Source organism: Aulonocara sp. 'chitande type north' Nkhata Bay, linkage group LG10 (assembly GCF_057382095.1).
Source record: "Aulonocara sp. 'chitande type north' Nkhata Bay isolate Kocher_YH1m ecotype deep benthic linkage group LG10, A_spYH_male_GT1.1, whole genome shotgun sequence".
Lineage (NCBI taxonomy): Eukaryota > Metazoa > Chordata > Actinopteri > Cichliformes > Cichlidae > Aulonocara > Aulonocara sp. 'chitande type north' Nkhata Bay.
In genome coordinates this window covers 13184561-13327378 of record NC_141353.1, presented here as the reverse complement: position 1 = coordinate 13327378, position 142818 = coordinate 13184561, and the positions used below count along the sequence as shown (strand labels likewise).

General features: G+C 39.9%; 8 protein-coding genes and 3 long non-coding RNA genes across 14 annotated transcripts in view; 6 read left to right on the top strand and 5 right to left on the bottom strand.

The window, feature by feature from the left end:
- Positions 1-6311: 6311 nt before the first annotated feature.
- Positions 6312-25882, bottom strand: LOC147320371 (uncharacterized). Its single transcript, XR_015131149.1, has 3 exons — positions 25687-25882; positions 6576-6604; positions 6312-6444 (listed from the first exon to the last, which is right to left on the bottom strand). It is a non-coding gene; the product is annotated as an uncharacterized LOC147320371 (long non-coding RNA).
- A 17610-nt stretch (positions 25883-43492) lies between these two features.
- Positions 43493-49180, bottom strand: LOC147320370 (rho GTPase-activating protein 24-like). The gene is made up of 6 exons (XM_086307449.1): positions 47073-49180; positions 44797-44910; positions 44242-44449; positions 44034-44166; positions 43826-43899; positions 43493-43710 (listed from the first exon to the last, which is right to left on the bottom strand). Exons 1-6 carry the CDS (start codon positions 47314-47316, stop codon positions 43518-43520), a joined length of 966 nt encoding a protein of 321 aa, XP_086163575.1. The 5' UTR covers positions 47317-49180; the 3' UTR covers positions 43493-43517.
- An 8924-nt stretch (positions 49181-58104) lies between these two features.
- LOC147320369 (dual specificity protein kinase CLK4-like) lies at positions 58105-70161 on the top strand. The gene is made up of 13 exons (XM_086307448.1): positions 58105-58230; positions 64974-65067; positions 65194-65288; positions 65874-65997; positions 66486-66552; positions 66700-66813; positions 67003-67169; positions 67521-67615; positions 67735-67864; positions 67943-68025; positions 68108-68187; positions 69183-69258; positions 69345-70161. The coding sequence occupies exons 2-13, from the start codon at positions 65031-65033 to the stop codon at positions 69480-69482; spliced, it is 1206 nt and encodes a 401-aa protein (XP_086163574.1). The 5' UTR covers positions 58105-58230; positions 64974-65030; the 3' UTR covers positions 69483-70161.
- Positions 70162-74110: 3949 nt separating this feature from the next.
- On the bottom strand, positions 74111-77209 carry gpr119 (G protein-coupled receptor 119). The gene is made up of 2 exons (XM_086307447.1): positions 76705-77209; positions 74111-74796 (listed from the first exon to the last, which is right to left on the bottom strand). The coding sequence occupies exons 1-2, from the start codon at positions 77207-77209 to the stop codon at positions 74111-74113; spliced, it is 1191 nt and encodes a 396-aa protein (XP_086163573.1).
- A 6030-nt stretch (positions 77210-83239) lies between these two features.
- Positions 83240-89851, top strand: LOC147320367 (uncharacterized). The gene is made up of 3 exons (XR_015131148.1): positions 83240-83635; positions 84105-84221; positions 87753-89851. It is a non-coding gene; the product is annotated as an uncharacterized LOC147320367 (long non-coding RNA).
- Positions 89852-90193: 342 nt separating this feature from the next.
- Positions 90194-109154, top strand: LOC147320366 (brain mitochondrial carrier protein 1-like). 3 transcript variants are annotated; one of them, XM_086308274.1, is made up of 9 exons: positions 90194-90358; positions 90958-91062; positions 92403-92541; positions 95533-95627; positions 101320-101405; positions 101635-101730; positions 101991-102115; positions 102201-102414; positions 104496-109154. In XM_086308274.1, the coding sequence occupies exons 2-9, from the start codon at positions 90999-91001 to the stop codon at positions 104535-104537; spliced, it is 861 nt and encodes a 286-aa protein (XP_086164400.1). In that variant the 5' UTR covers positions 90194-90358; positions 90958-90998; the 3' UTR covers positions 104538-109154. The 3 variants fall into 3 exon arrangements, with proteins under 3 accessions (XP_086164400.1, XP_086164401.1, XP_086164399.1); XM_086308275.1 differs by having other exon boundaries at positions 90206-90252; XM_086308273.1 differs by lacking the exon at positions 90194-90358 and having other exon boundaries at positions 90864-91062.
- Positions 109155-110912: 1758 nt separating this feature from the next.
- On the top strand, positions 110913-115263 carry btg4 (B-cell translocation gene 4). The gene is made up of 4 exons (XM_086308276.1): positions 110913-111544; positions 113104-113241; positions 114215-114488; positions 114802-115263. The coding sequence occupies exons 1-4, from the start codon at positions 111372-111374 to the stop codon at positions 115003-115005; spliced, it is 789 nt and encodes a 262-aa protein (XP_086164402.1). The 5' UTR covers positions 110913-111371; the 3' UTR covers positions 115006-115263.
- Positions 115264-121261: 5998 nt separating this feature from the next.
- Positions 121262-128610, top strand: LOC147320364 (heterogeneous nuclear ribonucleoprotein A/B-like). The gene is made up of 9 exons (XM_086308270.1): positions 121262-121413; positions 122902-123092; positions 123232-123400; positions 123602-123760; positions 124274-124405; positions 124775-124880; positions 125090-125236; positions 126855-126945; positions 127774-128610. Exons 2-8 carry the CDS (start codon positions 122926-122928, stop codon positions 126923-126925), a joined length of 951 nt encoding a protein of 316 aa, XP_086164396.1. The 5' UTR covers positions 121262-121413; positions 122902-122925; the 3' UTR covers positions 126926-126945; positions 127774-128610.
- A 1534-nt stretch (positions 128611-130144) lies between these two features.
- Positions 130145-133565, bottom strand: LOC147320363 (uncharacterized). Its single transcript, XM_086308271.1, has 3 exons — positions 133393-133565; positions 132112-132242; positions 130145-130767 (listed from the first exon to the last, which is right to left on the bottom strand). Exon 3 carries the CDS (start codon positions 130733-130735, stop codon positions 130229-130231), a length of 507 nt encoding a protein of 168 aa, XP_086164397.1. The 5' UTR covers positions 130736-130767; positions 132112-132242; positions 133393-133565; the 3' UTR covers positions 130145-130228.
- Positions 133566-138834: 5269 nt separating this feature from the next.
- LOC147320362 (cornifelin homolog B-like) overlaps positions 138835-142818 on the top strand; it is a 5162-nt gene continuing 1178 nt past the window's right edge. The window contains exons 1-4 of the mRNA XM_086308269.1: positions 138835-138935; positions 141845-141958; positions 142043-142200; positions 142713-142818. The exon at positions 142713-142818 is cut by the window's right edge and continues 1178 nt beyond it. Of these exons, the coding sequence (XP_086164395.1) occupies positions 141853-141958; positions 142043-142200; positions 142713-142818 (370 nt within the window). The 5' untranslated portion in view covers positions 138835-138935; positions 141845-141852. The remainder of the gene's footprint in view (positions 138936-141844; positions 141959-142042; positions 142201-142712) is intronic.
- The window catches only part of LOC147320361 (uncharacterized), a 3039-nt gene continuing 3026 nt past the window's right edge, over positions 142806-142818 (bottom strand). For both annotated transcript variants that reach the window (XR_015131257.1, XR_015131256.1), the window contains one exon: positions 142806-142818. This exon is cut by the window's right edge and continues 957 nt beyond it. This is a non-coding gene — a long non-coding RNA (uncharacterized LOC147320361).

Below are 142818 nucleotides of genomic sequence, written 5' to 3'. Positions count from 1 at the left end.
TACATATTTGTAAAGTCCAACAGCAGAATTGCACAATTATTACCTGAAAAGGGGATAAGTCAATGACGACGCTCAGACACGATGCTTCTCTTTCAGCAGCTTCATTGCGAATGAGGCATCGTGGCCAGAGCTCCCCCTTCCGGCAACAGCAGGCATAACTAATCAATCATGATCACTAAATCACATGGATTATTTCCCAGGCTCGACAAGTAGATCACAGATTGAATGTTACACAGGTTGTAGTCACATTAAGGATTATTATCCGGTTGAACATAGTCATGAACTCTTTTAACTATTTTAGCCTGTGTTACATTACGTCTCTTAATGGGACTTCTTTTACCCTTGTTTATACATTTACATATTTGAAATAAATTGAATAATATATTGGGTAACTTTTAACCACAACTTTTTACTCCATTATGGACTTCAACAAATAATCAATCTATCACATACACATATGTATATGTGCATGTGTATATGTAAATATCAATGCGAGTCTGGCATTGATATTTGACATGACAGCAGAGAGGTGAATTTGGCATTAATATTTGACGTCTGGGCATTACCTCATCATTTAGTCATAGATGATGAATGGGTAAGTCGGTAGAAATTCATTGTTGAACTTTAAAACTAAATAAAATATGACAAAATAAATCATATGCTGAGATGAGGTGCAAAGCTGTATGAAGCCGTTCCATCGATGGGTGTAAAAATATCTCAAGAGCGAAAAGTTGAGGAAAAGTTAAAGTAGCTGATTGTTTTTTGCTTGTTTGTTCTCCTCTTGCTATTTCCTTAAAATATCCACAGAAACCAGGCCTGTCTTTCCACCAGATAGCATTCTTTGACTCTGGGTATAATAGCAAAACAATGAAAAACACAGTCATTTGAGCAGAATCAGATTACATTCACATTACTCTTTGTTCCAACACAGTCTGCTTACCTGTGACTGGCCTGGCCTACGAGGTGGTGATAAACCTCCATCTGAGTCCCATCTACTCAGTGGCCGCACCCTGGGTGGAGACTGTTTGGTTTCTGAGGGCCTCCTTGGAGGAGACTGGTCAGAGTCTGAGGCGTCTCTCTTCAGGGGCCTATTCTTTGGGGGTGACTGTTCAGAGTCTGAATCATGTCTATTCTGATCCTTCTTAGCCACCGCTGACCGATCCGGTGAGCGTTTTCTACTTAAGGATTACTTAAGGATGAGCTGAGCTTGCTTTTGTTGAAGTCTGAGTCTGACAAGGACAGTTAATTTCTTGTATTAGATAAGTTGATCTGTGAGGGAACCACAGAGGTTTGATATTAGCAATCATGTCAAACGTTATTATTATTATCTAAATGAGGAGTTTTTCTTTTGTAATGACTTTTGAAAAACCTCCCTTTAGAATACAAATGAAAGATTTGTTATTAGATCATGGTATGTGTGTAAAAAAACTCATATTAAATGGTCCTCTGTTTTTTACTTTTATTCATATTGACTTGCCACACCAGCTTTACAATTTAATTGGATCACTCACCTTTACTTTGCACCTTTTCTGACTTCTCTGAACGTTGCCTCGGTGGTGACAAGTCTGGGGAGTCCTGCCGACTTCTGGGAGGAGAGAGATCCAAAGAGTTGTGCCAGGTCTTTCTGACAGGAGGATCGCGTCCTTTTCTCTTTGAAGACAACTCTGGTGAGTAATTTTGACTTCTGCTTAATGTCTTAGCCTCTGTATTTTGGTGTTCTTTTCCTTTTCCTTCCTCTGTGTCGTCATTTTGATCCACTGTCAGGATAGTAAGTAAAAGTAGTAAACAACAGTCTTCATTTATACAAACACAAATCCTTATTTAACTCAAACTACTTTCCATCTGTTGCTGGTCCTAAAGACTTCCATCTGTTTCACTTCCTTGGGTGAAACAGATGTGTCAATCACCTCAGCAATCTGGTGACATAACAAAAATGACCCAAAATACAAACATACCCATTTTAAAATAGTAGAAACAGCGCTGGACAACAACGGAGGCATCAACTAGCTTAACGGCTAAGCCATACAGCTAAATCTGTGGCAAAACGTCGGCACCCTTTCTCGGAAACCTTGTGCCACTTCTCTTTTGTCTTTTAGACTTCGGGGAATCATTGTCGGCTGATAAATAACGTTTTAAGTTGTCAGCCTTAGAAAGTTCCTGTCCTTTCCTACTGCCAGTGGAAGCAGCTTCATTGTGTTGTTGGAAACTATGGGTTGTGCTTAGGTTCAAGAATGTCAGGATAGTTTGGATAGAGGATGCAAGGGGTAGGGTTGAAACTGAGCCCGGCTATTATCCCTAAAATCATAAATATTGATAACAAAAGTAATAATAATAATAATACACATGACTTAACAGCAGTAGAGTTAGCAAATACAATAATAAAAATAAATAAATTTAAAACAATTCCCCTCAGGACAAATAAAGTATATCAATCAATCAACCAATACAAATAAATTATGAGGTTTTTGAGAAATGTACCATTGCTGACTCCAATTTCACTCCAGGTGCAGTGCTGTAAAAGTATTTGTGTGAAGGGGGGGGGGGGGGGGAAAGCTATCCAAACTTACCTGGGCCTGTGTAAAAAAGTAATTGCCCTGTTGTTCAATCATTAATTAATTCATTGTCATTAACCATTTATTGCTGAGGTGCAAAAGCGAGAGTGAAATATAGTGAACATGAACTGTGTAGTTATTTATTTTTAACTGATATCAGTAAGAGGAAGTTAAAGTATCACAAAAAATAGATCATGTGTTGGTGTTGTTTCTACGTCATCATAACAATAATGGTCCAGGATCAACATCACAACTGACCAGTGATCATGTCTGAGCCTTCAGTTAGCAGGAGCAGCAGAAGCCAAGAAGTTGGCTAATCCTTTTAAACTATCTCTGGCAAACCAACATAAACTAATTAGGCTAAACTAAACAGCAAACCTAACTTGAAAATGTATTTACTATCTTGTATAAATGAATAAAGAAAACACTTATGCTGACCAATTGTTCTAGAATAGAGTTTCATATAAACAAGCACAAAAAATAATTGGTCAGTACCAATGTTGATCCTGGATCAGCATTATTATGCTGATGCAAGAACAACACCAACACAAGGACATCAGATACACCGTCACTCATCATGAAAACCACCATGGCCTCAACATAAAAGGGGGTTAGAGATACCTCTGTCACCACAGCTATTAACACAGTGCAGCATGATAGATGAAGATGCTAAGCTGCTGTTCTTAATTATTTGTACCTGCTTGGTAATTTTTCTTATTTGCATTTAGTGGGACCTGGTGTTGTGCTGCTGGAATCGTAATTTCCCTAAGGGGACCTCCCCAAAGGATTAATAAAGTTCTATTTTATTCTAAGTTTGTAGTTAAACTGACTTGTTCCCATGTTAAAATGTTTCATCTATATTCCATCAGATCCTGCTCTGACCTTTCTGTGTTGGAGATGTTGGATGAGTGCTTTAAAAGTGTCACAGTGGCTTTAGGAGCAATTCACACCAGCATCCAACATGTAAAGGTACAAAAACACTAAAGCACTGACAAAACACTTATTGTTTGTTAACATTTTTAATAGTTGCAGAACCAAATGTGTAAAGTTCTCCACATCTGTTTCAGACAAAAACGAGTGCTTGAATCCTTCGCACTTGTCCTAGTGAACTTCAATAAGGGTGTCCCAAAATCAAACGAACACTGCAGCATCACTGAGAGTTAAAAACTGTCTAAATTCTTTCATCTTTAATAAAATGATCAGTGTTGCTCCTTTACCAGGTGTAACAATTAAGTTTAACATCCAGGCATTCATGAAAACAGAATTTATTAAATTCAATGGAATTAGAAGTTAACATGAAGTTAGCTCGCTAGTTTCCACCTAAACATGATATACAATGTTCTGACTGAGAGATTTCTGAAAGAATTAAAACATACAACTCTGCTTTCACTTCCAACAAAAATGAAGACAGAAAACTAAACAGTAGTGACTTTTGTAGGGTTACTGAAGTTGGGCTAGCTGGTATATAATGATGTGCTACGTGATCACTAGCGACATAGCTATGTTAGCATAGCATAAACACAGTGAAGCTGGAGGATGAATGCTAACTTTTTTCCATTTGATAAAAGTTACGTGAGGGTTCCCGATGGTTAGGGACAAATGCAATCGCATGGCAGGATGTTGTAAATGGACCAAACTTCAGTCAGGAAAATAATTAAGAAAATCCATCCACAATACGAGGTAAGTCATTAACATACTGCAACAACATGAGAATAGAGCAGCTGCGAAAGAATTCAGCATTAATGGCCCACCAATCAGTAGTGATTTTGGTTGGCCCTGGTTTGCCCTCATGGATGAGGTGATAGGACAGAGGCCTTCCATTAGGCCTCCTGTCCTAATTTTCTTGTTTTCTTCTTCTTTTTTTTCCAGCCGATGATCCAGTGGATTTTTTAGTGTCCTTTCTCACCGTCCCTTTTCCCCTCTGTCTTTTTCCCCTCTCCTTTTATTGAAATTCTCTTGTCTACGTCTTTTCCTTTCCTATCCCCCAGTCATGTCTGTTCAGATTGTAATAATTTAAAAGTTCCTAAATAAATAAATAAATAATAATAACGATCAATCAAGTGGACCAGTATGGCAAAGCGGTAATGATCCACTTGAAAAAACAAATCTTTTAGGCATTTTTCTTGGCTTTCAGACAATAATTCTGATTGCTACAGTGCTGAACACGACAGGCAAAAAAAAAAGAACGCAGTTTAAGTAAGTTGCCAGCAGAGATGGGCGTTACTGTAATCAAATTACTTTTTCCAAGTAATGAGTAAAGGATTACCATTTTTTTTAAAAATAGATTACTGTTACTTTCTCATAAGCATGCTGCGTTACTAAACCGTGATTTTGTTTGTGAGAATATCTCATTACAATGACGTACAAGCATGCGATGTCGGTGGCACCAACAGACGTGTGTAGATCAACAATGAATAATATGGCATGTGGGAGAGAGTACAACATGCCGTGTTTAAAAGCTGCCACAGAAATTGAAATTCATTTGCATACTAACTGCCGAGTGGTCTGCTGAATACAGTGTGAGCCTGCGCACAAACAGCACGGAGGGAAAGCGCAAATGAGAGGTGAAACCTATCATCTCTGTTGTGCCTTTTCCAGTGGCCTTTTCACCTACTGTAGTAAATATCTTGTCCATATTGAGTTTGTAATCTTTTATTTTTCTCAACTTCTAAAAGTTTGAGTTAAGGGGGGAAGATGTTTGTTTAAGCCCCCTCTTGTCCCAGCGTATAGCCTACCCCGATTTAGACGCTAATTTGATCCATAATGGCTGTACAACATAGAAAGTCAACGTATACCTCTTACAACCAAAGTAGACTAGCACGTATAGTGCGTATTAATGAAAGCAGTCATTCAAAAACACTGCCTACTACTGTGTCTGAAGGTGAGGTATTGCCACCGTTAGTTTAGGCTTATAGAGATATGTGTTTAAAAAAAAAAAGACCACTAAATGAAATGTAATCATTATATGTTTGTTAAAAGCTAACTTGCATTCCATGAACAGCCACCGCACTACCTGCTGCCTAGTGATGTGCGGATCGATACTGAAATATCGATTCTTCCGATACCAGTCATTTATGTTCTAGAATCGATTCTAACATTAAAATATCGATAATTTAGTAATTTGTAGTTTATCATTAACAGGAACACAGTGGAAATAAACTATATTATTTGCATTGTCTACATTGGAAGGAACTACTTCCTTATACGCCTTTCATAGTCATGTGCGAAATACGGCTGTATAAATGTGTCGCAGCCCCTGGCGTGCGCACTCACAACAATGGCTGAGCGTAATTGGAGTTGTGTGTGGACGTATTTTACATCCACAAACAGCCGAGAAGTGGTTTGCGATACATGTGGCAAGAAAGTGAAGTGTTGTGGCAAAACCACTAACCTTGTCAAACACCTCAGAGTAAATCATATCACAGAATATGACTAGCGTATGTTGAGGCGAACTGAAGAGGATGAGAGGGACAGGGACAGGTGCTGCTAGGGCGAGACAAACGTCTCTCACGGAGTCCTTTAGTGCTGCAGGCAGGCAAGGTGTTCGAATAGTGCACAACTTCAGTTTTTTTATTTCTATATGATGAACTCTGCATTATTAAGTGATAAGAACAAGTAATCTCACGTCCTGTAATCATTATGACGCTATAATTTGAGATACAATAAAAGATACAATAAATAAAATAAGTTTTTGTACAAAGTATTGTTATCAGATCAGTATCGTCGATACTACTCTGAATTTTACTTGGTATCGGATCGGGAAGGAAATCAGTGGTATCGCACATCACTACTGCTGCCACTCCTCCATTGTCCACAGTAGCTGCAGCTGCTATTCCAACTAAGGTGAAACCAACAGCCCCCAGGACAATAGCAGCAGAGATCACTGCTGTACCTGAGACCAGGAAGAAGCACTTGGTTACTGATCATCAGGATGCTTCACAATGAATACATGTCTTGACACGTATGACTTTACCTATGAGTTTTAGAGATAAAAATAAATAAATAAGCAAATAGGTTTGTTACCTGCCCGGCTGTGATGGCTAAGGCTGTCACTGAAACACAAGAAAGAAAACAAAAGATCTTACCACAGCTCAGTCTGGAAATATTAAGACATAGGGCTGGGCGATATGACCCAAAATTCATATCTCTATATTTTTTAGCTGGATGGCAATATACGATATATATCTCGATATTTTTTTTAAAGCCATAAGTTAAGAACAAAAAGAGAGTTCTTAGTCAAAGCTGTGTCCCAGATGTCACACAGGCACTTTTATTTACATACAGTGTAGATCAGGGGTCTGCAACCTTTATCATCAAAAGAGCCATTTTGCCCCTCTTCTGCCAAAAAAAAAATCGTAGGGAGCAGCAAAAAAATAACGTAATAATTTAACTTTTCATCCTTTTTTTTATTTTAGCTGTTACAACCACTGAATAAAACAAACAGAAGTGCAATGTGCATTTGTAGGCCTGCTTTGAAATAAATTAAACTGTTAACTGTAGGCCTGTTAACTGTAGGCGTATATTTTTGTAAAAGTAAAATAAAACTAGTCCACTTTAATATAAATAAAACATTTAGCTGCAACTTAACAGCTTTTAAAATAAAAAGAAAATTGGGAGAGTCTTTGACAAGTCCATGTCAGTGTTCTCTCGTCCTCTTTGGGTTTTTTGCTCAGCCAGCAATCAACTGAAGCACCTGAACATACAAAAAATCTACATCAGCTCGAAATCTAAAATATTTTTTTGCTGAAAAATAATAGCTTGTAAAATACTATTGTCCTTACCATTTTAATGTGACTTCTGTGTCTGAAGTTCGCTGGAGATCTTCCCTATGTCGGGGCTGTAAGATGTGACTTTGATCTTCATACAGGACTGTATAGGCTCTCATCTTTGAGGCGGGAGCGGTGTTTGGACTTTATAAAATTCATGCTTGAGAAAACTTGCTCACATAAGTATGTTGAGCCAAAGATGGACAAGACTCCAAATGCATACTTTTTCATGTTAATATATGTGTCAGGAATGGCACCCCATGTTTCAAAAACAAGTTTGTCGGGTGGGGGAGTTTTTCCATATCACTCCGTTTGTGCTCTTTAGCGAGCGTAGCCTTCTGACGGGCGACTTCTTCAAGATCCGCCGTCAGTGTTTTGAACTTATTTACCCACAAATCTTTATCCGCTATGTCGGCCAGTTCAATTTCTAGATCAGACTTACATACTCCGGTGAATGCAACTGTGTTCAGGAGAGATGGGTCGATGTCCAGCGGTGTGACAGGGAAAGAGAGAGTATGTTTCTCCTTTCTGAAATCACTGAATCTTTCTCCAAATGCAACTTGCATTGCAATGATGGCACGGTGGAAATATTCATAATTTATTTCATTGTTCGCTTCTTTGAACTCTCTTAGGGAGGGGAAGTGAGAGAAGGTACGTTTTTGTGCATCTCTTGCGAACACTGTCATCTTGCGCTCAAATGCCAAAACATTCTCCAGCATCTGCAGGGCCGTGCTTCCCTTTCCTTGTAGATTTGTATTCAGCGTGTTCAAGTGACTTGTCATATCCACCATGAAGTAAAATTTACCCAACCAATCAAGGTCTTCCAGTTCAGGATAGCGGAGGCCTTTGCTTTCCAAGAACGTTTTCACATGCTCCAGACAGGTAGCGAAGCGTTTCAGCACCTCTCCCCTGGACAGCCACCGGACTTTGTTGTGCAGCAGGAGAGCTGAATATGCGTTGTCAACTTCTTCTAACAATGAACAAAACGGTGGGTGGCTTAACCCGTTCGCAATTATTTTGTTCACTATCTTGATAACGAGGTTCATCGCTTCGACTCATTCGGGGGGGAATGTTTGTGCGCACAGTGCTTCTTGGTGGAGGATGCAGTGAAACGCCATCAGCTCTCAATCCAGTGACTTTTGAAGCAAATTCACAAAACACATTTCTTTTCTTTTTGTTGTCTAGTTTTTCTGTTTCCCCCCTGAGAGATTACCACCTTAACGTGGTCAGGCGGTGTGATGGCTGCAGTTACAGCCACACAGTGGTAACATTAGTGTAGAGGCTTACACACAACACTGCATTCACATTTGTCTTTCTTTAAATATAAGGTTTAATTTACAGGATAATAAATAACTGGTTTTGGTCTCAGTTAGGTTTTTGTGTGTTTTACCCCTTTTTGTGATTTTTAAGTTATCCCCCTTTGTCTCGTTTAGTGAGGTCAGTTTGTTTGAGGTATCAGTATTGGTTGCTGTTAACTTTGAGTAGAGTTCTGTTATTTTGACCTCTTTTATGGGCCCAAGATTTAGATTTTTTTGTATAATTTAACCAACTATGTTGTTGGGTTAAATAAAAAACAACTTTTTTTGGAACTGTACTGCGGTGGCCCTGAGAGGCCAAACGGACTGCAACTTAAGAAAACACCAGGAATAAGAAAAGCCCTACAAAAGCACACAAAACACAACGGAAATAGGAAAAACGACAACAGAAATAGGAGAAACAAAGCAGAAATAGGAAAAAAAAATTCCAAAAACACAAGGGAAGTGTTTCTGGGGAGACAATAATCCGACGGACCAGTTGCAGGAACCAAAATATGCTAAGAATTGCGCTGGTAGACACTTAAAAGAAGTGGAGGATCTATCAGTTTTGGAAAGAAACAGAGGAAAGAAAAGATGAGAGGTAAGTGTGTTAGCCTAACTATTAGCCTAAAAATCCGTCATCATATGAATGATGATAAAACACGCCTACCATGTTTTGGGTTTCTGCAACTGGTCCGTCAGGTTATTGTCTCCCCAGAAACGCTTCCCTTCCTCTTGTTCTTCCTTTTTCCTATTTGCGTTGTGTTTTATGTGCTTTTGCAGCGTTTTTCTTACTGCTGGTTGCAGTCCGTTTGAACTCTAAGTGCCACTGTACTTTAACCTGTGTCTGACTTTCTTTCAATGCTCGATCCATTGCAGGGGGTTTGCGTGCCTCAGTGACCCTAAAAGCTAGATCAGCGGAAGCTTAGCCTTCAGGTGTTGGTCAGGTCTTAGGGTAGAGGCCTGACAAAGTGCAATCCAATTACATGACAAAAACAGTTATCTGGAGCACCCCACCCAATCAACCGCCCTTAAGTGTTAAGTCCCCAGTTTATCATTTCTGCAAAGAGATATTGCTGCTCAGTTTTAACAGATGTTTTTCAATGTTTTGATTTTTGCTGCTTTAAGAGCCATGAAGAAACTAGCATTTTAATCTTTTCTTTTTTTCAGTTTTATTGGAGAGAAGGCCGGCATTTCCTTAGCAGATGTCTTAGAATGAAGCCATAACATTATAGGACATAGGAAAGTGAAAACATTTAGTTTTGGTGCGAACTCTTCCTCTAAAATCTGATTCGGATGTCATATAATCTAATTAGTGATATCGTCATTTCTTCTTCCAGAAAACATGCGGGGCTTGCAATCATTAAAATACTGAAACCATCATAACATTTTGACTTTGTAGTAACAAAAACATTTAATAAAGACACCTGCTTATCGGTTCCACTTGCATTTTAGCTACAACCAGCTGATTTCAGGCACCAGGGGAGGAAAATGGTAGTGCAGTATACAGCCTGGATATTGAAATTACTTTTTTGTATTGCACAAAAGGACAAGAGAGATTTCTTTCATTAGCAACCACAGCATCTTTTTTTATCATGTAGAGAAAACTGAGACATACTGTTGAAATTGCACTTCTTTTTCCAATATTGAGATAGCTCAGAAATGAAATGTGCAGTTAAACTACTTTACACGGGAGATTTTCACTGGTGGCATGTATGTAGCCCTCGATGTAAAAATGAGTTTAACATCTGTGGCTTAAACAGACAGTGTATGGGATGGAAATCATGAAACATCTGTGTACATCTTGTTGGATTCAGATGTGTAAATCCACTGAAAGCAGTAAACCTCAGGCCAAGATCAGCTGATCACAGACTGTATACAGGTTTCAGTTCAAGGAGACAGATTATTGTAAGTAGCCTCTTAACAGCTTAGTATTGACATATGTTTCTCTCTCTAAATTACATTGGAAATACAGTAAAGGCTCACAGTCAGTGTGACAGGAAACAGAGGCACAGAGTTTTAGAAACCCGTGCAATGTGAAAGCCCTTTTTTCTGACAGTTGGAGCTACCCTATGAGCAAGCACTTGGGGATGGTGGGATGGAAAAAAAACCCTTTTAAGAAACCTTTGGCAGAATGAGGCTCAAGGACGAGCAACTGGTTGGAGATGACAGAAAAGGCAAAATAAGAAACAAATCAAGAGCATACGAGGACAGGACAAAACACATGATGGGAGGAAGAGGACCAACGTTACTGACACGCAGTAGTGATATATTAACACACTGAGAGTAAAAGACAGAAGTGCTCAGTGCATGATGGGAAGTGAATCAGCAGTTGTGGCCTATAACAGCATAACTAAAGGATGGGACAGGGTCAGCTGATCCAGCTGTAGCTATAAGATTTATCAAAATGGAAAGTTATGAGTTCAATGTTAAAAGACGAGAGCGTTTCTGGTTAAACAGGACAGGGACAGGAAAGCTGAAGGCTCAGCCTCCCATTAGACTCATTAGACCTCACCAGAGTGAACAACTTTCTCTGCAGCAACACAACTCATAACTTTTATTCACACCCTGTCCTGATACTTCTGTTTCATCTGCTATAAACAATAACCATACACTATTATTGCAATCTGGACTACAGCTCAAAAGTTTGTAGAGAATTAGAAATGTCTTATCTTAGTAAAAATCTTTTTGATGTTTTACTAAATTATTCAGAAGCGTAAAGAAATATAAATAATTAATGGTAACATTTATCATAAATCACAAATGAGATTTAGTGGAATATCTACTAAGTGTTGTTGAGACAACGTCGGTCTCTCTGATTCTTTTTGTCTTGGTAGAGATCACGCAGAGATGTTTCCAAATTTCACACAATCCTTTTATTACCCATCTTCCTTACAGATGCATCTGGAGATCAGCACACTGCATCCTGTGCAGTCCTACTCTAAAGGCTGATCTGAAGAGTTTCACACAGCAGTTACAGTTATAGTCTCTGGCATCCAATTTCTACAGTAAACCCCCCACATTGGAAAAACACTGGTAAAGTGGCCAGGGGTGCTGACACCCTGACCCCCATCTCCTTTTAAATCAAATCAAATCACTTTTATTGTCACATCACATGTGGAGGTACACTGGTACAATACATGCGAGTGAAATTCTTGTGTGCGAGCTTCACAAGGAACTGAGGTGTGCAAAAATACAATACCATAAGAACAAGCAAAATATAAGAATGGCTAAATCTGAGAGTTATATGAATAAATATATGTACAATATAAGAGTGTATGCATTACTAAATGTGTTTTTCTACGTGTCTGTATATATATATGTGTGTGTGTGTGTGTGTGTGTGTACATATTTTACAAATGAAATAGAGTAAACAATAAAATATATAAAATATACAGAGGTTGGTAGTTAGACATGTGCAAAACAAGTGGCATTTATATACAGTGTGGAGTGCATAATGTTGAAGTTCCAGTAGTGAAGCTGAGGTGTCTATGACGTGTTCAGCAGTCTGATGGCCTGATGAAAAAGGCTGTCTCTCAGTCTGCTGGTTCGGGACCGGATAGTGCAGAACCTCCTTCCTGATGGAAGTAGTCTGAACAGTTTATGGCTGGGGTGACTGGAGTCCTTGATGATCCTCCCCGCTTTCCTCAGGCACCGCTTCCTGTAGATGTCCTGGAGGGAGGGAAGCTCACCTCCAATTATCCGTTCAGAACACCGCACTACTCTCTGGAGAGCTTTGCGGTTGTAAGCGGTGCTGTTGCCATACATCTAGTGAGGATGCTCTCAATGGCACAGCGATAGAAGATCCTGAGGATGCGGGGGCTCATGCCGAATCTTTTCAGTCTCCTGAGAAAGAAGAGGCGCTGCTGCGCCTTCTTCACTGTTTTGTTTATGTGTCCTGACCACGTAAGATCCTCAGCCAGATGTACACCAAGGAACCGGAAGCTGCTCACTCTCTCCACAGCAGCGCCGTTGATGGTGATGGGGGTGTGTACTTCTTTGCACCTCCGGAAGTCCACTATCAACTCCTTTGGCTTTGCAACGTTGAGGGTGAGATGGTTGTCTTGACACCAGTGGGTCAGGGTGCTGACCTCCTCCCTGTAGGCCGTCTCATCACTTTTGGTGATAAGACTCACCACTGTAGTGTCATCCGCAAAGGGTCCAATGTGAGTCGGGTAGTGCAGAGCAAACGAAGTCCCTGATCAACTTCTCGAAGCATTTGCTCACGATGGGGGTCAGGGCTACAGGTCGCCAGTCATTCAATGAGGAGATGGTGGCGGATTTGCACAGGTCTGCACAGAAACAGAGAGTGAGCAAAAGCAAGAACTGATGGAAAATGTGACATGACTGTGGCATGATACGTTACCTTGGTAATGCAAAGATCTGGTTGTTTAGAAGCCAGCATGAAGACCTCATGAGGAACAGGCGAGTAATCAGCTGATTGTTCACAAGTGACTGAGGGACAGGAAGGTGGAGGAGCATCCCCTAAAAAAGACAAGCACACGGACAACAACACAGGCATACACCGAAAGAGGAGAGGGAGAAAGAAGCAGGCCAGCAAAAGAGGGCAAGAGAACCATGACATCTACAGAGGCCCATTTTCATTTGGTACATCGTGTTACCAGATGTCAGTTTTTAATGTTAGATCTCAACTTGTCAGTCAAGAAACCTTTTTCCAAAGATATCAGCACAAACCGAAATCATTGTGCGGATTAAAAACAGTAAGTTGTTGAAGTTTGTAATGGATGATGTTTGTAATCTGATTAAATCAGATGTGTTCCTGGTTTAGAACCATGTGATCTGTCAACATAGGAGTGATTGTTACTAGAAATGGGCCCATGTATAACTGTGTAGACATTTCCTAATACATCATGGGTGATTTAACATAAATGATTCATTAAACACACATCTGTGAAAACATTTCTGATAACCGTTTTGTTATATTATGTTAAAGTAAATGTGAATTATTAATAAAAGGAGAATGTTTGAATCTGACCACAAAATTTTGAGCAGTAGTGTGTGTTGTATGCATGTGTCTGTCTGTATCTGATCAGGATTATGTCATCAGTGTCAACAAAATGCTCTTTTTTTTTTTTTTTTTAGCTGTGTCTATCATCAAAATTAAGTTGGAGTGTTTAAACCCTGACAGCGAACTCTGCCTAACAAGTCCACTTTGCTCATTGACTTAAATTAAACCACTTAAACTAAAGAAACAATAAATGTGTCTGGATCATCCCAGGTTTTGTTTTTAACCTCATTAAAGCAAGTTGACATTTTCCTCTAAAGGGGCTGCAACACCCAGCTGCACAAAACCTTCACTTTTTTTTAACAGTTTCACTCTTTGAATATTTTTCATTTCTTACCATCAGAATTCTCCAAAAGATTTTTAGAAGAAATTAATTTTCTTTCATGCATCACCAACTGAACCTTTTATGTAAACAATTCAAGTTCCAACCTAACCTCATTTAGTTTTGCTTAGCAAAGTACTTGTAACTCTAATAATTAGTAAGAGTATATTTCTTATCATCTATTGCTCATCTGACCTGATAAACTTCAATTAACATTATAACACAGGACTGATTGTCTCTAAAAATGGGCTCCTGCACACTTGCAGACATTTTTCCATCACAACTTATGGATGATGAATGATTTGATTAAAGCTGTGAAAACATTACTGATAAACTTCATGTGATATTACATTAAAGCCAATTTCCTATTAAAAGCAGGGACTTTTGAGCAGTAGTGTGTACTGTATGTTTGTATGTAACTGTGTCTGACCTGGATTTCATCACCAGTTTCAAATAAGAATTTTCTTTAAAGTCTGTTTTTAAATACAAATGAAGTTCAACTTTAGCAAGGCTGATGGTAAACTGGCCCTAACAAGTCCACTTTATTGCGTGCTCATTGACTTTCTCCTATCAGAGCTGTTTAACAAGTCCACTTTATACATGCTTATTAATCTATCACGCTTATCAGTGGCTCATGCTTGCTTAAAGCCTATGTCTGAACTTGACCACAGAGCCAGAGCATCATTCAATCCTACCTGATGCCTATCCTGGCAGCAGCTCAAGGATGACAAACTCCACTTTCTCTGCATCAAGACAGCTCATAACTTTTTAACAGTCTCTCCTGATAGTCTCATATCATCTGCTCTAATCAATAACCGTACACTATAATTACAATGTAGACTACAGCTCAAAAGTCTGAGGTGAATTAGAAATGTCTTGTTTTCTGAATAGACTCACATTTGGTCTCATGTTGAATCACAGCAATTAATCAAAAGAGTAAATAATCATATAAATGCTTAATATTAACACTGATCACAAATCATGAATGATTTTGAATAGAATATCTACAGAGGTGTTCAGAGACCCATTTTCAGCAATAATCCCTCCTGTGTTCAGTGGTACATTGTCTTATCTAATGCAAATTTAACACATTAAAGCCAAACTTATCACTCAAAACAGCTTTTTAAGAGATTTTAGCACAAATTCAAACTATTGTGGTGATTAAAGAAACAATAAATGTGTCTGGATCGTCCCAGGTTTTGTTTTTAACCTCATTAAAGCAAGTTGACATTTTCCTCTAAAGGGGCTGCAACACCCAGCTGCACAAAACCTTCACTTTTTTAACAGTTTCACTCTTTGAATATTTTTCATTTCTTACCATCAGAATTCTCCAAAAGATTTTTAGAAGAAATTAATTTTCTTTCATGCATCACCAACTGAACCTTTTATGTAAACGTCTCAAGTTCCAACCTAACCTCATTTAGTTTTGCTTAGCAAAGTACTTGTAACTCTAATAATTAGTAAGAGTATATTTCTTATCATCTATTGGTCATCTGACCTGATAAACTTCAATTAACATTGTCTGTGAAGGTTCTCAGTCATCCAGGTCATCGTAGTCAAAGGAGCTTGCAAAGAAAAGCGTCTGGACTTCTTTAAGTTACTTGAAGACGTTTCACCTTTCATCCGAGAAGCTTCTTCAGTTCTGAGGTCAAATGGTGGAGAGTCCCAGATATAAACCTAGTGGGAGTAACCCCCCCACAGAGGGACAAAAGGGCCCCCTGATGGTCCTCTAATCGCCTGAGCCAAGGTGTGAAACTGGGTGTGGGTCCCAATCAGTCACAGTTTCGGGTGAGTTCATTGTGAAACCTGGCCCCACCTTATCATGCGAATTCCTGAGATCAGATGGCCCAGGATGTGAGTGGGCGTTAAGGCGTCTGGGAAGGGATCTCAAAACTGGATTATAGATGGCAGAGAGTTGGTGTCGTAAACCACCGCCTCTGTTCAAAGATGGTCGCTCACAGTGGACATATATGGCTTCTTTCACTCCTCTTTCAAACCATCTGTCCTCTCTGTCCAAAATGTGAACATTGGCATCCTCGAAAGAGTGTCCTTTAGGGCTGGGCCATATTATACCGTTCACGGTAATACCGGTAATATTGTTAGGCAACGATAGGAAAATGAAATATCGCGATAGAATATGAGTAAAACGCGCATGCGCAGTGCCTTTGTTTTCATACGCACATGGCTGATTGTTGAGTGAAACAAATGAACCAGAATTGGTTTGTAAAAATGGTGCAACTTCAGTGATGTGGAACTGGTTTGGTGTTTGTCCGTCAGATACACGACAAAGCACATTTTTTTTGCAGAACATGCAAGCTGCCGTCGTTATTGTCGTATTTGTCGGACTAAGATGCTCTTAAATCTGGGAGTAATCTGGGTCCTAAACTCCGTCTTTTTCAGGTCAAACGAACACTGCAGCATCACTGAGAGTTAAAAACTGTCTAAATTCTTTCATCTTTAATAAAACGATCAGCGTTGCTGCTTTACCAAGTGTAACTATGAAGTTTAACTTCCAGGCATCCATGAAAAAAAATTTATTACATTTAACGGAGTTAGAAGTTAGCAGGAAGCTAGCGGAAGTTAGCTCGCTAGTTTCGCTAGTTACCTAAGCATGATATAGCATGTTCTGACTGAGAGATTTCTGAAAAAATTCAAACGTACAGCTCTGCTATCACTTCCAACATAAATGAAGACAGGAAACTAAACAGCAGTGACGTTTGTAGGGTTACTGAAGTTGGGCTAGCTGGTATATAATGATGTGCTACGTGATCGCTAGCGACACAGCTATGTTAGCATAACATAAACAGTGAAGCTGGAGGACGAACACTAACACTTTTCCACTTATAAAAATTAATGTTAAGGTTCCTGATAGTTAGAGACAAATGCAATCGCATGGCAGGATGCTGTAAACGGACCAAACATCAGTCAGGAGAACAACTGAGATAATCCATCCACAATACGAGGTTAGTTATTAATATACTGCAACAACATGGGAATAGAGCAGCTGCCAGAGAATTCAATATTAATGAATCAATGGTACAGAAGTGGGCAGCACGGTGGCACGGTGGTTAGCACTGTTGCTACACAGCAAGAAGGTCCTGAGTTCAATTCCAACATCAGGCCGGGGTCTCTCTGTGTGGAGTTTGCATGTTCTCCCCGTGTTTGCGTGGGTTCCCTCCGGGTACTCCGGCTTCCTCCCACCGTCCAAAGACATGCAGCTTGTGGGGATAGGTTAACTGGAAAATCCAAATTGCCACTAGGTGTGAATGTGCGAGTGAATGTGAGCGCGAATGGTTGTCTGTCCCTGTGTGTTGGCCCTGCGACAGACTGGCGACCTGTCCAGGGTGTACCCCGCCTCTCGCCCTATGACAGCTGGGATAGGCTCCAGCGCCCCCCGCGACCCTGAAAAAGGATAAGCGGAAGCGAATGGATGGATGGTACAGAAGTGGAGGAAGCAAGAAGAATGAGTTTAATAAAGTTTGAGTTATCTGACTGCTTTGTTTCGCTTAATGTGCCTTATAATCCCGTGCACCTTATGGTCCGAAAAATACGTACTGCACACTGCAGTTTAATGTTGCAATGCACCTCTTTTTAACTTCAGTGGATATTATACATGGTTATGCTCAGGATATGTCAGCACATTTCTACTGGAAATGCCTTTTGGTTAAACTTTCAGCAAGGAATTTGCATTTGCATTGTTAAATTTTTTATAAAGCTTTAATGTACATAAAAACCAGCTTCTTCTTTAAGTGAAAATAAATGGAAGGTTGTCTTTTTGCTCTAGTAATGTTGTGGAGTTGTATTTTGTCTCGCATCAATTATATCGTCAGTTATATCGTTATCGCAAATTTTCAAATATATATCGTGATAAATATTTTTGGCCATATCGCCCTGCTCTAGTGTCCTTTATCCTTAAGATGCAGATGGACTGCTGAGTCTTGTCCTGTGGAGGTGGCTCTTCTGTGTTGTGCCATGCGCTTGTGAAGTGGCTGTTTGGTCTCTCCAATGTAGAGGTCTGGGCATTCCTCACTGCACTGTACAGCATACACCACATTGTTAAGTCTGTGTTTTGGTGTTTTGTCTTTCGGGTGAACCAGTTTTTGTCTGAGCGTGTTGCTGGGTCTGAAATGCACTGGGATGTCATGCTTGGAGAAAACTCTCCTGAGTTTTTCTGATACACCGGCTACATAGGGGATGACAATGTTGTTGCGTCTGTCTTTCTTATCCTCCCTCGCTGGTGTCTGATCTTCTTTTCTGTGCCTCTTTGCTGACTTTAAGAACGCCCATTTAGGATAGCCGCACGTTTTGAGTGCTTCCTTTACTTGTGTGTGTTCCTTCTTTTTTCCTTCAAGCTTAGAGGGAACATGTTCTGCCCGGTGGTGTAGGGTCCTAATTACTCCAAGTTTGTGTTCCAGAGGGTGATGGGAGTCAAAGAGGAGGTACTGGTCCGTGTGTGGGCTTCCGGTAAACTTCGATGTTGAGGTTGCCGTTCTCTTCAATGTGCACGGCGCAGTCCAGGAAAGGCAAACAGTCATCCTTTGTGTCTTCCCTGGTGAACTTGATGTTTTTATCCACAGCGTTAATGTGCGCAGTGAAGGATTCCACTTCTTGTGTCTTGATTTTGACCCAGGTGTCGTCTACATATCTGTACCAGTGGCTGGGTACTCTTCCTTTGAAAGAGCCAAGAGCCTTCCTTTCCACTTCCTCCATGTAAAGGTTGGCTACAATAGGTGACACGGGGGAGCCCATGGCACAGCCATGTTTTTGTCTGTAAAAGCCTTCGTTGTATTTGAAATATGTAGTGGTGAGGCAGAGGTCTAACAGTGTGCAAATCTGATCGGGTGTGAAGTTGGTCCTGTCCTCCAAGGAGCTGTCTTCTTGTAGTCGTTTTCTGACAGTCTCCACGGCCTCCGTGGTGGGTATGCAAGTGAAGAGAGAGACTACATCAAAGGACACCATGGTTTCATCTGGATCCAGGGTAAGTTTCTGGACCTTGTCGGTGAAGTCGGTGGAGTTCTTGATGTGGTGTGGGGTGTTCCCCACGAGAGGAGCAAGGATGGTAGCAAGGTGTTTAGCAATGTTATAAGTGGCTGAGTTTATGCTACTGACTATGGGTCTGAGTGGGACAGCTTCCTTGTGGATTTTAGGAAGTCCGTAAATGCAGGGTATGGCATCCCCTGGGTAAAGGCGGTGATATGTAAGGCGGTCAATAATTTTGTCCTTTTCAAAGTCTTGAAGGCAAGCTATAACTTTCTTTTTGTAGCTGCTTGTGGGGTCTCGCTTTAAGGCTTCGTAGGTATTGTTGTCACTGAGGAGAGTAGTGATCTTTGTATGGTAATCTGTAGTGTTTAGGACCACGGTGCATCTTCCCTTATCAGCTGGTAAAACAGTGATGTTGTGGTCTTTGCTCAGGGAAGCGACAGCCTTCTTTTCCTGTATTGTGAGGTTGGATGGAGGGACTTTGGCACTGGAGAGCGTGGCTGAGACTTTCATCCTGATTTGCTCTGCTTCTGTCTGTGATAATTTATTAATCCGTATGGCAGATTCTGTGGCTGTGATGAGGTCCACTATGGGCAACTGTTGTGGAGAAATGGCAAAATTGAGTCCTTTGGCTAATACTCTCTTTTCAGGTTCAGTGAGAATCCTGTCTGAAAAGTTCTTAACCCATTTCTCCTGACTGACTTCAGGTGTGTTTTCTTCTCTGGGTTGTGTAGGTTCAGGATGAGGAGTGTGTGTTTTTGAAAGCAAGGTGTGAAATTTCCTGCGTTGTCTTTCTTTTCCTCTAGAGTGTTGTGCCCGCTGAGCCTTGTCCACAAACTTGTAAACCTCTTCTAAGATTGGAGAGGGTAGAAGGGTTTCCAGTTCCTGCAGGGTCTGGCTGATCTTGATCTGGAGGGCATCTATAGTGAAATGGACCTGTCTTATCCTTTCACTTAAAAGGTGATTTTGTGCTCTCTGTAGAATCAAGTCTGCTCTGTATCCCCTGACAGTGGATCCAAGGCGCAGGCTCTTAGGAACAACTCTGCTTTGTCTACATCTTAGGTTGAAACGGAGATGGTTCCTATAATCCGCTAGTTTCCTTGATTCCCTTTCATACTCCTGCACCAGTTGAAGGGTGTCTCTCCCAAAATGTACGGCAATATGTCTGTGAAGGTTCTCAGTCATCCAGGTCATTGTAGTCAAAGGAGCTTGCAAAGAAAAGCGTCTGGACTTCTTTAAGTTACTTGAAGATGTTTCACCTCTCATCCGAGAAGCTTCTTCAGTTCTGAGGTCAAATGGTGGAGAGTCCCAGATATAAACCTAGTGGGAGTAACCCCCCACAGAGGGACAAAAGGACCCCCTGATGATCCTCTAATCAAATCATCAGGGGGTCTTTGCAAGCTCCTTTGACTACGATGACCTGGATGACTGAGAACCTTCACAGACATATTGCCGTACATTTTGGGTGGAACACCCTTCAACTGGTGCAGGAGTATGAAAGGGAATCAAGGAAACTAGCGGATTATAGGAACCATCTCCGTTTCAACCTAAGATGTAGACAATGCAGAGTTGTTCCTAAGAGCCTGCACCTTGGATCCACTGTCAGGGGATACAGAGCAGACTTGATTCTACAGAGAGCACAAAATCACCTTTTAAGTGAAAGGATAAGACAGGTCCATTTCACTATAGATGCCCTCCAGATCAAGATCAGCCAGACCCTGCAGGAACTGGAAACCCTTCTACCCTCTCCAATCTTAGAAGAGGTTTACAAGTTTGTGGACAAGGCTCAGCGGGCGCAACACTCTAGAGGAAAAGAAAGACAACGCAGGAAATTTCACACCTTGCTTTCAAAAACACACACTCCTCATCCTGAACCTACACAACCCAGAGAAGAAAACACACCTGAAGTCAGTCAGGAGAAATGGGTTAAGAACTTTTCAGACAGGATTCTCACTGAACCTGAAAAGAGAGTATTAGCCAAAGGACTCAATTTTGCCATTTCTCCACAACAGTTGCCCATAGTGGACCTCATCACAGCCACAGAATCTGCCATACGGATTAATAAATTATCACAGACAGAAGCAGAGCAAATCAGGATGAAAGTCTCAGCCACGCTCTCCAGTGCCAAAGTCCCTCCATCCAACCTCACAATACAGGAAAAGAAGGCTGTCGCTTCCCTGAGCAAAGACCACAACATCACTGTTTTACCAGCTGATAAGGGAAGATGCACCGTGGTCCTAAACACTACAGATTACCATACAAAGATCACTACTCTCCTCAGTGACAACAATACCTACGAAGCCTTAAAGTGAGACCCCACAAGCAGCTACAAAAAGAAAGTTATAGCTTGCCTTCAAGACTTTGAAAAGGACAAAATTATTGACCGCCTTACATATCACCGCCTTTACCCAGGGGATGCCATACCCTGCATTTACGGACTTCCTAAAATCCACAAGGAAGCTGTCCCACTCAGACCCATAGTCAGTAGCATAAACTCAGCCACTTATAACATTGCTAAACACCATGCTACCATCCTTGCTCCTCTCGTGGGGAACACCCCACACCACATCAAGAACTTCACCGACAAGGTCCAGAAACTTACCCTGGATCCAGATGAAACCATGGTGTCCTTTGATGTAGTCTCTCTCTTCACTTGCATACCCACCACGGAGGCCGTGGAGACTGTCAGAAAACGACTACAAGAAGACAGCTCCTTGGAGGACAGGACCAACTTCACACCCGATCAGATTTGCACACTGTTAGACCTCTGCCTCACCACTACATATTTCAAATACAACGAAGGCTTTTACAGACAAAAACATGGCTGTGCCATGGGCTCCCCCGTGTCACCTATTGTAGCCAACCTTTACATGGAGGAAGTGGAAAGGAAGGCTCTTGGCTCTTTCAAAGGAAGAGTACCCAGCCACTGGTACAGATATGTAGACGACACCTGGGTCAAAATCAAGACACAAGAAGTGGAATCCTTCACTGCGCACATTAACGCTGTGGATAAAAACATCAAGTTCACCAGGGAAGACACAAAGGATGACTGTTTGCCTTTCCTGGACTGCGCCGTGCACATTGAAGAGAACGGCAACCTCAACATCGAAGTTTACCGGAAGCCCACACACACGGACCAGTACCTCCTCTTTGACTCCCATCACCCTCTGGAACACAAACTTGGAGTAATTAGGACCCTACACCACCGGGCAGAACATGTTCCCTCTAAGCCTGAAGGAAAAAAGAAGGAACACACACATGTAAAGGAAGCACTCAAAACGTGCGGCTATCCTAAATGGGCGTTCTTAAAGTCAGCAAAGAGGCACAGAAAAGAAGATCAGACACCAGCGAGGGAGGATAAGAAAGACAGACGCAACAACATTGTCATCCCCTATGTAGCCGGTGTATCAGAAAAACTCAGGAGAGTTTTCTCCAAGCATGACATCCCGGTGCATTTCAGACCCAGCAACACGCTCAGACAAAAACTGGTTCACCCGAAAGACAAAACGCCAAAACACAGACTTAACAATGTGGTGTATGCTGTACAGTGCAGCGAGGAATGCCCAGACCTCTACATTGGAGAGACCAAACAGCCACTTCACAAGCGCATGGCACAACACAGAAGAGCCACCTCCACAGGACAAGACTCAGCAGTCCATCTGCATCTTAAGGATAAAGGACACTCTTTCGAGGATGCCAATGTTCACATTTTGGACAGAGAGGACAGATGGTTTGAAAGAGGAGTGAAAGAAGCCATCTATGTCCACTGTGAGCGACCATCTTTGAACAGAGGCGGTGGTTTACGACACCAACTCTCTTCCATCTATAATCCAGTTTTGAGATCCCTTCCCAGACGCCTTAACGCCCACTCACATCCTGGGCCATCTGATCTCAGGAATTCGCATGATAAGGTGGGGCCAGGTTTCACAATGAACTCACCCGAAACTGTGACTGATTGGGACCCACACCCAGTTTCACACCTTGGCTCAGGCGATTAGAGGATCATCAGGGGGTCCTTTTGTCCCTCTGTGGGGGGATACTCCCACTAGGTTTATATCTGGGACTCTCCACCATTTGACCTCAGAACTAAAGAAGCTTCTCGGATGAGAGGTGAAACGTCTTCAAGTAACTTAAAGAAGTCCAGATGCTTTTCTTTGCAAGCTCCTTTGACTTCAATTAACATTATAACACAGGACTGATTGTCTCTAAAAATGGGCTCCTGCACACTTGCAGACATTTTTCCATCACAACTTATGGATGATGAATGATTTGATTAAAGCTGTGAAAACATTACTGATAAACTTCATGTGATATTACATTAAAGCCAATTTTCTATTAAAAGCAGGGACTTTTGAGCAGTAGTGTGTACTGTATGTTTGTATGTAACTGTGTCTGACCTGGATTTTATCACCAGTTTCAAATAAGAATTTTGTTTAAAGTCTGTTTTTAAATACAAATGAAGTTCAACTTTAGCAAGGCTGATGGTAAACTGGCCCTAACAAGTCCACTTTATTGCGTGCTCATTGACTTTCTCCTATCAGAGCTGTAATCTATCACGCTTATCAGTGGCTCATGCTTGCTTAAAGCCTATGTCTGAACTTGACCACAGAGCCAGAGCATCATTCAATCCTACCTGATGCCTATCTTGGCAGCAGCTCAAGGATGACAAACTCCACTTTCTCTGCATCAAGACAGCTCATAACTTTTTAACAGTCTCTCCTGATAGTCTCATATCATCTTCTCTAATCAATAACCGTACACTATAATTACAATGTAGACTACAGCTCAAAAGTCTGAGGTGAATTAGAAATGTCTTGTTTTCTGAATAGACTCACATTTGGTCTCATGTTGAATCACAGCAATTAATCAAAAGAGTAAATAATCATATAAATGCTTAATATTAACACTGATCACAAATCATGAATGATTTTGAATAGAATATCTACAGAGGTGTTCAGAGACCCATTTTCAGCAATAATCCCTCCTGTGTTCAGTGGTACATTGTCTTATCTAATGCAAATTTAACACATTAAAGCCAAACTTATCACTCAAAACAGCTTTTTAAGAGATTTTAGCACAAATTCAAACTATTGTGGTGATTAAAGAAACAATAAATGTGTCTGGATCGTCCCAGGTTTTGTTTTTAACCTCATTAAAGCAAGTTGACATTTTCCTCTAAAGGGGCTGCAACACCCAGCTGCACAAAACCTTCACTTTTTTAACAGTTTCACTCTTTGAATATTTTTCATCTCTTACCATCAGAATCTCCAAAAGATTTTTAGAAGAAATTAATTTTCTTTCATGCATCACCAACTGAACCTTTTGTGTAAACGTCTCAAGTTCCAACCTAACCTCATTTAATTTTGCTTAGCAAAGTACTTGTAACTTCATGTGATATTACATTAAATAATGTCTCTCTGTCCTTATACTTCTATACATTCTTCTGTAATAGATAACTATACGCTTTCATTGTAATCAATCTACACTACAGCTCAAAAGTTTGAAGTCAATTTTCATCTGGTTTATAATCATGTGATCTTTCCACACATCAGTGTCCAAGAAACGCTCATTTTTTTAGGTTGTCTATCATCAAAAATTGAGTTGATGGCAAACTCTCCCTAAAAAGTTCACTTTATTGCGTGCTCATCAATCTCCTCTACAGCTCAAAGTTTGAAGTCAGTCAGAAACGTCTTGTTTTCTTAAATAAACAAGATTCTTTTTTATATTTTGTAAATTAGTTGTGAATGCAAATAAATATTATTGCTTAAAACTTGCATTGATCACCAATCATGATTGATGTTTTATAAAATATTAACTTTGTGTATGGATTACAACAATAATAGCGAGTGTGTAGATTATATTACCTATCCTCATTTTATCACATTAAATCTCAGCTTACTAGTGACCCAGCAGTTTTTCCAAATACAGCCGCACTAACCAACATCATTTTTTCAAGTAATATAAAAATCTTTTTTATATATTACCTTTTTAAACATCTGATTTATCTTTCTAATGTCATTAAAACAAGTTTGCACATTTGTATAACAACAGTTGGACGTCCAGGTCTTTTAAGCTTTCAGTTTTTTTCTCAGTGTCACACATAGATTAGTTTTCGTCTCTTTCAATAAGAAAGTTGAATCTTCAAACCCTAAAGCAATCTTTGTTTCTTTCAATCATTCCAATATTTTTCATCTCCTGTAATATAATTGCAGTTAACCAGGGCTTAGCTACTCTGATCTACAGTGATTTTGGGGGTGTGGATACCTATTCTTTTTTCACAGGTGCAGAGCCTTTTTCTACAAAATTATGAATAAACTGCATTATTTTTTAAAAGTACCATTAACATTAATGTAGACTGACAAGTAACTCTACATGTAACACAGTGATCAGTAGAGAAGAAAGAAAATAACCCATTTCAACATTTCTAGTTCAGATCAAAATTATTGTTCTGATTAAGGAAACAGTAAATTTGGCCACATTATTGTCCTGATCCTCCAATCTTCCCTTTCCAATGTGACTAAATAAAATTCAACTTGTTTTTTAAATAAAAGCAGTTGCACACCCAGATATTTCTGGCAGTTAGAATCCTCCAACAACCTTTCAAAAGAAACCTTTTTTGTCTTTCCTCAATTTTGAGACCAACTGAACCCACAAACCTTAAGCTCCAGACTTCAAACTAACCCAATTTAATGTTTCCTTAATCAGCACAGTAATTTGTAACTCTTTGTGTGTTATGTTTACTCACAGTTTTGATGCTTGCTTCCTTGACTTGATCCACGATTAGCTCTGCACCATCGCTCTGCTGTTTTCTCCTCATGCTTCTCCTTCATGCGTCCTGTCCTCAGATATAATCCAACCTGCCTCCTTGTTTCCTCCTTGACTTGTATTAGCAAAATTTCCAGTTAAATTAAGAGAAGTCCAGAAAAGTTTTCCTGCTTCAAAAGCTCTTCCAGTTGGCTGTCTTCTTGTCCTCCTTCAAATGTGCATCTTTCTACATTTGTATTTATTTGACTTCATATTGCCATGACAACATAACACAGAGCATCATGGTAGATTAAGGCAGGTGGTTCTCTCCTGTGCAGAAATGCTGGTGTTCCATAGTGATGTAAAAGTATGTTAATAATCTTTAAACAGACACTCACTGATCCTGTAAGAGCAGGAATTTAACTACAAACCCTCACAGTACCCATCAGTATCATTCATTCTGCTCTGCCGCAATGGTCACAGTAGCTGGTTTAAGTACGTTTGTTCAGTGAGTCCCTTTGATACATATTTAGACCTTCATAATTTTCACGGTGCATGAGTGTTATATCTCCATGTCATCCTAAACATTTTACCAACATGTAAAAGGGATACGTCCATAAGATTTTGATTTGTTTAATTTTAATTTAAACTTGTTTTATTCTGAATACATGTGTGAGATGGCCCTCAGGCCTCTAAATCCACGTCCTGGTTTGGGTGACTACTTGGATTAGGGGAGTATTATTTAGAGCAATGTTTGTCACTTTGTTTAACTGCTCAACTCGGGCCGTTTTTGTTCAGTCTTTTTCTAACTGAACTTTCACATTTAACATGCTAACTGAAGCCTGTAGAGTCTGAGATGTAGCTCTTTTGTTTTCTGTATTGTACAGTCGGATTTAGGGGTGAATTTGCTGGGATTGGTGACTGTGTTGCATGTTTTGAATAATCTTCTTCAGAGTAGACTTTACGTGTAAGCTGATAGTGAATGAAAAAAAGTATAAAAAGCTGCTGTGGTTTTAACGTTCCAAGAGAGGTAATGCACATAATGCAGAGACGAGCGCACGGAGGATATCCAAATTCTAGGAAGGCAGCCTACTGCTGTACACAGGCGGATTCTTCTCAGTCATAGTTCTTAACAACTTGACTGTTTTCTCAAACCACACAAAGAGTGCTGTTTCCATTCTGGGAAGTCTACTCATTGGTCTTCAAATTATAAGTAGTTATATATGAGCAGCTATATTAGCTTTGTCTTAACATTTGTTAAATAGTATACTTTCCTGTTTTAAAATTTATGATGGCTCAAAAATGAAACCTTAAAAATTAAAACCCTGAATCATCACCACTTGTGTGAACTACAAGGGTGCCATCATTTTTCTTTTCAATCTGTTAAGTACCACATTTTACACACTGAGCAAGAAAGGAAGTAAGCTCTTCATGGTGACCCCAGAAATTTTAATGTATCACTTTCTAGCATACGGCTGACACTGCTCGACATCTTACAGTGCAGTATAAGAGTCCCGTCACAAGGAGACACTAAAGGCTTTCAAACCAACAGTTTCTGCTTCCAAAGCGGCGCCAACCGTTAATAGTGGACATTGGTTGCACACAGATGTTTTGCTTTGGCACGAGCTTAAACAATTGAGTTGAATTAACACAAGTTATTCATATTCAATAAACCTGTGCAATTTGTGTTGATAAAATATGATTGAAACGTGTTTTAGTAAAATAATTTCAGCTCTTGGAATATTTTAATCCTTCACAATTTTCACACTTTATTCCAACACTATTCAGTGACAAACAAACAAAACACTACATTTTCTGAAATATTTGTGGGTTTTTTCTTGTTTGTTTTTATACTACTTGAACACTGAAGTGACCCTTCAATGTGATGACAGTGCCAGCAGTGGCCCACAACTCATTTAACACTTTCTCTTAATTGGCTCATAACAGTCTCTCTTATGTATGAACTATGCAGGCTATCTCTATTTTAAAATAATGGGTGGGCAATGAGAGCATCTCCTCACTGTGTACTTTACTGACAACAAGACAACAGGGAATACAGAGAACTGACTGAGGACTTTTTCCAACTGGTGCCAGCAGAACCACTTCCAGATCAACACTCGGAAAACCAAGGAGCAGGTAGTGGACTCCACCTACACCAGTGAACATCCAGAGAATGGGCATTAAGATAGCTGACTCATATAAGTGATCTGACCAATAAACTGGTCTGGAGTAACAACAGAGAGTCCATGTACACAAAAGGATAGAGACGGTTGTATTTGCAACAGAGAAATCTTTTGGAAGGGATTTGGAAGGGAGCAGGGAGAGCTCCTGGAGACCTTCTAGGACTCTTTGGTGGTATTGTCCATGTTTTATGGTGTGGTCTACTGGGGACAGGAAGAAACTGAACAGGTTGATCAAGAAAACTAGCTCTGTTCTGGGATGCCCGATACTGGCTGCTGTCTCATTGTTCAGAGAGCCTATCATTATGCAGAGAAAGGAATCTGTGTCTCTGGACCAAAATGACTGTATGTGTAGTGCTGTAGAAACAATACTGCCCAAAATCCTGATGTTTCTATATGAGGAGACCTTCAAGTTTGCATATCCTCCTGTAAGGGTAAAGTTATGGGACATTTGCACTTTTTGCATGTAAGCCTGTCGGTCTTAACTGCAAGTTGAACTTGAGCTGTCTTGGCATCTTTCCCTTGTTTGACTCCCAGTTTTGCCCTGAGCTGAACCGCTGCCTCCTTCTCTGTTGTGGTACTCAGCAGTGAACAAGATGCTGTAACGTGTATCTGGCTGCAATGACTCCAGCATCACCTGCTTCTTCCCACTAGGGACCAGCACCTGCAGACAACAAACCACACCATCATCCCAACACAGTCAAAACTCATTTAAAGTTTTGGGACTTATGGAATTCCTGGAATTCTCACACATGACAGCCGGCTGAAAGCCAGAATAGTTGAAGATGTAATGACTAGAACCCACTCACAGTGTGACCCTGGCTATCAGCTCCAGTCAATGCTGTGTAGGACACACGATACTGGAGGACATGAGCATTGGGAGATACCCAGCTAATCACCATGCTAACGGCAGTCTCATCAGAAACCGTGAGGCTGGTCGGGCCTCCACCAGACACTGCAGCAACATCATAGAAGAGATAAAGTACCACAGCTAACGACACTTAACACTCACTTTGTTCCTTTATAGGAGGAAAGTGCAAAATGTTTTTTAGACAATAAATGTATAGTATAACAGAGAATGTGATTTGATACTTTTACCCTCACTACATTTATTTCATAGCTCAGAGTTCTAGTTGCTCAAAGATGAGAATTTAGATGTGAAATTTAAACTTTAAGTGACTAGTACTTTGGGAACGGCCATCAATTACACAATGAAGTTCATTTACGTACAGGTTATTGTATTAGTAATGCTATATTATACATAGAGACAGAATATGACATGAAGGGCTACTGACCACAGAAAAGTAAAAGGTAACTGGGCCTATAGACTAACAGGAGAGAAACAAGCTTTCTGTGATTCTATGATTTTTATTTCTGTGTTTTTGTGGTAATCTTGGATATCTTAAGTTGTTTAATTACTGTCATACATATCCTATCATTAAAACATTGGCTTCTAACAACTAACAGTGTCTCGAAAATAATTTAATAAATAAACAAATAATATAATAAAAAAAATAAAAAAGGATGATTGACTCAAATGCATGACTTTTAACTTGTCTATTTTTTAGGCTGAACACTAGTGCTAATGTGACTTTGGTAAATGGTTTCAGGCTCTCCCCTCCTGTGTTTGAGAAATGCTCAGGATCAGAAAATGTGTGACTCACAGGTGCTATAGCGTACGGCCACAGCTTCACTCTGAGCTCCATCTCCATAGAGTGCAGACAGTGATATCTGATACTCCTTAAGACACAGGACAACAGTTTATTGAGATATTGTATTTTTTATTTCATAATATGTACTCCAACAACTCAATAGTTCTTCCCCACCTGCCTCAGGTCGCCTCCACTTAGGGAGATCCACTTAATGAGGTAAGAAACATCATCATCATCTGCAGCTTCCCAGCGCACCGTGATGTCACTGTCTGAGAAATTAGTTATCCTAAGGTCTGAAGGAGGAGGCACCTTCACTAGAAGAAAAGAATAATGTGTATGGGAATTTTTTAAAAATGGGAAAGCTACATCTTTATATCTTTCATTATTAATAACATTTACAGTACTGTGCAAAAGTCATGAGCCACACGCTAAAGTATTTCATTGGACATTATGTTTTTTCCAATCCTTTTTAATCCAGTTCTTGTACCTGACCATTTTCTGAGTAATGTTTTTTGTTTGTTTGTTTGTGTAAACACTTTGCACTGACCATTATTGGAGAATTAAAAAGCACCTAATTCAAGGAATATGTGTACACATAACAGAAAACTTGGGAAAGAACCAATTTGAAATCTTTAAGCACTTTGTTACTAGCGGCCTGTCACAAAAACACATTTTGTATAGTGTTTTTTTTATTATCTTGTTAATAAAATGTATACAAATGTGTGTGATTAATCACAATGTGTTAGTGTGTAATCACCCTGAGACATGCATGCCTGTCTGTAAGAGTCAGATCTAAAGCCACTTGTGATTTGGAGATGCAGCCTGCAGATTCTGTCCAGATTATCCCAGCTCTCTTCACTATATATCCAGGCTTCACTTATCAAATCTGTAAAATTCAAGGCTGGTCCTTAAAAGTTCCCAGCAATGCAAAAACTGCATAGCCACACAAGTCCCAGCGTTTCCCACCGCAGCAGCTGTGAAACGAAAGAGGAGAAAGGATGAATGAGTGTTTGCTTATCGGCTCTCCGCTCTCCCCCAAGCTGGCGTTGTTCTTGGTAGCCATGACAACGGAGATAGTCCCAGCTTTGTAAATACAGGCCCCAACACCCCAAAAAAGAAAAGAAAAAAAAAGGATTGGGATTCCCTGCGCAGACCAGGAATCCCCCTAGCAGACTGAAGACACAGAGAGGATTTGAAGTCAGTGAGTGTGTGAGTGAGTGTGTAAGTGTTCGAGCCTCGACTCGAACCAGCGCCTGTCTGTGCTTCAAGTTGCCAGGGGCCGGCAAGTGTTCTGCGCCACCTACCGGCCGTGGAAGCCGTACAAATTTGCTATATTTGACTTCTCTGAATATAAATTATTTTTGAAAAGGAAAAATAATAATTTTAATGTGAGGCAAAACATGTATGGTGCTCGATAAAGATGACACGCCGACTCACTTCTTCTTCTTTCTTTTTTGCAAAGTTTGTTTTCATATTAAACCAGTGTCAGTGACGTCATTCTATGCGACTACCACAGTAAAGGAAAAGCCTGGATCTGTACATCTTTTTCTTTTATTTTTGTTGTCTAAAACACAAAAATCGCGAAACAGTCAGCTCACAAAGTTGCAGGTTGGTGGCAATTTGGCAGAACAGCCAATGACTTAAAACATTTAAGTGCATATATCTTGCCACAAGACATGTGCGCTAAGCTAGCCAAATTAGTTTCTGTTAGCGAATCAAGTTCAAGCTCCTCACATATCATCATCCAGGGTACAGTCATATGCTCATGAGGAGATCCCACGCAGGTAACACTACGGCAGTGCAACAAGTTAAATATGCACACATTTTAAGCTATTTCCTAATATCTAACCATTATGATAAATGTTTGCCTGCAACCGACACAACCAACACAAATGTCATTGAAAAAAACAAAACCCTGTGATCACATGTTTCTGTTTTTCTAGAACAGAAGAAGCACAATTTAAAAAGCCAGTAGTAATAAATCTTTGTTGTTACTGCATGATTCGAATGAAGTACCTGAAGTCTGGCTGGAATAAGAAGTGGTAATCTGTGTACTGTGCTAGTGATCTGCATAATTCACCTCATCTGTTTGGATGGCAGAAGTCGGCTAACTACACAGCTAATTTCATCAGGCTGCTAATGAAAGATCTAAAATGATAGATGGTTAACTACACAACGGAAGTAACAGCATTACAATCACTTGATTTAATTACATTTCCCCCCCCAAACTTTTGATCCAAATTAGCAAAGTACTGCAGCCATAGAATAGAATAGAATAGAATAGAATTCAACTTTATTGTCATTGCACATGCACAGGTACAGGGCAACGAAATGCAGTTTGCATCCATCCAGAAGTGCTTTAGTGATATAGATATATTACAATATATATTAGCAATAGTATAGATATGTAAGTATATTACAGAAATGGGTCTATTATGGTATGTTATAATGTACACGGTATGAAGTATGTTGTGAATGTTCTATAACTATAAGTATGTACAGGCTATGAACAGGATATAAATATGAAAAACTATACAGAATATGAAATAAATAACTTTACAGAAATCTGAGATATACAGCTATACAGAAATGGGAACTATGCAAGTTGTAAACAGTTGTAGGATTAAAGATTATCGAATGTACAGAATGATTATTTACACAGAGCTATACAGTAGTGCAGTTAAGATAAGTGAGGGTGTAGATAGTTTCTACAGAGGCTATATAAAGTGCTAGTGGTTGTGAGTGGTGGTTCAGTCCATGTTATTATTGTGTGTTTGAGGGTACAGTTGTCCATTGTGGGTGTGTGTCCATGTTTTAACGTGGGTCAGATGTCAGGAGGCAGAGTTCAGGAGTCTGACAGCTGTGGGGAAGAAGCTGTTCCGGTACCTGGTGGTCTTAGTCCGGAGGCTCCTGTAGCGCCTCCCAGAGGGCAGGAGGGTGAAGAGTCCGTGTGATGGGTGACTGGGGTCTTTGATGATTTTCCCAGCCCTTTTCAGACACCGCTTCCTGTAGATGTCTTTCATGGCAGAAAGTGGTGCTCCGGCGATGCGCTGGGCAGTTTTCACGACCCTCTGCAACGCCTTCCGGTCCGAGGCAGAGCAGTTCCCGTACCAGACTGTTATACAGTTGGTCAGGATGCTCTCGATGGTGCAACGATAGAAGTTCACCAGGATGTCTCAGGACAGGTGGTTCTTCCTCAGAGTCCTCAAGAAGAAGAGGCGCTGATGAGCCTTCTTGACCAGCTTGGAGCAGTTGGTCGTCCAGGTGAGATCCTCGGAGATGTGGACTCCCAGGAACTTGAAGCTGCTCACACGCTCCACAGCCGTCCCCTTAATGTGGATGGGTGGATGTGGGTCAGCATTCCTCCTGTAGTCCACGATGAGCTCCTTGGTCTTCTCGGTGTTAAGCAGCAGGTTGTTTGTGTCGCACCACTCAGCCAGACGATCCACCTCCTCCCTGTAGGCGGCCTCATCGTTGTCACTGATGAGGCCAATCACCGTGGTGTCATCTGCAAACTTAATGATGGTGTTGGAACCATCAGCAGGTCTGCAGTCGTGGGTGAAGAGGGAGTAGAGGAAAGGGCTCATCACACAGCCTTGTGGTACACCGGTGTTCATCGTGATTGTAGATGAACAGCGGTTATCCAGCCGGACATGTTGGGGGCGGTTGGTCAGGAAGTCCAGTAACCATTTGCAGATGAGGGAACTGATGCCCAGGTCTGTCAGTGTCCTGATGAGTTGTGAGAGGTGGATTGTATTGAATGCTGAACTGAAGTCTATAAACAGCATTCTGGCGTAGGTGTTGTTGTTGTCCAGGTGTGAGAGGACAGAGTGCAGTGCGATGGAGACTGCATCCTCTGTGCTCCTGTTCTGGCGGCATGCGAATTGGTGGGGGTCCAGGGTGGGGGGGAGACAGGATTTGAAGTGTGCTAGGACCAGCTGCTCTAAGCACTTAGTGATGATGGGGGTGAGTGCTACTGGGCGGTAGTCATTGAGGCAAGATGGGTTGGAGTTTTTGGGTATCGGGACGATGGAGGTGGATTTGAAGCAGGCCGGTACCACAGCGTGGGCCAAGGACAGATTGGCCCATCTGAACCTTCTAGGTGTTACATGTTACAGTGTTCCACTCTGGCCAGCTTTGAAAATGGAAAACTCTTTGCGTGGTTTACTCGGTTCTGTAAATAAGGCTCCTTTCATTTGTGAGACTGTATTCCACAGCCAGTTGTCTTCTCTCCCCTTTGGTCCGCCCTTACAAGGTGAAGGTGCTGCCCACCCATGATACCAGCAAGGTGCGTGCAAGTGGATCCGGCCTTAACACCACTGGAGCGCCCACCTCTCTGCCAGTGAAGGTCACCATTGATGCCAAAGATGCAGGTGAGGGACTGCTGGCAGTGCAGATCACTGTGAGTGCATGAACGTGGACCACACAATAATGTATTCAAAGCATTGATATTTAGGTAACAGTTTTTGTTTTCTCCTGAAGGACCCAGAGGGGAAGCCCAAGAAGCAGATATCTGTGACAGCCATGATGGGACCTACCTGGTGTTTTATGTGCCAGACATGACTGACAGATACACCACTCTCATTAAGTACGGAGGAGACAAGATCCCTTATTCACCCTACTGAATCAGGGCTCTGCCCACCGGAGATGCCAGCAAGTGCACTGTCACTGAATGTTGTCCAGTGGCCAGGTAGGACTCACTTCCTTGGTTGCTTATACACTTTTAGTTTTCTTTGAAAACGGCCCTTTAAGTCACTTGATCCATGACTTGAGCGAGCACTCTCCATTTGTTCATTTGATAGTTATTGTAGAAAAGATAAGAAATGATGCTTTAGTCTTTTTGTAAATTATAGTCAAACATACAATAAACTGAGGTATTCCCTTTGGTTAACAGAGCAATCCGATAATAAAAGTGGACAAAGCACATCGAGTTGCCACAAATATCTTTGTATATTACGCAGTGGGGCAAAAAATGAGGTGACCAAATACTTCTTTTCCACCATAATTTGCAAATCAGTTCTTTAAAACTCGGACAAGTTAGAGGTATACCTATGATGAAAATGACAGGCCTCTCTCATATTTTTAAGTGGGAGAACTTGCACAATTGGTGGCTGACTAAATACTTTTTTGCCCCACTGTATTTGATCCTGTCTCCCTCAATACTATTTAATATCTAAATGCTTGATTCATCATATTATAACAAATGTGCTGTTGTAGCTACTGACAGTGAGTTTGATTCCATTTTTTCCATCTACCAAAGAGAAATAATATCTCTTAGTGGCAGGTGGATCACACGTTGATTCTAACACTTTGCATATGACTGGGTAGGATGAGCATTTTATAAGCGCTTGTGTGGTTTTTGTTTATTTAAGGAAATACATCAGTTTCCCTTGTATTTTAAATTTGAGTGAAGATCCTAAATTGGCCCCCACTCTTCACTTTGAGAAAGGCTAATCTGTCTTATCCCCACATGAGCACAGTCAGATATAATACAGGCTTTCACTCAGGAGCAGGAAGGCTAAAGGCTGTTTAATGTTTGATCTAACTGTGTCAGACATTTGCGTTCTCACGTGCATGGACAATATCTTGAAAACTTCAGAGCTGCAGTGCATGTGTAAAAGTGGTTAGAAAGCAGTGCTTTAACACAGGTTTTGTCTCTTTGCGTAGCTGCTCGGTCCATCCAGACTCCCCTCGATATACAACAGTGATGCCAGCAACTCAAATACAAGCTCTCTCCAAGTGATTCCTTCATCATCAACATCTGCATCCATGATCCATTAGCTCAACAGCAACATCTGTCAGCTGTGCATCCAACTCGGGGGAATCGCCTGCTGTGCTCAGCCAGTGGGCCGCAATTTCTGTGCCTTGTTGATGGCCTCGCTGTATCCTGTGCTGGAGAAAGCTGGTGAGGAGACACTGCTGGTGAGCCAGGCGGCGCTGAGCTCCATGTAGGACATCAGTAAGGCCTGTGGATACACTTCCCTCAAGGAACTGATCAATGAGAACTCTGACTACCTGCTTAATGACATATCACTCAACCTTCAGAGGCTCAGCCAGCATCCACAGGTAGTTATGAGGTGTTTTTGTTTTTAGCCCAAAATGGACACAGAAATGAGTGCTGGAGGGTTTACCCGATTTCCTTCTTTGTCTGCTTAAGCCTGTGCGTCCCTTTCAGTAAGTGATTTGAATCCACTTGACATTCAGAAGGTCGTGGTAGAGCATATCGTACGAAGGCAAGATGTCAAACACATCCAGTCCCAGGTTAGACTCCGTACCTTCTCCGGTAAGGTTCCCAGACCTAACAACAAAACTGATTATGACACGTGGCGCACACAAATTAACCTGCTCCAAAATGACCCCAGCATGTCCCCGCTGCAAATATCCAGAAAGATCCATGAGAGCCTGCTCCCACCAGCAGCTGATATAGTTAAAATGTGTGACTCACAGGTGCTATAGCGTACGGCCACAGCTTCACTCTGAGCTCCATCTCCATAGAGTGCAGACAGTGATATCTGATACTCCTTAAGACACAGGACAACAGTTTATTGAGATATTGTATTTTTTATTTCATAATATGTACTCCAACAACTCAATAGTTCTTCCCCACCTGCCTCAGGTCGCCTCCACTTAGGGAGATCCACTTAATGAGGTAAGAAACATCATCATCATCTGCAGCTTCCCAGCGCACCGTGATGTCACTGTCTGAGAAATTAGTTATCCTAAGGTCTGAAGGAGGAGGCACCTTCACTAGAAGAAAAGAATAATGTGTATGGGAATTTTTTAAAAATGGGAAAGCTACATCTTTATATCTTTCATTATTAATAACATTTACAGTACTGTGCAAAAGTCATGAGCCACACGCTAAAGTATTTCATTGGACATTATCTGTTTTTTCCAATCCTTTTTAATCCAGTTCTTGTACCTGACCATTTTCTGAGTAATGTTTTTTGTTTGTTTGTTTGTGTAAACACTTTGCACTGACCATTATTGGAGAATTAAAAAGCACCTAATTCAAGGAATATGTGTACACATAACAGAAAACTTGGGAAAGAACCAATTTGAAATCTTTAAGCACTTTGTTACTAGCGGCCTGTCACAAAAACACATTTTGTATAGTGTTTTTTTTTTATCTTGTTAATAAAATGTATACAAATGTGTGTGATTAATCACAATGTGTTAGTGTGTAATCACCCTGAGACATGCATGCCTGTCTGTAAGAGTCAGATCTAAAGCCACTTTTTTTTTTTCTTTTTCTTTTTTTTTTGCCTGTCCCGTTTGGCTCTTTTGCCATCAGAATTGTTGTCTAAAGGCAAAGAAAGATGCCCAACGGATTTACTTTACCAAATTGACCATCCCAGCCTTGCCGTAATGGTCCATTTGATTCACCTTTTATTGTTTATTTTATTTTCACTTGCTGAATACGGGACAGACTTGACTGGGGGAAAGAAGGGGAGAAAGAAAGAGGGAAAGAAAAACAGCTGAGAAGAGGGACGGGGGAGAAGGGCAAAAAACAAAAACCAACAGAATGAGCAGAAAAAAAAAAAGAAATAAAAAATGCATATATCGATCACCTGGATCACCTGCTGAGAAAGAAAAAAGAAAACAAGCAGAAGAGAACAAGAGTAATAGAATAAACAGCATCACAATGATATATGGGAATATGACAGTAAATACTAAATGTTAAACATTATTGTGCAGCACATAAGATCAACAGAACACAGTGTGCTTTGAGGTAGGAGCCAAAAAGGGTGTAGTTTGTGGGTGTGATCACCCGTGTGTACACCTGTGAGCATGGACGCGCTTGTTTTTTGTTTTTTAAAAAAAGGTTCCTTCATGTAATGATCTGCTAGAGGGTGTGGGGGGGCCACAGCCCCGTCCTCCAGGGCATGAAGCAGGTATGGAGGAGATCAAAACTCCAGACATCCAGAGGCCCCCAGAACACAAGAGACCAAGGAAGACCAACAGAGGGGCAGCCGCGCCACTGTCCCAGAAAGAGCTGAGGAGAGTCCCAGATGAGGGCTCACTCAGCAGCCGCGGAGCAGAAGCCAGGGGGAGTTGCAGTGACGCGCCCGTGAGCTCCGCCGGCAGCCAGCCGTGCCTGAGTGACCGAGCCCCAGGCCGAGAGGCCGGGGGCACCCCACCTCCGAAGTGGCCCGAGCGAGCCCCAGGCTCCAGGCCCCGATAAGCGGCCGCCAAGGAGTGAGCCGGTGTGTACCTGGACGCCCATCCCCGGACACAAAGAACCACCAACGCACCGATGTCTGAGGGCGTCCGCCACTGGCAGGGGAAGTGGTGGTAGGGGGAGATAGGCCTCCAAACCTTGGAGGGCCTGAGATGTCCCCAGAGAGGTGGCGCCTGACACCCAACCTGACATATAGACACAGACATACAGGCACACACATATACAAACATCCATTCCCACCCTCATGCTCTCATATGCACTTACTCCACACTCAACCAACGTGGAGACAGACATAAAGAGACGCTGTACACACGATCACACTCCCCAAGCGTACCCTACAAACCGGGTCTAGGTACCCTTGCCCCTGGAAGGGGAACTGCACCCAGACCCAGGTGGTATTACCCTTTTCCCTGCGGTGGGGGGAGGCAGACTGCCCCGACTCCACAGCAGCAGGGAGGCCCCACACTCCAGACCGCAGTCGGACGGCCAACTCCTCCTCCTAGCCCCCCCGCTCCAGCAGGTCGCAGAGAATGGGGGTGAGGAGATCCCTCAGCAGGATCAATGCACGTAAAGCTCCGGGTCCTGACAACATTCCTGGTCGTGTACTGAGAGACTGTGCAGTGGAACTCACTGATGTCTTCACAGACATCTTCAACATATCACTCATCCAGGCTGTCATCCCCACATGTTTTAAAGCCACCACAATCATTCCGGTTCCAAAAAAGTCATCTCCCTCCTGCTTTAATGACTACCGTCCTGTTGCACTTACTCCCATCCTGATGAAGTGCTTCGAACGACTAGTCATGCAACACATCAAGACTGTCCTGCCCCCCTCCCTGGATCCCTTCCAGTTTGCCTATCGGCCCAACCGCTCAACCGATGATGCCATCTCCACTGCACTCCACTCGGCACTCACACACCTGGACAAAAATGACTCATATGTTCGAATGCTGTTCATAGATTTCAGTTCAGCATTCAACACCATAATCCCCCAACAGCTCATTCAAAAACTGGTCCAGCTGGGGCTCAACACCTCACTGTGCAACTGGCTGTTGGATTTCCTCACCGGAAGACCTCAAGCAGTACGGGTTGGCAGTAATACATCCAGCACCATCATTTTAAACACGGGGGCCCCGCAGGGATGTGTGCTGAGCCCCCTCCTCTTCACTCTGCTGACCCATGACTGCACTCCATCATACAGCTCCAACCTCTTCATCAAGTTTGCGGACGACACAACGGTGGTGGGTCTCATTAGCAACAGGGATGAGACCGACTACAGAAGTGAGGTGAGACGCCTGGCCACGTGGTGTGCTGACAACAATCTCTCTCTGAATGTGGAGAAGACGAAGGAGATTGTTGTGGACTTCAGGAGAATGCACACCCAACATGCTCCTCTGACCATTGACGGAGCGTCTGTGGAGAGAGTGAGCAGCACCAAGTTCTTGGGTGTGCACATCACAGAGGATCTCTCCTGGACGTACAACACCACAGCACTGGCCAAGAAATCACAGCAGCGTCTCTTCTTTCTCCGCAAACTAAGAAGAGCAGGAGCACCAGCCCCCATCATGTACACTTTCTACAGAGGCACCATCGAGAGCATCCTGTCGAGCTGCATCACTGTGTGGTTTGGAGCCTGCAATGCGTCCTGTCATAGAACCCTCCAACGCATAGTGAGAGCTGCAGAGAGGATCATTGGTGTCTCTCTCCCCTCCCTCCAGGACATTTACAGCACCCGTCTCACTAAAAAAGCCCTTTGCATAGCGGCTGATCCCACACACCCAATGCAAAGCTTCTTCAAGCTGCTGCCGTCGGGGAGGAGACTGCGGAGTCTCCAGGCCAGGACCAGCAGGCTGAAGGACAGCTTCATCCATCAGGCTGTCAGGAAGCTTAACTCCCTCCCGATTCTGCCCCCTCTCCCCTCTCTCCTCCACGGTCTCACTGAACTCTGTCACACACACACAAACACACACACTCTCTGACTCACTCACTGGCCTGCACCAGTTACCAGTCACTTTGTGGAGCATTGGACTGCCATTACCTCATAAGACTTTGTTGTTACACTTTCTCTTACCGTACACTACTAAATCTCCATTTGCACTATTTGCCTATTTGCACTACTCTGCCTGGTTTACACTCAATGTCACTTACCCATTATATTGTATATTGTATAGCTTTCTTGTTATATGTAAAATTGTATTTATTTAAATTTTTACTTTTTAATTATTTTACTTGCATTTTTTAAATCACTTTTATATTTAAATATATTTAAATGTTCATTTGCTATTTATCTAGGGATTGAAGAGTAACGCAATTTCTATTCTCCGTATGTCCTGTACATGTGGAAGAATCGACAAATAAAGTTGACTTTGACTTTGACTTTGACTTTGAGGGAAGACTCCAAACCTCCCTCCACCCGCTCATTGTAGTGTTGATGCATGTGTGTTCTAAGGTGCATTTAAAACCCAGGAGGGCATGGAGCTACCTGCCAGAGAGCAGCAGGTAAGCGCATGGTCCCTCCTGCTAGCCCTCAATGTCTACCGGTATGTGTATTTAACCTTGAGAGCACTTTGTTACTAGCGGCCTGTCACAAAAACACATTTTGTATAGTGTTTTTTTATTATCTTGTTAATAAAATGTATACAAATGTGTGTGATTAATCACAATGTGTTAGTGTGTAATCACCCTGAGACATGCATGCCTGTCTGTAAGAGTCAGATCTAAAGCCACTTGTGATTTGGAGATGCAGCCTGCAGATTCTGTCCAGATTATCCCAGCTCTCTTCACTATATATCCAGGCTTCACTTATCAAATCTGTAAAATTCAAGGCTGGTCCTTAAAAGTTCCCAACAATGCAAAAACTGCATAGCCACACAAGTCCCAGCGTTTCCCACCGCAGCAGCTGTGAAACGAAAGAGGAGAAAGGATGAATGAGTGTTTGCTTATCGGCTCTCCGCTCTCCCCCAAGCTGGCGTTGTTCTTGGTAGCCATGACAACGGAGATAGTCCCAGCTTTGTAAATACAGGCCCCAACACCCCAAAAAAGAAAAGAAAAAAAAAGGATTGGGATTCCCTGCGCAGACCAGGAATCCCCCTAGCAGACTGAAGACACAGAGAGGATTTGAAGTCAGTGAGTGTGTGAGTGAGTGTGTGAGTGTGTAAGTGTTCGAGCCTCGACTCGAACCAGCGCCTGTCTGTGCTTCAGGTTGCCAGGGGCCGGCAAGTGTTCTGCGCCACCTGCCGGCCGTGGAAGCCGTACAAATTTGCTATATTTGACTTCTCTGAATATAAATTATTTTTGAAAAGGAAAAATAATAATTTTAATGTGAGGCAAAACATGTATGGTGCTCGATAAAGATGACACGCCGACTCACTTCTTCTTTCTTTTTTTTGCAAAGTTTGTTTTCATATTAAACCAGTGTCAGTGACGTCATTCTATGCGACTACCACAGTAAAGGAAAAGCCTGGATCTGTACATCTTTTTCTTTTATTTTTGTTGTCTAAAACACAAAAATCGCGAAACAGTCAGCTCACAAAGTTGCAGGTTGGTGGCAATTTGGCAGAACAGCCAATGACTTAAAACATTTAAGTGCATATATCTTGCCACAAGACATGTGCGCTAAGCTAGCCAAATTAGTTTCTGTTAGCGAATCAAGTTCAAGCTCCTCACATATCATCATCCAGGGTACAGTCATATGCTCATGAGGAGATCCCACGCAGGTAACACTACGGCAGTGCAACAAGTTAAATATGCACACATTTTAAGCTATTTCCTAATATCTAACCATTATGATAAATGTTTGCCTGCAACTAGGGTTGCCAACCGTCCCTTAAAAAACGGAATCGTCCCGTATTTAGAAACAAAAGTACACGTCCCGTATTGAGCTAATAAGGGACGCACTTTGTCCCGTAATACAGTGAGAATCAAAAGTAGTCTATAAATGTTTATGGAATTAACGCTTTGTTTGAAAACATAATTCCCAGCCCCTCTCCTGCTTTGTGACCAATGAGCTGACACCACACTTATGACAATTCGAGTATGACAATTCAGATTACCGCTCATCTCATTGGTCGAGGAAAGGTCGCTTACGGAGAAAATACCGGAAGACAACAGATGACCACAACAAGAAGCATGGCCAACAGGGAAACAAACGCTGACACTGCGGTGCAAGTCTCGGACGACAGTACACCTAATGCTGGGCAGACACTGTGCGATTTTTTCAGTCGCGTTATTCAGCTCCTGCTCAAACTGCACGATTGACTCGCAGGGGTTAGAAGTTGGTAGGTCACGATGCAGGTCTCACACTATACCGCCCGATGCTCTGATGCGACCTGAGTGCTCACACTGTGCCAACATAACATGAAGGTTATAACAGAAAATCTGTCGCTCGCTCGCTCTCTCTGTCTCTCACTCACACAGACACACCACCACCATCAACTTTGCTAAATTGCTAATGAAAAACATGATCAGGCCGCTGTGATTTAGCAGCGATGTAGATCCAACTATTTTCACGGTTGTTGTGGTCGTGATAATTTTGTGAGGCCACATCGAAAAGGCTCGGATGAGCTTTTCAAAGTTCTACAAGTTGTGCCTCCATCGCTTGTGTCCAGATCACACGCTGCACAGCCGTGCTGCTCCGTCTTTTTCACGGCGTTTACGTGTTTGCGCGCGAGCAGTGTGAGCGGCTCACGAGCGATTGATGATCGGGAGCTGGTCGTGAGGTGTTAATCACTTCTCGTTACCCCACGTATACTACACGATGAAGGCCAAAATCGGTCCGATCACTCAAAAATCGGCTCAAAATGGGCCTAAAACCGCACAGTGTGAGCCCAGCGTTAGAGCAGCAATGTTTGTTCCCCTCAGAGAAAGGGAAGAATGGGAAAAGGAAAACACCTGGCTGGAAAAAGTTAATATGGGCATGTGCAATGAATATCAGCGCTATGTGGCCAGAAGTGTGATAATATAATTTATTTTGTGTAATAAACGACTGCAAGGATAGATGATTACAACAAATTGATGACTAATACATAAAAGTAATACATAGATGAATGATGATGATGAGTTATGATGCGTAATCATGGGAACAAGCGGGTTTACAAACAGGAGCAGCTGATTAGCATTAGAAAAGCTGAAATAATACCTCAACTGAAGCCAATTGTACTAAATGCACTAAATGTGCACTGTTACAAGAATATTTTTCTTTCTATTGTTTTCTATTATTTTAAGTTAAGCAGGACAGAGTTCTTTTAAAGAAAGATTTACTTATATTCTCAAAAGTTAAGCATGACAGGCTTCTGTTTAAGAAAGAGACCTGTTTTACTGTGTTAATGTTGTCATTTTGAGCTAAAAATAAATGGCTAAATGATCATTTGTTTCCCATGTGTTCATATCACAAAGAATAGAATATGCATCTACTTAAATCAACTTCAAGTCAAATGGTTAAAAAAATAATTTCACACACAAAAAAAGAGCTAGAAAATTCACCACACTGGGAAGGGTGAAGACAACTGGGTCGCCCGGCCCTGGCCACGAGGTGTCCCTTATTTATTTTTCAGGGAGTTGGCAACCCTACTTGTCAGTCACAAAGAAGACACACCCTAAAGCTTACCCTGCTTTATCATCCATTTAACTCTAAATATGGGACCATAACTTTTAAAAATGAGCTTCATGCTGTACTAAAGAATATCTGAAATAAGTGACTAGTGAGAAACTCATCTTCAGGTCAATCATCAAGGTCATACCCATGACACGAGTAGTAGTCACCCCCTTGTGGCCAATAAAAATCATGACGGTTTATGGCATTTCTGCATTTACTCTCTTTTCAGACTTGGAGGCTGTGTCTGCCTTTAAAATAAAATCTACAGATGGCACAAGTGTTCATGTCCTGTTTACCTCCCACGATGCTTTGTGGGTCTTCAGCTTTGGCTCGGAGGATGTTTGGTCCAAACACGGTGGCCAAATTCTGGACACTCATCTTGTTGGTGCAGGAGTAACTGTGGACCTCAGTCAGAAACCTGCACAAACACACACACATTTCCAGTACCCATGACAAGACTAATCAAAAAAACACTCATTCGGTTTGACTATTATTCTTACTTTACTATTATTATTATTAAGGGGTGGTCTTACTGGCAGATAAAGTTGAGCAGGTTGAAGTTTGCAACTGGTAACTCATGAAGAAGAATTCTTAACTCCCTCAAACCCTAAAAGAAAAAGGAGAGCAATGCATCAAGGTGACATGTTAAACCACTGAAGGCTAAAATAAGAGTGCAGATTTCCAGAGGGGCGAAGCTGCTTTTAATCAAACAAACTGCTTGATGGTGCAGTGTGCAGTTACCAGTGTGCGGTCACTTGACAGCTTTTGGCCACAGAGCAGGAAGTCCTGGTAGTGGCTGTAAGGAACCAGCGGTTCAGGCAGCTGTCTGAGGTAGAGCTTCAACAGTGATGCCACCGTGTGGACGTCTGTGTTACTGCAGATAAAACGTTTTATCTTAAGAGAGCAGATCAGAAGAAAAGCAAAGGGAACATTCAGAGAGGAACTTTACCTATCGAAGGATGGCCTCTCTCCTGAATCGAAAGCCTCCTGCAGCTCTTTGACTAAACTGGCCCGTCCAGGCTGGCGAAACAAGCCCACTTCATGCAGACCTCGCTCTCGAATGAAGGTCACCCATTGCTCCACCAACAGAGGAACCAAACGCACCCCATAACGCCGCTCATACAGCACCGTTTCCTCCAGGCGCTGACCAAAGACCCCTGCAAGAGGGAAAGATTTACTGAGTGCTCTCTCTGAAGAGTCTTCAAATCATAAACAATAATAAGACTTTACAGTGTTAGGTAAGACTTGTAGGTGACCTTGCACATCGCATAGCTCTAGTCGCATAGAGTCAATTTGACAACATGAGCAAGAGGAGGCAGGGATGCATGCATGAACTGTATCTGGGATGCTTACAGCGCCAAAGTGTTGTGTTTGTATAACAACACATCTCAATCCTTAATCTCAGATACCCTTCATATATATCGAGCAAAACCAAATGAAAGCAGGATATTTTTAAGCTGTGTACCAGTGAAGAATGAGAAATAAAGCCAATGAATATATGTACCCGTGAAAGGGATCCAGACACCCTTGTTAAGGCTCTTCAGCCACTCGTCACCCTGACCGGCGCTGTTGGATAAAAAGAAATAGGAGCCTGGGCTGGCCAACACATCTCTGTTACCTACAAACGCACAAATGGGGAGATGTTAAGGAGCTTACTCAGGTCAAGTCTGGACTTGTTATAATAAATCCAGATATTATTACCTATCCTCATAGTACTTTTATAAAACATCAGATCATAATTTAAAAAAACAACTTTATTGCACTTCTCTTATGCTGTTTAATGATTATCACTTGTAAAAGCAGAATAATGGTGTGATATTGGGTTGATGTCATTTTATTTGAAAGTGTTCTGTTTTATTCTGTTATCGTTCGCCCCTCCTCATTAGTTTCAGCTGGGTTTAGGCTGTCACACCTGCGCCCAGTTAGTCATTGGTCTCCTCAGTGTATTTACCCACGGATGTCTTTTCCTCGGATGGCAGATCATCTTGTATTCACTGTAGTAAAGTAATTCAGGTCTTCCTGGATTCCCCACTTTTTTTATTTCCTTGTGTGTGACTGCTGGACGGTTCTATTGATGCTCCTTGATTGTTTGCCACATAGATTGATCTCCTGTTTATGCCTCATGTTGCCTCAAATGACAGACTTTGTCATACTAACATTAGACCTCTCCACACTTGATGAGTAAAACCTTTAAAGTCTGATTTGGCTTGGACACAAAAAACCTAGTTGCTTCTATGTGCTCTTTACTAAACCTTCATTGCTTTATTCACAGTTGACAATAATCCTCATATATTTTATACAGGGCCTTGGAGCAGCCTCACTGTGCATCGACTTCCTGAATCAAACTGTTTTATCTCTTTTCCTTCTCTTCCCTTTAAGCTTTCTTATGATTGGCTGCCCATCATGAACACACACTGGAGCAGCAGGAGGGCGGAGCTTCTGTGGTAGAGTGTGGGGTATCAGCAGCCTGTCTTACTGGATTACGATTATTCTTTGTGGCACAGATTCAATAAGGTGCTGGAAACATTCCTCTGAGGTTTTGGTCCATGTTGATGTGATAAAATTCATGCAGCTGATGCCATGATGAGCTCAAATGTGCTCTACTGGATTGAGATTTGGTGACTGTGGAGGACATTTGAGTACAGTGAGCTTTGTGACACGGTGTGTTATCCTGCTAGAAGCATCAGCCATTAGAAGATGGGTACACTGTGGTCATAAAGGAATGGGCTTAAGCAGCAACAATACTCAGCTAGGCTGTGGCAGTTAAGTGATGCTCAGTTGGTCCTAAGGGACCCAAAGTGTGCAAAGAAAATATCAGGATGGATCCATGCTTTCATGTGACTTACATCACAGTCTGATGCTACAATTCCAAAGGTCACAGCAGAAATCAAAGCTGCTGAATTTGGTCAGTCCCTGCAAACTGTAGCTCCAGGTGTCTGTTCTTAGCTGAGCTTAACTTCAAAGTTTGGTTGTAATGAATTGTTATTTGACTTACTGTCGTCTTCTTATCACCTTGAAACAGTCATTTCCCTCTGATTTCTGCATCAACAAGGCATTTTCACCCAAAGAACTGCTCACTGGATAGTTTGTCTTTTTTTAGGCAGTTCCCTTTAAACCCTACAGACAGGCTTGTGCAGAAAAATCCCAGAAGATCAGCAGTTTCTGAAATACTCAGACCAGCCTGTCTGGCATTGACATCCATGCCAAGTTCCAAGTTGCTTCCACATTTTGAACTTCAGCAGGCTATCTCAACCACGTCTACAGACAAAAGCAGACTAGATCTTCTTTTAGTAATTTAATTTATAGTTATAATGATGAACACAATTTTGTTTTGAGGAAATTCTATATTTTCTATTGTGGCATTGTTGTATTTTTAGAATAGTAATCCTGTGTAAGCTGGACTTCAGCAAAGCAGCACTGTTGTATCTATATATATACCGCAGTGTCACATCCATTCAAATATGCATTAACCTTCTGATATAACCAGCATCAGGACACAGAGACATCTCCCCACTTTAATCACTGACTCTTGACGCTTTCCTCTCTCCTCTCATCCTTTCATCCTTTCATGCTCCACTGTCTGTACTCCTCAAAGTCACATGAAACACACAGACACATATGTCTGAAGCACACTAAAACACACACGCACACACACAGTCACCTGAATCTGAAGACCCTGACTCAGCATTTAACAAGTGTCACTCAAGGGCAACACACACTAACTCACACAGCTGGAGTTTGGGAGAGATTAGCGATGGTGTGTGTGTTGGTGTGTCTTACCTTTGTGGCCCGTACTGTCATGCTTCCAGGACTTGAAGCAGCTGAGTCCCATGCTGCAGCACTCCTGCGAAGCGCAAACTTCACACGGCAATGAGGAATTTTTTTTGAAGACTAGTAACTGAATGTGAGCATTTCGGAGAGTGCAGTTGCATAAAAATGAAAAAACAAACATACAAAACAAGATTCTTCTAATTTTGCTGTCGTTGCACTTACTCTTCCTCCTCCTATCAGCACCCAGTTTCATCTAGCAGGATTTCAGTCTGGTTTTGAACATCTTGGTAGCTCAAAAGGAGTTGGAAAAACCTTTATGGGGGGTATTTCTGGATGGACGTGGACCATGACATACACAATCTTGGAAATGTCCTTGAGTGAAGGTAAACTTTAGATTCTTGGTGGATAATACTGCTTAAAGAGAAGTTCTGGTAGAAATATTTTTAATATGAAATTCCAGATCCCAGCAGGAAGCTTTCTTGGGAAGTTTCAGAGAATTTTTTTCTTTCTTGTGTCTTCTTGTTTTCCTCTTCTATTACTACCCAGTTTTAGTTAGTAGAGTAGTTTTGAACTTCTTGGCACACCATAAAGAGCTCATACTTGTTCAAAAAAAAACTTCAGAAATAGACATTGTTGGTGGACAAAGACCACAAAACACATGTTGTTGTATAGACTTTGGTCTTTTTTTAGTGAAAACTCTTGCAGAGATGCATTTGATGAAGAATTGACCTAAATTTCTTGATGAATACTGTATCAAATGTACATAAAAAAGTGATCCTGATAGTGACAGAAGCTTAATACTATATGTCATTTGAATTGTTTTTTACAAAGAGCTTCCTTCTTAAATGTAAAGACAATCACACATTTCTTGAAAAGAAGTCCAAGTGGATATCAAACCTTAAATACAGGATCCAAATGATTCAGTTCCTCTTGAAGATGATTTCTTGGTGGATATTGTAACGTCAAATGCCTTAAAAGGAAGTTTAAACCAAAGCACGAGATCCAGAGGGATATTAAACTCCTGGAAACCTCAACTTGGCCTTGATTGACAAAAATTTCGACAAAGAATCTTGTAAAGCTGCTGTTCCTATCTGTAAACAGACATGTGTCTGAAGGAGAGGTTTCTCGTAGATGAGGGGTGTGAGATTTTAACTTCAAATGGAATGATATCTCATGGTTACAGAGCCTCTTTCGGTACAAGATTTCAGCTTTGGGATTTGCTAGACAAACACATTATGGGAGGTTCCTGGAGGGAGTCTGTTTTTCTTTAAAGTTGTCATGTTAAATTAGATTTCTAGTGGATACTACTGGACATTAAGCAAAGGGAAGTTCCAGTATACTGCACTCTTTCCCACCTCTGCAAGCAGACAGCTCATCTCTCATGCTCTTCTTAAAATAGTTTTCCCTTCTTCCTTTGAAAATCTTCATTGGGCTTGAGCACCTTGTGTTGATTTTAGGTTGTGGCTACCTAAACAAAAAACAATCACAATTTTTGGCAACATTTTTTCAGCCATCTCTGCTCTGTGAACACAAATGAAAAGATGCATAGCAAGCACAACCTTCCAAATGTTCCAAGTTGCTTGTTAATGAAGCTTCTTCAAATAGCTGTTTTCTCCCTGCAGAACTTCTGGGGTAATGTCAGCCATTACCCCAGCAGATTTCTCTATATCCAGAGCCCAAGACGTCCAGTCTTCATTTTTCCTTTTCCTCAGACACCCATGAACTCATCACTACCTCCAGGAGTGAAACGTCTCACTTTACTTCCTGTATCTCACGATGACTATCAACGGATCAGTATGATTTCCACCCGTCTCTCCCTTTGCATTTCTTTTTAATTGTATATTTTCTTTCAGAAGTTAAAAAGTAAAACCATCTATCCCCCTCCCCATTTTCAGTCCCTCCTACCAGAGAATCAAACTACTCCATCTTCTATTTGGAAAGACACAATCTTAATACTTATTCCTGCATCCTTCCTCGTCTCCCTCTTCACGTCCTTTGCTTTATCTGCTCGTTATCTTGCAGTCTCGCTCCAGTTACAGTCTACACATCTTAATGTCCACGTCATTGCCAGCCCTTTCCTTCTTCTTCCTCCTCTCCATCCCTTTCTATCTGTATCTCTCGTTGTCCCTCCCTTTGTCCCCATCCAGCTTGTCCTTCTGTCTCATTCCCACTATCCCTCTCTCTCTCTCTCTCTCTCTCTGTCTCTTAATTTCCCAGCAGTCTGTATGCCCCCACTTGGCCCCCTCCCCATTTACCTCATCAATAACCATAGTCTCTGCGTGTGCGTGAAGGCTGTGCATTAGGAAAATTGGTTCACTGCGACGCAGTGCTGTTTTACCAAAGTAATCACAGCTGATGGTGAGAGAGAGAGAGACAGAGAAATGGAGAGAGAGAGATGATCTGGCTCAAATTCTGCTGCTGCTGAAGTATGGCCTGCTGCAGAGAGCGCGCACACACACACACACACACACACACACACACACACACACACACTGGTACCATGATTCAAGCAGACATTAAAGTAAGAGAGGCTGTCCGGTCCAGTCAACTTTTGAACTCCATTAAAGTATGAGGAGCCTCTCTCGCAATACAGTCCAATTCAATAAGCTTCATTGGCCTGATGTAGGATATAATGTACAGTGTACTCCTGGAGCCTTTTTCAATACAAGGAATCAAATAAACAGTTGTCTGCCTAAAGGTTAATACATCAAAAGAATGTGGACATGTGAACTTTACAGTCAAGCTTGACCCCACGAGAACAAAAACAAAAAAGGAGTGGTCAATTTTGAAGGGGGCTGAACAGCCACAGGTATAAAGGGGCCCTCTTGTGGTCATATGAATGACCGAATGTAAACCATCCAACATTTGGACAGATCTAATGTTACACAGAATCTGTATGAGAGTGTCTCAGCTGTAGGGCCAGGGGCTCCTGTTGAAATGATGCTGTAGTGATGTGTAGGTGGACCAGTTTATTTTATTTTATTATTTTATTCATAATTTTCAGGCAAACTTTGACCTGTTATAACATTTGACAGCACTAAAAATACCTTAAGTGTCATTCTTTTATCCTGAAATTTGATGATTTTTCCTAAAAGTATCCAAAATGTGAATAAAATCTTTACTTTCCCCTGGGGCTGTTCCAGGCCTAAGTTCAGATGGATTTTAGATCCACTAATGTGCTGCCATTTCAGTGAGTGTGGGAAACAGATGTGCAAGTCCCACACATGCAAGGTTTCCGAACACCGCATTAAATGTACAGACTAGTTTGCAAAAAGCAAACTAATATTGATAATTCTAGATTGTACTTACGAGGACTGTCTTTATAATACAGCAGTGAAGACAGTGTCTAATGATTGTGGTGGTTATATAATAAAACAGAACAGTTCCAGAAAGTTCTTCCCTTTTCGCTTTTAAAAAACTACTTTAAAGTCATTATGGCAGTTAGTTTTTCATGTTTTAGGTAAAATGATGTGTGAAAATACACATTTATCACTGAAAATAAGAGTTGTAAATCCTAAAAAACACGCTCTCGATGCTCTTGGAAACATTAATTAGACTTTAACAATTGTTTACTGATGTCAGACGAGCTATTTTTACATTCTAAATCAATCTATGATTCAAAATGACTTATTATGATTGGCCTGGGTCACAACTCACCTGAACTAGATTCATGAACAAATATGAACAGTATACAAAGGTTAATGGCATTATAAAATTGATCTGTAAATGGTTCTAGATGCAGTCTAGTAAGATTTATGTCCCCAACCTAAAAGCAACCATAATGTTAACATGTTCAGATGCTGCCAGATAACGCAGTCGAGCACTACCTGTTTGAAAGCCAAACAATCTCCAACAGCCATCACGCCTAAAGCTTTTTAGCCCTGTTGAATCACTTCCTCACTTTTTCTGAGACAACAAGCAGCCTTAAGTAAGAAAAATAAAAAAACACAATAACAAACACAAAATTCCCAGTTTGCGACACACAGTTGTATCCGTGTCTGTCTGCTCGTGCCGTACTGTAACTCTGCTGGTTTGTGTGACTGATTGACTATATTCTAATCACAGCTGAGAGCTTTCACATCTGTCTGTCAATACATCTGGCAGTGAAAAGGACACTCTTCATTAGAAAGTGGTGTGTGTGTGTGTGTGTGTGTGTGTGTGTGTGTGTGTGTGTGTGTGTGTGTGTGTGTGTGTGAGTGAGAGAGAGAGAGTGTGTCTGTGCTCTGCACTAAATTAAATGTGTCACGTCCTCACTATGACTGCATGTCTGTAATGAATCACATGCGTGGAAATATTGCTAACCAGGAGCTCGTTGTCTTCTTTTTCTGAAAAAAAAGAAAAAAAGAATTGATCTCCTTAGTCCAGCAACCTCTAATCACACACACATATCAATCACATAAACTGTCCAGTGGGTTGATACTATAAAGAACAATATAATATAGCACACAGACTATTTATATACTGGTTCTGTTGTTAAATTGTAAATGAAAACTGTTCATGTTATTCAGGAAATATGTTAAATTATCTACTGAGGACTTTATGTTTTAAAGAATTGAATTGACATTTCAGAACTTGTTGTTCTGTAAAGGATATTCCTAAAAAAAACTTCAATAAAGTTTAAAGCCTGATTATTGGCTAAAAAGAGAAGAATATACAATGAAAAAGTCCAAATTTTAAGATAAAATAGGATTTTGGAACTCAAACTAAGTTCTAAATATAAAAGAAATGTCAGATTCAGGTGACTAAAATATCAGGTTAAAAATGTCTGCACACCTGAATGAACGACAAGTCTTTAGGATGAAGGAAAAAACAGAAACTGATAAATTATACACTGTAATAAAGAGTTCAGTAGAAAAAATTTTATTTTGTTTTTTTGTGGCAGTTGACAGACTTTTCCATAAATGATAAAACGGAAAATTCTGTAGATTTACAGTATACTCTCTGTACTATTTATGGACATTTCCTTCAGCTAAAACAAACAGAAAACTAAATTTTCTGTATCACTAACTGATATTTTCCTTTAATAGAAAAATTGAAAGTTCTGTTTATATACCATTCTCAGGCACTTCTTTTCACTGTAACTCATTAAATGTACTTCTTTATATCCTATATTTCTATACAATTACAACCTAATACACCACTTGTGCAAAATTTTGTAAATTAAAACCTTTTACATTAATCTGTGCTTAGTACACAATAACATTGGTACAATTAATGTTAACTATTCTTCACTCTCCTCAACTCAAAAACTATACTAAAATATAATGACAGCACCCAACTTGTCATTAAATGACTCACAAACTTTCAAATTTGAGCATTTTTATTTCCTTGAAATCAGTTTGCCCAAATGTAAACGTGTTTATATACATTCATTCAAGTGGCTCCAAAGTGTTTTATTCAAACAGAACACCTGACAAACAAAAAATGTAATATTTAACGATATGTTTACATTTAATAATATCCAGAGTACCTTTAAGTTAGAATCACTGCCTTGTGGTTATTTTGCCTCAGCCAAACAGTTATGGTGTGGTTTTCATCCATGTCTGTCCACTCATGATACAGTATACACATGTAGTCAGTTATAGCCACTCACTTTTGATTACTGAATTGCATTTACTTCATCAACAAAGTGAATTTTTGTGAACATTTGTCCTGGATCAACTCTGTGGGGTCTTTACCTTACAATATAACAAACTTTGAGTCAAGATTTGTTGACTGTTGACGCCACACCAGAGTCTATTTAAAGAAGTTTAAAGTTTACAGTGGAACACGTATATCAATGATCGGATTTTCAAACACTATCTTTAACAAAGAGAGAGTAAATGATCAGGAAACAAATACAGATTAAAACACAATGGGAAATAAAACATCTAAGAGTAATCCTGAAAATGTCAGGAGTGAAGTCACAGCAAATGATATGAGGCTATTCCTAGACGAATTGCAGTGTTACACAGGAGCAGTGGCAGCAGTTTCTATCAGGTCACGCAGATTAAGCCACCACAGAAACGATTTGTAATTTTGTTGAGAACATCATCAATGTGCTCGCAGTCGGCAGGTGTAGAACTGACGTTTTGCCAGGACATCCCCTTCACTAAGAGAAAAAAAAAGTGGTCCCAAAAGAGACAGAGACAGCCCCAGAACTTGACTCTAGGTGCAAGAAAAAATGCAAAAAACTATATGCATGCTTGTGCATGTTCTGCATGCAGACTCCGAACACAGATGAAAGACAGTGAGGGGCAAAGTACAATAATAAGCGCTTGTCCGGATGAAGACAAACTGTAAACAGCGGCTAAGTGAAAAAAGATCATCTGTGTCCACAAATCCTCAGCAGTGACAACACTTAAACAGCATAGTTCAAAATCCTCAATGCACACCTTTTTTTGTTTTTTGTTTGTTTTCAAATTGTCTTAGCTGTTTAACTTTAAGTAGAGGAAAAAGTACATATTTGCACAACCACTAAATGTTAGAGAAGCCTCTGAAAACGAGGTCACAGTTACTTCCCAAGCAAAAACCTCTGCTTATGTGCACAGACCCTAAACTGCAACAAATAAGACCATAATAAGACAAGTGATTACAAAGTGACACCAGAGGGTAGAGGAAGAGCAAGCACAAAGTGACACGTTGTGTGTGCACACTTTCTCTTGGTACGACTTCATATGCCAGTGTGAGAAAGTCCTGAATGCAGCCTGCATCTTAGTCCATCAAGTTCCATCTGAGCTTTAAATAAAATACACAAATAAGCTTTTTCTTAGATGTTCAGTTCATACAGGAACTTATTCAGAGGAAAAAAAGAGAAACAAAAAGACATTTTAAAAAGTTGTTTTTTGTTGCTGTTGTTTATGTTTAAGCTAAAAAATGAATAAAAATACAAAGGATTATAATACACGTAGAGTTGCATACAAATAACATGCTGTTGCAACATAAGCAGTTTATAAATAAATTAAGATACATACCTTGAAAAACTAAACAACCACAACATTAAACTCACCTTGTATTTGTAGAGAAGGTGATCAGGCTTTTTCTTCATTTCCTGAGACCAGCTCGATCATCACCAGATTTTCTTGGCCATTTCTCTGACCTGGAAAACCAAAGTGTGTGTTCACAGACTAAATAAGGAACATTTTTCCACTGCAGGTTTTAGAGTGGTTCAATTAGTGATAGGTGTTGATCCACTTCTCAAATAATCTCTAAGGACTTGAATTTTTAAGAAAGACACATATATCTCTGCATATATTAGCCTAAAAGCTTGATACAGACATTACAGTTTATAATATGACAGCATCCCCCACAAGGCATATAACACCCCTGCACACCAGCACTGTGCTTATATTATACTTCAATCAAGATATAGTTATTATTTATTTATTTAGTTATAATTATTATTATTTAATCATATTAGCACAATCACATTAGCACAAGTACAAAAATATTCAACATACTTGAAATGCTGCTCAGCGTTACATAAATTACATTTTCAACAAATCTTGGAGTAAAGATACAGTTACAAGGAAAATGTGTCTATTTGCAAATATTAATTAAACATTTCTATGTGCTACAGAATGGACATAATGATAAATGTGCTGAGGTGAAAATAAACTTTCAATAATATTACCACTCTAGTCTGTTAATCGCCAAATTAATCTATGCTGGTCAGCTAGCTAAAAGCCTTTACTTTAGCAGCCCAAATAAGAGGCTAACATTAGCTTTTGTTAGCGTCAACCAGGAAGGTCTGAGGCTTAAACTAGGGTTAGTATAAGTTTTCCTGAAACCATTTAAAGTTTAAAGTAGAGGCAACCATAAAGCATATGTATTATTATAGTATTTGTTAGAGTCCTAAAATAATTTCTTCCTCTCTATACATTAGTAGAACCATGAAGTTTTCACTTTTCCTAGTTATCTACATAGACCCCGAGATACTTGAACTCCTCCACTTGGGGCAGGAACTCATCCCCGACCCGGAGTGGGCACTCCACCCTTTTCCGGCTGAGAACCATGGCCTCAGATTTGGAGGTGCTAATCCTCATTCCCGCTGCTTCACACTCAGCTGCAAACCGTTCCAGTGCGAGCTGGAGGCCTTCACCCGATGAAGCCAACAGAACCACATCATCCGTGAAAAGCAGAGACGAGATTCTGAGGCCACCGAAGTGAAAGCCCTCCGCCACTTGGCTGCGCCTAGAAATCCTGTCCATAAAAATTATGAACAGAATCGGTGACAAAGGGCAGCCCTGGCGGAGCCCATCACCCACCGGGAACGAGTCTGACTTATTGCCGGTGTCGTGGCAAACTAGGTATCCCCGACAGAATTTGTTTCCCCTTGCGTCGTGAGCATACGCTGGACTGTCCAAATCACGGACAAACAGTATCCCACATTGTTGATTTTTAGTTTACAAACACTTCTTATAATGACTAACTACTCCTGACATTTTTGAGATGTTAGCTCTTTATACAACAAAGTTATAGTGGGATACAAATAATATCAGGCTGATCCTGCCACAATTTGTTCCCCCTGTGTAAATCACGGACAAACAGTATCCCACATTGCTGATTTTTCGTTCACAAACACTTCTTATTATGACGCATTACTCCTGAAACTTTGGAGGATTTAGCTCTTTATATAGTAAAGTTACAGGAGAATAAAAATAGTTATTAGCCAAAATGTTTATGGTTTATTAAAATAATCCCATCTGATACCCCCTGGGGAATAAATATATAATTTTCTGTTGTAACCCTCTAACTGAATGGTAATGTAATGATACTAATTTTTCACTTTTTCACAAAATGAAAACATCAGTACTTCCTGCGTGCTCCCAGCACAGGGGAAACAAATTCTGTCGGGGATACCTACTTTGGCACGACAAAAGTCTCCGTTTCCCCTTCTGTCTGTCTGTGGGCGTGGCTCCTTCAGCTCGTTTTAGGCTCTGAACTGCACACCTGTCCCCATTCGAGTACTCATCAGCTGCAGTGTATATATACAGCAATCCTGTCATTCACTGATTACTCTGTCACACAATGCAGTTAAAAGTCAAGGCCAATAGTTTTAGCGTTTGTTCTCAAGTTCAGTTTACTCGAGCTACTAACGCAGCTTTCCAGTGCCTCAGATTTTCCATGTGTGCCAAGTAAAACCTCTTATTCCATGTCAAGAAGCCTTCCTTTCCTCTCTCCATCTGTTCCTCGAATGACTTCTGACGCTCACTTTTTCCATGAGATCGTTTTCAATAAGCTCTTTAGGTGAGCCTCCGGTCATGTTCTTGTCTCAGAATTTGAAGAATGCCAGTTGTTAAAGGTGCGGATATCTTTACTTTGAATGTTTTTGAAAAGAAATCTAAGTAGTGGTGGGCGTGAAACAGTATCAAAGTGATGCAACAGTGCGCTTTCATGTCCTCTTACCCAATTAAATACGTTTTTTATCAGGTTTCATTAAATCTTATCTTATCTTAAACTGTGAATCAAATAAACAAGACTGATTTAAATATATTTTGGACTACAATATTTATGTATACATTGTGTTAAATGTAAATAAAGCTGCTTTTAAGTGAAACTGGATGTGTACAAGTAGCAGCTGCAGCTTTTTTTGACGTTTTTAAAGGAATTTCAACATTTCTATCACAGGAGGTAATAAAATGGCGCTCATCTGGACAAATCCAGCATTGACATCATTGCACAAACCCTGAACATTTGCAGCTAATTGAAAAGACCGCATTTAGACCATATTTAGAGGAGTATTTGTGTCGTTCTAAAATTTAGTTGTAAAACTTAAGATATTTTAACAGCCAAACATAAATTTTAACTACTAATGTTTAAGCATCAGTTGGTTTTTCCTTCATTTGATTATGTACGCTGTTAATTTCTTTTTGACCCAGGATGATCAACACTACAGGATTTATTTAAATTAGCGCATTTATGAACAGTCATCTGTGAAGCAGTGAAAAAAGGTGATCCTTCTATGATCCCTCTGAATCAACTATGGGCCTAGAAATGAACTCTGAGCAACACCATATGCAAGAACTGTGACGGGGTTTGGGTTTTTAAAAGGTTGAGAGGTTTAAATCAGACCAGAGATTCTAAGATTCAGAGATGACTGAATATCACACTCACACTTTAGTGCAGAGCTATGTAGGCTGTAAACTAAATTCAATCTGATACAGCAGAACAAACCTGTTAGCAACTAATTTAGCAGTGAGATTGACAATATAATAACATTAGTTCTAGACTTTCTGGGAACTCTAAGTAGGTCTTTGTATTAAACCAGTGGTATTATTCCACATTTTGATTTTGGATGCATGTCATCCCCTTTAGTCCTTCATCTATGATAATTTGTCAAATGAACCAAAAACAAACTCTTTACTCATAAAGCATCCCAAGAAGAATGAATAACCAGTTTTCATGTTTCTGGGTTTGTCAGCACATACCAACAAAAGTTAAGTGTTCAAGAGAAAACTTTAACCTCACGAAGTAGTAGTTATCAAACATAACTCTGGTTCTATGCTTACATTTCAACATGTTTTGTTGTTATTTGCTGTATTTAGACTTTATTATTATTATTATTATTTGTTATGTTATATTAGCTTTGCAACATTTAATTTAAAGATCGGAAAATAAAAGATACTGCTCTAAAACAGTATCAGTGAGTAATAGCTTACGTTTTGTGGATCCAAGCCTTAATGTGGCACTGTGCTTACATGGAACCACAGTTATGTATGATTTGCTGGTGGATCGTGTGCCCCATGTCATTCATAGAGTACATCACCTAATGTCCTGCATCATCCTGTATCCACAGTTTCAGACACAGTACACTATGTTTTCTCCTGAAGGATGAAAGAGGAGCCTTTACGGGGTGAGGCCAAGGGTCGAGGCAGGAGCAGCCCCCGTGTCCTTTTTCATTACAGCTGGCAGAGGATTTTACTGCCTTGAAGTATACCGGAATGTCCATGGCTTGGTTTCCTGAAGGACATAATATTTTATTGCACCACGGACGCCATTTTTCCCATTCCTTCTTTGACAGCTATGCCATGTGACAACAAGTGGTTGTGTTGCTTTGGTGGGGCGTGGAATAGTGGCCCAAGGAAGCTAAAGAAGAGGACGATAAGTTGCTTGAACAGACCTGCAAGAGCCCAAAAAGCAGATAGAAGAGAAGCAGAAGACTCCACAGCTTCAATTCCAAATACAGGTAAGCAGATAGATCACTATCACTAAACACTGCAAAATCTGTTGTAACCAGTTAACTGTTTTGCAAATTGTTACAAATGTTGCTTTTTAAAGTAGTTTATTATTGACTTCAAACAATAATGTATGGTTCTTATTATATCATATATATTATTATATTTTATTTCGATTTGATTTTTTTTCTTAAATTGTTACTTTTATAGCTAAATGAGTTTGTACAGTCGAGGAATTTTTCTTATTGCTTCAGTGACAAACATCCAATGGGGGCGTGGGGTGAAAAAAAAAAGCAAAAAAATTTTAAAATACCAACTTTTAAAATATAAAAATAATCTATAAAAGATTTTCTGTTTATAAACTGATGGAGATATGCAGTAGGCTGCAATGCAAGTAAAAAATATGAACCGTGCACCAAATGTTTAAAATGAAAATTATAAGAACTATGTCCACTACTGTGAAAAGGATAAATGCACAGAAAAAAAAACATCAATATAACTTACAGAGTTGGATGCAGTGGTTTTATTTTTAGCTTGGAATAAGTGAAGCAGTACATTGGTACTTAGCACCCAGGTAAGATGTGGTTCTTCACAGTTACACTGGAATTTGAACTTGTTTACATGTAGTTATTCCTGAACTCTGCTGAAGTAACTCGGCATGAGTTGCAGTTAATAATAATCCTTTTGTATCTTATACTGGGCATTGAAATGGTTTATCCTTTTACCCCCTTTAAGATAAGCCAGCTTCATTCTGATTGGATGCTCTTTGTAAACAACAGATTTGAAGGGGGGTGGGTTTCCTGTGCTTACAGAGCCAATAATGATAATAATAATAATGATAATGATAATAATAATCAGTCTGGAAGGAGCATTTAGAGCCAATGTAAGTCTGAGCTTTTTTCATTATTTGAAGCTTAGTTCACATTTAATATAAACATCCAGCATTTTAGCAATACTCTATATGACGCACAATAATAAGCTAACCAGCCAACCAGAATTTTTATTTATTTTTTTCATAGCCATGGTGTTGTGACATTTCACTTTGCTGCTTTATTTAACCTGTGGTGTGAAAAGACAGAATCTCATTCTGTCCTGCAGTATTCTTAGTGTGTCGCATGCATGGACTGTACACAGCAGCAGTGTGTTAGCAGACACAGTGCTGATTGTTGGAGCTCTGTGGTCTGGACAGCTTTCAGAGCACAGTTAGAGCTGTTGTTAGATTTCATCTAAGTGTATTTTCAGCTGTATCAGATGACCTGTTAAACTACAACTGAACTGAACTAAATAATCCCCTCCAATTAAAGCAGTCACTCAACCATCCAGATTGAAATTTATCCTATTACGTAATATAGAAAAAGGGTACAAAGGAATAGAACTTAAAGGAACACAGTAAAAGTCAACTTTAGCAACTTTGGCTGTTTCAGCAGTTGTCCAGAGAGCATTTTATGGTAATTTTCAAATGACAAAGACTCTTGAGGTTATGAAATTGTTATTAGAAGTAAAGAAGAAAGCAGGCTGATGTCACAAAGCAGCCCTCTGCAGAGATCTTAAATCTTCAGACTGCTGACTGCCTCCTGATTTATATCCAGTCAACAGCTGTTTCTTTTAATCATTCCTGAAGGAAGTAGCTTCCCTTTTACTTACAGTAACAAGGTACCATAACTCTGACCTGATTTTAATCCAAACAGCATTTCCTTTCCCCAGTTTGTATTTGCACAAGAACACTTCAAGATAATAACTCAAAAACAAAAAAAGCTTTTAAAAAAATATTTTGCCATTGTGTTTTGTTAGGAAGTTATTGTGTTTCAAGAAGTGTTATTTGCACCTCATAACCCAACGGTGTTGTCAGTCTGAGGCCTCCATGGTTGACCTCCTAACATCAGTCAGGTGTTAACCATATTCGGTCAGGGTTAAGTTATTGTCCAAATTTTTTAACATCAAAATGTGCGCAATATGAAAAGCCGGGTAGACTACTAGCTTGGCAGATAAAGAAACTTGAATCTGACAGAGCCATTAATATAATTAGGAACGATCAAGGGGAATTATCTACAGATCCCACAGAAATTAATAACACCTTTGTCTCGTATTATAAAACCCTATATAAATCTGACAGCCCACTGGACCTGGTAAGCCAAAATGCTTTCTTGGATAGATTGATCTTTCCCTGTATTTCTGAGGATGTGAAAAATGAATTGGAGAGAGAAATAAATTTCAATGACGTTTCTGATGCAATTACGAACATGAGAGGTGGTAAGGCTTCGGGTCCTGATGGGCTTCCGATAGATATTTACAAGCTATTTAAAGCAAAATTAATTCCCCCATTATTAGATGTTTATTTGGAATCCTATGAAACAGGTCGCCTCCCTGCTACATTTCGTAGTGCCCTGATCACTCTCATTCTAAAACCGAGCAAAGCGCCAGCCGAAAGGGGTTCTTACAGACCCATATCGCTGTTAAATTCTGACTCCAAAATCATAGCTAAGGCTTTGGCTATGAGGCTGGAGAGGGCTCTTCCAGCCATTATACACGGAGATCAAAATGGTTTCGTTCAAAATCGCCAGGGGTTCCACAATGTGAGGAGAGTTCTCAATATAATCCACGAATGTGAAGAGTTACCTGATACTGCAATACTATCACTCGACGCGGAGAAGGCGTTCGATCGAGTTGAATGGCCCTATCTAATTGAGGTGCTTAAGCGTTTTGGATTTGGTGATCACTTCCGCCGATGGATTGAAATTTTACTTGCTGATTCGGTTGCAATGGTATCTACCAATAATCTCATCTCTAGTCCTTTTGAGCTATCTCGAGGCACCAGGCAAGGGTCTCCGATTTCACCTCTGCTTTTTGTACTAGCCATGGAACCTTTAGCGATAGCAATTAGATCACATCCCTCGATCCATGGTATTAAAATCGGGGAGGTGCTACACAAAATTGCAATGTACGCTGACGATACTGTTGTGTTTCTATCACACCTTGCAGAATCAATACCATCTCTCCTGAAGCTATTCGATCAATTTAGCAGTTTCTCTGGGTTCAAAGTGAACGAAGAAAAATCATCCATTATGTTTTTAAATATGAACGAGAGGTTGAAACCAGTTGTATCCCACCCATTTGTGAATGCCGCAGAGGGATTTAAATATTTAGGCATCAGAGTAACCCCAACGATAAGCAATCTTAGTTCAGCCAATTATGAGCCCCTGGTGGTAGGGTTGTCGGATGAGATCACTAGATTAATATCGTTGCCTCTTTCTTTACTGGGAAGAATAAACATAGTAAAGATGACTATATTACCTAAATTCCTGTATATCTTTCAGTCAATTCCGCTGGCCCCTCCTCCTTCTTTTTTTTTCCAAGACCAGAAAGCTTCTTTCTAATTTCATCTGGAACAATAGGAAGCCAAGACTCAGACTCTCCCTCTTGTATTTACCATATGATAGGGGAGGACTACAGTTTCCAAATTTAAAATGGTACTATTGGGCTGCTCAGCTGAGGACCACTATGTTTTGGTTTTCAAACGATATTTCCCTTCCCTGGTTAGCAACTGAAAGAATGTCCTCAAAGGGTCTGTCGTTAAATAGCTATTTATACTCAGCACCCTTTAAAACTTTAAAGAAAATTACTACTAATCCCTTTGTAAAAAACACTGTTGTTGTTTGGCATGAAGTACAAAAAATGTTGAATGACTCTTCTGGGTTGTCCTGTTTCTCCCCAATTTGGGGTAATGAACTCTTTGCCCCGGCTAAGAATGACATGGGCTTTAAAGCTTGGCTGAACAAGGGCATTGCGACACTACAGGACGTATATGTGGAATATTCTCTAATGTCTTTCAGTGAATTAAGGGCAAAGTTTGATTTACCGCAGAAACACTTTTTTAAGTATCTGCAACTTAGAAGTTTTATTCTGGCACACTTAAACAATTCAGTGCACCAACCCCCACTCTCCATCCTAGAAACTCATGTTACAAAAAACTGTTTTGGTAAAAGACTGGTGTCCCAGTTTTATAGCCTGTTAGTTGAACACCATAAGGATAACTCTGATAGTAAAAGACGGGAGTGGATTAGTGACTTACAAGAAGATATTTCATATACTGAATGGGGTAAAATATGTTCAAAAACACACACTCAGACCATTAACACTCGTTTGAGAATGATACAATTTAATTGGATAATGCGAACATACATATCCCCTGTACAATTAAATAAATTTGATCCTAATATAATTGATCTATGCTATAAGTGTAATAGGCATCAGGGTACACTTTATCACTGCCTATGGAAATGTGAAGAGATCCAAAAATTTTGGAGCTCTGTGTTACAATATGTCTCTCAGATCACAACTTCTCCTGTACCGCTTTGCCCTAAGTTATGCATTTTAGGCTTGTATCCAGATGACTGTACTCTGTCTTGTGAGGAAAGAATAATGGTCGATCTTTGTTTGCTACAGGCCAAACGCTGTATCGCCTTATGCTGGAAGAATGTTGGTTGCCCCTCTTTTAACCACTGGTTAAATAATTTAACATCGAGTTTAGCTCTTGAGAAACTGACCTATATTGTTAGAAAGAAGGCTTCTGAATTTTACAACATCTGGAAGATATTTTTGGATCTACTGAGGAGTGGGGATGTGGGGGGGGGGCGGTGAGTGAATAAGACAACTAGATAATGAATAATGTCTGACTTGCTGTTGGGAATATACTATGTAACCTATATTATGATTTATTTTTTTATTTTTATTTTTATTTATTTATTTTTTTTTTAATTGTATTTATTTGTATGGTTTAATTTAATTTTTTTTAACTATGCATTTATTTGGAACCCTTTAGGATTAACACTTCAATTATCGCTATTACTATTATTATTATTATTATTATTATTATTATTATTATTATTATTATTAGTGTTGTTATTATTATTATTATTATTTTAATGACTGCCATACGTTCATTTTATGTTGGTGTTGATACTGTTGAAAAAACAAATAAACATACGTTTAAAAAAAAAAAAATGTGCGCAATATAATTTGAAATCCTTTCCTAGCTTGTAAAAATGTGGCATATGGCTAAAACAAGACCCACACTGTCAGCACATCCGATCAGGAACACCTTGTACTTTGTTCTAGATTTAAAATTTAGGCAGTGATTTTTGTTTGGAGCAGTAAGAGAAGATCTTCTAAGAAGAAGATTTTGTTTTTCATGTCCAAAAATAGAGTTAAATTAGTTTTGTTAGAGAAAATAAGCAATTGGGTAATAATAAAATCACTGCCTAGCCAAAAATAATCAATCCCTATACAGATGACTACAGGCACAAATGACTGGCATTGCCTTTATGTAAACCAGCATGTTTTAAATAGATCATGTCTTGGTGGCTGCACTTTTACTGGGCCCTATCCTTCAGCTGTATTGGTTTCTTATTCTGCCGATCAGTAATTAGGAGTGGCGTACTCTGTGCTCCTGGCAGTGGCTGGTGAGTGAGTGTTGGATATTCTTAAGTGAGTGACAACGGTCCTACATGTTGTCAGTGAGAGTGAGCCATCCTCACTGCTGATTTACAGTCGATCAGAGACAGCCGACCCAGACGGGCACAGAGAGACAGATCTATGTCTCAGGAGGGAGGAAGAGAACCCTGCAAAGGAACACCTAAAAGCCCCTCAAGAGCAAAACTCCTCAACGTCTCATATGCGAAACCAAAATGCAGTTATTTCATGACGCAGTTCAAAAACACACTGCAGTAGTTTTGACTATTAGAAGTTTCACTTATTCTGAGTGACTGAATAAGCTTGGGGCTTCTACTACTCTTAGTTGACTAAGAAACTGCATATTTTGACAAGCATGAAGGATTTGTCTTTCAGTTTATATGTTTAAACAGCTGGTCACAATCTCCCATGGACCATTATGCTATCATGCTACCTACACATCCCTAACTTCACCTTCTGCACAGAACATCCTAATATAGGGTTTTCTAAAAGGTCAGTGATAAAGAACCAAAACCCTTGAAACTGTGTGCTATACCTCATGTTCTTAAAGTTAAGAATATGAGGTATAGCACGGAGAGCAACTATATTATTCCAAAAAACAGAGAAGAGTTTCTCCACTTCACTCTTAAGAGTGAAATTTCTCATTCAGGTGCAGCAACAGTAAATTATAATGCTCCTGACTATTTTTAGAAGCACTTTATGTTTACCAGCACAGAAAAGCATGTTGTCTGTGTTATATTCTACTCATGGAAAGCATTTTTAATGTTGTTCGCTACTTTGGTGATATAAATGTTAATCTATATTCACGAACAAAGTAGTCTATTCAAAGTACCAGAGATTTTTGGTTTTTTAATAAAAGCTACATCACTCAAGTTTCCACTGCTGCCGTTAGCCATTTTACATAAATAAAAACAGTTCATAAAATCATGAATATAGATATGCATAAATAACATATATATTACATGAGTGCAAGATTACATTCCCACTGCCTCGTGGGAATTTGTACTGGCCTCATGTAAGAGTAAAAGATCCTAAGCTTAAAATGCTGATAATGTGCCAGTAAAGAATTTCTATATTTGTATCGATAATGTTTGTACCGGTTTGTTTGGCACCTGTCATTCCTAAATTCTAGTACGATAACGCTGCCTCACACGTGTGTGTAAAGTTTAATGCTAAAGTGTGCGATTCACTCCTTAGTCTGTGAAGCTAAATGCGAAATGTCCTTTTTGCTTTTTAAAGCTTTCACAAAGCCTTTTTTGAAAATAAGTTCTCCTTACATTTGCAGACACTACCAGAGTGTGGAGAAGAGGCCTGAGTCAGGTAGAGTGTTGATAACACTGCAATGGGCAGAAAGGATGACAACTCCGAGTACTGGAGAGGTAACGCTATTTCCTCTTAGGTTTTGGCCTTTAATAATATCTGTTACTGTGATCCTCATACAGGTTAATTATTGTCTGTGTTTCCTGGAACTGTTTTGAAGTCTTTCTCTCTCTGTCCTTTGGTAGATGGCGATGACTCCAAACCTGATCTACAAACGGATACAAAGACTGGAAGTTTCAACCAGTGCATCCACCGCACCACCTCAGAAACTCATAACTTGGTTGGATAATCTTCTTTCTGCTCAGTCCCCCTAAGTTTGCCTGAGGCTTTTTTTCCTTATTGTTAAGTACATTAACATTAGTTAATTAATTACATTATATACAGTGCATTACATTATATTATTTGTTGCTAATTCAGATGAAAAATAACAGGTGTGAATGAGTAACCCATCAAAACTAGGAGCATCATCTAATATGGCAACAGCAGGGTCTTGTGTAATATGATTACCCCAAATAATCCACTGTGATTCAGTCGATGAAATAGGATCTGTATATAAAATATATTTTTGTAGTTGAACTTTCGTCTTATTTTGAATGGGAACACATCCCAGAACATCGGCAATTAAATTGCTGTTTGGAAAACTTTAGCTTGCTAGACATTTCTTATATAATCTAATGGCTTCTCAACACTTCTATGATTTTATCTTAATATATAAAAAAGGACAGAACTGAGTCTTTTATGATTTCAAACTATCCCATTATTGGAATTAAATTCTATGAAAAAATTGACATTTTTCAAATTGACACTCTGTTTTTCTCTTTTGCTTCTTATCCATATATCTGACTGAAACACAACCAACGCTCAGGCTGATGACAACGCTGGCAGCGCCAATGATGATGAAGTGGAGGAGGGTCAGAGGGGAAAGAGCTGTGAGGATGATGAAGAGGGCCACCTGGCCTATCACATCGGCCTCGTGATGAAAGAAAGATGTACTTATCACATTCCCCCCCCCCCCCCCCCCCTTTCCCCTTATGCTTTTTTTCTTCTAAAAGGGCAACTGACACCAGAATAGCAACTCTAGAAATAGTTTCCTGTTACCGTGATCACCTGACTACTTTCACTGGTACAGAGGAACTGGCTTATTATTTAATTCAATTCCTCTTTTGTACAATAAATGTACTCTCAGGCACTTAGTCCAGGATGCTAAACCTTTCACTTTTTAATTTGCTGGAATGCATTACTGAAAATTAACCAAATGGTTTGTGATTAAACTTGAACTGAACCTTATGCCATAATTTGGAAGCATCACACAATCGTCTGGCTGTGGAAGAAGAATGAAAGGAAAGCGACTAGTTGACTTTTCAAATGTGTTTGTGACAAGTCAGAAGCTGCAGGAAGTGTGTTTTAGAGTGTTTTAAAAGTGCTCTGCTCTGGACTGCACTGGTGATCCAAATAAATATCTGTCTGTCCTTTCCAGATGAAGTTGTCTCTGCACTTGGAGAAGGAGCATTTGGAAAAGTAGTGAAGTGTATAGACAGAGAGAAGTAAGCACGCATGCTGAAAAATCCTTGGAATTGATGGGTATTTCTAGTGCTTCGAGGTTATATGTTTTTTTTGTTTTCAACATTCAGAGGTCCATATCAGCTTTAAACCTCATATACACCTCTGCATGTCGTGTGTCTGTTCAACAGAGATGAGCACGTAGCTGTGAAGATAGTGAGGAACATTGAGTGTTTCTGTGAAGTAGCGAGGTCTGAGATCGCTGTGCTGGAGGAAATCAACTGCCTGGATGATGATAACAGATTGTAAGTGTAGCTTACATGAAATCCAGGGGGTTACATTTTTCCTTGACAGCATTCAGTTAAATCTTTTTTCTTCTTGTTTAACTGATGGGCTGCAGGAAAGAATAGCTGTGTTATTGCTGTTTGCATTCATTTCTCATTCTAATCTCCAGCGATTGCGTTATTAAAGTGATTTATCGTGTCTTCTGACAGCGCCTGCGTGAGGATGCTGGACTGGTTCGAGCATGAAGGCCACGTCTGCATCGTGTTCGAGCTGCTCGGCCTCAGTATCTTTGAGTTTCTCCGACAGAATGAGTTCCTGCCGTTCAGCGTGGAGCAGATTAGACGCATGGCCTTCCAGATCTTCAAAGCTGTGTGCTGTGAGTCGGGTGTTTACTTCTGTGAGACTGGGCGTTGTAGGTGACTGTTTACGTTGGCAATCTTGGGACTGAAACATCTCTTAGTTTCTAAAGACTTTTTTATTGTTTGTGGGTTTTTACATCATTTTAGGAGAGAAATCAAAACTAATGTAGTGTAACAAAGCGTAACCCTGTTAGCTTGTCTGCCACTATTTTGATCAACAGTAGCTGACAAACAGGCAAAATTACTGATTCATTTAAAAAAAAGGTTTTTTTTGCCTTCTACAGGGACAGTCGAACACTGTGTTGCTCAGTTTAAAAAATTGTTGATTTCATGCACAATTGTATTGTGTATTTTTGTGTGTTTTGCAGTTCTGCACCGTAACAAACTGACCCACACAGACCTGAAGCCAGAGAACATCCTGTTTGTGCGCTCTGACTATGACCTGGAGTATAATGAGGACTTGGTAAGAGTGCAATATCACGTCATGGTTTTATTTTAAGGTTTGCTATGTGATGAAGGATGTTTACTAGAGAGTGTGTGTGTGTGTTCCTGTTTGTGTGTATGCGTCCATTTTTATGTCAGGAGTGTAAGGAGAAGAGGCTGAGGAGTCTTGATGTGAAGGTTGTGGACTTTGGCAATGCCACATTTGACCACGAACCCCATGAATCCCTGGTTTCAACGCGTTACTACCGAGCTCCAGAAGTCATACTTGGTACACAAACAACTGACACATGCACACACACTCCTACATGAACACTCAGAGAATTAAGCTCAGTTATCTACATTTCAGGTCTGGGCTGGAACCAGTCATGTGACGTTTGGAGTCTGGGCTGTGTCATGATGGAGTTTTACCTAGGACGCGCACTCTTCCTGGTACACACACACACACAGACACGCACACAGACACACACACGTGCACGCACACACAGTAGTATAACTGCTGGTTTTGTTTCAGACCCATGACAGTAAAGAACATCTGGCCATGATGGAGAAAGTCCTCGGACCGGTCCCTCCACATCTGCTCAAACAGACCAGGTAGCTACACAAATAGCTACACACACACACACACACACACACACACACACACACACACACACACACACACACACACACACACACGTGTGAATCAATTGTTCTTGTATTTTGATGTCAAAGACAAATGAAATCAAGAAGCTGGAGGACTGTGGTTGTTGAAAAGTCATACTTACAACTTACAAGAGAAAACACAGAACTAATAATAGGAGAGCGAATAAAGAAGAGCAACAAATGATAACTAAGGACATTTGAGAACATGGCATGAAACCATGACTAGACAAAAGGGCTCATAGAGCAGTCTAATTATGCATTGCCCCTACAAAGATCCTTCCCAAAGGGTTTTCTGCACCATTCTCAGGGTCTCATAGGTCGTTCGTACCCATGGAGGCTGCATAAAAGCATCCCTAATTGAGTCCCAGTTAAGTGCAGGAGTGCCTTAACTGGCACTCCTGCACTCAGCCTGCACTGCATACTGAAAGAGCACTTCATTACATACACCTGAACACTGAGGTGAATACTCTGAATGTAACTTTTCATATAGCACAAAGTTCAGCTGAATTTCCCCATAGTCTGCAAATGAATGCATATTTGCACCCACAGATGCAGATGATGACAGAGACACTTTCAGTGAAATCCAAAAGAAATCATATTAAACATGGCAGAAATGCTGCATTTCATTTGTGCAAACAGACACTGTGCATGTGCCAATAAACAACTCTTATATGCAGCATTTTTCTAAAGAACTGTCCAAGGAACTGTGCACAAAGAACAAAAAATATATAAAATAACACTTTGATTAAAAAGATTGTGCATCTGCAGGAAAATGAAATTTAGCAGCAAGGGTCTCCAAATGGTGATATAGAGCTTATCCATGATCTCTTTTGTGAATATGCTCTCCTCAGCTCCAGGTGTAATTTGAAGTAGTGTGTTGTGTGTGTTGACAGAGTGTTTTTGTCTGCAACTGAATATAAACACTGTGCATGTAATCTGTGTAGGAAGAAGCATTATGTGCACAGCGAGTGTCTGAACTGGGACGATGAATACATCAGGAAACACTGTCGACCTCTCAAGGTACCCGGCACTCACATCAACCAGTCAGCTTCAGCTGTGAGCTGGGACTGGTAGCTGTAGGAAATCTGATTATTTCTGTCTCTCAGCTGTACATGCAGACGCAGAACGAGGAGGAGAGGCAGTTGTTCGATCTGCTCAGCTGCATGTTGGAATATGATGTGTCCAGACGGATCACCCTGGAGGAGGCACTGTGGCACCCGTTCTTCAGCCCACTGAGGACGTAGAGGCAGCAGCAGTGCAGCTAGCTAATGCATGCATACACACACACGCACATACACACACATGCACACATGTTTTCATATCTTAGTGAGGACCAGTGTCACGTCAGTGGGAGGATCCGGGGGTTTCTCTGTGAATTTCACGTTCCCGTGGCAGCGTGCTCGGTGCTTGCTCAGATTTGAAGTTCAAGTTTTTGCTGTGGAAAGTAGCTTTCTTCCCACACAGACTGTACAGCAGACGCTAATGTTTTTGTCACTTTTTACGGAATAAAACTTAAAGTAATGTAAGTACGTCCATGCTTTAAATGCTGCATGGTCAAACTCTCTCCTGCACTCCATATTATCCATTGTTGATCTACACACGTCTGTTGCTGCCACGGATGTCGCTCGTAAATCATTGTCATGTGACACTCTAACAAACAAAATCACGACAGTTTAGTAATGCAGTAATGCAGCGTGCTTACGGGAAAGTAACAGTAATCTCATTACTTTTTTGCAATAGTAATCCCTTACTTTACCCGTTACTTTAAAAAAGTAATCGGATTACTTTGGAGGACTTTAGAGGTCCTCACTCTCATTGGCATAATGCTTTCCCTAGCCTTACCATCAAAAATGAATACCATACTATAACCCGTAGCCTAAACCTAACCATGACCTAATAGTAACCCTGACACTTTAACCACATTTTGAGCCTCAAAAATACCTTCAAACTTGTGTGAACAGGCATTTTGTCTCCATAAGTGACTGTTCGTCCTCACAAGTACAGTGGCATGCCAATTTTCTGTCCTCACAAAGATCTTTTAACATGTACACACACACACACACACACACACACACACACACACACACACACACACACACACACACAAACATACAAAGAGGCACTAAACATCTACCTCAGGCTCTAACTAAAGAGTGCAGATTATTTGATTGCTTGGTTTTTAATTCTGAATTGAATTTTCAGCTGTATTTATAGATTCAAAGAGCATTCCTGTTTGAAATAATCCCACCATGATGTTATAATCCACACAGTATTTAATTCCATGTTTTTGATTTTTTTTTTTTTGTCAGCTGTTTGTAATAAAGATTTCAGATTTGATGTGTCCGAAATTTATTCTGTCCCTGATTGCTGATCCCATTCAGGGTTGCAGGAATGGGCGGAGAATATCTGTGTAAACCCCGGAGAGGTCCCCAGTATAGAATTGCTGTTTTATATGATTAATTAATATTCTTTTTGTAAAAGTACTTTCTGCTCATGTGAAATCACGTTAATGTCTAAAGAAAAAAACAACACAAAATGTTGTTTTTTCAGAGTTTTTCAGATGCAAACTTGCATACTACAGTGTGTATACACACTGAAAGGATTGCATTTTTTTGCAGCAACTTCATCCTCAAAAGACAAAAAATAAAGTCATCGAGCTATATTAATATAAATAATGTAATAATAATAATATAGAAAGAGTATTTTTACTCAGTTGTATATAGAATTTGTATTCTATTTTTATCCTATTGTATATTCTATTCTATTTTATTCTACTGTATATAGTATTTTATTTTATTCCATTCTATTCTGTACAGTTGTGTACAGTATATTATTTGTATTGTTTTCTAATTTTTGCTATATAACTTTTGCACTGTCCACTTTCTGCTGTGTCAAAACAAATTTCCCACGTGTGGGACTAATAAAGGTTATCTTATCTTATCTTATAAGTTGGTCATAATGTCTAAACAAAAAAAGGAAGAATGTGGAGATTCCTATTTCATCAAGAAGTTCATGTTTGGGTGTGTAAGTACGTAACACGATAAATTCGCATTTGAAAAACACACTCGGTATGTAAAGAACAAAAACTTAAAAAAGTGGGAATTTTATGTGTTTTGAACAGAAGGAGGGTGAACTAAAGTTTGTGGTAGTTGAGATTTGGGCCTTAGAGCTACTAAAAAAGGACGTTGACAGAGTCTCTCAGAGTCAGCCACCAATGACCATTTTTAACATTCACTGTAACTATAATGAGTGATGTCTACGGCAAAAGTAATCTGAGTGACCATGCTGGCACAGAGCAGCATGATGTAATGACAAATATTTGTTCCAATTTTTAGCTGAGCTTATTATGCTTAATGTAGATGCTGCAGCCTATCAGTCTAAAGTAAATGTCAGCTATCTAAGCTCATGCTGAAATCTCTGACATTTGCTGGTGTAACTGCCTTGTTGATACAGACTGCTGACATGTAAAGTGGACGGTAATTTCAAGATTTAAGTAGACAAGGAAGTCTCCATGACTGAACAGTTATCCAGGTATGAAATGTTACATTTGCAATAGCTGCTACTCCGAAAAACAGCCGGCTCATCGGCTATCTGAGAGTCATCAGCTGAAATTACATGGATGTAATAAAAGAGGATGAAAACAAAATGTGTCCGAGAGAATTGATAACGTTATCAGTTCCGCCTGTTTCCAGACATGCAGCTGCATGTTGTTTATGATCCGTATGACTTCAGTTTACTTTTCACCAAAGAGATGCTGCATATCTAAAGCCATAGGCTGTAATTTTAAATGCAAGATAAGGTTGTCAATTTTGTTTTTTCCTGTGATAAATCTGGAAATTTCCATCTTTATCCAGTTGAAGATTTTGTCAGTAAAATTATCAAAATGATGGTTAAAAGGATTTTATAGCAACTAAGAGTATTTAGGTCCTAAAAAGATGAGAATTCTTCAGACTCTTGTGAATGTTGCCAGTTTAATAATCACTTAAGAGCTAACTGCACTACTTGTGTAATAACAGTGGCAGCACTTCAGCTCATTAACTGACTGTGTGGTCACTGTAACTGAAGACTGCTACATGTTCTGGTTGTAAATGGACCTGTTCTTATGTAGCGCTTTTGTGCTGTACATTCAACTTGTACATTCACCCAAGAACTTTTTTCTACGCTGTTTCTAAGTGCTTCCTATCTAACATTCACACATATTCATACTCCGATGGATGCATCGGAGAGCAACGTGTGGTTAGTATCTTGCCCGAGACATACAGACTGGGATCGATCACCTGAGCCCCACTACACAACACTGTTGTGTTATCCCAAGTTCTGTAGTGAAGTTTTGATGTAAAAAGCTAATGTCCTTTTGGTACAGCTGCTTTGTGTGAAAGGTAAAGTGTAAACACTGTATCACTGGTCGACCTCTTGACCTTGGTTGTATCACAGGGCCAACTAACAGAGACATACAACCATTCATAATCACATTTACATCAAGGGCCAGTTGATGGAAGGAAGCCTGAGTACACCACAAGAACCCACACTGATATAGGGAGAACAGGACCTTCTTGCTGTGAGGTGGTAGTGCTAGCTACTGCACACATGTCCCTCCTGCCAGGACCTACCTGTGGGACAACTGTTTGTGTAATACTAAGGTCTGCTCTGTAGTTTTCTGTGCTGCAGTTTCATCCATCCACCTTCTTTTGCCCATCCAATTCAAGAAGCTTATTAAGGCACAGGAAAGCATGCAAACTCGAAACAGAAGGGCCCCAGCTACATGGTGGATTTGAACCCAGGACCTAACCAGACCACTGTGATGTGCTCCAGAGTTTGTGAGTGAAATTCCAGTATTTTATCAGCATTTTGACAAATTATCAGTTAGTCTGATAACTTAGCACTCCACCCCGTCATCTAAATATGAACACTTCTGGCTAAAGAAACTGACATGGATGTTGGCAGAAATTATCAAAGTAAAAACATGGCTCCACAAACCACGGTGTGACATCAAAGTCATTTATAGAGAGCCAGGAGATTCCAGAGACTTCTATACTGACTTTCTAACAGGCTTCTCATCCCACGTCCTTGTGGGATTTCTCCAGGCTGTACACAGACAATGTCCTCTGTGAGTCTCTGTGGAATATCAGGCTTGCAGTAAGTGGGCATAAAGGGCGTAAATATTCGGTAATTATAGTCATTCTAATCTTGGGACTGGTCTGAACCCCTCCAGACTTATCAGGAGTGCACGTCAAAGTCTGTGAACTGAAGCACTGAACTTCCTGCCCCCTGCTATCACTGACCTCTGACCCCTCGTTTCACATGGAGCAACGGAATAAATATCCAAGTTATACATAAATGTTGTTGTGCTCACATTTCTCCCTCCTACAGTCATTCAGCACAGGGAGTACCAAAGAGAAGTACTGGCCTCACTCCTAAATATTTCAGGAATTACCCTGGTTTTTCATAATTTATCATAACTAATAAATATATGGTTAAAACCGATGACATAATAAACCTGATTTCCCCTTTACTGTCAGATGATATTTGTGATTTTTTTCCCTGCCAAAATATTATACAGATTAAGCAGATCAAATATGCATCAGAACTATAGCATAATTCAAATAATTAAATTAGACAAACAAAGAAAGCAAAAGTTTTGACTTGAACTTTATTAGCTCCGTGGCCTGTTCGTAGTCAGGCTTGAAGGAATTGGGTGAAATCACATTGAAGCCTGAGGTGCAAATATGGTACTTAAAAAAAGCATCATATTTAGTGATAATAATAATAATAATGTACTTCAGGGGTTACAAAGCCTATTAATCAATGCTTTATCCCTCAGAGAATCATTCACATGTGTTTTTGTAGTATATCTCGAGTTTCCCAGTTTATTTCACAGACTTGTTGTGGCCGTTTGTGGTCCTGCATGAGCTTCATCATTGGTGATTGGTTGCAAGAGTGCAGGGTTTAGTGTGTCTCTTCTAGAAGCAGAGGCTTGAGTCTGCACATTTGGTTGTGGGTCGCCTCTCTCTGTGACAGTTGCTCTGGCTGCCAATGAGCTGCCTGTAATGCAGGAAAACATGGCTACCAACTGCAGCCGCACTTCCCTTTGCCAAATGGCATACACTATAGGGTTGATTAGTGAGTTGGAGAGTCCCAGCAGCCATATATGATTCTCAATCACAGCTTTGAGAGCACAGCTTTTACAAAGAATGTGCACTATGGACACCACAAAGAAGGGGCACCAGAGGACTAAGAAGCAGCCCACGAGCACCGCCACCGTCCTCAGGGCCTTGACGTGACTCCAGTAACTGATCCTCAGATATGAATGGTGAGGCTGATGCTGGCTATGTTGCCTGTGGTGGTCACCGTTCCAGGAGCTTGCTTGCCTGACACGGCAGATCTGCTTCTGGTGGTTGCTGGCGATCTTCAGGATATCCAGGTAGATGTAGATGAAGATGGCGAGCACTGGGAAAAAGACGACGCTGAGGAAAATGACGATGGCCACATTGTGAATCACAGAGAAGAAGGCACAGAAGCCATCATAGCTTGATTCCACCTGCAGCTGCCGCACCATAACTGAGGACAAGAGGACATGAGGTGTTTTTTTAATATATTCTTTATATATTGATATGCTCAGATTACAAATCAAACAATGCAAAAACTTCATACATTTTAGAAATAACAAGGTGACTGTAATAACTCATTTCCTTTCTTTTTATAGTATTGCAGCGTATCTTGACCCTGGAGACAACACTACACTGGCTCCAAGAAAATAGTGACTGTTTTGAAGGGAAAAATATATGTGCAGTACAATGAGTCTGCACTTTTTCTATGAAAAAGTATCCTCTATAAAAATACTTCAACCCTGCATTGCCTACATTTGTTGAGTCTTTTTTTTTCTCCCTTTAACAGCACATAATTGCATTTCTTGGTGCATTACCTCCAAACGTAGGCCGGCTGAATGTAATGCAATAGAATGTAAAAGCCTTTGGCAGGGTTTTGCATCACATTAACTTTGTGTATTTGCATCAGGTTGATTGATCTGGCCAGTACAAACCCTTACATGCAGGTCCGCACCAGCCAGGGCCTTAATTAGGCATTCATCTAATTGGTATTCCTTAAGCTATCTGTTCAAAACAACACTAGCAGTGTTAAAAGATGGGTAGAAAAACAGTATTTAAGGGCTCATACTAAAAAATTAGGTACTTAGCACCGCACCAGGAGTACAAACAACCAGGTCACAAGCCAGTGTAATCCCAGTGCCGATCCCATGCCAGGGTAAATGTGGAGGGTTGTGTCAGGAAGAGCATCGGGCATAAGATCTTGGTCAAATCAAGCATGCAAATCATTCAGAATGAGATTTCCACAAATCGGTCAGGACTTGGATTAATAACTGCCTCTGGTGCTGTTGTGTGTGCAGGAGACCAGGTGAATTAGAAGCAAAGAGAGTGGTGGAAAAAAGAAAGTAAAAGGCTTAAATGAGTTGAGACTTGACCTCAAGGAAGGAAAAAAATGGCTTCCATTGATTCTCTGGAGAGATTCATCAAGCTGCAAAGGACGTGTAACAGGTTAGTGTGGTTAAGAATAGAGATAAACTTGCTAACAAGTAAAGAGAGTGTGTTGAGAAAATAGAAGGCTCGTTTCTGATGAATGAAAGAGTGGATGATGGATGGAGGAGTTAATGAATCAGGAAGTGCAAAGGACTGCTAAGGAGAAATTCTGGGAAGAGAAGGTGGTAAGGAAAGGTCAGTGGTGCAGGAGGAAAGGAGGAGGAGGCTTCAGAGGAGGCTCATGGATGTAGTGATGGAGGACATTCAGAGAGATGATCCACTGTGGCGACCATAAAGGCCCGAAGAAGAAGAAGACACGAGGAGAACATGCAGAAACAAAAGCTTGGACTGAGAGTTTCATATTAAGCAGTGACATCAGTTTTTGTTGCTTTTGCAGTTTAGATGAATGGAACACTTGCAAGAGGCCACTTATTAGATTTGCCATTGGAGAGGAATGAAACAATGGAGTTACATGATCTGTCTCACTGGACTGCAGCTGTTCAAATTTTACTGTGCATGCTTGTAGGCCTCTCATTACGGGAGTAAAACACCCTGAATACTCATATGATAGAAACGTATCGGTCAAAAGGAAGCCACACTCAAAAGTGCACACAGGCAATCTCAATGTGATCTGCAACATCCTGAAAAAGCCTTCCTCGAGGACTCTCGAGGTGAATACAAAGTACATTTGTGATTTGTGTTTCTCATCCGTAAAGTCCAGTGGTATATAATTTGAACTTACAGTTTTGGAGCAGTGACTAAATCTGGGCCTTTTCTTTTCCAGGTAGAAATTTCAAAGAGGAGCATTTGAACTCTTAGGTCAAATCCAGAGTCTAAACCTTGTATAGCCCCTTCTTACATATGCCTTTAGATTACATAAAAGCACAGTTCTCTGCATATTTCAACACACTGATTGATCATTTCTGTTTCTCACCTGGCATGAATCCCATGGTGAGTGAAATGATCCACAGAACCAGCAAGGCTCCAGCTGCCGTCCCCTTCCCAGACAGCAGCGAGTATCGCAGGGGTATCTTGATGGCAGCATAGCGGTCCAGTGAGATGAGAAACATGGACATGATGGATGCTATGCAGGGTGATATCACAAATGCCATTCGCAGCAGGCAGCGGGTCTTGTCCTGGCCAGTGGAAGGCGTAGTGTTTGAGGGACGATCAGCAAGACTGACATTCCTGCTGAGGTCTTCTGTGGCCAGGCCAGTGATGGCTACGCCAACCAGACTGTCAGCGAGTGCCAAGTTGAGGACAAAGCACCAGCTCTGGCTACACTTCTTGAGGAGTAGCTTAAGTAAAGCAGCTGCCACGAGCAGGTTTGTGGAGATGATGAGGGAAGAGGCGACGCTGAGCATCATACCCATCACCCAAGGGGAGTGGCCAAAGGAGGTCACTGTGGGTTGGTTGGAGCCTATGTTGTCAGGAGTCATCCTAAAAGGCGCTAAGACGTATGCTTGTCCGGTTAAATTCACAAAGCCAGTGTATAGCTGCAATGGGCCAATATTGTTGTGATCACAATCAGAGATTTAACTCTTACAGTCATTGTACGTCAAAACACAAAACGTGAATCTAGCAAAAAAAAAAAAAAATTCGCAAAGATCCTTAAAAACAAGTTTTGAACTTTTTTTAGGCTGTTTAACGTACCAAATGAAACATCAGATATCACAGTACTCAGTCCAGTGGCTAAAAATGTGACTAAACTGAAGAAGCGTGCGTTCAATCACCGCAAGCAGAAGAATCTTCTCAACAATTCCCCATTAAATGAATCTAGCTTGCAGTAAAGAACTTTAAGAGAGTTAGCTTGTTCTGAAAAGCATCCATTGGATCTCGGCAAACTCGGCTGTATCCTTAAAATCCTTTCAACTAATGGAAGGAGGACAGAAATGCAACAATATCAGCAGGTCTCTCTTATCCCCTCCCCTCTCACACACAGTCTGCAGACACACACACACACCATCGTAGAGAGCACATATATCCCCTTCACTGCTCATCCGCTGCTGCTGTTGCCTCTTTGTGGTTGAACCTTGTCCCAGCTTTCCCCTCTTCTCTCATTCTCTCTCTTCCATGCCGGAAGATTCCTACTTTCATAATCACTTTATTGTATTTATCATCTTTAATCGAGAGGGTTGTTTTTTTTAACTAGGGCAGGTTAGCACTAAAGCTTCCTTTTAGGGAAGACATAAATCATTTACAGTGGGTGAGTAACTAATAATAGTAAACCACCAAATAAGATTTAGCTTTTTAGTTCGACTGTGAGAAACATGTAAGAAGAGGCTGTGTAATACAGTCTTTTAACTCAACTTTAAACTATATATATCACTATTTATAGCAAAAAACAACTAAAGGAAAAACACACATCCTAGTAACTGTGCTTTCCCACCTTATCGCTACTTGTGAAGCACATTTGTCAAAGCTAAGCTAAGGTTTAAAACTTCTGTACTTCTGTAAATTTGTTGGCTCGGGTATTAGTACTATTGCTCACTATGTGGTTATTGGAGGAGTGGAGCCAGACTTGGTGCCAACCTAAATAACTAATACAATGGAATTAAATTAAATGCTCAATCACTTGCCAAAAGCAGAGAGTTTCTAAGACTTGGTTTCATACAGATGTTCTCTGCCTATGACTTCCAAACATGAACAAGAGGAACACACATTACTGGTTGTTGCACATATTTTTGGCACTGCCCTCTGGTGACAGCAAACAGCTACATTTTGTAGCACATGCCGGAACTGGAGTTACATCAAATAACTATTATTTTGCTACAGCGCTTTTTCAGAAACAAAATCTTAAAGTATGGAAACTTTTCATGGGTGGAAAAGAAAACATTTATTGGGGCATCTACCAGACAAATTTTGGGCTTAACATCTGTAAATCAGTGTAGATAATTTTGACAATATTGAGGGAAAAATGAGGTGCAAAAAACAAAAACAAGGTTGGGGTTTTTTTGGCAGAGGAAACGAGCTTCCACCTAAAACAGACCCTTAAAAGTTCCCATAAATTTGAACAATTTAACTGTAACTATAGATATCATAGGTATGTAAAAATGCTAATATTCCTAACATATTTATAATGAAACTTTCTACCACATAAAATGGTAAATATCTTTCCTATTTTAATAAATGAATGTGTTGTTTTGCTGAGCACCTGGGGTGTTTTTCCCTTTTGGTGATAGTGTTACAGAGAGTAAAAGGATGCACATGTGGAAATTAACTGTGAGCAACATTAATAAAACAAAACAAACCACATAAAGTAGATATTTACTTTTCAGTTAAAATGTAAGCAAAACAATGGTTTGGATTATGTTGATTCATCCAGTTTGCTCCTCCATAAAAAAGCCAGCAGCATACATTATATTACATTTCAGAGTACTGTGATAGCATATTATCACCACATGTATCCAAGCAAATTTTGCCCTGTGGACTGCAGGTTTATTGTTTGAGTGTCCAGAAGTGCAATAACACGGGGACGTGTGACAGCGGAGCTGAAAAGAGACACATTTTCAGACTTTTGTGTTAAGAATTAAGCTGTTGTTTTTTTCTGTTGATCATTACCTGTGACGCGGTAACATTAAAAGCAGAAGCAGCTAATGTGCAGTGCTGAATGGGCTTAGTTGAACTCCAACCCTGCTGGCTAGCATCCTATTTTGGCTCCAGAGTCCCCAGGAGAGACATCTGGCTTGATGGGACAATTTTCCACTAGGATTCACACACAAATAGATCAGACTAATGATGCTTTCTCTCTGCACACACTTCAAACAGTACCTGGCATCACACCAGCTTCTAAAACCTGCAAATGGCAGCTATATCCAGCTGAAGAAAAATATCACTATAATGCGATCAAATCTTATCAAAATATGGTAATGATTAGCTTCATAGTCTGTTTACCTGTTACCCATGCTTAATGTGTAACAGGCTTCATGTTTTTAATAAAGTACTGCCAAAAAGGCACATTTCCTTAATGATTATTATTATTTTTAAATATATTAACGTTAGATTTTATATATTTCAGCTGTGTTTAATCAAAGTTATTGCTGCATGTTTATTGAGGGTGCAGAATCATATTTTTGAGTGTAGAAGTGTAGAAGTTATCACTTTTAAGTTTGCAGCTGAGTTCAGTGTGACTCACATATATATACATATATATATAAAAGTCTACATTTTCAGATGTGCTGATGAGAGTTTTCATTAAATAATGCTTCATTTTTCACAATGCAGTGATTTTGAAAGCAGGCACTGTACGCATTAAAAGTTCTGGAGACGAGAGGTGTAAGTGACTCAGCTGCAGACTTGCAGTTAGCATCAGAATTTGCAGGAGCTTTTAGATATATAGAAAGACTGGATAGAAAGGTTCAGTGTACAATGATATGTCCAAATCACATTCATTAGTCATTTTGTTTATTGAAAATTTATTAGTGCAACTTAAATGTTAAGTTAGGCAAATTTATTTTCACATTCATTCAGTCCAATCTCCTCCTTATGGGGTGATCTTATGGTACTTTTGTTCCCAAGATTCAAAGAGTCATAGATTTATACATATAAACAAATAATGTTTAATGAAAAACAAGTCACAGTGTCATGATGATAAACTAGCACAGCCTGTTCCATGATACGTTCAGGTTTTACTTCTTCTTCTTCTCCCCTATCTGTCTCCATAAATGCCTTACTAAGCTGCATTCACTCACTTTTGTTCATACATTGCTTGTGCTTTGCGTTTCGCTCTGTCTCAGCGAATATGCAGAACATATTATTACCTAATAGAAGAGAATAAATTTGAAAGGTTCTTGAAAAACAAAAAGAAGATGGGCATCAGTGTTTTCTTGATTGGAATGAAGTGGATAATCTATGTCGCCAATGTGCCTCTGCATCTCCGTGTGTGTCAGGGGCTCATGTGTCATTTTTGGTCATGCGTCAGGTTCATGTGTTTGTTGGTGTGATATGCTCCTGGTCCCTCGTTTCCCTGTGTAAACGTTTGTGTGTGTGTGTTGTGGTGTGTTAGTTTAGCTGCAACGCCAGGCCTGTAGAGTCTCCTGCCTTTGAGCCAGCCACACCTGGGATTAATCACTCACCTGTTGACGATCTGCCTAATCAAGGAGGCCTACTTAAGAGAACAGTGGAGTGGCAGTTGGGATTGTTATGCAGTTAGTTCTCAAACTCATATCACTGTGTTTTCATCTCCTGTTGGAATGGTTAGAGTGTTTTTTGTCAGCCGGTGGATGGGACTGTACTCACTGCGGCATCTCTTGTTTCTAGGTAGATTGCGGAAATGTGTGGTGGGAGCAGCACACTGTTGTACATAGGCACCAAGGAGGACAAAGCATCACCACGTATCAACGAGAAGAATCATGGCATCCAGATTAGGAACGCATGCACTGTGGATTATTGGCACTGTTTCATAGTTTCTTTTCATGGTAAACACGGTTTTTCCATTCAGAAAGTCATGCATTTGAGTCCTCCTTCAACCAACCCTGACAGTGCCAGAATATATGGATGGAATAAATCTTGTCTCCTTATGCAAAAAAAACAAAACAAAACAAAAAAACAATTACTGACATATTATCAGTCACCAGAAACAGCACCCCACTTGAGCTTTCACCTTACTCAACAGAGTTTTTAGAGAGGGAAAACATCAAAATAAAAAAAGTGACTCCATAGTTTATTTTTCACAACTGTGCAGTATTTGCTAGTATGCAAGTATTTGCTTCTTTGTTTGTCCACCAAGGGCCATGCATGTTTTTGGGGTGTGGGATGAAGGGGGGGTACCGTGCATGCAATGAAATATTTACATCAGCTGATCCATCCACCCCTTCGGTCTAGACTACAACAAGGTGACTGTTGGATAGATTGCAATGAAATTTTTAGTACAGAGTTTTACATTCAGCCTGTCTTGTAACACTTCAAACTATTTTTATTACTTTTTCTTGCAATTTTTTACAACTTTAGCACCAAAGACTTTTCAAGTCAGATTTTGTTTATGGTTTTTGCAAAACTAATCAAATTCCTTTTATACTGATGAGTACCCTGTGTTTTCTGCTAACAGGAAAATGTTGCTGTGACTTGGGAAAACTGGGAACCGGACAGGAGGCAACAGCCAATCAGATAAGAGGCACAAACTGAGAAGTAGGTTGATTGCCAGCAGGTGTGAAGACTGCTGCTGGGCTTCATTCTGCAGATTATTAGTTTGGTTTATTGGAGTTCTGGCTGGAAAACAAAGGACTTTGATAACTCTTAAGAAATAAGAAAGTTAAGTGTTTAATATACATTTTATTAATTATAATCAGTTAACCTACAATCTGTTGTGGCCTCTTTATTGAAGCTCCTGTTTTATCTATTGCATGTTACATTTGCATGCTGACATTCATATCCAGGAAGATGAAAATTAATGTTTGGTTAAGCTTCAGGGATAAAGGGATCTGTCCAGCTAGGGAGCATAAACCAGTATGAATCCACTTCACCTGCTTTTAATGTAAATGAAATTAATGACAGGTGTGCCACAGAAGCAACAAGAAGCCAACCCCCAAAAGGGGGAATGGTTTCACAAGCAGTGACCAAAGACCATTGCTCTTTTCTTATTCCTAGTGATTTTTTTTTCTTTCTAATTTTGCTTTTTGCTTGTGGCCTCGTCATTGTATAGCAGGCAATGAGTTTCAGACAGTTTTAATGAAAAAAAGCACGTTATTGATGACAAAAGAGAAAATAAACAAAGTCTAAGAAAAAGATGGGAATGGGGCAAGAAAGAATTAAATTGTGGGATCAAGGAAGACAGAACAAGGGCATACACAGTAAAAACAAAGAGAAAGGGGAGACTCAAACAATAAATACACAAGGCAACAAGGCTAGGCCTAGACCCATATCTGCTCTTATGTGCAAGGAAGAACATAGGCACACTGTCAGAGGCCTACAAAATGACCGGCAGTGGGCTACTCATGGGAATGTTTCTAACCAAACTGTAGGAAACTAACTGCATAAGCTTGGCTTGTGGTCCCAGCATCCTTTAGCGGGACCTTTGCATCATACTGGTCTGTGAGCAGCTTGTCTGGCATCAACCAGAGAACACCAGAACTGGCAGGTGTGCTCTCTTCACAGATGAGCGCATATTTACACTAAGTACATGTGACAGACATAAGAGCCCGTAGACACAGTTGCAAACCTCCTGCAGGATCAGAACAGAGAACCAATAGCAGTGCAGAGTTCCTAATGTGACACAATCACTGGGTCTATACTGTTTTGTTATCCTCAAAAGCCTCTGTTGATACTTCCAAGGCCGACAAATCAGTGATTCTAAAATCATCATCTTACAACTTCCATATGTCCAGTGTGAACAGTCTCATGTTATACATGACAAATGAAGCTAACAGAGAGATCAGGACAGGAATCCTGTAAAACTATTTATATGTACTCTGCAAAACCTGATTTGAATATGTCAGTCCAGCCTGATTGCTGTCACACCTCGTCTGTGAGCCCACACCAGCAGGACACAGGTTCAACTAGCTTAGTCCACAGCAACCTGAGGGGAAAGAATCTCTCTTTTATCACATGCAACCCTCCCTCTCAACACACTAAAATAGCTCCAACACACACACAATGTGAGAATGTTATTCACTCCTGCTAGACCTTTCAGGACCGTTCAAAAACAAAGCGTGGGTCAGCAGTAATTGTGCCCAGTGCCCAGCAGCCCTCCCGCCCAGGGAGCTCTGATTGTGTTTATACTCCTACAGTCACAGCGAGGGATTTTCTCCATCTGGGGTTTGATTTGAAGGAGTTTCAGAGTTTTTTTTGTTTTCAACCAAAGCAAGGATTTTCTAAATTTTGGAATATCAGTCTGTCAGTAAAGATTTCTTCTGAGAACAACTCTTAAGGTTAGGATGGTGTTGTGTGAGTGATGCTGTCAGGATGATGGAGGACAGGGGATTTTGGGCTAATACACAACAGTGTGACCTTCAGTAGACTTTGAATTCCTGCATTAAGCTCATGATATAACATTTGTCACATATATTTTTTCACACTCCCTCCATCATTTAATATTTATTTATTTATTTTTATTTATTTATTTATTTATTTATTGTCATTGTCAGAGAACAATGAAATTGCATTTGGGGCTTCCGTACAACCCGTAATACGTGAATGAATTATAGAATGTAGCATTCAAGATTAGATATTTGAACAGGTTTTACAAGCTTAGAGTCTCTAAAGAAGAAACACTTTATAATGTAATAATAATAATAATGTTACTTTTTTTGTTGCAATTTTTAACCCCGTGTGTAAACAGCATATTGGAGGTGAATGCCAAGTTTTCAAGTGTTACCTGTTGCTTCTGTGTTTTGCCAGACTGAAGATGTCTTTAAAGAGGCGCCTGCTGTCCATGTTGTTGTGCTGTGTTTACTGCGTGGCCTCGCTCTTCTGCCTCCATCCAAACCGCAACAACTGCTTCTCTGCCGGAGCTCGGTAAGTCTGCGTTTTCATATAGATCAGGGGTCGGCAACCTGTGGCTCCGGAGCCGCATGCGGCTCTTTAGTCCTTTTAGTGCGGCTCTGCGTGGTTTGGGAAAATAATTATTTTTTTTTTTAATAAGTAAGTAGCTGAAGTGTATTTTATTTCTGTTAGTACTTTTTTAACTTGTAGTTCTAAACTGGAAGATTATTGTGATATTGAAATATAAATATAAAATTATATTCTATTATTTTTTTTGATCGCTCAAAATAAGCGTCACACTTGCGGAAGCCGATATACCCACCGAAACGCCGTGCATTTATCGAGACTTTCAACCCCAGGTAAGACAATTCTGGATGTTCGGATCCACATTATGTCAGCAGCTGTTCTCCACCGTGAACTATGTTAAAAACAAACACCGCTCACGCCTCACAGACGACAGCTTACAGTTCTGCGTAAAGATGAAAGTGACTTCGTACAGCCCCGATTTGCAGACGCTGTGCGCAGAGGTTCAGGAGCAGAAGTCCCGTTGTAAACATATCACGGCAGACCCGACGATGTTTCCATGAACATGCTTTTCAGCATCTCTTTATTGACTACTTTTCACACACGGTTGCTGTATGTATATTCAATTCAATTCAATTCAATTCAATTTTATTTAGATAGCTCCAAATCACAACAAAAGTCGCCTCAAGGCGCTTCATAGATACAGAGAAAAACCCAACAATCATATGACCCCCGATGAGCAAGCACTTTGGCGACAGTGGGAAGGAAAAACTCCCTTTTAACAGGAAGAAACCTCCAGCAGAACCAGGCTCAGGGAGGGGCGGGGCCATCTGCTGCGACTGCTTGGGGTGAGAGAAGGAAGACAGGATAGAAGACATGCTATGGAAGAGAGACAGAGGTTAATAACAGATATGATTCAATGCAGAGAGGTCTATTAACACATAGTGAGTGAGAAAGGTGACTGGAAAGGAAAAACTCAATGCATCATGGGAATCCCCGGCAGCCTACGTCTATTGCAGCATAACTAAGGGAGGATTCAGGGTCACCTGGTCCAGCCCTAACTATATGCTTTAGCAAAAAGGAAAGTTTTAAGCCTAATCTTAAAAGTAGAGATAGTGTCTGTCTCCCGAATCCAAACTGGAAGCTGGTTCCACAGAAGAGGGGCCTGAAAACTGAAGGCTCTGCCTCCCATTCTACTTTTAAATACTCTAGGAACAACAAGTAGGCCTGCAGAGCGAGAGCGAAGTGCTCTAATAGGGTGATATGGTACTACAAGGTCATTACAATAAGATGGGGCCTGATTATTTAAGACCTTGTATGTGAGGAGCAGGATTTTGAATTCAATTCTGGATTTAACAGGAAACCAGTGAAGGGAAGCCAAAACAGGAGAAATATGCTCTCTCTATACAGAGAGAGCATATTTACAGCCGGTATATATACAGCCGGTGTTAAAGCGCACAGCCCAATACATACCAACACAACAGCATAGATAACACAGACGTTAAGGCGACAAGGCGCCTTAACGTCTGTGCTAATTATTCCCAATCATTTTTTTAAAAGTCAAGTCAAGGCTCCAAAAGCCCAAAGGCGATATAAGGGTGGCGGCTCACAACAGTTTTTGTTTCCTACATGGATTATTTTAGTTCAGCTGGGTGTCTTTCCTTTTGTTATATTTCTTTAAGAGTTCAAAATGTGTTAATTACATAAATAAAATGTAATTTTCTCTGTACTTCATGGATTTAAGCAACACACCTTAATTGTTTACACAAAGCATAAAGGTAAAAAAACAATATATACAGTGTTATCTTCATTTTAGATGTCAAAAAGTATTTGCGGCTCCCAGTGTTTTCTTTTGCGTGGAAATCGCGTCCAAATGGCTCTTTGGGTGTTAAAGGTTGCTGACCCCTGATATAGATGAAAAACAGCGGAGTAACCTCATACATATTTTTTTAAATAATGTTTTTAATCATGTTTATGGCTTTACAACAACCAGACAGTAGCTAAATGACAGGAAATGAGGGAGAGGAATGCAATTAAAAGTTCAAGCTTTACATATTAATCATTATGTCAAAGGATTTTGCTTAATCTTTGATTCACCCCTTATAGCCTGTGCTAGAAGCAGCTAAGCTGTAGGCTCAGTTTCTAATCCAGACTAATCTCTAAAGAAACACACAAAAAAGTAAATAAGTAATCTTCACTCCACTGTGGGTCTGAATAAAATAGTTGCTTAAGCTATAAACTGCCTTCATGCTGGACTGCTAAAGGAAGGGGGGGAATAAGGCAAAGGAAAGACAAAGACGCTTGGTGGTCCGCAGGATTGCATCAGTGAGTATCCATAAAACATACACTCACTGTTTACTCACTGCTCATCACTGCAAATATTTGATCGCCCAATCACATAGTAGCAGCATTCTGCGCACAGTAAAATGGAGACAAAAGGTGATTTAAGTCACTCTGAAGGTGAATGATATGGTTGCTGCTGTCAGACTATTTCAGAAACTACTGATCCACTGGGATTTTAACTCAAAACCGTGTCTAGACTTTACAGAGAATGGTCTGAAAAAGCAGGGGTAAATGCCTTGTTGATATCAGACAGAGGAAAAGGCCAGACTGCTACAAGCTGATTGGGAGGCAACAGTAACGTGACTAACTACTCATCACAACAAAGGTTTGCAAAGCATCCCGAAAGGCACAACACTTTGAATCTTGAAGCAGCAGAAGATGAAAAATGTTGCCTGGTCTGATGAGTCTAAATATCTGTGACATTCAGATGGTATCGTTAGAATTTTGTTAACAACTATGCTCAATCATCCAGGTAAGGAAATCACAAAAGGTTGATTCTGTTGATCTGGACGTAGCGGTTTCAGTAGGAAAACGTTTCGTCACTCATCCATGTGACTTCTTCAGTCTCTGCTGACTGCAGGTTTCCAACCTTATAAACTACATTTGCATAATGACTGAAACCAGCCCACTGACTAGCAATGCACTGTGAGGTCAGTGTCATGATAATTAATATGCAAATTGTAAACCGTGTTTTATACATCGAGGAAACCAAACTACCTCTGGCTAAGCGGATAGCAGAACACAGAAGAGCTACCTCGTCAGGCCAGGACTCTGCAGTCTATTTACATCTACAGGGCAGTGGACACTCTTTCAGTGGTGAGGATGTGCACATCCTGGACAGGGAGGAACGCTGGTTTGAGCGGACAGTCAAGGAGGCCATTTACGTGAAAAGGGAAAGACCATCTCTGAATCGAGGAGGGGGCCAAAGGGTACATCTTTCACCATCCTACAATGGTGTGATTGCAGCCAACTCTCTGTGAATGGTACTCGTGACTACTGATCAGTGGTCACTGGTCATGACAATTTGTATATCTATTTAAAAATCACACAGATGTTCAGATGGTAGATCTGAAAGAGCAGCACAGGTCACCAGTATGTACGACGTAGTGTTAAAGAAGTGAATCTACACTAAATTTTGGAGCGATTCTCTCTCCATCCTGTTTTTTTTTTTTTCAAACTCAGTCTTTTCTCCTTTAGGAATCTGGTGTCAGTTGTCCAACAGCTTTACCAGCGAGCCATTCGGCTGCTGCGCACCACTCTGTGATTCCACACCACTTCCTGTGCCTGAACAAGTAAGGCTGGATTTCATCAAGAATGCCCTCTAGAAGAAGAAACAGAGGAAATGCATCCCTAAACTTTCGGACTGCAGAGTTTCCATTCACTCAGTTTCCCTTGAATTTGGCTCCAACTGCCCGTTTTTGTTTATTATTGATATTTTCCAACTATATTTTAAATGTAGAGGAGAAGAATACCTAGCCAATGTATATTTTTCTACTGATGAAGTTTAGCATTGTGGATATTTGCTGTTTGACATGTGAGTGATGTGGAAAGGACATCAGCAGTCCTCTTTTAAAAGCATTTAAGGGGTTTACTGCAGTTTTTTTTATTTACATAAAAGAATCTGGGTAGCCGAAAATTTGCTGATTTAAATTCCGGGAGGCTCTGTGAGTTGTAATGTTTGAAATGCAAGCGCAAACTTTCTTCCCTCTGCTAATAACTACCAAAGAGCTGTTTTTGTGTTCTGTTTCTACTGTATCCTGTGATGTAAGTGCTGTCTTCACAGGTTCAAAATGCAGGAAAATCCACAAGAAACAGAGGAGCATGATGCTCCTGAAAAGGAAAGAGAATGATAAAAACAAGACAGTAGATCATAATCAAAACCCAGTGAATGCAACCTGGACTAACTACTAAAGCTTAAACACTGCAGTAACACTTGGCTCATTCATTGCAAATATGTGCCACGGTTGTACAAGAAACATAAGCCTTAGACATGTTAGCTGAACCATGTTGCCCTTATGCCCTTTACTCCTATTACATAAGTGAAACTGTAGATCAACATTTCATCATATGAAAAATTTCAGGTGTCATATTTTGAAAGGTAATGTCATTTGTGCACAGCATTTTTATTTGTGTCCCTAATGGAAGTATGTTTTCATGCTGTGCAGCTACCTGATGAGCAACTCTCAGGTGCTTAAAGCACCAAACAGATGCAGTTTGAGGGGGGTGGGTACTTTTTTTTAATGCTAAAGTAATGGGAGTGAATTTATTTTGTAACACTTGCAGGTAGTGAAGGTAGTTAGGTTGCATGGGTAAGTTTAAATACAACGGGTCAACCATGCAAACCAACAGCCATTAGACAATGCACAAGAGAGGTGAGGAAGAGAGCACAGGCAGAGTCGAGGAGGTGGGCGTAGATGACTGTCAGGGGTGATTTTTGGCTAAAGGATAGCAAAAAGAGTGAAAGGGAAGGTTTACAAGATGGTAGTGAGGCCTACTCTGATGTACAGTTTTGAAATGGTAGCACTGCCGGGAGGCAGAGCTGAAGATTTACATCAGGAATGAAAGGATTAGAAATGAGTAAATCAGAGTGACAGCTCAGACAAAGTTACAAAGAGAAGGCTGAGATGGTTTGGACATGTACAGAGGAGGGATAGTGCAAGTACTGGACAAAGGATGTTGAATATGGAGCTGCCAGGCAGGAGGGAAATAAGACTGCAGAGGAGGTAGTGAAGGCGGACGTGTAGAGGGTTGGCGTCAAAGACGAGGATATGGATTAGGTGAGATGGGGGCAGATGATCTGATATGTCAACCTCAAGCTGCTTCTTCTGGAGCAGCCAGAAGAAGAAGAAAACAAACACTTTAGCATTAGAGCAGTTAGGTGTGAAAGAATCCAACAGGAAATCATAATAAAATAAGAAAGAAAACTTTGCATCGTATGTAAAATCAATTTCATTAAGAAATCGGAAAAAAATAAAAACTTGGGTTGTTTCAAGTTGCCGATTTTATGTTTTATTGAGAATGGAGTCTCTCATCTGTTGCAAACACGCAAGAAAAAAAAAAAGCCGAATATGTGTTGCCATACAACTGAGAGCACAAAGATAAAGGAGTAAGGGTTCATTAAAGAAATATGATGATGAAAACGCTAGGGTGTGATTAAATATATCACAGTTTGAATGCTGTGGATGGATTTTAATTTAATGTGCTACCTGAAAAGATATTAGAAAACTATGTACTTTTCTTACTTTTGTATGACTGCGTGTTTCACACTGTTCAGGGGAAGACCTGTTCCACAGTACAACTCCAATAAAACAAATTCAGCTTTCCTGAAGATCTATCAGCTGTGGTGGTTAATTATATATTTGTATAGATGAACACCCAATAAACATTTAGAAATAAGTGCAACAACAGTAAACCATCAGTAGCCTAGCTAAATCACTAGTTTAAAATTGTTTATTCCATGAAACTTTATTTTAAGATCACTGTTTTCATTTTTAGCCACCTGAAATTACATTTAGCATTACTTTGTTTATTTATGTTTTATTTGTGTAAACACTGCTTTAACCGTAACGACATAAATTATATTGCTTGATTACTTTAGTTAGACAAAAGGCGTTTTATTTTGAAAGTGTTAACGGAAATCCTGTTTTTACTAATTCTGCCACAGTTGGCGCTAGCGTAAATGGGAAGCTAACGAAAGGTGAGAAGTTTTCCGCTGGCATTTTATTAAAGTCAATGCATAGTTATTCTCTGACACATGGGAAACCAAGCTGCATAGAAGGTCGCGGACTTTATCTACAGCACAGGTACGTTCAGTTTGACAGTAACTGGTTGCCAGTTGGTAAATTTGCTAACAGACCGGCTAGTAATTTTTTAGAAGTAGCATTTAGCCTAGCAGCAGCCATCTGTTTCGAGGCGGAACGCTGGAAGCAGGTGGGCGATCATCTCTGTAAAAAAAAAGAAAAAAGAAAAAAAAAGACCATTTTATAAAATGATTAAAACTGTATATATCATCATATGATTTAGATTTCATTAATAAAATAGCTTCTTTGTCATTCTATGACTAGTAGTAATAATAAATAACTTCATTTATTTCTCTTGGCACTGTTGCTATCGGTAACGCATTCCGTGCCCGCCTCTTGCACCCCAGCCAATCAAGACGCCGAAAATGTTATTGACTTTATTATAAGCCAATAGTAGGGTCACAACAAATATGACGGCTCTCCTCACCGCGTTCGATACTGCGGGGCGTCTCTTTCCGGCGCAGTATGCTGGGATGCTGATGCTGAGGCACTTCGTTGATCTGTAGCATCCTCTTTTACCTCAATGTTTGTCGACATGTTGTATTGTCTGAGGTGGCAGCACTGCGTTGACCTCTGTCTGGGTGGTCTTCTTCTATTTTTAGCGGGGCTGCAGCAGGTGGAAGCAGCAGCCGCCGCCACGGAGATGGCCAACTTGAACTGGAAGCCGTTTATCTACGGAGGGATGGCCTCGATTGTCGCAGAATTCGGTACGTGGTGCGCCGCAATATCCACACATTGACCATCAGGTGTATTTTTGGGGTTTTTTTGTATATATTTTTTTGGGAGTCGGGGGTATATGCTTTAATGTAACACGAGTAGAGCGCGTTGTATGCAAATGGTTAACCGCCAGTATTGTAGGAAAATGCATCACTACAGATAACACTGGCTCCAAAAAGGGAAATGGTGCATGTAGCAGAGAAAATGTCAAAGCCATTTGGTGATAATTGTGTTCCCCATTCTGCAATCGCAGGTGTGTGGCATTCACAAAGTTCAGTCCAGATTGTTGAGTGCTGACAAAAGTCTGGTGTTTAGCCTCAGTTTGTGTCTCTCACACAATCATCACATTCAAAATCATATTTAGATTTTTTGCTCCATGCAAAAGCCCATTTAAATCACTCTTCATCAGCTACTCTTTGCTATTTAATCCTATTGTCTACTATTTATATATTTTGTTCCGGTACAGTTGGTGTGGAGCACCTCCAATTTCATTGTACATGTACAGTGACAATAAAGGGCTATTCTATTTTTTTTTTTCCCCAGAGAACATGAGACAAAATTAAAACATTTCATCTGTTGCTCTATTTAGAGTCTTAAAGAATGAAGAAAAATACATTTCCTGTGTTTAAATACATGTTGCTTAGAATTGGGTTGTAAAACTAATAACACAATGACATTCTAAGAGCAAGTAACCAGTAGCAAGAGCCATGGAGGCATTCAAACTTAAATTTTAACAACACTTTGGCTTTCAGCCCATCATATTCTTTCACTCAAGTGTCTCCATAAAAGTTCAGATTTACTCTCTGCTCGGTTCTGGCAGGGTTAGTCCATTTTACATGGACCTGTTTGTTTATTTTTTTGCAACTGAATGAGAAGTTCTGCAACTAAAAAATACATGCTTCTTTTTAATATAAACAATAAGTAAATGTTTAATTCTGTTGAATAATCTGTGGTTTGAGTGCTGATTAAAGTAACTGTTAATAATAGTTTTGTCATAATCAATATGTAATTTTGAGGCGTTCATTTCAGACTAATCTTTTTTTGTTTGTTTGTTTTTGTTTGTTTTTTTTAAACGCCAAAAATAAACTTTCTGGAAGTTATGCTTCTACCACTATCTTTCCTCTTGTAGAACTCATCTATTGACTTCAGTAGAAGATTTCTCTTTTAACATGATTGATGTTTACTGTATATGATATGAACATAGAGCTACATGATATACATTTGTTTCTGTATTCTGAGTCTTTTTAAAATAATAAAATAAATAAAATAAAATAATAAACCACATAAAATGTGTTTTTAATCCCTATTTATCATTATTTTTCATTCTCAGGCACATTTCCCATTGACCTTACTAAGACCAGACTACAGGTCCAAGGTCAGTCTCAGTACACAGAGGTGCGCTACAGAGGCATGTTCCATGCTCTGTTCAGGATCGGGAAGGAGGAGGGCATTCGGGCGCTCTACTCTGGGTATGGAATATTATCTTTTAGGCCACTCATTTGATCTGCATAACATGTCATAGTTTCACTGTAGAAAGGTTTTCCGTGATGCATCTCTCTAGTTTACATGAATGCTATTGCTTGATCAAGATTAAAAATTCCTGTCTTTGCTTAATACGTTTTTGTTTTCTGACTCAGCTGAGCCTTTGTAGGCTGACTGTGCACATAAGCAGTGTTGGCAAAGAGCCTGTGTTGCTTTACCTAACGGATGTCTTAGCATTTCCTGTATTTTCTGGGCCATTTGATGTACAGAAAAGTCTTAATAAATTTAACTCTGTAGCAACAATGTTAAAAAATCTGGTTTATATCTCTTTGGTGGAATGCCAAAACCTCATTGATTGGCTCCATCATTTCTTATATGTAGGAAAGTCCATTTGTATTTAATATTTTCTCTAATGTTATAAATAATTCTGCTATCTCCCTGTCTACATTGCTTGTGCTGCAGAGAAGCGACTGCCCCCCTCGCCAGTGTTTTTCATTTGAGCTTTACTGAGAGCTAATACACTTTGAAATAAGACTCCGCTGTAAGTTTAAGTGGGGGTTATTTGAATAAAGATTTCCTTAGAATTTCAGTCCTACCAGCTCTTATTTCCAGGGAGTGTGCATACAGTCCCAGGTAAATTATTGTTCCTAGAAGACAGGGAGATCTCATTTTCTTTTCTCTCATTGTGCAGTCAAATAGTCTTACTTGCTACTCACTTCTGATATCATATATGGGTGACGCAGGCTGCTGCTGGCTGCTCTGTTAAAGCAGTTTAGTATTCTATTTTAGCTTCATGATATTTTGTGGAAGGGGGGTAGAAGGGAGTCGGGTCACGTATGGTTAGAGTGGTCAGCAGCTTAGGTTGGTCGGGATATGAACCTCAGTAAATATGAATGCACTCCACTGGTTAAAAATAAACTCACCACTGTCAGTGTTTCTCACATTGAAGTTTCAAAGTGTTATTGTCATATGCACAAAATATCTGCATATAACAAAATATTTCCCAACATGTTTCCCTGTACAACTAAATTTTTCCTTTGCTGTCCACAACAGATGCAAAAAATGCTCATATAAAATGGAGAAATAGAATAAGTGATCATTTAAAGGAATAATAAATGTATAAAGACAGCATATGAGAAATATAGTAAAAATATATGATATGCAAAAAAATATAACTATATGAGCTGCAAGGGGTCTGTACACAGGGCTATGCAATAAATGAATTTGAATTTCAGCCTAAACAATATTTGTGCTGCTTCTACTTTGAAATAATTTTCTCTTTTGGCCTTCAACACATCTCTTTCCTTGATTTTTACCCCTTAATAAAAATCCCTGCCATGCTGCAGTATGTTTGGTTTAGTTTATTTAGCTTTTGTTAGGTAAGGTATAATAAAAGTTTAAGAAAGATGAAGATAAAATATTTTATTTGCCACTTGTACACATGCACGAGGTCCGGGTTCATAGGAAATCTAGTTAAACAACTCTTTTCTTATTCAATAAATCCCTTCCTTTTGAGTGATCGTGATGAATATCTATAGTCTTACTGACCAAAAAAACCCATAATTAAGCAACCCTGTGTTCACATTTGTGACTCCTTTCTTTGCACACATTTTCTTAAATGAGTTATTGAATAACACAGTTAATAAATTCTCCAGTGGAAATATTTGTGAAGTACTTTGTGGCCATAAATACCTGAACAATGTAGTCAGCTGTCTCTCACCCTGTGGATGAACTCCAACTCCACTATCTTGGATTGGAGCTGGTGGAAGGTCAGTAATATCATGGATTGCCAGAGTAGCTAGCTGGCGAGCTGTTAGGGAAACCACAAGGCGGGAAGAATTAATAATATACTTGGGTTGGCTGCCCAAGTAAAGCCTAAAGTCCTCTGAGTTCTCTAAATTATGCCTCCTTGTCTCTTCTGTCCTCTATCCTCCTGCCAGTGACCAGGAAATCGGTCTTTTTCCACCATACTGAAAAATGTTTGAATTCTTAAAATTCGTGTGGAGAGCATAGAGAACAGGCATACAGGGGAAGCTGCTAATCAGACTTTTTGCTCTTGTGTGTATGATTTCACATTTGGTCATGTTGCACCCTTCTCAATTTAACTAAGTCCTAAATGGTACCATGTCATGAGCGCTGTTACATCTGAGATCGTAGCATACATCAGTAGGTGGGCAGTAACAAACCAATTTATGATGAAGCTGCACCACATGCCCTCTTTAACTGAGGCGCAGAGGCAAATATGTTCTCATTCTGTTAAATTCATATTGCCTCCACTCCTCTGCTCACATTTCTCGTGGGTGGAATAAGACACAAGTTGAGGATGTTGCAGTCTGAGAAAAGCAAAAAGTGTGGGAAAGTGTGGGACTCATTCGCTTCTCATTTATCAGCCACACTCATCTTCAGCCCTTTGGTACTCACCTTCTGAAGGAGAAAAGCTGGATGGTTGTTCACCATGTGGTTTTTCTTAACTGTTTGCAATCATCAGAACAAATAGTTTAGAATGTGCCACAGCAACAACTTCATGACAAGTAAAGGCTGATTATTTGAACATGATAAGACACTGTGAATACTCTTTTACGTTTACTGATGTGGGGAGGGAAAAAAATTGAACATTAGTCTGGAGCCTTGATGTGCTCTACAATATGCAGTAATAAAGACTGAACGCAGAGCTGCTACACTTTGTGGGCGGCTGAGCTGAATTCAGCTGACAGCCCCGTGGGGAAAGTAATGCAATCCATTCTGAAAAAGATTTAAAAACAAGCTTCTCTTTGTTTTTAGAGCATTCAGGTGTTTTCAGAGCACTTTCTAAAATCCACTTTCTGTGTAACAGACAATAGCTAGAATTTCACAATCCTTAATAAGGCCGAAATGGTATTGACTTGCATTCATAGCCACGCAAGTAAGTTCTTGATATATATACTCGCTTTAGGAACTGACTTGAATCAAACTTTTTTTTTTTAATCTTCTCCTCACAGAATTTCCCCGGCTCTTTTGAGACAGGCTTCTTATGGGACAATCAAGATAGGAACCTACAATTCTCTGAAGAGGCTATTTGTCAGTCAGCCAGAAGGTTGGTACCACTATTTCTAACTCTAATATTCTTTTTTTTTTTTTTTTTTTTTTGTGTCCCTTTACTAAGTTCTCCTTAAAAGGCAAATTTTAGACTGTCTTTAATTCACAGGGTTTCATTAGTTAGTTACACAGAACCCAGCTGAAAACTTGATAGTATTCTCACATTTACTCTAATCAGCTAAACCAGACAACTGGCCAACCATGTAGGTGTTTTAATACGGCATAAAATTTAGAATAACAATTATTCTGTCCTCACAGTAAACTGATACAATGTCCTTTAACATGCATTTGATTTGTAAGATTTTAGTTTGGGCTCAGCCAAAACCAGAGATTACAGTAAGCAAATGCTTTTTAAGCTATCTTGGATCTTCCATAATAAAAACAGAACGGACAGAGAGCCAGTCCTTGAGGGCCGGTGTCCTGCAGGTTTTAGATGTGTCCTTGATCCAACACAGCTGATTCAAATGGCTAAATTAACTCCTCACCATGTCTTGTAGTTCTCCAGAGGCCTGGTAAGAACTAATCATGTGATTCAGGTGTGTTGACCCAGGGTGATATCTAAAACCTGCAGGACACTGGCCCTCGAGGCCTGGAGTTGCCTACCCCTGCTTTACACAGAGGTGCATTTGTATTGTGACGTCTGTTGTGATTTTTTTTTTTTTCTTTTTCTAAATTTCTCCAAATATCTAAACACCCTCCAAACTGTACTAATGAGAAAGTCTAAAACTACCACTGAAACAATAGAAAACTAAAACTAAACATTTTCAAATAATTAAAAGCTGAACACAGACAAGTAAACTAACTGAAAATAAAGTGAAATAAAAACAAAAAGTCTAAATCTGGGATTGTTGTGGAGGCTAAAAAGCTGAACTGGGTTCTGTTTATGGTGCAGCCCTCCCCTTCTTATGTTACCCACCCTTGCTGTAAAGGGTTTTCTTTTTTGTTGTTGTTGTTGTTTTTTTTATTTTGTTTTTTAAAGGACCATCTTCCATTCAGCATACCCAGTAATGATGACTAAATGGATATTTCGGCTGCTCCTTTTCTACAAGGATTCACCATAACAAGTAGCTCATGGTTTGATCTGGCAGAGTTTTGAGCCCGATGCCCTTTCTGACACCCCTCCAAAGGGGATTTGTGTTTCCAACTGGAATCAAATCACCGTTGGAATACTTGAAGTAATATTGCATTGCATCTTGAGGATCAGTAAGCTTACAAAATGAACTCCAAATGGTTTAAACATACTATGTTATTGGCTTATATAGTACAGGAGAGGAAAGGGATCTGTCACAAAGGTAAAGGCCAAACATAGATGAGGTTGAAATAGAGATGCTCCAGAAAAACTGTTTTTAAACAGACTCCCTTTGCTTATTTTCTGCTCACGCAGGTTCTGTGCTGGACTTTATCAGCACAGTTAAAATGTAGGCAGCTCTGCATATGCACAGCAACAGGGAACCAAGTAAGGCAAAGATAATGTGTTACAACTACACTCATTAAGATGTTTGATCATTTTTTTCCCAGCAACGGCATCATTATTATTGACGATCCTTCTTCGTCGTCGTCTTCTTCGCTAGTATTCACTGTCTGACAATATCTAATTTAGTGATGCGGGCACGGATGTAACAGAGGTTTGTGGTGTTAGCACTAGAAGCATGATGGAATTAGACAGGAGAAAGGGGAAAAGATTAATATTGCTGTTTATTTATTTATTTATTTTTTAAATGGTAAAAACTCTGCTACACAAAGCGAGCTCTTTACAAGCCTGCCATGATCTTTAAGGCGAACTTTGAAGCTCAGTTAAACAGTCCAGAGTGAATATCAATAAATGTCCTTCTCTAACGGCTCCCTGAGACACAACAGCCATTTCTTCTTTCTTGCCAAGTGTTGAGTTGATCATTAAGATATACTGACATTGAAAAGGAATAGAGCATAACCAAAGCTGCAGTGCACTGATTTACCTCAATTTGACTTAAAGCCAGTATTTTTTTATTTTTTTATTTTTTTTATTACTATGCAAGTCATATTTCTAGGACAGCAAACCAAACAGCAGAATATCAGAGTCATTTAACATTGTAGTGTGGAATAATTAACACAAAATTCGGCTTCTAAAATGCTCTTGGCCTTCGATAAATCTGGGGCTGGTGCAGTTTCATAACTATAAAAGTCTCCATGGCAGGTGAACCAAAAATTGATTGTGCATGACCGTGCTTCTCTTGCTTTTCATTTTTTCATGCTCATTCTTTTTCTTTGTTTGCAATCAATGCTAGTTTTGTGCATCAAACATGAAAAAACCCCTTGCAAATCTTTTCTTCCTTGTTTGGATTGCAAAATATTGGATGTTGTGTTGTCACTTGTTTGAGATTAAGTGGATGAAAAGAGGTTAATGATGTTTGTATGTTTGTTGGAAATGGTTGAAAGTAAAGCAGTTATATGATAATTTGCCCCTGGTAATGAATAAAATACATTCACCTTAGCTGAGCGGATGTCCTTTATTTGTTAAAAATCAAAATCAGCCTTGATAAACACACACTGAGGTCCCAACATTTTACCCAGGTTAAGTTGGACATTTCTTTTTTCCAACATATTTCCTCTGAATAGAGCGACAGTACAACACCTGTGTTGACCCATCTGGAAGTGAGTGAGTTAACATCCCGGCAGTAATTTGCAAGCTAAACAACAGGCAAAGTGCGTCCAGTAAGGAAGGAAGGAAGGGACAGAAAGATGAGTGGGGATGGAAAAGGCAGGAAACTATGAAAGAGGCTGTTTTGATACTGATACTCTGATAAGCTTTTATCCATTTGTCAAACATATATTTGATATTAAGTGTGCACAGCACAAAATTGCATAATTTTTTTTTTTTTTTTTGCCAGAAAAGGAAAGTGATGTTGTTTGAGACTGAAATTGGCTTCCTTTTTATATACTGTGGTATGCAAAAGTTTGGGCACCCCTGATAATTTTCACGTTTTTCCTTCATAAATCATTGGTTGTTTGGATCAGCAATTTCATTTAAATATATCTTATAGCAGACAAACACAATGATATTTGAGAAGTGAAATGAAGTTTATAGGATTTACAGAAAGTGTGCAATAGTTACTTAAACTAAATTAGGCAGGTGCATAAATTTGGGCATCCTTGTTGTTTTATTGATTTGAATACCTTTAGCACTAATTATTGAAACATAAAATTTGTTTGGTAAGCTCATTGACCCTTGACCTACATACACAGGTAAATCCAGTCACGAGAAAGGGTATTTAGGGTGGCCAATTGCAAGTTTTTCTCCTCTTTGCATCTTCTCTTGAGAGTGGCTACATGGGAGCCTCAAAACAACTCTCAAAGAGATTGTTCAACATCATGGTTTAGGGGAAGTATACAAAAAACTATCTCGGAGATTTCAGCTGTCAGTTTCCACTGTGAGGAACATAGTGAGGAAATGGAAGACCACAATTGTAATTGAGGCTGGAAGTGACAGGTCAAGGAAAATCTTAGATAAGCAGAGGGAAAGGATGGTGAGAACGGTCATAGTCAACCCACACACCAGCTCCAAAGACCTACAACATCATCTTCCTGAAGATGGTGTCACTGTCCATCGTTCAACTATTCAGCGCACTTTGCACAAGGAGATGCTGTATGGGAGACGAATGCAGGAGGAACAAGTACAATGTTCTGGAATGGCCATCTCAGTCCCCAGACCTGAATATTATTGAAAATCTATGGTGTGACTTAAAGCGGGCTGTCCATGCTCTGAAACCATCAAACCCGACTGAACTGGAGATGTTTTGTAAAGACAAAAGGTCCAAAATACCTTCAACCAGAATCCAGACTCTCATTGGAAGCTATAAGAAGTGTTTGGAGGTGTTATTTCTGTAAAAGGAGGATCTACTAAATATTGATGTAATTTTTCTGTTGGGGTGTCCAAATTTATGCACCTGCCTAATTTAGTTTAAGTAACTGTCATCCAAAGACATAAGTGGGAGGGGGGGGAGGCACCATCCCAGCCACCTTGGCAATAGTTGTTGTGGTTTGATGCTAAATAACAAAAGTCAGTATAAAATATAATAAAATTGAATTTAGATGGCATTTGTCAGCACACTTGCCAGCTTGTACTTGCACTGACCTTATTTGAGACCACAAATCACAGGGAAATGTGTACATTTCTGTCCTTAATAAGCAACACAGCGATTACACTGTTGTACTGCTAATGTCAGATTTCTATTCCTTGATCCAGTGTAGACACATTTGGTTACTACAAATGAGATCAACCATCTGAATGTTTTTAAGCCAGTATGCACAATGTAGATTATAGAAAATATGAGAAAATTAGATAAGCCAAACAATGGTTACGCCTTTGATTTTCTCCTTCTCTCTTCTCTTAAAACTGACTGTGAAGTACTGTGTGCTTGATAAGAGCTCTGAATAGGAATCTGTAATTTCAACTTGGTGCCTTTTAGCATATTTTTAACCTTTCCACCTTCCAGAAATAGCTATCCTAATTTTGTAGCTTTTACTCAAAATTAAGAGAACTTCATTTCAGACAGGCTCTAGTTAAGAGACAGGCTAACGGCTAATGTTTCTTTTTGAGGCTAATAATGATTTCTGTGGAGTTCAAATAATTCCAGTGTATCATTTGCTACTGTTGATACACAATATTCTGTAGTATGCATTTAAAGAGAAAAATAGTCAGAGGTTGGGTAGGTTCTCACCTACTAGCAAAAGATCTTACAAGTTAGTTAGCAACTTGCCATTAAGGTGTCACTTGACTATGCATTGTCTGCTTAGCCGTGTTGCCTACTCCATTCTGCTTTATGTTGTTGTTTTCAGGCCATTTCCTTTTTTTAATTTAAATTTATTTTTGGCAACTTTGGGTTTAGTTTTTTTTTAGCGCATGCTCAGACTTTAATGGCTAGTACTGTTGGACTGCAAGAAAACTCTCATATCTGTCTAGAAACAGCTGTAAACACTGAACTGTGATAATACCATTTATACATTTTCATGAGGATTATTTTCAGCATTATAAGAAATGTAAAAAAGTGTGAACAACAACATCAACATTTACACTAATGCTGAAATGAGAGAGACTGATATATCAGTTGAGCTCTACTCTTGATTTGTCATTTTTTAAGGATGTAAGATATTTAAAAGGGTTGATTCTTTGATATGTCGATTTTTCTCATTGTGATCAGACGTTGATGTGAGATGTTGAAAGTACAAGGTGCAAAAACAATTGAACTTTTCTTCCTCAACAGATGTTTCAAAACAGGCCCTAAAATAATGCCAATATGTGGTTTTTGTTTTTTTTTTGTTAATGTCACAAAAAGTCAACACTTTAAGTTAGTTTGCATTAAAGAAATTGTATTTATATTTTAAACTGTATACACTATACAGTAACTGGATCCTTGCAAAATTAACACTTTGTTCTGTAATCTACAGACATTAAGAAGAATAATAATAATTGTACTGAGTTGTCTCGGTTGCTGTTCTAAATAATTACACTGATGTTTAGACCCAGAGAAGATGCAATAGTGTACCAAAACTGATACACAAAGCAAGAATTAAGTGTTCATAAAATTTACGTTATCTCTAGAAATAACCCTTTAGACATCAATTCATAGTTAATTATAGGATGATCTAGTATTTGCTAGTTTGCTGGTTGGTTTTGGCTCTGCCTTGACTCAATTTGTGTAATTTTGTGACAGATGAGACGATGGTCATCAACGTCTTCTGCGGTGTCGTGTCTGGAGTCCTGTCGTCCTCTTTGGCCAACCCTACAGATGTTCTCAAGGTGACTACTAATGTTGGCAGTAAGCCCTAGGATATTGGAATGTGTGTGCTGTCAATATCAAAGCACTGCTTTATTATTTATTAAACAGCAGTTGTGACACTGATATGCTGAGAAATACTCACTCATGAAACATAATACTAGTAACTTTATAGTTGAACCTTTTTCTGTTTTTAAACCTAATCCATGAGCCAAAAGTTTAGCAACTGTTTTGTGTTTCCATTTGTTTTAGATCAGAATGCAGGCACAGGGCAGCCTGCTCCAAGGCAGCATGATGTCCAACTTCATCAACATCTACCAGACAGAGGGCACCAGAGGGCTGTGGAGAGTGAGTGCTGCATTTCGCTGTATAGCTAGGTCAAGGTGTTTTTGACCATAAAAGTTACAGTAAGGTCTGGTCTAGCTCTTCACGTGATTTCTTTACAAATTAATCTGGTCCAGTCTATCCACAGTTTAGCACAAAGCCTAAAAGCAACTTTTCTATGCCCCCAAGGAAAATAGGCACCCATCTTGCTTCATTCTGTTCACTGAGTTGCACTGTAAGTGTGTTACGGTCTGATTCATTTTCTCCATCCTTCACGTCTTCAGGGTGTCATCCCCACAGCACAGAGAGCAGCTATTGTTGTCGGAGTGGAACTTCCTGTCTATGACATAACAAAGAAGCACCTCCTTCGTTCCGGCCTCATGGGAGACACTATTTTAGCACATTTCATGTAAGTTTAAACTATTCTTAAAGTCTGTCTTTAGCTGTGCAGTGGCAACAGCTGTAGTTAATCTGCATTCTGTGTTTTTCTGCAGTTCAAGTTTTGCATGTGGCTTGGCGGGGGCACTGGCCTCCAATCCTGTAGATGTGGTCAGAACTCGAATGATGAACCAGCGAGTTTTGTCTGGAAACCCCATTTACAAAGGAACATTGGATGGACTGATGCAGACGTGGAGGAATGAAGGCTTCTTTGCTCTCTACAAGGGATTTTGGCCTAACTGGCTACGACTGGGACCTTGGAACATCATTGTATCCTTTAAAGTAAACAAAACTTGAACTTGGATCATTTCTAGTTCTTAGAAAAATAATTAATTCCATAAAAGACCTGGAATAGGATCAGAAATAGTAAATCTAGATATATAATATGGAAAAAAACTGCTAGTACTTTAAAATTTAGCATTTGGCCATCCCTATTAGACTCGGGCTATATCATGGTGTTATGGTATACCAGGGTAGTTATAAATCCCAGTGGACATGACTTCCAGTTTTTAGGCCTGCCACTTCTTATTTTGTCCATCCATCCATTTTCTTCCACTTATCCGGGGCTGGGTCGCGAGGGCAGCAGCCCAAGCAGAGAAGCCCAGACCTCCCTCTCCATAGTCACCTCCTCCAGCTTATCTGGGGGAACACCCAGGCGTTCCCAGGCCAGCCGAGAGATATAATCTCTCCAGCATGATCTGGGTCTGCCCCGGGGCCTCTTCCCAGTGGGACATGCCTGGAAAACCTCGCCCAGGAGGCATCCTTTTCAGATACCCGAACCACCTCAACTGTCTCCTTTTGATGTGGAGGAGCAGTGGCTCTACTCTGAGCCCCTCCCAAATGGCCGAACTTATCACCCTATCTCTAAGGGAGAGGCCAGCCACCCTTCGGAGGAAGCCCATTTCCGCAGCTTGTGTTCGCGATCTCGTTCTTTCGGTCACTACCCACAGCTCATGACCATAGGTGAGGGGAGGGACGTGGATCGACCGGTAAATTGAGAGCTTCGCTTTTACACTCAGCTCTCTCTTCACCACAACAGACCGGTACAGCGTCCGCATCATTGCAACCGCTACACCAATCCGTCTGTCGATCTCCGGCTCCCTTCTCCCGTCACTCATGAACAAGACCCCTCCAGGTCAGGGACGAGACCCTGACCCGGAGTGGGCACTCCACCCTTTTCCGGCTGAGGACCATGGCCTCAGATTTGGAGGTGCTGATTCTCATTCCCACAACTTCACACTTGGCTGCAAACCGTTCCAAGGCGAGCTGGATGCCATCACCTGATGAAGCCAACAGAACCACATCCTCTGCAAAAAGCAGAGATGAGATCCTGAGACCACTGAAGTGAAAGCCTTCCGCCACTTGCTACACCTAGAAATTCTGTCCATAAAAATTATGAACAGAACCGGAGACAAAGGGCAGCCCTGGCGGAGCCCATCACCCACCAGGAACGAGTCAGACTTATTGCCGGCTATGCGGACCAAGCTCTTGCAACGGTCGTATAAGGACTGAATGGCCCATAGCAATGGGCCAGACACCCCATACTGCCAGAGCACCCTCCACAGGACCCCCCGAGGGACACGGTCGAATGCCTTCTCCAAGTCCACAAAACACATGTAGACCGGTTGGGCAAACTCCCATGCGCCCTCGAGTATCCTCGAGAGGATAAAGAGCTGGTCCAGTGTTCCACGACCAGGACGAAAACTGCATCGCTCCTCCTGTATTCAAGGTTCAAATGTATAGAAAGCTTATTTTATCCTCAACTTAATTAATTTCACTGCCTCCATGTCACATAAATGCCTATGAGTTCTCCTCTCCTCGACCTTTGCATTCCATTACTCCATTAAGCAGAAGGATGATGTCCATCTCAGCCACTGTTCAAAACCAGTGCCCACTCCTATGTATTTTTATTGGATTCATTTTATGCATTTATGAGAATGCATCAGTTTCTTAGAGAACATAATTACACACTAATCAGTTTATATTTATGAGTGAAGTATGTTTCTTTTTGTTTGTTTTGTATTGCTAAATAACTTTTTTTTTTTTGGTAACGGCTGGCCACTGGCTGTACTTTTAAAGAAAGTCTGGCTCCTTGAACGAAAAATATAAAGAAATTAAAGGAGGCTTGAGACTTTTGCACAGTACAAATTAAATTGACTTGTATGGCAATCAAGTAATGGACTTGGTGAGTTTGTTCAGCCTACCCCATGAACCATCGTAGTGCTGGCAATGATGCTCTCTGTCAGTGTTTTCATTGGTGCAATTTGAATACCAACTTTTTTTGCAAGGTAAATGCATTGAAGTATTTGTATCTGCCAATCCACTGTCTGTTTCCTTAACATACTTCTCAGTTCTTCATCACCTTTGAGCAGCTGAAGAAGCTCCCATTTTAACAAGAGCCGGTAGTGCGACTGTGTGGGTCGGTTGGACTGTGTCAGAGATAAGTGGGGCATGAGCATGGCACCAGGCGATTTGGCAAATCTATATTCACACTCCCTTTGAACGAAAACCAGTTTCATTTCAAGGTTGTTTTTTTTGTTTGTTTGTGGGTTTTTTTTTTGTTTGTTTGTTTGTTTTTTATTGTTACTGATTCTGTTTTAAAGACTGCTGTGGTTAATGATTTCGCTCACCATTTCACACTCCTCAGGCAGCTAAATGCGTAGTTCTAGCAAAAGAGGGAAAGCTTAGAGGACAATGTGTTTTGTTTTGTTTTTCTCAGCTGATGAGAAATAGATTAGTGTGGATTGCATGACTGGATTTTTAAACTTGGGCTTTCCGAGGACAGAGTGAAAATTTCTAATTATTTGCTCAGGATTCTTAGACACAGCTGATGCACGTACGGAGGAAAAAGGGTGTTAGATTTTAAAAAGAATGTGTAGAAAGCTTTGTTTTAGGGGAAAGATGGTGCATGAAATTTGCTCAGAAAATCTCATTTTAACTGCTGAACAGAGGAATGGCGCGAATGAGTGGTACACGTGACAAAGTGACTGTTACTGGTAGTCACAGTAATAAGAGAGATGAAGGTACAACAGAGTTGACACTGTTACAGAGAGATGATGGCTCTTCCAGTGAGCTTTGTGTTCATCTAAAGGTTTTTGTTATTCATTTGTTCTGTTGTTTTACAGTCAGAAATCTGAACCATCTGAGCCTGTGAAGAGTAAATAGCACATCAGCTCTTATTAAGAAGTACTTGATTCAAAGCAGCAGCCAATCCTTAACAAAAAGGTTGTTTTGTTTATTTTTTTCAGTTCTGTTCACATCCATCTGAATCAGTATTAGGATGTAGTCGGTGGTGGGCAAAGAGCTTGCTGCCACACAAACAAGAGAACAATCAGTACATAGTGTAAATGTATGTACAGACACATTCACACTCAGAGGTGGATGTATTTTACCTGAGGCATGTTCCTGTACATACAAGGCCTTATCGTTCCTCTTTTAACCTCAGTTCCTGTGCCAAATTGCGTCCCGTCCCGAACTTGCACTTGGTCTTTGTAATAAGTCACTGTAGTTGATGTAGATTACTCGGTGACATGTGCACATTTGTAAATCACATTCTCTGAACTCCACCCATGTAAAACAGACCAGACATATTTACATTTATTTTTAACTGCTTGTTTAAATTTTATTTAAAATAAACATTTTTTTCTTCCTCATTTTGTGTCTGGGTGCTGGTCAAATTCAGTTTTTTTTAAATTATTTATTTATTTTTTGCTTAATTTATCAAAATCCTTTAACAGCACTGTTATAGGCAGCCGTGCTCTTTAGGTTATATTTGACTAATATTTCATAAACCAGCACCACGTTGGTCATACTCATCCACATAGCTGTGCCATCTTTCTCTCAAATGCTTAAAAAAAAAACCTGATTGGATTTTGTGAATCTGTTTCTTCTTCTAATTGCATCACCCAGTCTCCTCTAGTTTTGATTAAAAGACGCACACGGTGTCCACTGGTACTGAATCATTGCGGCTGCAGAAATGTCTGGATTTTGTTTTTTTGTTTGTTTGTTTTTTTAGGCTGCATTTGCACTACGTACAGTAGTCCTCCTTTCCTGCCCTTTAATTACATGTGCTTAATAATCTGCCCCTGAGAGCGCTTTACTTTGTCTCAGCATCTCAACTCTTCTCTATCATGCTTGCTTGTCTCTTTCAAACACCTTTGGGCAGCACTCTTCCATAGGAGCATTAGGATCATAATTTTATGCATCTTGTAGTTTAATTGGAACAATTTGTTAACTGCGTAACACAATTCTCATAAAGGCAGCTGTTTAAGTGCCCTGCTTAAGCCTGGGTCTCTGTGTACTCTAATGATGCTAATCAAACAAACGGGGCACATGGTACCCACTGAGTTCTCCTTAATTGAGCCTGACTTTAAAATCCTAAGTAAAACAGACAGTCTTCCAGTGTAAATGCTGTCGTCCTGTGCACAGTTTTTAAAGTGACTAATGGTGAATAAAGTTTTCCGAGGAGGAGTTGGTAGGTTTTACCTGTCCTCAAACTGCTGTAGCGTTTAATTTTTTTTCCAGTTTGTGCTCCAGAGTTTGTAGTGAGCCGTTTCACTTTGCGTCTTTGTACGTCTAAGTGTGACGTGCTGCTTTCAGAGGTCACTTTAAAATAGGTTTTCCTGGAGTCCTGGGAGCGTTGTGCTGTTACAGCCTTACACTGTACATCAATCACCTGTTAGAGATGATATTCTGTAATTATATTCTTCCAGTCCTGTTCTGACAGCTCATCACTGCACTGAGTGTACGGAGTACTGATTTTTGCACTTCAGTTTTATTTTTTGTCTGCACACTGGTAATCTGAGTACAAGGTTTAATCCACGGAGTGGGTTAAAGACTCAGGTGGAGATGCAGCTACACAGGGATGTTTTTCATAACATGGGTACATCTGAAAACAAAGATGTCTTCAGTTTTGGCTTCAGTCCACACTTAAGTAACAATGCTGCAGTTCTAAGTCTGTTTAATAATTTCTTTTATTAAAAAATATCAGCAGGGAATTCTAGGCAGAAGGAAAAAGTGCAGACCTGCCTGATTTCAAACTTGGGTTTTTGTTTTGTTTGTTAAATTAAATTGTTTTGTTTCCTCCTCAATAACTTCCATTAATATACTGAAGTACTATAAACATATGCTGCAGTATATGTTTATAATGCTTTTCTTGGATGGAAACCTTTGATGTGCAAACAGCATTTTCAGATGTATCCATGTAAATGTGGATAATATTGAACATTTAGTTAATATACAATTGTCTTCGATTCATTCAACATCATACATGTAAACTAATATTTTTTTTAAAATGATGAAATTACTGGAAAACCAAATTGTCATTTGGACTGAAGAACTTTAACTTTAATTCTCTTTGGACAAACCTTTTCAAGCTGTTAACTTGGGTAAAGGATGGTACACAAAAACATAATTATTTATTAAATCTGAGTATAACGGCTACTTTTTGCACATTGTTGTGAATGTAAATGTGATTGTGATACTCGGACAGGTAAATGATGAGGCTTTCTGTCGTGTACTTGTTCAGTTCAGCTCTGTTCATAAATAACAGTTGAAGGTCAGCTCATTTAAATTTACAGAACACGTTTTCATCTCACTCCTTCTAATGTTCTGTAAAACCAGGAGTGCTGACTGACATTCGCTCTCATATTTCATGTTTCCACAAATGTATGTCACAGTGGGGTAATTCACTTACTGCTCAACCTGTTTTTCTGCTTTCCAGTTTCCCCTGTGATATGTCTACAGTTCAGATGATGAATGCTCATAATAAACATCAGCAACATAGAAATAATCCCTGTAATTCAAAACCCCAGGCTTCAGATTGCTCTAAACAGCAAGTTTCAAGTCTTTTTTTTTTTTTTTGGGGGGGGGGGGTGTTCTCCTCAAATTTAAATGAATGATGTCAATCAGGGTGGATACCCCAAATATGGTCATCTTAGGTACAGGGCTCTGGCTGTGACCACAGAGGCCCCACCCACATGCTGCGTGTGTGTCAGGGACAGCCAATTTAGAGGGTTTGATTCAGACACAGGATGAATTGAGGGGCTGAGCAAGTGTCCAGTCTAAGATAAATGGGATCATTTGAAATTGAGAACTGTGTAAATCCACTCTAGTACAGTCCAACGGTAAAACCACGGAGCTGGAAATTCACTGTAATGTTCTGTGAACTGTTCAGCTTTTAAATGTCCAAAGGTTTCTCTTCTTTTCTGATTGTCAAATATTTAGAATCATGATTGTACAGGGTCATTTTATGTTTGAAGATGACATTTCAATTTTTTTATTTTTTTTTTTATTTTTTATTTTGGCTGATCTTATGTGACAATCTGTAGATTTGTCTATTTATTCGACTGTCTTCAGTTAACCTGAAGTCAAGACATGTTTATTTTATTTGTTTGGGTGATTTTATTTAGACTGTTCAGGTGCTATGTGTCAACCACATTATTTCACATTTTCGGGCCTAGTAATTTTTCCCACCGGTGTGTGCCATGTTGTTATTTATTTTTACTCTTATTAACAAAACTAAAACACTGTTACACTGACTTAACGGCCAATAATTTAGTGTTAAATTTTGAGCATTTGGCATCAATGATCTTTGTGATGCAGGGGAAATGGGTTTTTCTGGACACGTAGTGTATTGTTTTTATTGTTTAGTCATACTTCATGAAAACATGTAATTGAAGGCTGGATTTCATCTATTAAAGGCAATGTTTCTTGTCCTGATGGGTCCGGACACACTTAAATTTCATCATTTTACTGTTTAAAGTAACTTAATTATGAAACTTTGTAACTGCCAAATTTTCGTCTTCTTTTAAAGTCTGAAAGCAGAAGAAAATCTTTATTTTGTAAGTGTTCTCTTCACTCCCACTGATCATTTGCACATTTATTTGTGATTAGCTTGTATCATTGCTGTATAAAGACATCTTTCTTTCTTCTTTCCTTTCTTTCTTTTTTTTTGACAGAATATAAACTCACTGTTCACTTATTATTAAAATATAAGCTGTGATTATTAATTTTGTGTGTTTGTCAGTTGATAAAATCTATTTCATGGATTTTTAAAAAAATTTATGATGAATAAAAATGTATGTAAAAGTAGATGATATAAGTAAATAACAGTAACTTTTTATTAGTATTGGTAAATATCATTTGTTCTCTTGGGGGAGAAAAGTTATGTGCTGTCACATTAATACCACATCTAAGAGTTAAAAATTATATAGAGAGATTTTTTTAGATATTTAAAGTTTTAGGCAGGTGAGGGAAAAATGCTGTAAACAAAGAATGCTTTCAAAAATGGAAGTGTTAATCATTTATTTTCATTAATCAACAAAATGCAGTGAAGGAACAAAAGAGAAATCTACATCAAATCTATATTTGGTGTGACCACCCTTTGCATTCTTCTAGGTACACTTGCACACAGTTTTTGAAGAAACTTGTTTGGTAGATTGTTACAAACATCTTGGAGAACTAAACACAGATCTTCTGTGGATGTAGGCTTCCTTGCATCCTTCTGTCTCTTCATGTAATCCCAGACACACTCGATGATGAGATCAGGGCTCTGTGGGGGCCGTACCATCACTTCCAGTACTTCTTGTTCTTCTTTATGCTGAAGATAGTTCTTAATGGCTTTGGGTGTTTGTTTGGAGTTGTCATCCTACTGCAGAATACATTTGGGGCCAATAAACAATCATTTATATTTCTTAAAGCATTCTTTGTTCACAGCATTTTTTCACACCTTCCTAAAACTTTTGCACATATGAGAAGAGATATTTATATAGCGAGCAAGAGAGCAATATCAAAGGATCAGCAACATGGAAAAGACTAAACCCCAATGGTGATGCACACAACTGTGAAGCTTACTTAGGTCCCCAGTGATACATCTTCAAGGTTCAAGGACTGGATGAGGGATGGGGTAAGTGAAGCAGAAAAAAACTAACAAGGAGACAGTCCCTGTTTTATTAGTGAGGTTAAAAGGAAAAGCAAAAATGTGTGTTTGAAGTAGATTGCATGACTATTTGTCATGTTGAAACCTGAAAAACAAACAAACAGATTTCCTTGTTAATAGGATAGTTGACCGATTAATCAGTTTATCAAGAGAATAATTTCCAGGCCTACTTAGAGGAAGGTTTCACTTGCGTGTACAAAAAAAGGATCTGTTTGTTTCACTCATTTTCCCAAAATTGAGGCAACAACCTTGGACCTGTCTGATAAACTGTTTGGAAAACTTACATTGGTATCTCACAGCTGTGTTCCCCGCCTCTGGCTTTCTGTGCACTGTAATGGTTTTTGCCAGGCCTGTGGCACAATTGCTTCGCTCATGTATGAAAAGACATGACGTGGCAGACGTGTTAATTTATCACGTTATTCCTTTCATCTTCATCATATCACCGTATATAGTCAGGTGACAAAATAGGCTGTTCGTGAACGCCAAACAAATGAATAACAAAAATATATGTATTGTTCTTTTTCCTTGCAAGCTACATATTTATTGTATAAAAGTAAATAATCAATTACAAGCATGATTAGAGTCACATTTAAAATACATTTAAGAACCGTCTTGCACAACAGTATCACCATAAATAAGTGAAAGTGATTTTAAATGAAACTGACTCAACAAAATAAATATAAGTTGTAAAAACAACTTTTTCAGTCTTGCACCATCATCAGAAATGCCTCTCTTCTTATGTGCTGATGAGCTGAGAAATGTAAATATTCTCTCTGCTTGGGCTTTATGGACAGATTTAATGTAGAAGTCTGTTCCTGCTGCACAGAACTGTTCACACATTTCATTGAATTTGGGGCATTTTAACATTGAAGAAGTGCAGACAGGGCGTTGTTTACATTTTAACCCTGAGAGGAGTCATTAAGTAAATCAGCATCAGCTGTGGCAGCTGGTCGCACAGCTGAACGGTGGTTTTATTAAAAACTCTTTTAGAATTTGATTTGAGTGAGGTTTCACTGCTGAGAAGGGTGCTGCTGCGTTTGCACATTTAGATGCATGTGGATATATTTGTGTTTTGGTGTCTTTGATGAAGCTGCCTTACAATTCAAGCTGAGTTCTCTGTTGAGCTTCAGCAGCAAATATGTTTGCTTGAATTGTTTGGTTTGGTTTCCAGTTTGCTCTGGATGTTTTTATTTTCTGTGGTACTAGGATCCCTACATGCGTTTTATCTGAAGAGATAATTTTTTTTAAATTACGGTTTCAGTTTGCTGTGCTCGGTAAGTGTGTCGCCATGAAGGAGGAAATTGCTGCCGCTGTGTTCTTTTTGGCTCGGCTGGTGAAGAGATACGGATGTCTGGACAATGACAGCAGAGAGCGCTTTGCTGCTTCACTCACCTCCCTTCTGTTTGAGAACTACAAGAACCACTGGCACCCAAGTGCACCCGCCAGGGGTCAGGCCTACAGGTCAGTAATCCAAAAGCAATTTTTTTTTTTTTTTGGTTGTTTCAAAATGGCTGAAGGTCCTGCTTCCCTTTTAAAAATGAAAAGTTAACCAAACATAATATTAAAAATTAAAACTCAATTAAATTTAAGAGGAAAAACTTTGTTTCAAAGCTTGAATGTGTATCCATTTGGCACTCTCCTTTTAAGTTGTATGGATTTACTATAAGACAAGTTGGTCGGGGACCCACAGGAAATCAGATTATTTGATCAGAAATAAATGGTTAAAAATAAAATGATTTAAGTATTTTTCAGACTGGTGGCTTATGTACATGTACTGCATCCAGAGTGTTATTGCAGGCATGTTAACTTTGAACATAAACTGCCTTGAGGTGACTGTTGTTGTGATTTGGTGCTGTATAGATAAAAATGAAGTGGCTGAGTTGGAGCCTGAGAACCTTGTTGTAGTGAACAGCTGTTTTGTAAAGTATCTATCCTTAGGTAAAGGTCTCGCTGCTGAAATAATGTTAAATGTTTCTCAGTCAAAATTCTTAATGAATATGTTTGCTTTAGTAACTTTATGTTATTTTGTATATTTTGATACAATTACTGATTTTATTTTTAATGAATGTCACTTTAATGTTGCAGCTGCTGATTGTATTAAATGTACTTGGCTATAAAGTATCCAAATCTTTAAAATTGTAAGGTTATGAAACTCTTTCTGCCTTCAGAAATGCAACAAATATTATGAACCCACTTTGTAATTGAAAGTATTGATTCTTTACTTAAAATACCAACTGTTATACTTGAGTTATTTAACCTTGTAAATGATCAAAACACCTGGAAAAACACTTGTAATGCTCCACTCTACTGGCCTCAGTAAGAAGCAGGACTGCAGCTCTCAGGTTTATTCACAGGAATATAATGGATATCAATCTAAATGTTGGCGGGTTAATTTTAAGCTTTGCTCAGCTGCTCAGAAAAATGCTTGACTTAGAATCTGCTCACTTTATCTGAGCAACCAAAGGAGAGGTCTGAAGACTCAAAGTACAAGACTCCTTACGGTGGTGCAGGGAGTAGAAACCAGCACAATAGAAATACATTTGCATTGCAGCTGTGCTTAAGTAAAGTACTGGAGTAAATGCACAAAGTTGCGTTCCACTGCTCACTTTGAGTGGTGCTAGACCCTGTAATATTAGGTGTTGTCGTGGGAAATACCCCCCCCCCCCCTCTTTTTGTGCTCTAATTAAAATAAATGGGGCTTGCATTGCACACTACAGGCGACTCTATAGTTCAATATTCTGCATTTTCTCATTTGATTCGGGACATAAAGAAATCGTACAATTTTAGGATTCATGAAAGAGATCTTCAGTTTGTTTTTGTACCATTTAAAGAACTAATGTGCTGATGCTATTCCTAATCGTCTGGCTTTAAACCACCTTTAACTGGCACCAACTACTACTCTTCCATCTATATTTTAATTGGATTTTTACTGGACTTGATATCTTGGTGACATGTGAAATTGCAACACTATTTAAAAAAAACAAAACAAAACTTTCTTTGAGCTGCCCGGTGTTTTTCAGGTGTCTGCGTATGAACAGTGTTCGGCTACAGGACCCGGTGCTGGAGCAGGTCTGCGAGCGGAGCGGGGTGAGGTACGAGGACCTGGGCCTGCCCCAGGAGCTGACAGTGTGGGTCGACCCTGGAGAGGTGTCCTGCAGGTTTGCTTTAATCATTAGTCACCTTGCATTTGTGCGATGCTGCAGGTTACATTGTTTCAAAGTCCTCAGTCCTTTTTGGTTTCACATCTAACTTACTAACCAGATGGTGATATCATTAAGACATGAATAACCATTTATTTTAATGTCAGTTTAAAAGCAGAGTTTGAAGTAAATGCTTAATTATAATCTAATTATTGATCATCCACACAGTGACAAGACTTGAGGAAAAGTGCAAATAAATTGGTCTAATCAACTTTTTTTTTTATATGGCTCAAACAGGTGGTGATATGATTAGTTAGCAGTGTCTTCATGCCAAAGCTAGAGCTAACAAGTGGTTCAGCGAGTTACAAACCTAATGTTGAATCAATAAAACGAGTGTCTTTCTATAATACACAAAATCTTTATCTCAACTTCTCCTAGACCACCAGGAGTTAACAGCCAAACTGAAGGTTCTTATCTATATCAATATACCATTGCATTGGCTGACAACCATTTAGCACGAAGATAAAATGACCTGTTTTTTGTTAACTATTTTACCTTGTGCATCTACCACACCTATAGTTGTAATTTCATTTTTACAAATAAGCATCGGATTACTTGTAATTAAGTTTGTCATGGGCATGTACTAATATATTCATAGTTGTGTACTTGATCATTGCTGCTAAGGGAAGGAATGGATTGTGACTGAAAAGGGCTGATTTGGCTTCCTTACTGGAGCTTTTTTTGTCCTGATTTCCTGCCACTAAACTAAAGATATGTGAAGCACATGAGTCGGGCTGATGTTGTCACAGCTCTGGCAGGTTTCTAGAACATTAGGACAAGGAGTGGTGGGGGAACAAATGTTTAGAGCAGTGTTAAGGTGGAACTTCTGGCCTCATAATGGAAAAGCCCTTTATTGTCATTGTACATGTACAAAGAAATCGTGAAACCTGAATTTGCCGTCAGTTTCTAATTTTCTTTTGAATCCCTGCAGGTATGGTGAACACAGCAGTCCATTCTGCGTCTCAGTGGTGGACAACTGTCGGCGCGGTGATGGGGAATTATCCCGCCGCATCCATGAAGCTGTGGAACGGGCGAGTCTCGAGGTCCCATCAGGAAGCTCATCAGATGAGGATGAAGATGGAGGTGGAGACAACAGCATGAGCACGAGTACCAGCAGCCTTTCAACCCTCTGCCCTCAAATCCCACCCATGAACAGTGAACCCAAAACCATTCCGACTGTTAGCAACCCCAACAGTGTTTACAGGGTGAGTTCAATATATGAAATGCAGGACAATTTAAAGCCTCCCAAGCTTGTTTTATGACGATGATGATGGTAGTGTTTTATATCTTAACATATTCATTCTCTGTAAGCTCATTAACATGAGACTTGGAAAAAGTAGGCTTCCTGAAAGTGCAAGTTGATTGACCATCTTCAGGAGCAGGTTTTTAGCCAAAAAATAAAATAAAATGTAATTCTGCTGAATAACATTTTTAAAGCTAGAGCTTTGCAAAGTATTTTTAGTAACTTCTCTAAGAGATCTCAGGTTTTCTAAATGACTTTGTTGTACCTGTCTTCAGTTCAGCGAGTTCTCTCCAGGTGCCCCTCAGAGCTGGCTGAGGGAGAAGCGGAAAGGCTTTCCAGGAGACATGTTCCCACCTCATGGCGCTCCTGCTGGAGCCCACTTCTCAAGCCAGAAAGGCTTCAGATCCTATCGAGCCACGTTCACCTTCACTGGGCCTCGTGTTGACAAGTACCACTGGGTCAGCAAATCGCGATCCTAGCCTTAAAGCTACAAACCAGAATCTGGTTCCTGCTGATGTCGGATTTAGGCCACACACTTTGTACATCTTTTAAAGGATAAGCTTATTTGTACCTGATTTAAAGTAATGCTGTTTAAGTATGTTTTTAAGATGTGAAAATTGATATTTTAAATAATTCTTCACTCTAATTGTCTTTTTTAAATTAAAGTGTGAATAAAGTAACATTGACCTGTCATTGAAAAGAAATAAATAGATTCATGCCAGCTCTACTGGCCATAACATGTCTTGTTTTGGTTTTTTCTCCCTCTCTTAAACAGTTTTAGTTAACCTAACATTTAGGACTTTTAGATAAAACATCCAAAAGTTCTTTGAAAAACACTGAATCTATATTTACCTGTAAAGCGGGTCAGTCTGGAAGGAAATACAGCTGCGCTGGTGTGTGTGGTGGTTGTACTGGTAGTGTAGTTAGTGATTAGCGTGTAAGAACAATCAGCTAACGACACTGCCTATACAGCCACCCCAATCACACTGACCATCAGAAACTTGTAATCTTGCAGTAAATGCTTGTTGTAATAAAATGTATATTTTTGTCCCCTTTAGCTTGCCTTTTGTCAGTTTCATTTTTACTCTTCATTGAAGGCCCTTGTGCAGTGTCTGGTCCTGGTGTCACACCTGCAATATTTTTAGCAGAAGTGCAGGAGACCCTTTTCTTGCATAAACCTTGTTTCTGATACCTTACGAGATTGCCCATCTGCATCACTGAACGGCACAGGAAATCATTCCTGAATTCGGCCATCTCTCTCTGCAACCCATCCAACTAAGCAGAGCGTGCAATAGATGCACAACCTTAACATTTGCACATCCTCTACAGTGAAAATAGTTATATAGTTACAATTCCAATGTCAATCATATATATATATAATCTGCGTAATATTCTGAGATTTTTATAATTTTTGTTATATTTTGTAACTTTGTATTTAATTTAGTTCAGTCAGTTAAATGGAACCACATGTGATTTTCCTACTTCTTAAAAAACAAACAAAAAAAAACCCCACTCACACCTTCCTTCAGGTAACATCAATAAAGCACATCGTGGGATGGGGCAAAGTCTCACAGTGGTTTCACCTTTAACCCCCAGTGACGGTAATGACTCGTTTTTGTTTTGTTTGTTGATTTTGTTTTTTCCCCCCAGACCTTGGCTCATGTGATGACTCGCATGATGAATAGCAGGTCAACGAGCTGCCAATACCTGGGACTGTCTGCCTTTTATTTTTAGAACAGAAGTGTTTTGGATACAAAGTGAAATGTCTTCACAATCTCAAGCAGCCAGCTGCCCACTTTTTTCAAGCTCTTATAATAACCAATGCTTCCTCTGACAGGATTTTTTTTCATAAATCCTCCAATGGTGTGCAGTGGTTATCCCAGAAAGCAGATTATGTTTATCTGGAAGTTGTTCTGGTGGTTAACATGTTTTACAATTAAACTGTTGCTGGTTCAATTCCGGCCAAAGACAAAAATGTCTTCATTATTCATTATGAAGCGTATCTGGCATAAAACTATTTGAATCAAACTTGCAGAGCTCCTGTAGTGAACCTTTGGGCAAAGGAGCAGCCAGAAGTAGCTTAAATATGTTGTTTAGGGCAAATGAGTACATGCAAATTACAACACAGTTTTACAATGTAATAGTGTGTGTCAAAAATAGCTTGAAGCATTAGCAAATGCCATTTTCATGTTTAGTAAATGTAAGGGTACAGGGAGCAGATTACTCAGACTGGAAAAACAGGGAATCTGTAACCCTGTTCTGACCAGAAGGTGCCGGATCTGTTTATCAAAACATCCAAAATCCACCACTTAATCCATACGCACTTTATAAATCCCGACAAGCAGAAGTGCAAAAAGCCTTTTTTTCATGTGATTAGCTCTGAGCAGTTACCAGGCAACCTTCAGACACTCCAGGAGGGAGCTCAATAAACTAGTCCTATACTTCTGTAAAAGAGTGAAGTCACCACTTTGCAAAGCCACGTCTATGCCTTCTAATGCATTTTTGCCGTGGAAAAAAAAGTTTGAATGAGTCACATGCAGTAAGAGATCATTATTAGAACAACAAAAGCAGTCACACTGTCTAAGACAACTTTTCTCACTCTTATACTTGGTCTTTGGTAACAACGTATGGGCCTTAGCACCACAACCATACTTTTTGTGTGTGCGTATGTGCAAGAAACAGGTTGTGTCATGTTTTAATCTGTTTCTATAAAGCAATGACTTCTTAAAAAGTTAATATTTGATGTAAAGACAAAGTCTAATACGTAATTTTAGTTAAAATTAAATAACAATACCCACTCCAGTTAAGGATTTTTAACTTTTTTATTTATCCACATCTACAAATCTGGAAAATCCACATTGCAGGGAAAAGGAAGACAGGGACATAAAGCTCTAATTAGATTATTATTGCTGAGTGAAGATCCAAAAAGGGTTGAGGTTTGAGCCTGATGGCCTTTCCATCCTCCATTTCCAAAACAAACTCTTCAACTGGCGTGTCAGTCATGTTACACATTTAGTATAGTGCATAATCATTACTTTGACACAACTGGATGGATTAAGTAAACTTGGAAAATATTTTTACTGAAAAAAAGTAGAAAAAGAAAGAATTTAGTCATGTTTAAAATGTGCTGCGTTCTTACCTGTCGTTGCTGCAGTTCTCGTTCTGTTTACAAGTGACCACTGCTGAAACACAACTGTCTCCACAGATACCCTTTACTGTGTGTGTGTATGAGTGTGTGTGTGTGTGTGTGCCCATGTTGTACGTGCCTCAACTTGCCCGATAAAGCAGTAAACAGTCGTCCTGACCACCAGGACTGGCACGTTTTGCCCTATTTACAAATCCCCAGCACGCTTGTGTTTTAAGTACATTTGTTTCTACCCCACATTATTTGGCTCTGGTGTAAATGAAGAATCACTCTCTGGCCTGTAACTATAGTTTAAACCTACTTTCCCTCAATTTCCTACAGATTACAACTCCTGAATGGAAAGATTTTCTTTAACACAGGGGTGGTGTTGCATGAGAACCTGGGGCTGTTGTGGAGGTTCTGCAAGAATAAGTTGACCTGAGTCCTGTTCACTATTATTTTTCTCTGTATGTGAGCTTTTTTGTGTGGGATGTGTCAAATGCTGAAAAGTGTGCTTTGTTGTATTAATGAATTATTGTGGGGGAAATTGACAGTGATACAGTAGTCATTAAAATTTGTTCAGAATTTGCTAATTTAATCAAATCAAATCACTTTTATTGTCACATCACATGTGCAGGTACACTGGTACAGGACATGCGAGTGAAATTCTTGTGTGCGAGCTTCACAAGCAACAGAGGTGTGCAAAAATACAATACCATAAGAACAAGCAAAATATAAGAATGGCTAAATCTGAGAGTTATATGAATAAATATATGTACAATATAAGAGTGTATGCATTACTGAATGTGTATACTAAATATGTTTTTCTACGTGTGTGTATATATAATAATAGTGTATACTTTATTGATCCCCGTGGGGAAATTATTTGTTTTTCTCTGCATTTGACCCAACCCCCAACCACTCTACCTACTGAGCTATCCCTGCCCTCCTCGATTGGGCACCGTTCCCGGAGGCGCCAGTGGGTCAGTGCGCTGATCTCCTCCCTGTAAGCCGTCTCATCACCGTTGGTGATAAGACCCACCACTGTAGTGTCGTCCGCAAACTTCACAATGATGTTGGAATTGTTAGTGGCCGTGCAGTCATAGGTGTAGAGTGAGTACAGGAGAGGGCTCAGTACACACCCCTGTGGAGCACCAGTGTTCAGTGTGATGGGGGATGAGGTGATGCTGCCCAGTCTGACCACTTGGCGTCTGTCAGACAGGAAGTTAAGGATCCAGCTGCAGAGGGAGCTGCTCAGTCCTAGATCCTGCAGTTTCCTGTCCGGCTTCGAGGGAACGATGGTATTGAATGCTGAGCTGTAATCTACAAACAGCATTCTCACATACGTGTCTAATTAATGATGATTCATCTCATAAATCATGACACACTGCTCTCCTCTACATATGCTGCCTTTATAGGGTAAAAGTATTGGCATCAGCAATATTAGACCTATATTTGTATACGGATCAATGCTAAAATTTGCATTAGTGTAACACATCAATAAGTAACAGCCATGATCCACAAATGAAAAAACCTTCCCAGGAAGTGGACGGACAGTCCACCAAAATTATTGCAAGAGAGCATCAACGAGTCATCGAGGAGGTCACAAAAGAACCAAGAATAACCTCTAAAGAACTGAAGGCCTCACTTCCCCCAGTTAAGGTCAGGTCGTCATTCACCAATAAGAAAGAGACTGGGGGCAAAAATGCTATCCATGGCAGAGTTCCAAGACGAAACCACTGCAAAAGAACACAAAGGCTCGTCTCACATTTGCCAAAAACATCTTGATGATCCCCAAAACGTTTGGGAAAACATTCTGTGGATTGAGGAGACAGAAGATGAACTTTTTGGAAGGTTTAAGACCTGTTACATCTGGTGTAAAATTAACAGATTTCAGAAAAAGAATATCATACCAATAATCAAACATCGTGGTGGTAGTGTGATTGTTTAGGGTCACTTTGCTGCTTCAGCACCTGGAAGACTTGCCATAAAAAACCTATAGTTTGTATATATTCTGCATGTACTGTCTATTTGTGTGTGTGTGTGTGTGTGTGTGTGTGTGTGTGTGTGTGTGTGTGTGTGTGTGTGTGTGTGTGTGTGTGTGTGTGTGTGTGTGTGTGCACAAACTTGGCCAAAGACAGATGATTCTGATTCTCAGCAAGTCCACCTCTAAAAGGCTAAAAAAGAAGGAGAAGAAGAAGAAGAAGGCAAAGAGTGTGTAGTCAAAGTTCAGACTTAAACCAGATTCAGGTGCTTTGGCATGACCGTAAACAGGACATTCAGGTTCAAAAACCCTCCAATCTGACTACATTAAAACAATTCTGTAAACCAGCGGTCCCCAACCTTTTTTGCGCCACGGACCGATTTACGCCCGACAATATTTTCACGGACCGGCCTTTAAGGTGTCGCGGATAAATACAACAAAATAAAACTAGTACCGTACCGAAAAAAAGAAAATTTATTCATAACACACGTGAAAAGACCCAGGAAAACCGAGTAAACGATAAAAACGATAACAAAATAACGCTGAAAACCGATAAAAACCCTGAAAACTATACATTTCACACGTGAGCCTCAACTCTCGCGGCCCGGTGCCAAACGACTCAAGGACCGGTACCGGTCCAAGGCCCGGGGGTTGGGGACCGCTGCTGTAAACTGCTTGCTTTTATGTTGCTTTTATTCTGCTGTGTACAGCAGGGGCGTCAAACTCAAATACACAGTGGGCCAAAATTCAAAACTGGAACAGGGCTAACGTTAATATTTATTGAAATATATTTATTCCTCCAGATATAAGAATGAATCTTTTCTTATGGACTCAAACACGTTTTGCTGAAAAACTGAATATGGAACATGCAAAGCTTAATACTAAACAATATATATATTAGCTGTATAATACCAGTAGGCCAGCTCTAATAGTAATTTGGTATGGCTTCGCGGGCCAAATGTAATTAGGTTGCGGGCCAAATTTGGCCCACGGGCCAGAGTTTGACACCTATGGTGTACGTGACCTTGAGTGTTTTTGAAAGGCGCTTTCAAATAAAATGTATTATTATTATTAATTCTACAAATAATAATTGGCAAAAAAACCCTCCACAGCAATGTGAAAGACTTATTAGTTCTCGCTACCATGGGTTGTACAACCAGTTATTAGGTTTAGGGGGCGATTACTAATTCTCATAGGGGCATTTTTCCCATTAATAAATAAAATCACCATTTAAAAACGGTATTTTTATTTTTTCGTAGGTTATCTTTGTCTAATATTAAAATATTATTGATGATCTGAAACATGTTAGTGTGACAAATATGAACAGTACAAAATGTCTTCTTTAATCCCTGATGTCGCAGAGGATCGTAACAATGTAGCGAAGCTACAGTACAAACATCGGTTTCACTTTTAAAGCTATTTGTAGCCGACTAAAATGAAGCTACGGAAACACACATTAGTATTATTCACGCTTTTAAGCCTAGCATGTTTAAAACGTTTCTTTTGAGACGCCACTCTAAAAAGAAAGCAGAACACAGGAAGCAGGAAGGACGTTTGGCTACTGAATGTGGCTTTTGTCACAGCGGGCGAACAGTCAACCAATGATCCAACGCCTTTAACTTCAAAAGGGTCGCTTTCGTCCAATCACGCATGTCGACATTACGACGTGGTTGTTTCTTGGTCACATCCGGTCATATATATGTTGCCACGAGTTAGCGGCGAATTTGGAGCGTGTCCATTTTGAACAGCCACTCGGCGTCCCCGGTATTTTCAGTCAAAGTAAGAACACGTTTTTATTGTTATTTTGGGTAATAGCAAATATAAGAGTAGTAAATAGAAACTGTAGGAGTTCCGGTTTATATCGTGCTTATTTCCATCGTGATTCTTCTGCGGCGACCATTTTGTTCGTGTGCGGTGTTTTCTTGTTAGCCTGTAAGCATGGCTAGTTCGTTAGCTGCAGCGTGCTAATGTGCGTTAGCGCGGCTTTTGCACGCTATGAGTCTCTTGTTCTCTTGATGATTCTCATCCGTTGTGCATAATGGCAGTTTTTAAGTGCACTTTATATCATCTAAACGGTTTTTGTGTTTGGTTGGTTGCCCATCTGATAGCCGGGCCTGCTGTCTGCCCCGAGCGGTAACGGAGCAAAGCGCGGTCCGCTTAAACGTTTGGACAACATGGAAGACTCACGCTCTTTCTTTCCTTTCAACCGCGGCTGTGGGGTCACTGGTGCACGCACAACTGCGTGTAACTGTCTTATTACTGATGATGGTCGGTGGTGTGTAAATAATAAATAACCTGCCGATATATGGCGCCATTGCAATGATCGGACTAACGCTTTAACTTAAAATTAGCATTCAGTTAGCATTATGTATGCGGCTCTTTATTAGCATTCCGATTTATGCTCAATATTCTCTGAAAATAGGGACGAATAGAAATATCTTTAGGCCGTGTTTCGGCTCTCCTTATACAGTAATTTCCAAACTCTGGGAAAAAATAGTTTCTATTGCTACTTGAATTTAAATGAGTACACTCTTTGTGTGTATCTGTTTAGAGTTAATTAGTTTTTATCCCGGGTGTTTTTAAAGCCATGTGCCTATTCTGTTGTTTTGTTATGATGCTATTGGTTATGTTTAACTATTTTAACAAAGGACCTTTAAAACTATACATTTTAAAATGTAGGATCCTAAAAATCACTAGAAATTATGATGTAAAGTAACAAATGTTTAAAATACTACACACTATTAGTTGATCACAGAAGATCAACTAATAATATAGGACTAAAACCATACATTTATTATACGCTAGTAAAAGCCATTCTGTAGTTTAAACGTCAGTATTTTCAGATGGGAAGTGCTGCCTCGTTTTTTGTTTTGGTTAAACTTTGCAGTTAATAGATCATAGAGGATCCTTTTGGTAAATAAATCAACAGCATTTTAGAAGTTCTGCCTGTTGCAGAGTATGTAATGTACATTTAAGTATGAGTGAGTTTAAAACCAATGTGAGAGCGACTTAAAGTCAGCATAAGTGTGGCTGAATTTTAATCAGTCTTATTTGAACAAATTAGCAAGTGAGAGCAAAGATGGGATCAGGTAGTGATATGAACAAAAGGTTTCTTGTCCTTGTTGAAGAGTATTTATAAAGCATCAAAAACGTAAAGAAAACAATACCGCTTCCAGTTAGTGTTGTGCGTGAATTGATAAATGTTGGTTTAATGTAGTCTGCTACCTACTTCTCCAATCTCTCAAACTTTGTCCTGTCCCATCTCAGTCATTTGAAGATCCCACCGTCAGAATGGCAGACGCTGACAACCTGCTCATGGAGACATCAGAGCAGAACGGCAACGAGGGAGAGGAGGAGCAGAATGGAGCTGAGCTGGAGCAGATGGCCGGGGACGAGGAGCAGGACAACAACACAGATGGCGGAAAGATCGACGCTAGCAAAGGAGAGGAGGATGCTGGGTGAGTGTCTGGTTGGACTGTGGTTGGCCACATGTGATGTGTGCGAGGATCTCGTGCTGGCATGATGAGCCTTGGGAAAATAAACTGTGAAACCTTGTAAATGAAGAAATGTTAGCAATGTCTACATGTAATTTTACAGGAAAATGTTCGTGGGCGGCCTCAGCTGGGATACGAGTAAAAAGGACCTGAAGGATTACTTCAGTAAGTTCGGTGAGGTGTCAGACTGCACCATCAAGATGGACTCAAACACTGGCCGATCCCGAGGCTTTGGTTTCGTTCTCTTCAAAGACTCTGCCAGCGTGGATAAGGTGACTCCCCTCGTAACTGAGCATAATTTCATCCCGAACGGGCTCCAGAAGCTTTTATGGGAGAACGGTTCTTAGTAATATAAATGAATCATATGCTAATCAGCCACACTGCCTTGTCTGCATTATTAGTCATCTCTGTGATGATGACTCTAATCTCTGTGCTGTTATTGTCTGTTAATGGTAATATATCTGTATCCACAGGTACTCGAGCAGAAGGAACACAGACTGGATGGACGCAATATCGACCCTAAGAGGGCGATGGCTATGAAGAAGGATCCTGTCAAGAAGATCTTTGTTGGGGGTTTGAACCCAGAAGCAACTGAGGAAACCATCAGGGAATACTTCGGCGCCTTTGGAGAGGTTGGTTTCAAATAAAATGTATTTTAAATATCTGCGGTTAGAATGCAGCAACCACTGCATCTCTCTTGTATGTTGAGTCTTCTTGGTTAAGTGTTTCCAGAGTTAAACTTGGGTAGATGGCAGTATCATTTTTATTCTCCTGTACAAACTCCGTGGATATGTTTGAGAGCCACTGACTTGCCCAACTTTGTACACTCATGCAATTCAACACATTATTTACAGTTTTAATCCTGTTCTTACCAGCTAAACTGGTCTAAGCCATAAATTAACCACATGTACATCACCACTGGCCAGTAAACAACAAAGTTGTAGATTAATTTGAGGAAGTCATCCTGTTAAGGATAAATAATAACTGAGATATTCTGGCACTTGTTTGTGTGTTTGAAGTTTGACTAAATGATGTGGCCGACATTTTTAAAGCAGAGATAATTTACTCCTGAGACTGTCATACTACATGCACCGTATTTGTTGTTTCTGATCAAAATCTTTTCTCCAATCCTCCCTTTTTTTCAGATCGAAACCATTGAGCTCCCAATTGACCCCAAATCAAAGAAAAGGAGGGGATTCATCTTCATCACATACAAAGAGGAAACCAGCGTAAAGAAGTGTCTGGAGAAGAAATACCACAACATCCAGGGTGGCCGGGTAAGCAGTTATTCCAGAAGTGCTGATGTACAGCTGGAAATCAGCTTAAATTCTTCTAATCAGCTACCTGGTGGACAGTGCAGCCTCACCTGTGATCTGTTTTGGTGAAGAGTGACAAAGATTAAGCCACTACAGATTAACTTGTTGCAAACTGATGTTTGACCAAGTCAGTAGTTAAACCCTGAGTTAATGCTTGAGATGTTTTTGAAATTTACAACTTTGAGTTTTCTCTGTATACACATGGGAAGTGGGTCACTCTTTAATTGCAAATGTTTTTTATAAATATCGCAAGGCGGTTTTAACGTTAGTTTTGTTTTAAAGGCCACATAAAGGAGAGAATGGATTTTTCAGTATGTATATCTCTTTTAGTGTGAGCTGAAAATTGCTCAGCCAAAGGAGGTGTACCAGCAGCAGCAGTACGGAACAGTGCGTGGAGGTGGCTATGGAGGAGGCCGAGGAGGCAGGGGCCGTGGAGGTAAATGACGATGATCACCCTCTTCCTTTCTGGATTTTCTTGTTTGTTTTGAATCTGTATGATCGGGTAAATGCTAAGAGGCTAGGTCACTGTTGACAGCACGTTTTAGTGGTAATGGGTATTAATATGTAATTTGGAACTTCTCGTGTACTTCTCGAGTTGGATGATATTGAAGTTTAGACCAAACTCATGTGCACTTTGTGTTTCAGGTCAGAGCCAGGGCTGGAACCAGGGCTATGGAAACTACTGGAACCAAGGATATGGCAACCAAGGCTATGGCTATGGTGGATATGGCAACTACAGCAACTATGACTACTCTTCTGGTTACTACGGATATGGTCCTGGATACGATTACAGTAAGTGCAAACATGCAGACGAGTTGTAACTTGGAGTAACAGTTAACACATCGAAGCCCAAACCTGAGGTGTACGCGTCAGTACTGATTGTGATTGTTTCCCCTTACCCCGCCCCCACTACAGCCACAGTACAAGAGTAAACTGCTTGATGTAGCCATGCCAGTACTTCTAGACCTTTGAGCTGTTCCACTTGCTCTGATAAACTTGCTAACATAACGTTTAAGATGTTCATTTTTCCCTCAGTTATATTCCTATAGATGCATAAAGTTGGTGCTGCATTAACCCTTTAAGACCTACTGTGGTGGGGCGTGGTCTGCGGGGCCGTGCGGACGCACCTGCACGGCATCCGCAATCACGCCCGCCGTGTTAAAACACGGGGACTCAGGGGTTGGTGGTGGTGTGGTGTGACGTGAATCAAATAAAGTTGGCTCTGAACGTCGCTCCGTGGTCCCGCCGTGCCTTATTCATGCCACACCTACCATAGAACCAAGTCCGCCAGAGCTTATATTATATTTTTACATGGTGTAGTGCCATTTTTGGGAGCATTTCAAGTTGCTATACATCAATACAACAATTATAGCCCAGATTTTAATAATATGTATTCATTAAGTGCATAGTAATTACATAAATTGCAAAAAAGTGCAATAAACTACAAAAAAATTGAAAATCGTTTTTGCTTTTTTAACATATTTCTAGTTAGAGAAATTTAAGAGGCTCATCCCTCAAAACTGTAAATACAAAAAAGTTGCACAAAATAGTTTCCCACCACAGGAAATTTATTTTGAGTGTCTTCATAGTTTTATTTTTGAAATACACCAATTTTTATACACTGCAGGAAAAACGAAAATAAATATTATACTGCAAATTTGCAAAAAAGCAGCATATGCATCAAAATAAACTATTTCCAGCAGTGCAATATGAGTCCTAAGTATCCCAGAAACGACACAGAAAGTCATAAAGTCAAAGATAACTTTTAAAAACAGTATAGGCCCTGTGGCCCTGATGGTAAAAAAAAAAAACCCACGAAAATGACGTCGCTTCCGGTTTCGGGCAGGTAATGGCGGACATGCAAAAGTTCGTGCTGACGTATATTCCAACATAGGAAGTGTTATGAACAGCTGATCGGCAAAGCGTGTTTCTGGAATATTATGTTTTTGTTGCTGCAAGTGCTTTTTATGCAGTTTTTGTAAAGCTTTATGTGGGAGGAAACTGTGACCGAGGACAAGCTGATGGCATAAGATGTAAGTACAACTCCTCCGGTTTCATATGCAAAACAAATTATTGCGCTAGCTTACGTGGTTGCAGAGCTACCGGGATTTAAAAATAGTTATGCAAAACAGAGCGTGCCCGCTCCGACCGGCTCTAAAGGGTTAACAACCTAAAATTTGCCAAAACACATCTGGCTCGCGTTTCCTGGTTTGACTCTTGGAGTTTGCCCCGTTCCTGCCACCCATCTTTAGTGTTTAAGACATCATTGAGTGCCATGTTTTCTTCTCAAGCCTCTAGAGTGTAGTTTGGGGAGCCGGAGAACTGGGTTCCTGTCCTGCTCTTTACTTAACACTCAAACATCATCTGTCAGATGTTGAGCTCTTGCTTTAATACTGCGTCTCCTTCACAGACCAGGGCAATGCCAGCTATGGAAAAACCCCAAGGCGGGGGGGACACCAGGCCAACTACAAGCCATACTGATGGTCACTTGGCAGTGCAAGGTATGACATTGCTACAACGCAACATGTGCGACTGTGTCCTAGTGCTACGTATTCCAGTTTAAACAGTGGATAGACTTATTAGACCCCCACTCACACCTTGCTGTTGTAATTTCAAGTTCGCATGAGTTCCCCTTTGATTTGACCTGTCATTGTCCCAAACATAGCTGTGGGGTCAGTCCTGGCTTTCACCAAATGGGAAAACATTCCTTTCCAATCGTCACCAGAAATGCCAGGCAGTTGGATTAAATATTGTGTTTTAATAATAGAACACAGGTCCCCAAAATGTTAGCTGTTAGGCAGCCACCTGCTGCTGACTGACTGCAGTTAGCATAAATATCATTGTTCAGGATTGTTTTACTGCTGGACACAGATGCCTGCAGACATAACTGATGACTAGTTGCTCTTTTGTTTTTATTTTTGGTTTCTTTTTAATGCAACTCCATTTGAACACCTGGAGGACACATTTACAGTTGGCGCTGTGTCTCAGCTGAGTATTTGATCATAGTAAACTGGCGAACATGTGGACGTCCTCCTGTAGCCTCATGCTCGTGTTAGTTCCTGCATCTGTTTGGGTCAGAGTCTAACTATTTGTACTTGAGTAAATTGGCTGCCAGGAGCATCTCTGCTGTTGAAAGTGAAATAGAGAGCACTTAGATGTTTCACTTGGCACTGAGCTACTAATAGCTGCTGTAAGTGGAGAACAGATTGAAGTTTTCAAGTTAAAATACTCATAGAAAGCTGTCTTTTTAAAAGTTTAATTTCCCTTTGAAAAGATTAGACTTTGAATGGTTTGTTCCAGCTGTGTCATTAATGTGTTTCACCCCTCAGGACTCCAGTGATCCAGTGAGACCGACGGCTGGACGGACACACACTGGGCCAGACTCGACCTCTTTTATGACAGAAGACCATTTGTACAGAAAACACCAGAAATGTAACTTTTTTCTTTTCTTTTTTTGTTTTTGTTTTTTAAACCCTATCAGTTTTAGTTTTTATTTTTCCCTCGTGTTTTTGTTTTTGTTTTGTTTCCTCGTCCCCTTCCACATTTCCACCGGAAGTGTAATTTTTACTGTACTTTTTGGTACCTGTTTTGATTCTATTGTATTGTAAGGGTTGTATTTTACATGTTTGATGGCTTTACAGGTTGAAAATCTTGGCGCTGTAAAGGAGCTTTTTTGACAAATAAATACAGTTTTCAGTAAATTTTGTTCTGATGCTTCCAGGTTTTGGGGAGGAATATGAAACATTGAGTGGGTTTAGGATTAAAGTTCAAATGTCAAGGATAATGTTGATTATGGAATTCTTTTTTCCCCCCTCCCCCCCTTTCTTTCCTCTTTGTCCCTCCTTACATGGATTCCAGTGTACCTAAGAAGGATTTTTAACTTGCCAGATTTCATCAGTTGTAAAACACAGGTTAAAAGACTGTTCCAGGCTGTTTGAACCCAACATCTGGAAGCCTGCGGGGTGTGTGGGATGTGCTGGGAGGGGAAATGTTTTGTCACTTTAGATCGTGTTCTTCATACGCCGTTGGTTTTAGAAATGACCGTTTCTGAAGTTAAATGTCTTTTTTTCTTTTTCTTCTTTTCTTGACGGACTTGAGGGCCAGTGTCGTCGTCTCAGCCAGTGTCTCTGGCATTTATTAGTAATAAACATTCTGGTTTGTAATGATCTTTGTATTTTTAATTCTTAATGTTACTGTTAATGGTCCAAGTCATTAGATAAAACTGTTTCAATAGAAACTGTCCAAAAAGGAAAAGGAAGTTTCCTACTGAACTACAATTGAGCCCCTGCGGTTTTTATTTTTCAGTCATTTGTGATTGATCCCAGTTTGACCTCAGCATGCCAATTCCAGGGAATCCCAAATCCAAACGTCTGTGTTCCCTGGATGTCACCTGGACCTCTGTCCGCACCATTATGTGCACGTAGATGCTTCATGCGTTACTTTTTTTTTTTTTTTTTTTTTAAATTCATCACTATTGATGCTTGGTGCATTAGGTGGCATTCTGTGATGATGATGAAGGATGCACCTTGCGTTTCTGCAGTTGTCTCTGTAGTTTGGTGTTGGGGCTTTGAACTGAAATGTGGCTGTGCGCAAACAAAATAAATGCGTTTTTAAAACAAAACAAAAAAAAAATCAGGCCTGTCCCAATGATCGCTCAGATGTGGCTGAAGTTGAAGGAAAAACTGCCATGTTTTGTGGACTCCAGGTAAGAAAAGTAATACCTGACGTTCTCTTTGAAGCCTGAATGAAGAGACTAGAGTGCAAGTACACTACGGTAAAATGACGTCTTCCTTGAGCTACAACTAAACAACGATGGCAAAGGCAGGGTGGTGCTTTTTGCACTTCAGCTGATAACTCCCTTCCCCCCCAAAGCTGGTATATTTTGTCTGTTTGTTTTTCCCGTGTTCATTCTTTGTTATACCTGGAAAAAAAATGAGCCATAATGAGCGTCTTGCAGGTAATAATTGTAGTTAGAATAATAACCACATTTTTATTGGAGACAGCTGGGCAACACCCAGAGCTATCGACTTTATTTTTCTCATCTTTGCTTAAATACCTAAAATGAAACAGTAAAATAAGCACAGTTTACTAAAATCAAATCCTATCCTTTTGGGAAGTGTTGTTAATGAAGTTGCTGTTTCCACTAAAATCCACTAGATGGCGCTGCTGTTAAACTCAGCTCACACCATAGCGTGTTTCTCAGTCACAGGCGAGTTTAGACCCTTTCATCAGAGCACCCTTAAAAACAACTAATTAATAGTGTTAATGACACCGTATCTTAGTTTATTTTCTGGAATTATCTTTGTTCTCTAAATGGCGTTCAAAACATTAGCTAATGTAGCTTAAATCACCAGAGATTATTAGCTAACCTTCTGTTTCACTAGTCTGCTGGTATATCGGGAGTTGCCAGTTAGGGAGCTGATGTACTTATGAATTATTATAGTTTATTTTAAAGAAAAATCCTTTTCTGGTCGATTTTGTCTTCAGTGTTCAGATTTTGCGAGATGTATAGTCGTGTAACTTTTGCAGACACTGTCAACAGTGGAAAGTCCATTTTAGAATTACTCTGGTGTTTTAAGAGCATCTTGATTGTGGATAATTCCAGTTGAATGAAGAACAAAAACAAAGGTTTTCATCTGTAAAACTCCTGAACTGATGGCAAATGAAATTACTTATATGAAGCGAAAACAAACTCACAGGTACTTTAGCACTTTTTAATTCAAGTTTACAATCACCATTAACCCTGTACTTCATACACCTGTAGATTCAATTACAGGTCTTCTTTTAAACTTCGACTTCAGCAATGGCTGGTAGCACCGGGGCCTTGAATCTTCTGGTCTGTCTGCATGTGATGCGACAACTAGACTTCCAAACATAGACTACACCTGTCTGTCTTTCTTCTGGTCTGTTTGGTGAGGCTGCACCTTCCGATGTCTCTTTGGCTTTATCATCTTTTTCAAAGCCTGTCTTTCCATCCAGGGATGTCTCCCCACTGCTCATATCAAGAGTCCAACTTCTCATGGGGTCCTTACGGCAAATCCTAACCCTGACTAGAGTCTTATGCCCCTCTGAACTGGTGAAAATGGGTTGACGTGCTGAACCATCAGATTGTGAAAGCTGCCTGTTTGTTTTGGTCCCTTCATTGGGCCATCCTCTGCGGACGAGTCGGGCTGCCATGAGGAAGGAGTCAGCCTGGCTGTGCAGCATCTCGGAGCAGTATGACAGCGGCGGCCCGGGCATGGCCGACTTAGTGTCCCGGTCAGAAGGTGCTGGCTTACTGCTGCCTACCATCCTTCTGTTGTTACAAGTCGCCACCTCTGTTGCTGTAATACAGAAGGTATAGATGCACCAAAACATTATGAGTAGCCTCTTCCACAAAGACATAAACACTGACTCTCAGCCAAGAGTGACCTCAGCATTCTTTCAGTTTATTCGTAACTTTCTTTGAATTATGTTCACACTGCATGATAAATTATGGAGTGAACACATGGGAGACTGAAAAAGACAAAAAAAAACCCCACATTAAACAACAAAAGTCATATTTATCACCTCTATTTACGTCCAATATAGACATGTCCAAATATTAGCAATAGTGTCAGAAATCTGACACTCCACAATTCACAAGCTATTTTATAACACTGTCATTAAGTGTCCAGTAAGGTTTTTGTAATTAACTAAAAGTAAACTAAAACTAGATGTGAAAAAACATTTCAGTAAACTTAAATAAAAATAAAAACTGGACTTGAAAGACATTAAAAACAAACTGAAGCAATTTTGTGAACTTGGAAAACTAAACTAATAAAAACTAAACTAAAGCTGTGATTAGACAAATATTTTCAAAGTGATTGGCTGAAAGAATCTTTGTTGGTGCTGAAGGAAACTGCAGATACTTTTTACTCCGTCTCACTTTAACATCACAAAAGGGATGTAGGTATTAATCTGGAGGTAAAAAAAAGGGTGCTGGTGGTAGCACAACTTTTCTACTTGTGCAGCATTCAGATGAATCTTAGCTGAAATTTCTCTTCAATCAAAAAGAACATTTGTAGTTAGAAACATGTCAAATGCATTGTGGTGCTTGAACTTAAAAGCCATATGGTTCCCTTTCCCCCTGTTGAGCAGATATTATGTGGGGTAAAAGCTCTGGTTTGCTGCTGAACTCGGTCACCTTGGACAATACAGTTTTGTATTGCTGATAAAGAAAAGCCAGTGTTACATTGACAGTGGCTGGTCTGTAACCTGGATTGTGTCCAGGGCTTCTTCCTTCCTTGCTGTTTGCACTGATTGCACTGATATTTGGTCCCTGGTCTTTACTTTTGGAGTTCAGCAGGTTTATCTGCTGTGAACACGATTTCATGTTAGTGTCTGCTGAGCAAGCAAATTTTAAAAAACGGTTCTTGTACCAAACTAGCACGGCTCAGAGCATCTCTGTCTGCCAACTCGACCCAGTTAAACATGTTTTTATCTGAACTTGTCTGGCTCTTATCTAGGGTGCATCTTATAGCTTTAATGCAGCTGCTGCTGAAGCAGTTTGTTTTCATTAATTCTCCAAGAGGTGGAGGCAGACGTCTGTAAGAGCAGCTGCAAGTGAGACCATGACAATAACAATGGCACATTGAAGCAGCCTTTCCTAGAATGTGGGGAACTTTACTTGAAGTTGTGAAGCTCACCTTACTGGAGGCTACTGAAGCTGGATGGATCTGCCCTGGAGATGCTGACAGCAGCCACACCGCCCAGGCGGAGGAGGGTACAGGGTGTGCAAGCTAAAAGATGGACCCCCAGGACCTCTGGTGGAAAAAGTCTTGGAAGAAAAAAAACAAAATAATAGAACTTAAAGATTAACTGAAAACAAGATTTAAGGCTTGATGCCAGCAAAGAACCACTTTTTAAGCACGACTGATACAAATTCCTGTACCTTCAGTAGATATTTAATGTCATAATCAAATATAATATTAAATGATATATGGTATAATGATCAACAAGCACATGCTGTCACTTTGGGAGCATCACCACAGTTCTGTCAATATTGGCAATAATAGCTAACTCCACACTGACAGTGTCACCTCCGGACTCTCTGCTAAGCGACCTATGGACACTGGCAGGATCTGCACTGTCACTGAAAGCAGAGGTTCTCTGTACTTTGCAGTTTTTACTTTGCAGTTAATTCAGGGGTTATTTTTCTTCTGCTTTACGCTTTTTAGTCAATATAATCCTTAAAATTCATTCACAGTGGTCGCAAAGAAAAAACACTTTAAAAGTTTTGGACTCAAATGTTCCCTTCAGACCAACTAACCTGCAACATTGGTCTGTGTTTGCAATCCTGTAAGCCTCGGTATATTTGTTTATTATTCAATACATGTATGCAACTCAATCAAAGTTGAGTTGATATCAAACATTGGATAAGACATTGGAATTTTTCAGTAAGACTGAATTATGCAGCCAAAAGTAATAAATTACTTCAGAGGTTTTCAGTATTTGACTCACCGTAGACAACAAATATATTTAGGTACATTTATGTAAAGACCCTTGATTTTTCCAGCCGTAAAGAAACTTAAAATAAAAACATGCTGTTAAGTAGACTGTTTCAGTCCAGACTGTGCCATTTTTTTCAGCCTCACTTTTGACGTAAACACAGTGTGAAAATCATACAGCAAGGTTATTATTAATCATGAGAAAAATATAAAATTTCAATAGAAAATCTGGGAAATTAATATTAATAATGCAAAAGTCAAATTCAACTTTAACTCTGAGTATTGTTTTTTTAACCACATTAATGAAACTCAGACTACAAGAAATGCATGATGATGATCAGCTCTAGCCAGACCTGTACAAAAGCATGCTGCTTTAAAGGTGATAATTCATCTTTAAATATTTAGATTATCGACAGTTATGTAGTTATCATAGAAGCACACTAATGCAAACTATGACGTGGGTGTGGGTTCAAGTTATACCAGATTTCAGTCGAAGATCCTCATTTTTCTCTGTGCTCTTCTTCGTCTTCTCAGGACTGACTGATCCACTTCTGCGTAATCTCGATCTGAACGCTTTTTCACCTCTCTCTCTCTCTCTCTCTCTCTCTCTCTCTCGCTGACTCCCACTCGTTCTCTCCTCCTCTCTGCAGCTCAACTACCACTAACAGAATTTAAATAAGAGGAAATGTGGCACTATAAACAGTTTCGTTAAAAAGTAACAGTGCATGAGGTGTTTACATACATACATATTGACTGTGCAAAAGAACAGCCCTGAAAAAACAAAAACTAATAAACACACAGTTTGCATTCTACATTAAAACCTGAAAGTTGCAGAAAATGATCTGAAAACCAGGACTCAAGGTTACGTCGTGTCCTTGCTCAGGTGCTAAACCTGCACGTATCTGTATTTTTAGCACAGCAATGCACAAAACCACGTAGCCCTGTCACACTGCAGCTCAGTGTTGCAAATAGTAAAAGTGAAAGTAGGTCTGTTGGCAACTCGTAAAAACAAAAACAAATGCTCTTTAGGCTATGTCCCAAAAAACAGATGTCATAAGCATATAACCACTTAATAGGATGTGTAAGCACATTAAATACTTGGAGTGCTTTCTTATTTTCACCAGTCAGATTAGTCCACTCAGCACCATAACTTAGTTCAGATTATGTAAAATGCATATTTCTCACCTTATTTACATTCAATATAGCATTAGCGTCAGAATTCAAAATCCATAATTCACAAGCTGTTTGCTAAAACTTTCTGTCTGCTGGGAAGGAGGACACAGTTTGAAAAGAGCTGCCTGCTGTGACTGGAAATAAGGTTTTCAGAGTAGCACAACATGTGATTGGCAGAAAGAATCTAAAAACCTAAGATGGAGTTGAGAAAAGTGCAGATATTCTTTTACTCTGTACCACTGGAAGTGCAGACGGCTTTAGTAACTGGGAACATCTTATATGCTTTGCGGTTTTTAAACATAGAAGTTTTTATTTCTCCTCGTTGAGCAGAGGCTGTTTACACTGGTTGCCAGTGAAAGCCATAAAGAACCGTTCACAGAGAGCATCTTTAGAGGCATGTTACATTTCTTTCACAACAGATTGCCTGTTTGAAAATTATAACCAAAGATGCTTGAGGATTTGACTTCTGCTTAACTCAGCAACCTTGGAAAGACTGTTTGGCATTGCTGATTAAAAAGAAAAAGAAAAGTCAGCATTATGTGACGGTGGCTGAACTTTAATCTCAGTGTGCAGGACTTCTGTCTTCTTCTCTGTTTGCACTAATGCAACATAACAACATGCCAGAGTGAACACGGTAGCAGGACCGCTGGAAATCATGATGTTGGTTTCTGTTGAGCAACGGCATTTTGTAAAACCCGTTCTTGCGCCAGTCTGGCTTGGCCCAGAGCATCTGTGCCCGCATGAGACATGCTTTTCGATTGCCTCTTGTCTCTTATCTTGATTTTGAGTGAGTTGTGCCAGTTTTGCTAACATCCCAGACAGCAGTGTTTCTCAGAGAGTCGGATTTGATCTCAGACATTTTTTTTTTTTTTTTTGCGTTTGTTTTGAAAAAACTAAATAATACTATATGTTTTGTGACTTGAATCCATCATGTTGGACTGCAGCTGATAGTGGTCCTTGTTCTGCTCTGCTGCTTTGATGAGCTCAGCAAACTGGCAACACCTGCTGCAGGTTCAGATTAGATTAGAACTGCAGATCAAGGACAAGATAGACTGCAGAATAAAGGACTCGTGACAGTTGACTGACATCAAGAATTGACAAAATGGTAAACTGGGCAGGCTGTCACCAGGACAGCAGGAAAACCACCAGACTTTAAGGACTTGAGGAATCTGATTAGCTACAACCAAACCTTCAAAGTGAAAGCTTTGCCAAAACTACACCGACTGCATTATCAAATCTGATGATGAAAACAAAATCGTTAAATATTGTTAAGTACATGTCCATGTAAAGTCTGGTGGAAGAAGATGGACATTTTGATGTTTCATTTGCTTTGCAGCCATCATGTAGCTTGTAGCTCTATCATGGATTGGCTGCTTAGACTAGTCTATTGTTTCTGAGTCGTACCACATAGTTTAAAGGACCAGCCTGTCTTCCAAGTCCCACCAAATCAGTTATGGCCTAACAAGTAAAACCTGTGGATGTTTTACAAGGGTGCACAAGAAATGCATTTCTGCAAAGGACAATCTGATCTACAGAGAGAATCACCGGCACTGGTCTTCCATCCATCCAGAACCTGTACTTTTCAGGGTTAGGAAACAGACATCTCTGCAGAGCCCTTACATCCCAGACATAAACTATTTAACCCTGCTGCCCTCAGGCAGGCGCTACAGAGCACTGTTTACTAAAACCAGCCATCACAGAGATGGTTTCCTCCCTCAGGGTGTCTCTCTGATGAACACTGTGAAATAACCCACTGCTCTATCATTCAGGTCATATGTACAGTGCACTTCTTAGTTTTGCACATATAGTTTCTTAAGACTTTCTGCAATTTGTCTTTTCTTAATAAAACCTTTCTTTTTTTGAACCGGAACTGAAATTAGATTTTTTGTTTGTGTGCACAAACTTGTCCAAATAAAGACAATTCTGATTATCTTTAATGTCTGGTTGCTACAGAGGCTGTATTTATTTCTTGTCACACAATAGCTGCTTTGGCAGATTTGGATTTGAACGCTTCTTTGCTTTAGCAATCTTACTCTCACTATTCCCTTACGTTGTGAACCCCATTTTAGACAGTGTTTGTAGGTTTACCACAAATTTGAAGTTGTATTGTTTCAGTCTCATCATTTAGTATGTTGTGACTGTAAGTACACATGATCAGCTGGGTAACTCTCATGTGCTAGTGTGAAGGTGGAATTCAGAAACTTGAAAGCAGCAAGGCTGACAAGTCTGTACAGTTCAGAAAAGGCTACTAAAACAAAGAAGAAACATCTTGTTTATGTTGGGCATTAAACATACAGCCCATAGCTTTTTATTCTTTTCCCTCTGCTGCATGCACTTGGCCTGTTTCCAGGTGTTGAACAAGTCGAGAACAAAGAGGGTGTTGAAACTGCTCCGAACTACTTAGTGAAGTGATTGCTGGCATCTGAAATCTGCATTTGCACACTCTGAAACCTTGTACCCCACTCATTATATTCGCAGAATCAAAGTTCAGAGTGGGATGGAAGAGACCCATGATTGAAGTCCATCAGGGTCAGTTTGCTGGGTTTGCACTGGCTCAGAGCGGCCATCAGTCTAGGCGAAAGGTAATGACAATGCTGCAAAACAGTCATTGAACAGCAAAGTAGTTGCTCTGCAGACCTTACTGTGTCTATTGTTCATCTACATCTACCTTGGTATTATCTTTGACTTTGTACAATTTTATTCAATTGTACAGAGATTTATGTCACATTCATTTTCTGCGTGTGGGGGAAAAAAGAAAGTAGACCACCATCAACACATCTATTTCAGGATCTCTCAGTCTGTGGAGAAAGAGAAAGGAGAAAAGGGCTTTTGTGTGTTGCAGGTGTGTAAAATCTAACGTTCGTTGACGTTAACATGATTAGTAGCTACTGTCATACAAATATGTGACCAAAATGAAACTGGGGCATCTGATGACGTTTGTTTTTGATGGACCAGGCGGCTATGAACCGGCTCTAAATTCCTATCAAGCATTCCTTCTTTTTGTTGGACATGTTTATTGTGACAAAGTCACGCATACGTTACTTTCTGCAGGAAGCACCCACAAGAACACCAGATGTACACCAGCTATTTAATAAATGCAAATGTAAAATTTGACACCTCTTGTTGTGTTTGTAATACATTTTTTCTGATAATAAATAGTTTAGATCAGGGGTGGGCAACTCCAGGTCTCGAGGGCCAGTGTCCTGCAGGTTTTAGATGTGTCCTTGATCCAACACAGCTGATTTAAATGGTCTTGAAGGTCTCCAGAGGCCTGGTAATGAACTAATCGTTTGATTTCGGTGTGTTGACCCAGGGTGAGATCTAAAACCTGCAGGACACCGGCCCTCGAGGCCTGGAGTTGCCCATCCCTGGTTTAGATGATGCAGAACAAAATTCAGCAAACTCTAAATAGGTTAAAAAAATATTTAGAAATTCTAGTAGAAGTTTAAAAGCATAACTTTTCAACTTTTCAAATTCCCACTCAATAATGTAAAATGTAATAGTAATAATGTAATGCCTTATCAAAAAGTTAACTAGCTGATAGTTATACTGAAGAAAGACGGAAGTACTGATGCTGATTGTCGACCTTAAGCAAACAACATCTATGCAGACATCTATGTAGACAGTGATGTACAAAACTCTGACTAAACCTGTCATTGTGTTTGAGAAAACAGCGACAGTGGTATTCAAGTGCAACAGGAATGCAGGGCTATGCAGGAAGGGTAGAAGGACAGATGATTGTCAAAACCTTTTCCATTCCTTTGTTTGTTGTTTTGGATTTCTCAAGCTATTTAGGTTGATCTGCATTTACAGGCAGGCATTTGTATGTTGGCAAAGAGCAAAGTCGTAAAGCACCAATCATTTCTTTAGTGTCTGTCTTGCTAAAATTTTATTTAAAATTTTTCGCAACAGTGTTTTGGTCTGGACACCATTCCCTAACATTCACGGTACATTCTTTAGTGTTCCTTTAATGTGGTTTGTTGTTTAAAGATGATGATGTGTATCATTAAATGGAAAGTTAATGGTGATTGTTATACTGAATAGAGTCAGGGAGAGGTTTATGTACTTATGTTCCTTGGAAGGAACAAAGAGGTGACCTTTTGATGCCAAAGCCAACTTTTTGTGTCATGTTTGTTTGTCTAGTTATTGAAGATGAACATTCATGGTCTTGTGCCCTGACATACACAGGAAACAAAGTGAAGGAAACTTCTTCTAGAAACTTTTAATTAAATTAGACTTTTGCAATCCAGCTAATCCAGCTGTTGAAAGACAAACTTTTCTTTATAATCAAAATGCAACGAAACCTTAATCACAGGTTAATCCAAGGTTTCAATTTTCTTCCAGGTCTAATGAAAATACTGTTTTGGTTTGTGGTCATTTTCACCAATTGTTCCTTTAACTAAGTCTACCTTCTGTTGGAACAAGAAAGTTGAATTGTTTAAAAAATAACCTACATTACATCTGTATCAGTTTTTAAAATGTTCTTGTAGGAATTGGTCTCTACCTACAAACAGCGTAAATATTCTTGCAGGAAAATGAGAAATATGTCATCCTGTTATTATTATTATTATAAAGTCCACTAACGTTTATACTTTTCTTTTCAGTAAAATTAAAGAACTAAAGCAGTGTTACATATTCTTTTCCGTGTTTTTCTTTTAATCCACTGCGCGTTCCAGTGGAAAATACAACTATATCAAAAAATTTTTTTTTAAAATGGTGAACCGGTGTGTCCGGATTGTCCTGTCAGGTGATCGCTTGTGTAAAGGGGCTTAAAAGAGCTGCGGAAAGCAAACATCACCTGTGCCTGCACAACATTGAACTCAGAGCTTTCTTATCTTCAAACACAAAAGGTAAGGCATTTTATTTTATTTTGCTTATATCCTCATAAGGTCATTTTCATGCATTAATGATGCAATTAATGACGTGAAAAGTGTATGATTTTAATTTGAAAAAGTATTGTGTGTCATCAGTCTGTTAGAGTTTTGGGTTGGCATGTGGTTTCTGAATTGTGTAAAAGTTTCCAGTGCAGTGATGTGTGCTGTCATAGCTGTAGCAGTGTGCAGTTAGATAACTGAGCACTGAAACTTTTATTCCTTTGCAGCCATATTAAATATGTGTACAGTTATTCACTGGCCACTTCATTAAGTACATCTGCCTAGTACTGGATTTGACCCACCTTTATTTTTACAACTGCCTACAGTCTTTATGGCATCAATTCAACAAGGTGTTGGCAACATTTCTCAGATATTTTGGTTCATATTGACATGATAGCATCACCGAGCTGCTGCAGATTTGTCAGCTGCACATTCATGCTAGGACTCTTCTGTTCTACCAGATCCTAAAGATGCTATGTTGCATTGAGATCTGGTTGCTGTGGATAGCATTTGGGTGGAGGGAACTCATTGAGAAGTTCTAGAAACGAGTTTGAGATGATTAGAAATTCGTGACATGGTGCGTTATCTTGCTAGAAATAGCCATCAGAGGACGGGCGCACTGTGGTCATAAAGGGATGGACATGGTCAGCACTCAGCTAGGCTGTAGTGGTTAACCCTTTCATACATGAACTATTACAACTGCAATTAGGAATTTTTTCTTAAGTATTCTTATTCATCTTTAGGCATTAAAAAACAATTTTTGAGGTTCACTTTTTTAAACACGTACTTAAGTACACTTTGACAACACTGACTGACCAGTGGATGGCAGGGTATGGAGTGACAAATCAGTGTCCAATTTAGTGGTTTATGTGCCATTTATGTATACCATCAACACTGACACAAATACAAGAAAACAGCCTTTGAATAGCTGTCCACTGCAGTGACCACTATGCATGAAAGGGTTAAATGATGCCCAGTTGGTACTAAGGGATGCAAAAGGTGCCAAGAAAATATCCCCCAGACCATCACAGCACCAGCAGCCTGAACCATTAGTACAATGGTTTTCTTTCACTTTCTTTATGCCAGATTCTGATCATACCATCTGAATGCCTCAGCAAAAATTAGGACTCATCAGACCAGGCAACATTTTTCCAATCTTCTATCGTCCTGTTTCGGTATGCCGCCTCTTTGCTGATACGGGTGGCAACTAGTGTGGTCTCCTTGCTGTTGTAGTCCATCTGCTTATAGGTTCGACATTTTGTGTATTCAGAGATCCTCTTACATAGTTTTAGTTGTAATAAGTGGTTATTTGACTTACTGTTGCTTTTTAAATCAACTCAAAGCAGTCTGGCCTTTCTCCTCTGAACTCTGATATCAACAAGGCATTTTCACCCAGATAACTGCTGCTCACTAGATATTTTCTCTCGTTTTTTGCAATCCAGCAGATCAGCAGTTTCTGAAACACTCAGGCTGTGTCGCACTGCTGGCACGGTCTCTGCACAGAAAAAATCTGCGTTGCGCACAAAAAAAATCTAACCTGAATTGAAATTAAAGTAAATATGTTAACAATTCTGTTTTCCAGTGTTAGTCAGTTATTGACTGGCTGCTCCAGTATGGGATTAGAACGATGCCACCTTATCCCATAGTCCAGCCACTGATGCGATTCACATTCGTATATACGCAGCTAATCAACGTCGTTGACAGGCTATGACAATGTGCCGACACCAGTGTTTTAGCGAACAAAGCAGCCTGGCTGATGTGGAGTGAAGCCACGTTAATGACAAAGTGTACAACCATTGGAGATGTGAGCAGTAATTTGATTATTTTAATAAACCATGTAACTTGGATGGATTCGATGCTGGCGTGACCACAGTGCTCACGTCTGCTGTCGCTCACAGTGGTCCAAGGGTGTGTTTGCTCAGACACATGAAAAATTAAAGGGAACATTGGTGCAAAGCCTCACAGATGATGTGCAGCAGTGGGTCCCTCAGTCTGTCCTCACTCTGGACACTTGCAGTTGTCACACATGGTAATCAAATGTATGATAAGCTGCAGGATTCAAACACAAGCGTAACTTATAAATACATGTTTATACTTTTATTACACAGTCAGAGAGAAAGACAAAGAGAGAGAGTGCAGGACAGACAGGTGACAGTCTCAGGTGTACACACTGCTACAAAACAGCACAAGAGAAGGAGGATTTAGTGTTTGTGTTATTACGAAACAAGAAGAGTTCCCAGATGGTACAGTGGACACATGTGACTCCTGTGATTAAAGCATCTTTCTTTCAGCTTAACGAGTGAACCGTCAGCTCGTTCAAACACACGTTAAAGTCCGTTTGGCTCGACACCACCGAACAGAGGCAGCAATATAACATAGCTGACTTTAATTATCCATGAAATCATCACATTCTCTGTAGGATTAATGTCAACTACTGAACGGTGTATATTTTTAAAGGCTTTAAAACCAAGTTAGTACAAACGTCACTAATGTCACATAACTTTACCGATATGTGGCCAACAGTAATGTTTTAATGTTCTTCATTATTAAACATTTGCACATAAATAAGTGACATAATATTCAGTACTTACTTTTGAAAGTTTATTTTTCGGCCGTTCCGCTTCAGCCGTCTGCCATATTTTTCGGCAAAATTATCCACACCATTCGCCGCGCTATAAATATTTCATTTGAGCAAACAAAATTTCTGTTTTTAAATTTGCCATTGTGATTATCTGTATAAGTGAAATATCTGATTATATTGTCAAGTTTTGAATGCACTGGTTAGGTGTGGTTAATAAAGGGTTGTGGCTGCTCTCTTCCACAACAGCCTTTTGTAGTGCTTAACCTTGTGATCTTATGAACTTTCAACCTGGTTCCTCCTTTAGACTCCATCATGACTGATACGATGGTCGTCACGCAGCCTCAGCCTGTGATATATGTTCAAGGGTCGGATGAATGGTCATCTGGGTTATTTGACTTCTGTGAAAATGTGCCAGAGTGTAAGTGTCTCTGATTTATATCTATACCACAGCAAGTACTAATTCACTGCCAATGCACTGTGCTTATCATTTCTCCTTTTTAAGGCCTTTTTGCTTACTTTTGCTTACCCTGCTTCGCCTGTAAAACTTCGAGAGACTACGGGGAAAATCTCTGTCTCCCTCTGGCCGACTGGGTGAGCGGCATGATCCCGCCGGCCACCATGTCCATGAGGGTCTCCATGCGACACCGCTATGGCATCACCGTAAGGCCAAAATTTGATTTTCTTTTTAATGTATCTATATTTCACTCACTTAGCCTTCAGCCACTCTGTTGCACTAATACTTTTGAGAGGAGTTTGTTTCAACTTTTTAAAAGTTGCTTTTATTTGTGTTAACTATTTCTTTGCCTACTGCGCGTTTGCCTACTGCGCGTTTTAAGGCTGTCAGTAGGCTACTGACAGCCTTAAAACGCGCAGCCTTGTAAAACAACCTTTATAACATGACCAAATTATAACAAAAGAAAGATTGTATATCACCATATTTCGGATTTTTAAAGGAAGAAACTGTATTTTCTTAAATCATTCTGTGTCTGAATAATTTTTATAGATCAACATGTATTCTGTCAACATTATGCAATCTGCTCTTTATCTATAAAACTGTGCTTAAGACTATTTCTTACCTAAGCCATTGGGGTCTTTCAGCTCTTACATATTAACATAAAAAACTGGCCTGGTTAGCCACTTGCTGACCAAACGTCACTGTGTTTTGTTTTTAGGGCACCATGTGTAACGACTGTGTGCTTTCGACATTCTGTATCTCCTGTGTCTGGTGTCAGATGTCCAGAGAGATGAAGAAACGAGCACTCCCAGTCGTTATGGTTG

What these genes read in the sequence shown, in the direction of transcription:
- LOC147320369 (XM_086307448.1), top strand. Translation starts at nt 65,031, where the DNA reads ATGGGCAGAAAGGATGACAACTCCGAGTACTGGAGAG. An exon ending in CCTCAGAAACTCATAACTTG is followed by an intron (nt 65,289 to 65,873) that starts GTTGGATAATCT and finishes ACCAACGCTCAG; the next exon opens with GCTGATGACAACGCTGGCAG. An exon ending in AGCTCCAGAAGTCATACTTG is followed by an intron (nt 67,865 to 67,942) that starts GTACACAAACAA and finishes TCTACATTTCAG; the next exon opens with GTCTGGGCTGGAACCAGTCA.
- LOC147320363 (XM_086308271.1), bottom strand. Translation starts at nt 130,735, where the DNA reads ATGGTAGGCAGCAGTAAGCCAGCACCTTCTGACCGGGACACTAAGTCG.
- LOC147320370 (XM_086307449.1), bottom strand. Translation starts at nt 47,316, where the DNA reads ATGAAACTGGGTGCTGATAGGAGGAGGAAGAGTAAGTGCAACGACAGC. An exon ending in TGTCTGGATCCCTTTCACGG is followed by an intron (nt 44,450 to 44,796) that starts GTACATATATTC and finishes TCCCTCTTGCAG; the next exon opens with GGGTCTTTGGTCAGCGCCTG. An exon ending in GAGAGGCCATCCTTCGATAG is followed by an intron (nt 44,167 to 44,241) that starts GTAAAGTTCCTC and finishes TTTTATCTGCAG; the next exon opens with TAACACAGACGTCCACACGG.
- LOC147320366 (XM_086308273.1), top strand. Translation starts at nt 90,879, where the DNA reads ATGTTTGTCGACATGTTGTATTGTCTGAGGTGGCAGCACTGCGTTGAC. An exon ending in CTCGATTGTCGCAGAATTCG is followed by an intron (nt 91,063 to 92,402) that starts GTACGTGGTGCG and finishes TTTCATTCTCAG; the next exon opens with GCACATTTCCCATTGACCTT. An exon ending in TGGGACCTTGGAACATCATT is followed by an intron (nt 102,415 to 104,495) that starts GTATCCTTTAAA and finishes CATACTTCTCAG; the next exon opens with TTCTTCATCACCTTTGAGCA.
- gpr119 (XM_086307447.1), bottom strand. Translation starts at nt 77,209, where the DNA reads ATGACTCCTGACAACATAGGCTCCAACCAACCCACAGTGACCTCCTTT. An exon ending in CACCATGGGATTCATGCCAG is followed by an intron (nt 74,797 to 76,704) that starts GTGAGAAACAGA and finishes TCTTGTCCTCAG; the next exon opens with TTATGGTGCGGCAGCTGCAG.
- LOC147320364 (XM_086308270.1), top strand. Translation starts at nt 122,926, where the DNA reads ATGGCAGACGCTGACAACCTGCTCATGGAGACATCAGAGCAGAACGGC. An exon ending in AGGAGGCAGGGGCCGTGGAG is followed by an intron (nt 124,881 to 125,089) that starts GTAAATGACGAT and finishes TTTGTGTTTCAG; the next exon opens with GTCAGAGCCAGGGCTGGAAC. An exon ending in TGGTCCTGGATACGATTACA is followed by an intron (nt 125,237 to 126,854) that starts GTAAGTGCAAAC and finishes TCTCCTTCACAG; the next exon opens with ACCAGGGCAATGCCAGCTAT.
- btg4 (XM_086308276.1), top strand. Translation starts at nt 111,372, where the DNA reads ATGAAGGAGGAAATTGCTGCCGCTGTGTTCTTTTTGGCTCGGCTGGTG. An exon ending in CCTGGAGAGGTGTCCTGCAG is followed by an intron (nt 113,242 to 114,214) that starts GTTTGCTTTAAT and finishes GAATCCCTGCAG; the next exon opens with GTATGGTGAACACAGCAGTC. An exon ending in ACCCCAACAGTGTTTACAGG is followed by an intron (nt 114,489 to 114,801) that starts GTGAGTTCAATA and finishes ACCTGTCTTCAG; the next exon opens with TTCAGCGAGTTCTCTCCAGG.